The sequence below is a fragment of the Scardinius erythrophthalmus genome, assembly GCF_964197995.2.
Source record: "Scardinius erythrophthalmus genome assembly, chromosome: 21".
Classification (NCBI taxonomy): domain Eukaryota; kingdom Metazoa; phylum Chordata; class Actinopteri; order Cypriniformes; family Leuciscidae; genus Scardinius; species Scardinius erythrophthalmus.
In genome coordinates, this window is record NC_138241.1 from 3,328,720 (window position 1) to 3,472,898 (window position 144,179).

The following is a 144,179-nucleotide window of genomic DNA, read 5'->3' on the forward strand; positions in this document are numbered from 1 at the left end:
CGCTATACGCTGTATTTAATATATCATGATGTGACTCATGAGTATTTGTGCTAAATCTGCGCAGATTTGGCTACACAAACTTCCCCAGCAAAGCGAGTAAACATAAGTAACACCACAGCTGATCTTTACCTGCATTTGGCGGGTGTTAATTTAAACCCTGAGTATCAGCCCCACAGTGGAAAATGAAATCATATCCGGATCGGCACGGAATGGAATGGAAAGCAATCAGAATGGCTAAAGACATCTACTATAATAGAAGGAGAATTCTGGGGTTTAGATGTTCCTTGCAAAAGTGGGCTGAGTCCCACAGCTGACCAGCAGAACCTTAACTGGGTCAGCCCATTTGTTTTGTTTTTCTACAAATGGCAGCTGGGCAAACCGTCATTTTCTCCACAATACACTTTGGTGTGGAAATTACACACTTCCTCTTGAAGATCCCAGGTCATTTCCTTGTATAAATGGTGGGCATTTTCCTCGTTGCTTGGCTTTTGTGGCATTTGTCACCTGTTTGGCCTCTTTGGGTTAAAAATGTAATTTAAAGATTGAACCCAATGGCTGAGTTTGTCCCAAAGTTGGGTTGAAACAACCCAGATTTTTAAGTGCATCTATTCACTGCATCTCATTTCTGATTTGTGCCTCCAGGTCAATGGCCTGGACATGCTGGAGGTCAGCCATCATGAGGCGGTCAGCGTCCTGAGGAATGCTGGGAGTTGTATAAAGATGAAAGTGTCACGGGAGAGATGTGTGTCCATGGAGCCGCGAGCGAACGACAGGTCCGACAGCATGGAGACCGACCCGCAGATCAGCCAAGAGTGTGATGCTCCCGTGAGCAATAACAGATCAGGCGGCCCACAATCCTCCACTGATCCCATGCCGGACTGCATCCCAATGACCAACCGGACAGAGGCTTCCTGCAACGGAAACGGACCGGTAGGCTGGAGCGATGAGAATATAAAGAGAGAAAGCCTTGGCAATTCTATTATATTCCACAGAGGAATAAAAGCAATGAAATGATCTGAAATGGAATTAGACTCAGGGTACGTTTACACGACAATGATATGCTTAAAACGGAGAAGTCTTTCTTTTGAGTTTTCCACGTACAGACGACACCATTGTCAAAACGATCCCCGATTCACACAGATCCACAAAAAGTAAAACTAAAAACGCTGTATTCTGCAGCCAGGCCAGTAGATGGCGATGAAACACTGTAGACTGAACACGTAATACCATGTGCATGACGTCATCGTCTTCAGAGATTCATGTTTTTGTTATTTACATGGAAGACGTTTTCAAAAACGTGCACTTTGAAACCTGTTTGCAAAAGTTTGCATTTTCAGGCACCCTAAACACTTTGTCGTGTAAACGAACGGCAAAAACGCATAAAAAGTTTTACGTTTTTATTTGAAAATGGTGTCGTGTAAACAGACCCTCAATTAGACCTATTGAAGTACTAGATTTGATTATTGTTAAAATCAATACTCATGGTTTTGGAACTGTAATGCTTGTTTTCCCGTTTCTGATGTTATTTTGTCAGAACGAACCAGTACAGGACTTACGGCCAATGAAAGACATGGGGACCTTCAAAAACAATGCCCTGCAGGTTGTGAAAAACACCATGACGGTACGTGTGGAGGACAGCAAGCGTTTCTGTGCCCGTTTTTCACGTGTGTTTTACCAAATAAATTTCAGGAATGCATTTGATCAGCATTCTGTCCTTCATTCTGGTGCATAATGAAACATTACTGTCCTGTTGTCCTTCCATTCAGTCTCTGTGAAGAAATAAACCTCTAAACTTTATAGACTCTAAAAGAACATTACAATAGAGGAAAATAATTGAGAAACAGAAACTGTGGGAAACTATTCTAAACAAACTTTGTCCTACCGGACAATAAGCCTTTGACATCTTAATAAAAACAAATAGTCGATTCTCATTTATTAATTTCCTCTCTGTTTGCACAAATGTAGAGATCACAGATCTCATCTTGTTTTCCAGGGCATTGTGCTTCTCTGATCAGTTTATTTTGTTTTGAAGTCGGATTGAAACTGAAGCTCTGGGGTCTCAATTATAAAACTGTGTGTAGGATCCTTACTAGAAGTGTGTGTACGCCCGAAAGCTAAAAATGGCTGATGCAAAATCATATTCAGACTCATAAAACCGTGCGCAAGCAAAAACCTGAGCTGAATTCCCTTCATAAATCCCAGTCAGCGGAAGGTTGTGCGCACATGTGTCTCCTCCCGAAATAACCATATATGAACTTACAACGCCTCGTTTTACTATGCATATCCTCATCTGCATATCATTTGCATATGCATATTCATCCGAGTGATACCATGTTTAACGGTACAAGACATTTGGAAAATATGAGATACATATATGTGTGTCACATTACATTGCTAAATATAATTTAGTTGCATATCCTTGCCTTGTTTTTGAATAATACATCAAAATAATATAAAATACATTTCAGAGAAAGTTTTTCTCAATCTCATCCACTGGCCAAATAGTATTTTTAATTTCTTTATATTTTTAATGGAAACTGATAGGCCTTATTGTGCATTATTGATCATTGTTTGCCTGAAAATATTTCCTCAGACCATATCATGCGCTCAGCAATCCTCGCTGTAGTTAAACATTATAACACAGCATTCCACAGGAAAAGTGTTCAAAAGCATCGCATCCACTACAAATATTTATATTTATTATAATATAAAAAATGTTGTAACTTCTCAGTAATGATTTAATGTAATTTAAGTGCTTAACTCCATTAACAAGAATGGCACATTTAATCTAAATGTGTATATCAGATGTAGCCTAAAGCATAGTTTAAATCATTCTTTTATGTATGTGAACTGTTATTGTGACCATACTCTGTATTTATGATTAGGACTCATAATGAGGATTTAAAGTGGCTTTCCTTCATCAGCCGTCAGTCCCTCAGATCACCATCGGTGTCGCCAAACTGCTCCGTCTCCAGAATGTTCGTACGCATGGGTCAGAGTTTGCGTGCAGATGCGCACATTTTCCCATCAAGTTTGTTTTTATAAATCACAACTTATGCGTGTGAAGTGGCGTCCGCCTCTGTCAGGGCCTGTTTTGTGTGACACAGCGCTCATAAATGAGGCACCTGATCTTTTCTTCTCAATTGTGACATAAATCTGCATGAAATGGCTTCTCAAACAAGAAACATGCAGGGAGGGACTTGATTTTGTCCATCGGGAATTGAATGGATCATTGGACTGCTGTCATTCCACATGAATGGAAAAAAAATAGTGACGTGCACTTCTATAGGTATTAGAAGTTCACTGTCAACTTCTTTGATTAGTCAACATTAGACATTCTACTAACTAGTAACTTTGCAGCTACATGACAAATAACTCTCACTGGAGTATTAGTGTATTAGTATTAGACTGTTAAGGTCAGTAGCCTACAATAAGTTAACATGTAGTTGCAAAGTTACTGATAGTAAGTCTTTCTCTGCAAGCTTGTAAAAAAAATAATCCGATCAGATTTCGCTCCCCTTCTGATGTAGGAAGGGGATCTTTTTATAATATTACCGGCCCTTAATCTGCACGTTTCCACCAAAGACGCCACCATTTGGTTTCGGAAGCGACAACAGTGACCAGTTCTAATGCAATGGCAAAAGTTCGAGGAAAGCATGAAACTGTTCTGTCGTTGAGCAGAGACGAGCACTGAACACTATATACGAGTCCCAGCCTCAGATGAGACGAGAGAGCAGTGGATTAATTTTTTTTCAAAGGAAATCCCCCAGAAACCAGAGTTTCTGCCAGAGTTTTGCCGGAGTTTCTGAAGCTCGTGTAAAGACTCCGCCCTCTTCTGAACAGAGGCGGAACTGCAGCTCATTTGCATTTAAAGGGACACACACACAAAAGGAGCGTTTTTGCGCACATCCAAAAAGGGGCAAATTTGACAAGCTATAATAAATGATCTGTGGGGAATTTTGAGCTGAAATTTCACAGACACATTCTGGGGACACCAGAGATTTATATTACATCTTGTGGAAAGGGACATAATATGTCACCTTTATCTCATCCATCTTGAACCAGCAAACCTGTCCTGACCTTACCTGTCTCCAGCTCAACAGCAGCACAAGTGTTTTGCAACACATTAAGTGCATTGTACCTAACATTTTTTTTTTTAAATCTTAGTATAGTAAAGACACCGAAAATAAAGTGTGCCACATTTTTTATCTACCTGAGACAAGCTTAAAAAAAGGATCTCATTGCTTTTGGAAGAAAGCTCAAACGAAACAAGGCTAGTTTTAAATGCCAGGTACGGACAGCCGTGTGAAATCTCATTTCTTTGGCAGATTCCTCGGATCATTCTCACTCACCCCTCGACCTCAGATGAAGACGTGGAGCCGCTCACGCAGGGGCCAGATGATGGAGACTTTGATTGTGACTTCAGTGACATCTACTCCGACTGCCTGAACAATGCTTTCTATCCTCTGTGAAAGTCAGGTACTTCATCACTCTTCATATACACTACCAGTCAAAGGTTCTGGATAGGTAAGATTTTCAATGTTTTTAAATGAAGTCTCTTCTGCTCACCAAAGCTGCATTTATTTGAGGAATAAAGGAACAAAAAGGAATATTGTGAAATATGAAAATTTAAAATAACTGTTTTCTTTTTAATTATATTCTAAAGTGTAATTTATTCCTGTGATCAAAGCTGAATGTTCAGCATCATTACTCCAGTCTTCAGTGTCACATGATCCTTCAGAAATCATTCTAATATGATGATCTGATGCTCAAAAAAACATTCATTATTATTATCAATATATGTTTTTTTTCAGGATTCTTTGATGAATAGAAAGCTCAAAAGAATAGAATTTATTTGAAATTTAATCTTTTGTAACATTTTAAATGTCTTTACTGTCACTTTTGATCAGTTTAACTCATCCTTGATGAATAAAAATATTAATTTATTTTATTTCTTTCCCCCCAAAAATAAAATAAAAATTCTCACTGAACCCAAACTTTTGAACGGTAGTGTTTAATGTTACAAAAGCTTCTATTTCAGATAAATGCTGTTCTTTTGAACTTTCTATCCATCAAAGAATCCCGAAATAAAAATGTAAAAAACAGTTTTTAACGTTGATATTAATCAGAAATGTTTCAAATCATCATATTATACTGATTTCTGAAGGATCATGTGACACTGAAGACTGGAGTAATGATAATGATAATGATAAGATGAAAATTCAGCTTTGATCACAGGAATAAATTACACTTTACTATATATTCACATAGACAACAGATATTTTAAAGTGTAAGTTGCAGGTTAAATTTTTCACGAAGATAATGCAATGTGTTTATTAAACATAAAGATAAGAACCGCCCACCATTGTTTTTTTATACCAAAATGGTTTTAACCGCTCCCTTCCACTAGATGGGGCGTGACGTCATAAGAGGAACTCACTAGTAGAGTTACCGGCATAGTCATAGCTATAGATGCCTTACATAACTACAGAAAAGTTGGTTGTATGTTTTATTTGATAAAAAAAATATGGATAAAATAACTCAATTGTAAACATACTCGTGTGTGCTGACTTCAAAGGGACCGTGATCCTGCCTGAAATGAGAATAAGCTATTCGCAAAACAAGCGGGTTCAGGCACGTCAGATCAGCCGGTCGCAGGTCGAGCTGTTCCACTAAACTCCTAAACGCGTTCAGCTCACGGCAGCACTTACTCTCCACTGCTGATAGCCCACACAAACACAGTGATGGGGACATTGATCTCACTTCTGACAATAAACATCGCTAATTAAATCGTGAGAAATTGCTAAAGCGTGGATTGAGGAAGGGTATTACATGACGTTTGAGGCGTCGATGAGACTAGCGATTCATGCCTGTGCAGTGTGTGCATCTCTAACGTTACAGCTCTGATTTGGACTGACACACTGTAAGTAAATAATGTCTTCAGTCGTTGTCCCTCCTTTGCTATTCTACATGACGGCAATATTTTGAAAAGACTTGCTTGTTCCCTTATATTATCCGGGTTAAGTTTGCACCAGGCTAGACTAGCTCTAACGTAGCTAACGTTACTCACCGGGACACCTGGCTAACCCTCCACTCATTCTCCTCACACCAAGCATTAATAACTCTTTGAGTGCCATGGGTCCCCTCTCTCACGCCTGACCGGTTAAAAATTGTAGGGCTGTGGTCCATAAAGAATTTGATGGTTTCCCACGTCCTCAGTCGTTCTCCAAATAGCCATAATACAGTAGGAATCTAGCGGAGTATGGGTTGCGAGTTCCTCTTGTGACGTCATCACCCAGTAACTGAAAAAACACGCTAGCTTTGAAGAAACCCCAATAAATGTTATTTTAACGCATTTTAAGACAGAAATAATTAAATATATACATATAGAGCACTTTAATTTACACATTAATTGGCTGTGGTGGTTAACCTGCAACTTACACTTTAAATCATAATAATATTTCACAATTTCACATTTTTTTCTGTATTTTTAATCAAATAAATGGAGCCTTGGTGAGCAGAAGAGACTTATTTTAAAAACATAAAAAAAAAAAAAAAACATTTTGACTGGTAGTCTAGTTTGTCATTTGCAATGAATTACTGTGCTAAATTGTATTGCTTTCACATATACACCTTTTGTTATCCCCGAGGTTAATATTATTACACTGTAAAAAGTGAACAGTTGGATCAACTTAAAAAAATTACTTCAGTTGGTAACACCTAAAGAAATTAAGTTTTCTCAACTTAAATCATCACGTTTTTCACGATAAAATTTCTTTAGGTGTTACCAATTGAAGTAATTTTTTTAAGTTGATCCAACTGTTCACTTTTTACGGTGTAACGAAGAGCATGTGGTTATAGTGTGACATCAGCATGTTCAGGCCTGTAAGTGGATCTCAGATTTGCATGTAATTGCTGATGGCAGGACACATAATTGATCAGGAAACGCACTGGGCTGTGATTCATTACAAAACACCACAACACAAATAGTTACTGATAGCAAATTGGAATTGAAAAAGCGAGATGAACAGAGAACTTAATTTAACTGTAGACTTCAATTAGGTAGCCGCCAGACTCAATTTTGTAGAGGATTATTGTGCGTTACAAAGATAAAAACGAATATATTATTTCCCCCCAAAAATGAGTTTTCAGAAGGCTTAATACCTTCTCTCTCTCTCTCTCTCTCTCTCTGTGAATTCAGATGTGCCTGTGTCCTCCGGTTAAGTGAACAATCGCTGGTGCAGAAAACGAGTGATGCAGGGATCGATACTTCAGGCAAACTTCCCATGAGTCCACAGTCACATGATGCGTACATCCATAAAACTATCTGAACTGTTTAGGGCACCACGTGTGAAAGAGAAAGTAAATAATATATAATATTTTTCTAACATTTTGCCAGTTTAAATTTGACATGCTCTTAAATAGACCTTACTTGCTTTGTGTATGCTTTACTTAAATGTTTTTACTTGCATCATTTGCCAAAAATAAAATACATTTTAAAAATTGTGCCAGTTGTGTGTGTGTAATGGTATATATGATGTCTCTGAAGTGCATGCTGTTGTGAATATTTGATGTGGATATCCTACGATCTTCAAGCTCAACACAACACTTGTTGAATGCATGTATTTAATAGTTTGTTATATTAGCATAATAGTTAAAGGAATTTTGTTCTGTGGCGTTCAATTTAGCAGATACTGGCACCAAGTTGTGTATCTAGATTATTATCAAGTAACACAAACGAGGATAATTAATCACATACAGCTGACACTAGCCTATGAACTAATGATAACGGTAGACAAACGAGTGGCGGGAATGAAAACAAACTGAAAGTCCATGAAAATGAAACTAAACTGTACAGAATGGTGACAATTAAATTGCCTCTTTTGATAATTATATTGACCCTAAATAGCAAAATAACCCTGATTCTCACATGACTCACCAGTGTACATCTGTGTTGATGCTGGTAACCAGTAACATGTGATGCTGCACCATGCAGACAGGTGTCGGTATAAAACACAAGATTAATGCTTTATCAGTCTGCAAACAGCGAAACTTCAAATATTTACTCCTTTAGAAACCTATTAAGACATGTCAAATTTCACTCCAAAATCTATGATAAAAAATATACATATTTAGGGGGATTTATATTTAATATTTATAGAAATTTTCCCTTTTTAGGTTAATTAAGATTGATGGCATTGCATCACGACGAGGCATATGAATTCCTGCCTAAATTGTTGCCATGCGCGCGCGCACTATCTTAATGCAAAAATACATTGTAAATATTATTTAAATACATAATGGTGCTAGTATTTGTTGTACTGCCCAGTTAATTAAACTACATACTTGCTACTTTACTACTATACTGGCGCATAATTTAATACGGTAAGGAAGTGTTCTCTTCTCTCCTCACATTTCACCCTCTGAGTGTGGTTTATTCAGTAAATATCAAGCTCAGCTTACATGAGGTCTGGTCACTGTGACCACAGGGGAAATAACAGCATTATTCTCCACACTGTCGATCTGTGGCTCATGCACACACACTCTCCCTCAGAGCTGCTGAATCTGGTGCTTCAATGCATTTCACAAGCATTTGAGGTGATGATCTGACAATATCATTATCAACTCTAGTGACGGAGCATGTGAGATATATCGATTAATCTTCTCCTGTGCGGTTGTTGCTCAGGCTCTTGTTTAGCACCTCTACATCTACATTTATGCATGTGGCCGAGGCTTTCATCCAAAGACCCTGTTTACGCCTGGTATCAACGTCCAGCTCGGGTAACCGACGATCACAACAGCTGAGACCGATCCCCGTCCTCTGTGGACACTCCTGATTGGATTTTGAGGGAACAGTCTCTAATTTCATAACCAGATGCATCACTACCATTTTGCTGGATGTTGATGGATAAAAACACAGCATCTTGACACACATTCGCTCCCAAGTGTGGTAGAGTGGTAAACATCATCATTTTAGACGATCACCAGATAAATGTGCCTTTCAATACAAAGTAACCTATGAATTTGATCCGCACCGCATGTGTGTTCCCTGGGAATCAAACCCATAACCTGTTGCTCTCTCGACCACTGGTTATTATTATTATTATTATAACATTTTCTGTCCTCATTTTGCCCATCAATATGCTATCATATTTTTACATCTGCTTTTGCTTTCTAATTTTGAATTATGTCTCATTTATTATTTCTAACAATTTACAATAAGGTTCCATTTGTTAACATTAACATGAACTAAGTATGAAAAAACGGTGTTAATCTCAGTTAATGTTAATTTCTGTCACTTCTGTCTAGTTTATATCTTGGTTTGGTGACAGAGCTCTGACACTCCCGGGGGCTGTTCCATAAAAGCCGCTTAGAAAAGCGGGGATTAAACTCCAAAACCGGACTTGAATGATCCTAACAAATGAGTTGGGGCTAAAGTGGTTTCATAAAAGGTAATTGAAGCTCACGCAATCTCACTAATTTGATCCAGGTTTATCTAGTCTAGATAATTGCGTGGGCACGCGTTTCTTAAGCAGCCCTAGAGGTCGATCGTGGATCAAATCGATCCACCATCAAACAGCGTATATTTTGTGCTGTTTTATGCGTTTGTGACATGTTTTCCCCCCCCCCTTAGTTCAAAACGGACATTTTACAGTTATATTCTCCATCTGTAAATGTTAGAAAGTCATGCAAATGTATCCATTTTGCTGCTAATTTTCATATTGAACGAGCGCTGCTGCGCGCATGCGCGCCAAATAGGAGCGCAATAATTCTGACTAAAATATACATTTTGCTTGGAAAATTAATATGCGATATTTTATAACACTACAAATATCTTCTAATTATAATAATTTATCTTTAGGATGTTGGATAAGTTGCACTGAACTTCTAGCGAACAGAAGTACTTCAGTGAAGTAGCTTCAGGGAAGTTTATTTTAAGAAACTAAATATATAAAGATACAAAATATAGTTTTGGGTAGGACCTATGCTATTTAATAAAGATGATGTATACTTATTTAGAATGCTGAGAATTACAGTTTTTAATGCAATATTTTTTTTGCAAATCAAGAATCCCCAGTTTTAAATGAGTAGATTTAGTTTCTAAAGTACATTATGGAGAGGATAACATTAAATTAAGAGCAAATGTATACATTTTGAAAAGATATGTGCAACTCTAAAATCAAAGAATATTCCATAAAATAAAGGAATATATATTATTAACTACATTTTTATATAACACTCCCTGCCTTTTATTTCTAGTAATTTATTTTATTTATTTACTTATTTAATATTGAATATTTGATATTCAAATAATATTACTTGAATAACTATTAGGAATTATATGTCATTATAAGAGTTTGATATAAATATGTTAATGTTAAATTTTTATTACTATTTATTTATTGTTTTTTGTCTTTTCCCCCTTAAATCATATGTAAAAGTGTCTATGAACTTTTTGGTTATTGTTCTATTCATGTGTGTTTTTAGGCTATGTGTTGGTGGGTATTATTACAAAAGAAAAAAAGTAGAAGGAAAAATAAGGAATATTTATTGGGGGAAAATATGATGTCTTTAAAGGAACTGTCAATTTGTATAATTGTGTTAAATGTGTTTGAATTGAAAGACATAATAAAGTACATCTTACAGTTAAAATTTATACTCTGTTTTTGTAATTATTTATTTTTAATTTTGTGATTTTAACTTCTGCTTTACAAAGCTTTTTTTAGATTGTGTTCTAATGTTCTTCTAATCATAAACATGTACTACAGCTGCCAAACAAAACCAGAGAGAAATGTATTCATAAATCTTTAAAACAATCTAATTAAATCTTGGGCACAAAACATTCAGCCTGTAAAAAAAAGAAAACCTGTAGTATATCATTGTAGCCTTATTTAAGTTGATTTTCTGTATACTGTGTATTTATTTTTGGACTAATAGTGGTTAATAAAGTCCAATAATGGTATGAGAGAGTGTCAGTGGTAATATCATTGTGTTCCTATTGGTCAGTGTTAGAGGATCTGTGCAACAACTGAGGCTTAGCCTGACAGTTAGCCTGCCCTGGACCAGGCTAGTTTCCCAGCATAAGTTGCCGGGTAACTGAGTTTGAACTTTTTTAAGTTTGATTTATGAAACCGAATCTACCAAAAATAAGCCCGACTAACCGAAATAAGCCTGGCTTATACTCAAATCTTGGTTTATGGAACAGCCCCCCGGTCTGTCGTGTGCTTGTTTTATAGTCCTGTCTGTTGTGAGCACTGGTGTCATGTGTTTCCTTGTGCCATGTGCTCTCCTGAGTCCTGTCCATTGTCTAGACTAGCCCTACCCATCTTGTTATCTGATTATTGATTAATTTGCCCCACCTGTCCTCCCTCCTTACCCTCTTTTGTTTGCTTCCCTATTTATTCTCACTGTGTTTGCAGTCCCGTGCTGGTTTGTCACTCTACGTATCCTCATGTTTCTGGTTTTCCTGGCGAAGTCAAGTTTTGAGATGCTTGTCTCCCCTGGTGTATTTTTATTTTATTTTACCAATTAAAGATCCTTCGTTTCCTGAATCCTCGCTTCACCTTTATTCCATCCTTGACAAATTTCAACATTTACTAACACATTATAAAAATCTGCTAATATTATTTATTGGATCTGAGCTGACATGAACTAACAATGAACGGTTGTGTATTTGTAAACTAACATTAATTCAATTCACATTTATTTGTATAGCGCTCTTCACAATACACATCGTTTCAAAGCAGCTTTACAGAAAATGCATGAGTCCACATTACAAGTATAGAGTGATCTGTTATCAGAGGTAACTGTCTCTGTTATGTATTTCAGAAATTTACATATACAAATTACAGTTAGCTAAAAATGTATTAATTTAAACAATGTAATAATTTAAGGCAGAAACAATGAGCTCACTGAAGTAATGAATAATTGTTTGTTAAATGAGTAACAGAGTGATCTGTTATCAGAGGTAACTGTCTCTGTTATGTATTTCAGAAATTTACATATACAAATTACAGTTAGCTAAAAATGTATTAATTTAAACAATGTAATAATTTAAGGCAGAAACAATGAGCTCACTGAAGTAATGAATAATTGTTTGTTAAATGAGTATGACAGAAAATTGTGGCATTGCTGCATTAATAAAGATGATTAAATACTGTAACAAATATGTTGCCCATTGTAAGTAAATGCATTAACTAATATTAACAAATGAGACCTTACTGTAAAGTGTTACAATCATTTCTAGTTGCATATTCTTTTTTATGCCAGTGCCAAAGACAAATTTCCATAACATTGACATGGATAAGAAGTAATTGACTGACAACTGTGACCAGGGGGGACATCTGAGGAATTTCAATTGAAGCTATTTGCATTCATAAAGCAGAAATCTTGGTGGCTTCACTGCAGAATATTTAACCTCATTTCTGAGGCTACGTCTACATTAATCCGAATACATTTGAAAATGCTCTCCATCCACACTAGCGTTTTCAGGTGAGAAACGCATGAAAACGCTAAATTCACATTTACTGCGCATGTGTAAAACATCACAAAAGCTCACTGAGATGATACAGACGGAAATAAAGAATGAAGTTGTCACGCAATTCTTCTGGCTGGATCATTTTATTTAGCAAAATATCTCCGCATTCACTGATGCGTCCAGGTCACACTCACTAACCATTATATGTTTGGTCTAAAACTGCTCTCATGTTTGGCCACAGGACAGCAAATGTTTTTGAGAACGAACAAAGGAAAAACTTCTGCTTGACAGGAAAATAAAACAACCCGTTTGGCTGCAATCACAAATTCCCATCCTCTAAAATTTCTCTCTGCCAAATCTAAGGAAACAGAGAGAGATTTCATCCCACTGAGCGGCAGTGGTGAAGTGTGTCAGTGGGATAGGCATGACTCGAGGTTACGAAGTGATTATTCCAGCATTAGGAGGCTTATAAAGGCTCGCTGAGTGACGGACAGGACCAGCTGAGGCTAGAATACACAACACGACATGCTGAGAAGATTGTGGGCCTTTCTTTTAGCCCAGCGTGATTAAGAATAATTACACGAGGTGGACGCACACAAGAATAATAAATTGATTTGTTTGGAAACTCAAATTATTTTGAGGTTGTACGCTGAATAAGCGAGGTGGTTGAAGTACTACATGTTTACTGATTAGCCAGGGGGTGGTTTGTTTTTTCTTCCACCTTTCTTTTCCCATTCCTGTCAGCCTCCCAGGACATATCTATGCTTTTTCCATTTCCAGGCACAACTGAGCAGAACAGACCGAGAACAGTTCACGCTTTTCGATGTTGCTTTTCAGCTCCCTGGGTTTCAGGCTCACTGAGCACATTCTCCTGACAACAGTATAAACTCATTTTAAAATCACTGGAGAAAATCACAGGAGTTTACAGAGAACGATTGATTTGGAGGCAGCGTCTACAATAGAAGAGTAATGTCGTGATTCGGTCGTCATTGATCAAGCACAACGGCCGTGAATCTAAGGTTAAAGGTGCTGTCTGTCAATATTGATGTGTGTGTTCAGTAAAGCAGATGCTAATTTGTTTGATTAATCCTGCAGTAATACCAGAGTTAAAAATAAATGGCATAAAGCAACATCCCTCATACGGAAGACCAGAAGACCTCGCACTATGCTCTCTCGACCATTGATTATTCACGAGTTTACACGTACATGAAATCAGATGTAGTAATTTATGCGTATTTGGCGTGCTGTCCTGCGAGCACAGAATTTGGCCTGAACCCAGAGTACTCCCCCCTTTTGACTGGGATAGAAAACCAGCCAAGAGTGAGGTGATGGGGTGGTGGAGGGATGCTGTGAAACTGTCATGGGACAGAGGTGAGGGAAGGCTATATTTATACCGGCTTCCTCTTGTGCTGATTGGTTGATCACCTGAATGTGCTCTTTCCGAACTCTGTTACATAAAACTTTGTATTTGGCGTGCTGTCCGGGAGAGGGCTACGAGCACGGAATTCGGCCCGAACCCAGAGTACTCCCCCAAAAAGTCAAGTAAGCGCAGGACAGCAATCGTAAAACGATGTGGAATTAACCCCCCAAAAAAGTGAAGGGCACGAGAAGGCAAAAATAGAAGCTCTGTGTATCTGCTCAGGAGGGCTGCAGATCGCCGGAGTCGGAACGCAGCCGTTCCGCTGTCAATGAAAATACACACATTGACTTGTGGTACTAGTGGAAACCTATTGACTCCGCCGCCGTTCCGGAGCGGATCCGCCGCCGTTCCGCAGTTGGTGGAAATTAGTGGTAAGTCAGGCAGGCTCTCACTGCTACTTGAACGGGAGGGCTCAACCGCCGCTATGGAAAGGGGACTGAGCCCGGCCCATGAACAGGGAGCACTCACTGCGTCCGAATGGGGAAGCCTGCAATTGTTTGTAAAATAACTAGATGTACCGCATCGCGGTACAAAATATGACCGCCGCTCAGGCCTGCACTGGCTTTCCACAAAAATAAATGACGTTGAGTAATTTGGCTGTATTGCATGTTTATGTATATACCTAAAAAAAGTAGTAGTATGTGCATGTCTGTCTGTCTGTGTGTGCGTGTGTGTGTGTGTGTGTGTGTGTGTGTGTGTGTGTGTGTGTGTGTGTGTGTGTGTGTATGTGTGTGTGTTTGTGTATGTGTGTGTCTTTGTATGTGTGTGTCTGTGCGTGTATGTATGTGTGCGTACATGTGTGCGCGTGTGTGTTTGTGTGTTTGTGTCTGTGCATGTGGATTTGTATGTGTGTGTATGGGTGTGTGTCTGTGCGTGTGGATGTCAGTGTGTGTGCATGCTTGTGTTTGTTTGTATTCCTGCATGTGTGTGTGTGTGACAGTATCATCCTAAACCAGCAACCCTTCGCTCAACAGCACCATCTACAGGCCGATGAGTGTACAGTCACTAAATGTGCACATAAATTAATTTATTTTATACCCCCCCATGGATGAAATTCTACGAAACTTAGCAGAGGATACCCCCAGAGGATGTCAAGTTAATCATACACATGAAATATGGTGCAGTTCTGAACATCTCCACTGAAGATAGGGGCGATTAAAGCAGAATAATATTGCATTTTCATTTTTTATGGGAGGGGCACAAATCACAAATGAGTGATTATGGGCTAGGTTGATGTGGGCCCTTAAGAGCAACATACCATAAAAATTTCTTATGGACCATGGACCAAATGAAATTTTTCCTTAGAAGTCTAGTGGGGCTACATGCCCACCAAATTTCATGTTCCCCGGTGTTTCGGTGTCCCTGGTATCGTTGACGAAAAATTTACGGGGGCCCCAGCGCAGGGGGGGAAGTGGCCCCCGGGGACCAAACGAAATTTTTCCGTAAAAGTCTAGTAGACCAACATACCATAAAAATGTCTTCATCCTCGGTGCCACGGTTCAGGTAGTTATTTAGGAAAAACTGCATTTTTTTGGGTTTGGGGGGGCCCAGCGCGGGGGGGGAGTGGCCCCCGGGGACCAAACGAAAATTTTCCTTAGAAGTCTAGTGGGGCTACATGCCCACCAAATTTCATGTTCCCCGGTGCTTCGGTGTCCCTGGTATCGTTGACGAAAAATTTACGGGGGCCCCAGCGCGGGGGGGGGGGAAGTGGCCCCCGGGGACCAAACGAAATTTTTCCGTAAAAGTCTAGTAGACCAACATACCATAAAAATTTCTTCATCCTCGGTGCCACGGTTCAGTTAGTTATTTAGGAAAAACTGCATTTTTTGGGGTTTGGGGGGGCCCAGCGCGGGGGGGGGAGTGGCCCCCGGGGACCAAACGAAATTTTTCCTTAGAAGTCTAGTGGGGCTACATGCCCACCAAATTTCATGTTCCCCGGTGCTTCGGTGTCCCTGGTATCGTTGACGAAAAATTCAGTAAGGTGACGAAAAAAAAAAAAAAAAACTTTGACAATCCCTATATGACCGCTTTTGCTAGCTACGCTAGCGGCGGTCATAATAAATACTGAAGCGAATTACACATTTTAGTTATAGCAGGCGTGAATATGGCGAGCCAAAATGGTTTTGGAAAGTGGGCTGGAGAGTGACAATGAATGGTGCGCAGGTGATGCGAATTAACGATTTAATTAGTTAGGGCTTGGTGTGCGTTTCTGATGTAGAAGCGGCTGGATCTGATGTAGGTTTTAAAGGCTTCCGATGACCATTGACCAAGGGTTTGAATTTGTTATTGGTGTATGAGCCATATTCATTTTGTATTATTTTATGTAATTTTGTCCTCTTTTTTTGTGCTCAACTTTGTGCGTCTAGATGAGTTGTTGCGCAACACAAAACGCAAACGTTTTTGAATAATAAGCCAATTCACTTTGTGTGGTCATCATGGCTGAAATGGAAAAAGGCCAACTTGGCCTTGAGACTGAACTTTGTGTGGGTGTAGGGGTAAAATCTGTAACTGAAAAACATGTGGTTAAATTAACACCCAAAGTTTTGTTGGAAAAAATAAGCACTTTAGAAAAGGAAAGAAAGTCTAAATTTAGTAAACTGTGGAACTCAAAAAAATCTATTGCTAAATTGATGGGTGATAAAGAGCATGTAAGTGAGGTTGAAAATGAATTTAACACGTTCAATAAGTTGTGTGACGAGATGCAGCATGTACATACATCTTTATTGGGTTTATTGCCTGCTGATGAAGCAAACAAACATGAAATATGGTACCAAGCTAAAATGTTGAGTTTCAATTAGTTTTTCTGTGGGTACAAATCAATGGTTGTATGACACTAAAGCTTGTTCAGTTACCAAAGTGGATGATGATCATGATGATTTGCCGGGTCAAATTGAAACTCAAACTGTTGAAATGTCAATGCTGAAAATGGAAATGAGGTTGATGCCAGCAATGGAAGAAGAGCTGCTGGTGGAAAGGATGAAGAAGAGGAGGATCAGACTCAACCTCAAGACAACATTTCAAATGTGCAGTCAAGGCACCATGGCTCTAGTAGCAGATCCTCCAGTAGCAGATCCTCCACTTCTTCAGCCAGACGCAGGGCGAAGGCTGAACAGGCCGTGCTCTTGGCTCGAGCTGCTGCCTTAAAGGATAAGCATTCATTGGAGGAGGAGGAGCTCATCTTGAGGAGAAAAAAGGAGCAGCTTGAGCTGGACATTGAGATAGCTGCCACTTCTGCTAAGCTAGCAGTGCTACAGGTCGGTAGCAGCGTCCATTCAAGGCAATCTGATGGAATGGCTTCCTATATCAGGAAAGGGGCTAGATCTAAGCTCCCGCCCACCTCTCTCAATCCACAGGCCTCAATATTAGTGCCTCTGCCCTCACAGCTACATGCATCTTTACCACTACAAAGCAATGCTTCACCATTAGCCACGCCATCTATCTTGCCAAAGCCAAATGTCATTCAAAGCTCTCAACCCCCTCAGTTACAAAGACAACCTTCAGTCAAAGCTTTCAACCCACTCTAGGCCAACAAGTGTTTCAACCCCTGCAAGGCCAACATCAGACAGCAGGTCTCTACAATTTGCTGCAACAACAGAATGACATAACTGCTCTCCTTGTTAAAATGCAAACGTTACAACTGCTGCCATGCCGAGAAATTCCAATTTATGATGGAGAACCTCTAAGGTTCAACACATTTATAAAGGCGTTTGAATACTGCATGGAAGCAAAGACCAGCTGTAAAGGAGACTGTTTGTACTATCTTGAGCAATTTACTAGGGGGCAGCCAAGGGATATTGTGCGCAGCTGCCTTCATATGACTGTAGATAAAGGACTTGCTGTTGCCAAAAAATTGCTCAAGGAGCACTTTGGAAATGAGTTTAAGATAACAGAGGCCTACATGGAGGAAGTCACAGGATGGCCAAGTATCAAAGCTGAGGACCCCAAAGCGCTCAAAGCTTATGGACTCTTCCTCCGTGAGTGTACCAACTCTATGGATGATCTTCAGTACTTGGAGGAACTTAACATGCCAGCAAACATAAAGATTCTGAGTCAGAAGCTTCCGTATACTCAGAGACAAGTGGAGAGCAAAGGCAGGTGAGATAGTGGAGAAAACTGGTCGAAGAGCACGATTCTCAGACATTGTGGAGTACATCGAGCGCCAGGTCAGAATCACTTTAGATCCAGTCTTTGGTGAAATACAGGACACTTCACCTGTTATCAAAGGGGCTACAAAAGCAAGCAAGTCACAGGTGAAATCTCAGCTGGAAAAAAACAGCTTTGCAACACAGGTGGTCATTGAGGATGGATACAGCAAACCAGATAGTTACAAGAAGGAAAAGGCTCAGAACAAAGTGACATCCTTTACCAAGACTGATTCTATTTCCTGTCTCTATTGTGCTGCTGGTAATCATGTTTTGGAACAATGTTTTAAACTGGGAAGAAAGACACACAGGGAGAAACTGGACTATCTAAAGGAGAAAGGTTTGTGTTTCAGTTGCTTGTGCACAGGACACTTGAGTAAGAATTGCGACAGGCGCATCATTTGAATGATGGTGAGCAGAAAATAACTGAGCAGTCAAATACTTCTGACAGCTGTACAACACCCTCCGCTTGTTGTCTTACAGGGGCTGGCCACTGTAATGGAATTCTTCCCATTTTGCCTGTTAAGGTGAAGTGCTTAAAGGGAAACAAGGTTATTGAAACCTATGCTTTTCTGGACCCAGGGAGTACAGGGACTTTCTGCACCAGGAAGCTCATTGACATGGACATGGAGTTGAACATGGAAGGATGCAAATGCAAGATTCATATCCGAACCTTGGGCCATAATAACGCAGTAGAAAGCTCTGTTGTTGACTGTTTGGAAATTTCAGGATTTTCTGGTGAGTGCTTCTATCCACTTTCCAAAGTGTGTACCCAGAAAGAGATGCCTGTCTCTACAGCCAACATAATCAGCGAAATGGAGCTGAGAAAATGGCCTTATTTAGAGGATGTAAAAATTCCCCATATAAATGCTGATGTTGACCTGTTAATTGGCACAAACGCCTCCAAGTTGATGGAGCCTTGGGAGGTGATTAACAGTCGTGAAGGTGAAGGACCCTACGCGATCAGAACCCTACTGGGATGGGTAATAAATGGTCCGTTATGGGGAAGTAGCGACTGTGGAAGTGACCACCCTTCAGTTTATGCCAACAGAATTGCCATTGACAGAATTGAAGAACTGTTAATCAGCCAGTACAACTACGACTTCAATGAGCAAGCTTCTGCAGAACAGGAAGAAATGTCAAGGGAAGAAAAGAAGTTTGTGGAGATAATGGAAAGCTCTGCTCAGCTTCAAAACGGACACTTCATGTTTCAAATGCCTTTCAAAGGGAAAGATATTTCGATGCCGAACAACCTCGGTGTTGCCATGCAACGTGTTCGTGGTCTAAAAAGGAGACTTCAGAAAGACGCAAGCTTTCATGAAGAGTACAACAACTTTCTTGCTGATGTCATTAGCAATGGCTATGCCGAAGAAGTGCTGCAGCATCATTTGGAAACGCCAACAGGGAAGGTGTGGTATATCCCGCACCACGGCGTGTACCATCCACGGAAAGGAAAGCTACGATTGGTGTTTGACTGTGGAGCAGAGTACAAAGGGATCTCACTCAACAGTCAGCTCTTGCAAGGACCGAACCTCATCAGCTCATTAGTTGGAGTTCTTATGAGGTTCAGACAGGAACAAGTGGCCATAATGGTGGACATAAAGGCTACTGTATGTTCCACCAGGTTAAGGTGGCAGAGAAACACCGGGACTACTTAAGATTCTTATGGTGGCCTCAAGGTAACCTGGAGCAAGGTCTTGTAGAGCATCGCATGACTGTCCATTTATTTGGAACGGTTTCATCACCCAGTGTCGCCTGCCTTGCTCTTAGAAAAAACGCTGAAGACAATCAGGCCAACTTTCCAACAGAAGCGATTGAAACGGTCAACCGAAACTTCTATTTGGATGACCTACTGAAAAGTCTGCCCTCTGAAGAAGATGCAGTCACCATGGTTAAGAACCTTATAACCATTTGCGGCAGAGGAGGGTTTACCCTCACTCAATGGATTAGTAATAGTCGAGAAGTGCTGCAAAGCCTCCCAGAGGATCTCAAGTCCAAGAACCTGCATGAGCTTGATCTGGACAGGGATAAGCTGCCGTTAGACAGAGCTTTGAGAAGGTGGCATATTTCAAGATCCACAGATGTGTGAAGCCTGCAGGATTTGGGAGGACTGTCAGCGCCCAATTGCATCACTTTGCCGACGCGAGCGAGAACAGCTATGGTACGGCTACTTACCTGAGGATGTAGAACATGGATGAGAGGGTTCATGTTACTTTCTTATTTGGCAAAGCCCGAGTGGCCCCCCTGAAGACTGTCACCATTCCCCGTTTAGAGCTCACCGCTGCCGTTGTTGCAGTATGAGTGGACAAGATGCTTCAATCGGAGCTCCAGTTTCCACTAAAGAAGACTTGCTTTTGGACTGACAGCACATCAGTTCTTAAGTACATATAGAATGAGGACCGAAGATTTCAAACCATTGTAACAAACAAGGTAACCACCATCAGGGACAACTCGGAAATTGAGCAGTGGAGATACGTTCACACATCCCTGAACCCTGCTGACGATGCTTCACGTGGATTGAAGGCAGAAGATCTTGTAAAGCAAAAATGGATAGAAGGCCCGGAATTCCTACGAGAACCTGAAGAAATGTGGCCAACATTTCCTGTGGATACAAGTGTCACTGCCGACGACCCAGAAGTAAAGAGAAGTCTGACGGTCAATGCGATACTTGTTGACACCAACGCCACATCGCAACTGATGACCCATTTCTCTGATTGGCAAAGATTGAAAGTTGCAGTTGTGTGGCTCATTAAGCTGAAAGGAACTCTGCTCAAACTGAAAGAAAAAATAAAAGAGTTGGAGCATGCAAACACCAGTGCTATTGGAGCAGCAAGGTTGGATGTGCAAAAGGAGATGCATGCTTTCTCAACATCGCTTGGGAATCAGAAAGTGATGCTGGAAGATCTCTTGGAGGCTGAGACCTCCATAATCGCTTTTTGCCAGCAAGAGAGATTCCCCACTGAATTTGCTGCACTAACCTCTGGCAAGCCACAAGTGCCGAGAAGTAGCAGCATCCTCAAATTGGATCTGGTTCTAGAAGGAGGACTTCTACGAGTTGGGGGACGGCTGAAAAAGGCAGCAATCCCTGAGGACATTAAACACCCCCTCATCTTGTCAAAGGACCAACATATCTCCGATTTTATCCTCCATCATGTCCATTTACAGCTTGGACATGGAGGTAGAAATCATGTTCTTTCCACTACAAAGAGAAAATACTGGATCACAAGTGGACCTACTGCAGTGAGGAAGATCATATCAAGATGCCTCATTTGTAAGATCCATGGTGGAAAAACTGGTGAGCAAAAAATGGCAGACCTGCCAGAAGAGAGAGTGGTTCCTGATCTACCGTCGTTCACTAACGTTGGCGTAGATTACTTTGGGCCAGTTGACGTGAAAAGAGGGCGTAGCAAACTTAATCCGCTGTATTAGAAACCAGTACTAGACTTCGTTTAGGACTTAGTCAGTACAGTTGGGAAAGACCCTTTTGGGCGGCTGTGGTTGCTGCTCCGATACGAAAAGAATGACTTGAAAATTTATTTGCTGCGATACCTTACTGGATGAGAACTGCTTTAAGATGTTTTTGGAACCAGAATCTCGTGGCTGGATGATTGGAGTCGTCTGCGAAGAGTGGATCGAGTGGGGATTTGAACATGGAACGTCTATACTGCAGGTAATTTATGAGAGAATGGTCAAGTCAAGTCAAGTCACCTTCATTTATATAGTGCTTTTAACAATATGAATTGTTTCAAAGCAGCTTTACAGTGATAATAGGAAATTACAGTAACAGAGATTGTTTTGGCTTTACAGCAGCTCTAGGATAAAGTTATTGTCCGGCAAAAGTTAGTTTTGATTGATTGATTCACTTCCGTTGCGAAGATCATTAGTTATTAACTTAGGGGCCGCTAACACGACACCGTTCTAACAGAAACCCCTTAACGCGCTCCGGCCGCCCATCTGCACAAAACAGTGCCTGGTGGCTCGAGAACGCACTCCCGGAAATAGGTTCCAAGGTGAAAACGATTATCAGTTATCTCTGTGCAAACCTACACAACCTCTGCGCAAACACTGACGTCGCGCACACGCGCATCACGTGTTCGATCAATAGGTATGCGCGTTTTAATATATATGTGCGCAGGCGTGTAATCCTTTTTTACAAATCAACCCTCAACAAACTACTTGTCTGGCCTTAAAAAATTATAATACAGAATTATTTATCGCGTCCGTGTAGCCACGTGGTCACTCTGTACAGATAAAACGACAATGTTTTATCTGTACAGAGGTTAAGGGAAGGGAAGGAGGCCTTCACAAAGGTGAGCCTAGTTGACACTTCAGGACTGCATTGTCGTCATGTTCAGGCGCAGGTCCTTCATCAGATCTGGATACAGCCTGGATCTGGCGGACTGCTGGACCTCGGAATAAACAGAGAGACTAATATTAGCGTAGACGCCATTCTTCTTATGATTTAACGAGTACATTAGGATTTATGGGAAGTGTTCCCGGTTCCGGCTGACCTAAACTATGCAGCCTAACATTGAATTATAGAAGTCTATAATGTGTTATGTGTATACTAGGCCAAAGAGATGTGTTTTTAGTCTAGCTTTGAACTGAGTGTGTCTGCTTCCCGGACAACGTTAGGAAGACTGTTCCAAAGTTTTGGTGCTAAATAGGAAAAGGATCTACCGCCAGCAGTCGATTTTGATATTCTAGTTATTATCAACTGGACGGAATTTTGAGATCGCAATAGACGTGAAGGACTATAATGCGTTAAGAGCTCGCTCAAGTACTGTGGAGCTAAACCATTTAGTGCTTTGTAAGTAATCAACAATATTTAAAAATGTATACGATGTTTAATAGGGAGCCAATGCAGTGTTGACAGAACCGGGCTAATATGGTCATACTTCCTGGTTCTGGTAAGAGTTTTTGCACTTTTATTAACAGACTTCTGTACTGGACATACAGAGCGGGCATGGGCACTGCCACAGTAGTTCTGCCAGAAAGACTCGGGAGACAAAATACCGTAAAAAGTATACATTTATTAACAGCCCAGCAAGCAAATATTATGATATAAAGTTCTTTGACATAGGCCCCGTCTGTAGCTCGTAATCCGAGTGTATGGACAGGGACCATCCTGGTGGTGGTGGGGGGGATGGAGGTGACTGAAAGCGTCAGCATCTGCGAACTCAGACATGTGTAAGTACCGATCTTTTATACTACAAGTATTAGAACATGATTGGATAGATGAGAAGGTAATAAGTGACATAACAATTGAGTCTTCCCGGCAGAACTTTCGCTAAAGCTTTCATTTACAGACGTGGAGATAGCGACAGCATTGTCTTGGGCATTTCCCGTCATTGAAGTTATTGCCTACTTGCCTGTTAGCTGCAACATGTGTGGCTCTGCTCGAAAAATCTCTACCGAATGAGTGATCATATCTGGCGGGTCGCGGAACAAAGTTGGTAGATTTAATCGGGTTCTGTTCTGGACAGGGAGGAATTGAGGGATTCATTTGAGGGCATGCCAGGGTGGCATGGTTGATGGATCTGAAAATTGCACATGAAATATTTCGGCATCCGAAGAAAAACTCTGTTATGGAGATCAGTATCCAAAGCACCCCAATAAGAACACTGATTCCATTGTGAGACACGTCCGGCGCATTTAGCAGAAAACAGTTTGTGGTACGTGTAGAAATGGCTACCCCCATAAGACAGTGAGAGCTCCGCTATGATGGAAAGATAATCATTCAGCTCGCGCCGTCTATGGGGAAAAGCAGAACATATTATTTCGATGTAGCCGTTGAAGGAAATACAAAATTCAGCCAATGACAATGTGCGTGACGAAACCTGTGTGTTGTTTTTTAAAGTAACGGATATATCGCCACAGTCCATCTGGCGATTGGACTCTGATGGGGGAAACAAGGACAATAAAGAGCCCAAATCCACGTCCGCACCTGCAAGGATTTGTGCTCTGATATTGTTCTTCACTGGAGGAGGTTCTGAGGCGACAGCGTTTGGAGGAGCTGGTTGAGGTGTTGCTGAGAAGAGAGAGAAGGGAGATCAAGCATGGAGAACGTTAATAGGAGGGAGGGCCGGGGCTGTGGCCGTTTGCGGAGGCATCCTCACGCAAACATCGGCCCCTGGGACAGGTGGAGGAGCAAGAAAAGGAGAAGAGTGAGGAACGGGAAGGGGAAGAAATGACGTCGGCGCTTGCCCAGTTAGCGGAGGCATCTTCACACTAGGGTGAGCGCCTGGAGCTAGAAAGTACTGATTGGGGAAAGGGTAGGAGGTAGGAAGAAAAGGAAAGGTTTGAGGAGTTGATGTGTAGTTGGTGTTGCAGGTGGCTGAAGTGTGTAGATTGCAAGGAGAAATATAGATTAAATAATTCTGCTTTATTTAATCTTCGTGAGAAGTTGTCCTCAGAATTAATTGGGGCTTGTCTCAACCCTTTAACAGTCCATTTCCCTATTGCAGGGATGGTTGGATTGCCCGGAGAGGAGGTAGATGAAGAGGAAGATGGTGGATTTCTCGCCAGCGGTGGTGATCGTAGTCCTCGTCGTTTTGATGTGCGTGGAGTGAATTGTGTGAGCCGGCTTCCCCGATTTGAGGATGGAGGCTCGATCACGTTGGTGGTTGGAGAAGGATTATTCCTTGGAGCGGCGGATTGTGACAGAGGCTCAGCTGTGACGAACAAATCGTCATCAGAAGGGAAGAGCTCTATCTTAGACATGACAGCAAAAGTGCGGGGCCAAAAGCTGTGAAACTGTCATGGGACAGAGGTGAGGGAAGGCTATATTTACACCAACTTCCTCTTGTGCTGATTGGTTGAGTACCTGAACATGCTCCTCCCGAACTTTGTTACATAAAACTTCATTTATTATTATTATAACATTTTCTGTCCTCATTTTGCCCATCAATGTGCTATCATGTTTTTACATCTGCTTTTGCTGTCTAATTTTGACCTATATCTCATCTATTATTTCTGTAACACTTTACAGTAAGGTTCCATTTGTTAACATTAACATGAACTAACTATGAAAAAATGGTGTTAATCTCAGTTAACGTTAATTTCAACATTTACTAACACATAAAAATCAAAAGTTGTACCTGCTAATATTATTTATTGGATCTAACAATGATCCAATAAAGCCCATCAGAGACTTTATTTTCTCCGTCAGTTGAGGAAATTTGGGGTTAGCCAGAAAGGCATGACTCATTTCTACTGATCCGCCATAGAAGGCGTGCTGACCTTCTCTATCCTGTCCTGGTACGGTAATGCAACCAGTCAGGGTAAGCAACAGCTAGAGAAAGTAGTGAGAAGAGCCTCCAAGATCATTGGCTGTAGTCTGCCTACCATAGCCTCACACTACGACTCCAAAATTATTAAGAAGGCGAGAAACATCACCACTGACCCCTATCACCCAGCACATTAGTTCACTCTACTGCCCTCATGGAAGAGGTACAGAAGCATCATCAGCAGAACATCACACTTCAGAGATAGTACCTATCCCCAAGCCATACGTTATTTAAACGGTCTGAAGCTAGAACATTGAATGCTTATATTAAATTAAGTTCATGAACTAGTTGGATGTTTTCCACCCCACCACTCACCCTTACTCACCCCAATCTTAACTCCTTATGCTTTATGAGTATTTGCCTTGTGCCTTTTGCACCAAGCACTTATGGACTGGTTCATAACCCACTGACACACTTAATGTGCAATATGTGTTGTTCATGTCTGTGTATTATGTGAGGTATATGTTGTTGTGTCAGTGTATTGTTGTTAATTAAGTTGTATATGTGAGCATACCAAGACAAACTCCTATCATCTGTAATGTTGAAATGGCAAAATAAAATTTGAACTTGAACTAAACTAACAATGAACGGTTGTGTTTTTGTAAACTAACATTAATTCAATTCAATTTACATTTATTTGTATAGCGCTCTTCACAATACACATCGTTTCAAAGCAGCTTTACAGAAAATGCATGAGTCCACATTACAATTTAGAGTGATTGTTATCAGATCTGTCTTAGTTATGCATTTCAGAAATGTACATAGGCCTATACAAATCACAGTTAGCTAAAAATGTATTAATTTAAACAATGAAATAATTCAAGGCAGAAACAATGAGCTCATTGAAGTAATGAATAATTGTTTGTTAAATGAGAATGAGATAGAAAATTGTTGCATTGCTGCATTAACACAGATTAATAAATACTGTAACAAATATGTTGCTCATTGTAAGTAAATGCATTAACTAATATTAACAAATGAGACCTTACTGTAAAGTGTTACAATCATTTCTAGTTGCATATTCTTTTTTATGCCAGTGCCAAAGACAAATTTCCATAACACTGACATGGATAAGAAGTAATTGACTGACAACTGTGACCAGGGGGGACATCTGAGGAATTTCAATTGAAGCTATTTGCATTCATAAAGCAGAAATCTTGGTGGCTTCACTGCAGCATGGGTTAGGAGTTAGAAGGTGAATAAAATGGCATTTAATAAAATCTGGCCAATTTTCCCTAATACAAATAACATGGCGGAGGTGTTTTTTTAAGCATATGACTATGACTAAACCTGAAATTCACTAGATAATCTAGCATGATCCCTTTCCTTGCAACACACGTGTGTTTCTATAATCACATGGATAAAGGGACATCTTGAAGGGAATACTTTCAGCGATGCTAAAAGCCAATCTTTCAATGAAATCCACTAAGCTTCAGAGAATGTATGGGGGGATAGATTAAGTGAAGGCCTCTGGATGAAAGAACACAACATCTAAAGTCTTCAATAACGCTAGAAAGAGTCCTTGGGCACATAATGAGGTGCTGCCGTAGATATTCCTATTCACAGTGTTTTGGTTTGTTTTTTATATGCTACTCCTGCCTGCTTTATCAACATATAAACTTTGTCATAACCTCATTTCTGAGGCTACGTCTACATTAATCCGAATACATTTGAAAACGGTGTTTTCATTTAAAAACGCTCTCCATGCACACTAGCATAAAATATCTCAGCATTCACAGCATTCACAGGTCGCACTCACCATTATATGTTTTGTCTAAAACTGCTCTCATGTTTGGCAATAGTGTCGTCTGTACGCGGAAAACTCAAAGGAAAAACTTCTGCTTGACTGGAAAATAAAACAACCCGTTTGGCTGCAATCACAAAATCCCGTCCTCTGAAATTTCTCTCATCCATATCTAAGGAAACAGAGAGAGATTTCATCCCACTGAGCGGCAGTGGTGAAGTGTGTCAGTGGGATAGGCATGACTCGAGGTTACGAAGTGATTATTCCAGCATTAGGAGGCTTATAAAGGCTCGCTGAGTGACGGACAGGACCAGCTGAGGCTAGAATACACAACACGACATGCTGAGAAGATTGTGGGACTTTCTTTTAATTTAGACCGTCGTGGTTAAGAATAATTACACAAATTACACAAGAATAATAAATTGATTTGTTTGGAAACTCAAATTATTCTGAAGTTGTACGCTGAATAAGCGAGGCGGTTGAAGTACTACATGTTTACTGATTAGCCAGGGGGTGGTTTGTTTTTTCTTCCACCTTTCTTTTCCCATTCCTGTCAGCCTCCCAGGACATATCTATGCTTTTTCCATTTCCAGGCACAACTGAGCAGAACAGACCGAGAACAGTTCACGCTTTTCGATGTTGCTTTTCAGCTCCCTGGGTTTCAGGCTCACTGAGCACATTCTCCTGACAACAGTATAAACTCATTTTAAAATCACTGGAGAAAATCACTGGAGTTTACAGAGAACGATTGATTTGGAGGCAGCGTCTACAATAGAAGAGTAATGTCGTGATTCGGTCGTCATTGATCAAGCACAACGGCCGTGAATCTAAGGTTAAAGGTGCTGTCTGTCAATATTGATGTGTGTGTTCAGTAAAGCAGATGCTAATTTGTTTGATTAATCCTGCAGTAATACCAGAGTTAAACAAGAACGGCATAAAACAACATCCCTCATACGGAAGAGCAGATTAATGCATGCAAATCACAATTTATCAGACAGTATTACATCATTTTTTTTAACAGTATATATATAGCCTACTATCTATCTATCTATCTATCTATCTATCTATCTATCTATCTATCTATCTATCTATCTATCTATCTATCTATCTATCTATCTATCTATCTATCTATCTATCTATCTATCTATCTATCTATCTATCTATCTATCTATCTATCTAGTGAGAGAGAGAGAGAGAGGGAGGGATAAATCCAAATGATATTAAGACGTTATTGTAGAGAAAGCTGGTATTGTTGCAGTATTCTTCATCATATGCATCACTGTTCCTCCCTAGTCTTTTTAATTTATTTTTTTGCAGACAATTTAGAAAGCTTGGCATTGGGTTGATAGTCTGAGGTTTCACAGGGATGAAGAAGAGCCCCAGAGCCAAAAACAAGCACCATCTGTCTCGAAGTTAGAAAGCACAGCATGCAAATCTATTATAATTCAATTAATTAGTTTCTACAGCAGAAAACTATTATATATTATTTTGTTTGTTTTTTAAAATCTGAATATGTAAAATTCTTCATTTTTGAACATTTGATTTGATACTATTAAGTCTACAGTGACCTATTTTTTTTAAATTAAGAATAAATTAAGAATTAAGATAATTAAGAATTTTTCATGTTTTTGAAAGAAGTCTCTTCTGCTCACCAAGTCCGCATATTATTTTATCAAAAATACAGTAAAGATTAACAAACACAGTAAAAAATGTATTGCTCATTGTTATTTCATGTTAGTTAATCCATTAACTAATGTTAACTAATAAACCTTATTGTAAAATGTTACCAGTATTTCTTTCTTTCCTTACCCTAGACTTTTTAATGGCAGTACATCATGCTTTCCACAAAAATATTAAGCAGCAAAACATTGATAATAATCATAAATGTTTCTTGAGCATCAAATCATCATATTATACTGATTTCTGAAGGATAATGTCCTGAAAATATGTCACTATTTTTACTGTATTTTTGATCAGATAAATACAGCCTTGGTGAGCAGAAGACACTTTCAAAAACATTTACAAATTTTAATTATTCCAAACTTTTGACCAGAAGTGTTGAATTAAATAGAAAAATATCAGAAAAAAACAGGGACCAATTTCTTGCTAATAGGCAAATGTTGGGTAAATGTTTTAGACCGAAAGCAAAAAATACAACCCAATGCTATACAGTAACTCCAATTATTACAGCTGCACATTTTCACGTTTTATTTAACAGCTCAAAAGTAAATGATCCATGTGTGGTAATCCAGTGGGATCGTCCCGTCATCACGGATGGCTGTTATTGTTGTCACAGGCTCCTGATGTCTGTGGACTATTTGTGGCTTTCTAGGCTCTATAAATGGAAACCTGCTGTGCTCAAGAGTTATCGGGACACTACACACTCTCACTCATGTCAAGCTGAACACGCAGGGCACGGGAATGCCAGTATAGCAGCAAACAAGCCTTCAGCACAACACACACACACACACACACATGGCCCTGGAACAGCCACACCGGACCTGGGGAAAGGTAAGCCCAAACGCCTGGGATCTAGAAGGAAAAGCAGTCAGTTATTGTGTGGATTTCGTCCTACAGGATTGACAGTGTCTCTGTTTAACTTCTCTGTGTGTGAAGTGCGCAGTTGAGTGGAATTAGTCGTTCAGTTTAAGCAAATGTTTAAGATGTTTGAGTGGAGTAGAGAGTCATTGTCAATAAAGATGGAAGAAACAAATGTTGCTGGAGAGTTCATGGTCAGAAAGGCAACAGGTGCAACTGTATTGCTTGAATTCTTCGCACACCACTTGACTATAGTCATTAATCATTTCTCATTAACCAAATCATTCAGATGAGTTTTGGAGTCTTATTTGAGAATATGCTTAATTCAAGTATAATATATGACATGTAAAACACACACATAGACACTTATGGTAACGCTTTAGGGTTTCATTTGTTAACATGAACTAATGATAAACAATACATACAGCATTTATTAATCTGAATTAATGTTAATTAAAATCCAAAGCATGTTGGTTAATGCATTAATAAATGCAAATAACAAATTAGATCATATTATAAAGTGTTACCTTATATATTTACACCATTTAAAGTCCCCCTGTGGTGAAACTCATGCTTTGAATGTTGTTTATATGTCTATGTGGTGTTTTTGACAAAGCATGTGTAAATTCATAAGTCGACAGCATTGCTGAGTATTTTCTCCTTAAAACTGCAGTGAACCAAAGACAGTCTCAAAAACACGCTTTGAAATCGCTGGTGTTTCTGACGTCACAAACTACCTTGTAACCAATCAGATCAACGTGTGATCGTCAACCAGTGGATCTCTGAGCTGAGTGAGTGAGTGGAGGCGCGGCTCATTTGCATATTCATAGAACCGCGTATACTAAATGAGGCAAGGGTGTCGAGTTACATTAAAGATATTTTAACCCTTGTGTGCTGTTCATTTGGGACTCGTGCTGTTTGCGGTCTTCAGAGATCCCAGGCAATAAGATGTAATTTTGTAACAATTTTTTATTTTGACAAATATAATTTTACTCATGTTTTTAAACAAAACAGCTTTTTATTTAAAATTCACTTTATAAAAGACCCACATTTCTAACTTTCGTTCATGGGAATCACATGGATAATTTGACATGGTATACTGTAAGATTTTTTCCCATCTTTTGGAAAATGCCGTTTTAAAAGTAAAAAAATTATCACTTTAACCAGTAGATGGCTGTAGAGCTCCACTATTTACTATTTGACTAACTGAAAGACATCTTTTCACAAGTTTTTCCAGTTGGATTCACATGTCTACATATTATGAAATCAAAAAACAAAAAAAAACCAAAAAAAAAAAACCCAGTTTTTCATTAATGTTACATTATGATTAGAATCAAACCTAAACAAGATGTTACAAAGTGAAAATTTGGAGTCTTTATAGTCTATTTATCTATTTATCTTTGTTTATCTATTTTTCATATAATTCTACAAATTTAATCTATACTTGCAGTTACTAAATAAAGAGAACATATTATTTTACATATTAAGTACAAATACACAACGTGAACATCAAAATGCAATGAACTGAACAGCAATAACAAATGAGCAAATAAAGCAGTAACAAATGAAAAATTAGTTAAAAAAAAACGTAAATTTGGAAAAATCGAACACCTAGGAAGGATAATCGGTGGTCCCGTCTCATACAGTGTTGATCACTAGTCAGTGAATACTTAATCGCATTCAAAATAAAAGTTTGTGTTTACATAATATATGTGTGTGTAGGGTGTATAATTATATATATATATATATATATATAAATACACACATATGCATGTATATATTTAAGAAAATATTTGTTATTTATATCTAAAATATTTATAATATAAATTATGTATAAATACTTATACAGTATATACATGCAAATATGTCTTAAATATATAAATGCATATGTGTGTATTTAGACAGTTAACAGAAAAAAAATAAAAATTCGAACACCTAGGACCGAACAGAAATGAACAGTTATATTACATATTGAGTACAAATACACGACATGAACATCAAACTGCAATGAACTGAACAGCAATAACAAACGAGCAAATAAAGCAGTAACAAATGAAAAATTTGGAAAAATCGAACACCTAGGAGGGATAATCTGTGGTCTCGTCTCATACAGTGTTGATCACGAGTCAGCGCACTGCAGGCAATAGGCATGGTAAACCGCATGACTTCTGCAGATGGGGTTAGTGCAGGTTCTGCACATCACTGTGGTTTTCCGATCCTTTTCACGGGAACAGAGGAAGCATCTCATCCTCTTCCTGGGAGTTGCTTCAGTGTGTGATGTGGAAGCTTCATTCTCCACCTCCAGAGGTCTTTTGGTTTTGTTCAGGACACAGAGACAGGCTGGTGTGCCTCGAGGGTGCTGTCGATTCTCCATAAGCGGAGCCACCAGAGCTTTTCCAAGCTCCTCCAGGAATAGCCTTCTCCTGAAGCTTTTCCCCGAGTGCCATTCTGGACGGGTGTCACACCATAGCACGTAGGAATTCAGCGCAGAGACGTCAAGCATGTTGAAAAACAGCGCCATCGGCCAACGAGCCGTCTTTCGTTTGCAGGTGTAAGTGGCGACCATCTGAAATATTACAAACACACACTTAGTTCATCTGCTGCTGTCTGGTGGCAAATTAATATGATTAGGGCTGCAACAACTAATCGATAAAATCGATAATTATCAACAATGAAAATAATCGACAACGAATGTGATTATCGTTTAGTCGCGTCTGCGCGCTGTGACCACCAGCAAGTCACGTCGTTTTACAGTAGTGAATACTAGGGCTGCACGATTAATGCTGGGTACACACCAAAAGATTTTTTACATCTTATAAGATTTTCAAAATGTGATAGACCACAAACATGAGGACAAAAAATCCTAGATTTAAGCGTTTTGCTCCTATAGTGTGTGGTGTGCCATGATGTGACAAAGACAGCACACCACACACAAACAGATTTTCAACCTGAGTCTCGACTGTGAACAGGAAATCTCGTGAGACTTCAGAATAAGCATGGCGGACGATATGCAGGAAGAAATTGCGATGATAGTGTTTGGAATGATTTTGTTGTTGGAACAACAATACTTGTTGGAATGATCAACAAGCTGATCCTCCATTTCTGCTGTCCACATCAATTTCAGTTTGTGCTGCGCCATGACTGCGTTTGTTATGCTTCCGTCTTCCATCATCTCGCTTTCCGATTGGATATTGTTTCACGTGATAATCTCCAGAGCGTGCGCGCGTTTGTCCTCGGGGTTCCCCACACACATCAGGTGTTCTTCCGAGCAGGTTCGGACACTCTTAACACACCTCACACCAAGGGAAAATCTGATAAGATAATCCGTAGAACCATCAAGATAATCGGGACATAGCTAGGATTGTCGAAAGGGGGGAAATCGGCCCAAAATCAGCCCGATTATCTTTTGGTGGGTACCCAGCATAATCGCAATTTACATGAAATCGAGTTGGCTTATCACGATTATGAAAGCCTGTGATTATTTTTTATGCGCAGCTTGTCAGTGATGTACGGCTCTGTAAACGCTGCTCCATCTACAAACACTGAGAGTTTGAGTCACTTATAATGTGCATTTCGTTGCTCAGACTCGCTCACCCAGTTTAAAACTAGATTAAAGACGCATCTCTTCAGCCAGGCATTCGTATAATATTCTTAATCTTACAGTTCAAACTACAATCCGGCCTCTACTTCATAAACGCCAGAGGAGAACTGGCCCCCGACTGAGCCTGGGTTCTCCCAAGGTTTTTTTTTCTCCATTAGGTCACCTGGTGGAATTTTTCGGTTCCTTGCCACTGTTGCCTTTGGCTTGCTCAGTTGGGGATATTTGGGAATATTTAATTTAATTTTATCAATCAATAAATTTCACTAGAAACAAACCTTGTTGTATTTTAATTTAATACTGTGAAGCTGCTTTGATACAATCTGTATTGTGAAAAGCGCTATACAAATATACTTGACTTGATTTGAAAAAGCAAACATTAGCATTTAACATTAGCATTTATGAACCTCTTGACAAAAAGACAAAATTTTAATAACATGCTTTTACTCCAAACTCACTTCATTACGACACTCGAGTATTTCCATTTTGCATATTCTGACAAGTGTCTTGTTAAACTTCAGAGTTCAACGAACGAGCACCAGTGGGCTTAAACATCTTCAAACAGATGAAGCGCAGTAGAATAGGAGCGCAATTCAATAATTAAAAAAAAATAAAAAATGTAAAAAAAATCTGATTAATCGAAGAAACAATCGACAGATTAATTGACAATCAAAATAATCGTTAGTTGCAGCCCTAAATATGACACTCACTTTATAACTACTATTCACATTTCAATAAAAATAAATAAATAAATACCTTATCCAGGTTGTCCACTCCTCCTTTGGATTTGTTATAATCCAAGATTACGGTTGGCTTCTTGTCATCTCTGCTGCTCACTGAGGTGTCCCGGTGTAGTGTGCTCAGCAAAAGCACAGTTTCCCCTTTTTTGGGACAGTAAGAAACAAGGGACTGTGTTTCCGTAAAGGCAAACATTGACGAATAGCAAGCTCTGCCTTTTGTTGCAAGCAGGGCAGGAGGGAGTTCTGGCTTATTTTTTCCAATTATCCCGACCATTGTAAGCCTTCTCTTTAGCAGCTCCTGGGAAAGAGCATGTGATGTGAAAGAATGATTACAGAAGATCGTGTGACCCCGCAGGCCTTCGGTGACATCAAGCACGACTCTCGTCCCCGGGTCCTTTTTTTGATTTCCACTTGACTTGCCTGTGTAAACTTGCATTTGCCAGGCGTAGCTTGTTTTTGAATCGCATGCTGCCCAAATTTTGATGCCGTATTTCACTGGCTTACTGTGCATGTGCTGTCTGAATGGACAGCGCCCCCTAAACGGCACCAGGAACTCATCAACAGTGACGTTCGGGCCGGGATTGTACATCATGGGCAGACGTTCGACCCATTTGTTCCACACGAGCCGGATTGGTGCTAATTTATCTTTTGAAGAAATTCTTTTCTGCTTATTGTCAAACCTGATGACCCTTGAAATTTTCCTGAAGGTTTTCAAAGGCATGACTGCACCAAAAATTGGCCTTCCGGAATCTGGATGCCATAAACTTGCCATGGCCTCATTGTTTGCACAGTAAACACCAGCAAGAATAACAACACCAATATAGGCCTGAATATCTGCCAAATCCAGATCCGTCCACTCATCATCAAAAACTCGTCTCCCCTCCACATTTGACATTTCAAGCACAATCTTTTGAATTTCCTCTATCAAAAACAGCTCAAAGGTTGATTTGATGTCCTTAGCATGAGAAGATGCGTACACGGTTATTCCTGTGGTCATCTGCAGTGCTGGCTTTGATTTTTTTGCACGAGGGGGTGATGATGTCCAGCCAATGCTTCTATCTTTAGAGAGATAAGTGTCCTCATCAGCATCCTCTTCATCTGCATTTTCCTCATAAGTTTTGTTGTGATCTTGGTCCTGCTCTAGGTGATCTTCTGTTTCAGAAGCTTCATCAAAGTCCTCTGATTCAGCATCTGCCACATCTTCACCATCACTAGAGTCTAAAACATAACCCAGGGTCTCCTGAAGACTGAATTGTTTCGCCATGATGTTGAATCAGAATGAACTGCATGCAAGTCACAGTTATACCTGAGGCTTTACTTGTCAAACGGTGTTGGATTTTACTGGACCTCAGCGATGAACTTCTCTGCAATGTCATCTGCCATTTTAAATGCGTGAGCCCTTAAATTAGAATGGATTCTGATTGGCTGTCAGTGTTTTATCATTCAACAGCTGGAAAAAAAATCGTTTTGAAAGTGATCCCAATGATATCGTTTCTCTATATCGTTATCGTTATAGCTGTGGTGTGAATTCTGCTATTCTTTAAATGTTGAGAAAGATTTTTAGAACTATATCTTTATCTTTATTGTTATCGTCCTTGGTGTGAACGGCCTTAATTCCAATTATCCCACTAAGAATGTGGCCAAATAACACAAAGAAATGTGAATGGGGGATAATATACAATTTACTGAAGTAAAGGTGAAATAAAGTATTCAGAACATGTGATTATATATGTATGAAGTTGGAAAATTCCAATATGAACCCTCAATTCAATTGACACCAAGATCAATGAAAATGCAAATCATTAATAATAATAATAATAGTGAGCCCACACACTCATCCATGTCTCTCATTCATTCACAGTCTTAAACAAAATAAATAGTCGCAGGCTTGAGAGCGTGCATGGTGGCCGCTTCAATTTAAAAGCAAAATTAAATAACTAGCTTAACTGCACGTGCTTAGTAGTACATACGACCCGAGAAGATGTCCAGTTGCAAATGTACAAGTTCAGTCAGCCAACAGTTTAGCAGATATGTGTGAGGATAGTGAAGAAAACTCGCGAATCATCAGAGAGTGAATGAATGTCTTTTCCCATGGACGAGGAGGTTATCTCGGTCAATATACAAATAACTAAAGAAACAACTGTCCGTTTCCTGTGAAAGATATTTTATCATCCGTCCATGTAACTTATAAAATAAATTACAAACATTACTGGGTGTACTTTATTATATTTTTAAAGAACTAACGCGGATTGCCAGTTCCTTTCACATTCTCCTCGCGAGCTGCATCTCCGAAGCCCCGCCCCCTCACGAACAGGAAACATGAGAATTGACCATCAGAAAACCAGTACAATAAAGACGGGCAGGTATGTCAGTGCAAGCAAGTTAGGGTGTATATAAACACATGTAAATGCTAGTACCCAAACTTATTAACCCTTTGCAGTCTGTATTTCTATGCATATGAATAAAATCCCATCTGGGCCACACAGACAAAATACTCTTATAGCAGGAAAGATCTTCCGCCTCAAACTCTGTAATCTCGGTATTTGAACTGTTTGTCTGTGTGTTTGTGCTAAATTGTATTGAATCATCCTCTCTCTCTCTCTCTCTCTCTCTCTCTCTCTCTCTCTCTCTCTCTCTCTCTCTCTCTCTCTCTCTCTCTGTGTGTGTGCACACATTGTCAATGTGTCAGTGCAACCCATTTATTTTTGTGGTGGTTCTGCGTTTTGGATTATTTTATTTGACCAATTGTAAGAGAGCAGTTTTTATAGTTATATTTTTAAAGTGTGCCACTTCAATTTCTGTCTATGTGTGTTCTGCGTTGTTTCTGATTTTGAGGATGAATTTTGTCCATTTTCTAAGCAGCACGAGTGTGACTTTTTTCACACTAACATAAAAACAGATGTCATTCCAAAAAGTGTGGACAACAGTACAAAGTCTCATGCCATTTGGACAAAGAGAACATTTTTTATTTATTTCGGTAAACGTAATTTGGGGTCACAGTGCACAAGGTTTAAGGCATGAATCATCTTTTTTTTCAAGGAAAAAACGTTTTAATAATATGTCATTTTGATGATCAAATATGAGTTTTATGGGACAAAATTATTGACTACAAGGGGACTTTATTTAGTAATGAATCAAAAGACATGCAATTTTAGTATGACTACAGTGGAAAGTCTAGAGCAACAAGTTTTAACGGATGAATAATACTATTTATTCACAATATAATGTGACTGTTTAAATGCTTGACTGACTCTCATTAGCATTACGGGAGTGTTGTGTGCATAACACCTTGTGTTGTTCTGCCTCATGTTGCATATTAAGCTATATTTATCTATGAGGAATTATGGCAGACGCTTCACCTTTTAGCGCCAACTTTTAATGTGTGTCAAATAATGCAGGCAGGTTAGCATGAAATAAGTTTACAACCATACACAATCAATGATATGTTTGACGGATGAGTTCTCAGGCAGCTTCTCATTGCAATGCATAATGAAAGGGTTAAGGCAGCAGAGAATAGGGGAGGTACAGAACTGCCTCTCCGAAGAAAAAGCCCTGCTAGTTTTTCCCAGCTTTGATGCAGTCTCTTATCATATGGCAAAACCCAAAGGCCCTTGACAGCCTTTGGACTCTTTGAGGCGAGCTGGAAGTGGATGGGTGTGTTCTGGGGTATAAATTCTCCTAAAACCCAACAACACACCCATCAGCTTCCAGCTCGCCTCAAAGAGTCCAAAGTTTTCAAACTCCCGTTGACACGAATGCTTAGGGTAATATTTTCAAAGATGAATTCAGGCAGGACAGAATGGAAATAGATGGTTATTTACAGTGCAGATGCCAACAGGGCCAGTTATCAGCTTCAAAAGGTCAGAGTAAACACAATGAAAAGTTAAGGCAACATGCCCTTATGAAAAAGAAGTATACTTCAAGTTAATTTTATTAAGTATACTTACATAAAGTATATTTTTAAGTATACTAATATCAATGTGTACTTGTAAACTTGTAAGTGTACTATTTCAGTACTGCTTGGGACTAAATTGGCCCACTTTTAGTATATTAAAGTATATGTTTAAGTGGACTATAAGTGTAACAGTAGTAAACTTTAAGTACACAACTAGGATTCTCATTTGAAATGCATCTGTACGGCAAGTGAACTTATAAGTATACTAGTAGTTTACTATTTTAATACAAGTAGTAAATGTTTTAGTTTATGAAAGTACACACTGAAGAGTACTCTCAGTAAACTACTAGTTTAGTAGTTTATACTGCAAATATACTTGTAAGTTTACTATTTATATATTATTTTTGCACTTGCAGTATACTACTATTTTCATTTTTTATACTTGAAAAATACCTTTAACTGTACTTTAACTAATTTTAAAAACATTTTATTAGCTTCGTGCATCCTTTTTTCAACACTTGAATGTCGGTAAATTTCATAAAGAAAGGCAACATTTTAAACAAAGAAAAATCACATTTTTGTCAGAGACTACGCCTTGATCAGATTCAGAACGATGATCAAACACAGATGGAGGAGATCGAGTCCAACACCCCCAAAGCTTCATGGGTTAAGCTTCATTTCATTTGGTAACATTAAGCAGTTTTGATCTACATGCTGTTTAATGATCATGTTATTTTACATTTTTGAGAGCAATTTTCTATCACTTGTTTTAGCTTCTTCTTCTACTGTGTTTTGATCCAGAGATTCTAGTGTACTAGTAGATGTGTCATAGCGCCCCCTACCGTATAAGAGTGGATGGCTGGAAAATTCAGTCAATGGTGGGGAAAGAGTAAAGTAGAATTAAAGTAAACTCCTATACACTACCAGTGGACTAGCCTACACAAAAATTCAGATATGCAGAATTAGAAAAATATCTGTTTTATATCAATATTCTAATCAATATTTTCAAACAATGTAAGTTTCATAAGACTGTATATGAAAAACTATGTAAAAAAAGTATATTTAATAGGCTACTCGATCAAAAGAGTTAAAACACAACTACAAGCCAAGTATACTTTGAATACTTAATTATACTTTTAAGTATATCTCAATCAAAATATTGAGTACAAGTACAGGCCAAATATACTTGGACTTTTCTCTCAGTATAAGTCAAGTACACTTAAGTGTCATTTTAAGTATGTTTCTGAGAAGTATATAAAATGTAGACTGAAAGTATACTTTCTTATTTTTATTTTAAGAGAAGTATACTAACACTTGAATAAAACTTCTTTTTCGTAAGGGTGAGCCTAACCCTCTACTGCATCTCCTTCATGAAAAACAAATACATATAAATGTCTTGTTAATATGGCTGCACGATATATCAGCCACAATATCGGTATCGGCCGATATGTTCATTTTTAATTTTATCGTTATCAGCCTGATAAGAAAATTTGCCCGATATATACAGTGAGGAAAACAAGTATTTGAACACCCTGCTATTTTGCAAGTTCTCCCACTTGGAAATCATGGAGGGGCCTGAAATTGTCATCGTAGGTGCATGTCCACTGTGAGAGACATAATCTAAAAAAAAATATCCAGAAATCACAATATATGATTTTTTAACTATTTATTTGTATGATACAGCTGCAAATAAGTATTTGAACACCTGTCTATCAGCTAGAATTCTGACCCTCAAAGACCTGTTAGTCTGCCTTTAAAATGTCCACCTCCACTCCATTTATTATCCTAAATTATATGCACATGTTTGAGGTCGTTAGCTGCATAAAGACACCTGTCCACCCCATACAATCAGTAAGAATCCAACTACTAACATGGCCAAGACCAAAGAGCTGTCCAAAGACACTAGAGACAAAATTGTACACCTCCACAAGGCTGGAAGAGGGCGCGGGGAAATTGCCAAGCAGCTTGGTGAAGAAAGGTCCACTGTTGGAGCAATCATTAGAAAATGGAAGAAGCTAAACATGAGTGTCAATCTCCCTCGGACTGGGGCTCCATGCAAGATCTCACCTCGTGGGGTCTCAATGATCCTAAGAAAGGTGAGAAATCAGCCCAGAACTACACGGGAGGAGCTGGTCAATGAACTGAAAAGAGCTGGGACCACCGTTTCCAAGGTTACTGTTGGTAATACACTAAGACGTCATGGTTTGAAATCATGCATGGCACGGAAGTTTCCCCTGCTTAAACCAGCACATGTCAAGGCCCGTCTTAAGTTTGCCAATGACCATTTGGATGATCCAGAGGAGTCATGGGAGAAAGTCATGTGGTCAGATGAGACCAAAATAGAACTTTTTGGTCATAATTCCACTAAACGTGTTTGGAGGAAGAAGAATGATGAGTACCATCCCAAGAACACCATCCCTACTGTGAAGCATGGGGGTGGTAGCATCATGCTTTGGGGGTGTTTTTCTGCACATGGGACAGGGTGACTGCACTGTATTAAGGAGAGGATGACCGGGGCCATGTATTGCGAGATTTTGGGGAACAACCTCCTTCCCTCAGTTAGAGCATTGAAGATGGGTCGAGGCTGGGTCTTCCAACATGACAATGACCCGAAGCACACAGCCAGGATAACCAAGGAGTGGATCTGTAAGCAGCATATCAAGGTTCTGGCGTGGCCTAGCCAGTCTCCAGACCTAAACCCAATAGAGAATCTTTGGAGGGAGCTCAAACTCCGTGTTTCTCAGCGACAGCCCAGAAACCTGACTGATCTAGAGAAGATCTGTGTGGAGGAGTGGGCCAAAATCCCTCCTGCAGTGTGTGCAAACCTGGTGAAAAACTACAGGAAACGTTTGACCTCTGTAATTGCAAACAAAGGCTACTGTACCAAATATTAACATTGATTTTCTCAGGTGTTCAAATACTTATTTGCAGCTATATCATACAAATAAATAGTTAAAAAATCATACATTGTGATTTCTGGATTTTTTTTTTAGATTATGTCTCTCACAGTGGACATGCACCTACGATGACAATTTCAGACACCTCCATGATTTCTAAGTGGGAGAACTTGCAAAATAGCAGGGTGTTCAAATACTTATTTTCCTCACTGTATTAAAGACGATAAATAATGTATTATTTGCTTCAGCTGAGACACTTCAGATATTCACTATTGAATTGCTTGAAATTTGATTGGAATCACTTCAAAAAAGAAAAAAATACAGTTCAGTGCATTATGTGCATCGCAAGTCTGTCATATCGGCTACATAAAATTATAATGACAACATTATGATTGTGTTTTTGTAATCAGTCTCTCAGAAAGTATATAAAAAAATTGGATTTAGATTGATCGGCCAATATATCAAAAGTATACAAACATCAAAAGGCATGCAATGAAGATGTCCACACTTTTTGGCAGCGTGTATATCTGTGAGCAAACCTTTTCAGGCATGAAACTGATGAAAACTCAGATGAGATCGAGACTCACTGATGAACATTAGCATCAGTCGTAAACACGCAAGTCTTGTTCTCTGTTCTGCTGTAAACAACTCTGAAATGAGGCGTCAGCTGCGTTTTAAACTCTGATGCCAAATGCTTTATTGGCCAAGAGCGAAAATACAACCAAAGGTCAACTCAGCATTATTGTTGTGTGCGACCAAATCATTACTCAAACTAAATCTGGGCTGTAAACAGTTTCTTTCAAAGCCTGTAGAGCACACAGCGACTAATTTTAGAGAACAACCTAACCGGTGAAAACCGCCCAGTTTTCAGTGCATCGGTTCTTCAAAGTTTGTTGAATTACTAATCAAAGAGATGCTGGATCTGAGTCCTGTGTTATGGATATAACACTATGCTGGGAACAGCTTGGGACAAACACACCCCTTGCTTGGGTATGGCATGGAAATGTGAGCCTTAAGGAACGGTATGATCCACATAACACTGTGGGATACAGAGAGAGAGTAGGAAATGCCTGCTGAGGCCTTTGACTGCTTCTGTTTGTTTGTGGCTTTTGCTGTCACTGTGGATACACTACAGGGGTGTTGCAAGCTCTGTGTGTAGCCCCCTTTTGCTGATAGTGTAAAAGTTTCTGTTGTAAATATAATGTGAGACTATAATCTTTATTTGCAGACACTCTGGAACTGCATGATAGTGTTGTTGACTGGCTGATGAAACTACCCTTACGAAAAAAAAGTATACTTCAAGTTCATTTTTTGAAGTATACTTGAGTAATGTTCAAGTATATTTTTAAGTATACTTTATGTAGTAAGTATACTAATCTCAATATGTACTAGTAGTAAACTTGTAAGTGTACTATTTTAATACCGCTTGGGACTAAATTGGCCCACTTGAAGTATATAAAAGTATATGTTTAAGTGTACTATAAGTGTAACAGTAGTAAACTTTAAGTGCACAACTAGTTTTCTTTTAATGTACTCTCAGTAAACTACTAGGTTAGTAGTTTTATACTACAAGTTTTCTTTAAGTGAACTTAACATTATACTTATAGTTTACCATTTCTATATTATTTTTACTCTTTTAGTGTACTCTCAGTAAACTATTAGTTTATTAGTTTTATACTACAAGTTTACTTAGAGTACACTAAAAGAGTAAAAATAATATATAAATGGTAAACTATAAGTATAATGTTAAGTTCACTTAAAGAAAACTTGTAGTATAAAACTACTAAACTAGTAGTTTACTGAGAGTACATTAAAAGAAAACTTGTAGTATAAAACTACTAAACTAGTAGTATTCTTTAAGTGAACTTAACATCATACTTATAATTTACCATGTATATATACTTCCGATATACCACACATAAATGTTTGAGGGGGGATTAACATGATGCCGACAGTGCAGCGACACTGAAGGAGATTTATAGATCACATTACTTCTAACTTTATGCTATAACTATTGTGCCTTTTATACTCACAGTTATAACAGCCAGAGAAAATATAATGTTTAAATATCAAAGGCTAGAGCCCAACTAAAGCCAACACCTTTCACCATCATGGTGACTACAAATGAAACGATAAATAATCAACATCTAAACCTCTGTTGATTCTCAACAAGATATTTTGTAGACGTCTGATAGAAATAAAGTCAGTCTGTTTAGTAATAAGTTAAGCTGGTAATGTTCGTCTTCGGTTCAAACTTGCAATGGCACACTCTGCGCACTGTCACCTGTTTAAATAGGCCACGCCCCTCCCTTACAGAAGCTTAACATTATCTCAGCTTAACATGATTAGTGCAATGAATCTTTCAGCTAAATAGTACAAACAACTAATGTTGTTTAGTAATGATAGCAGGTTTTTACTAAACATAAAAGAATAAGTAATGATTACTCGTAAGTTTAATTAGAAACAAAATCTACTAGTTTAGTAGTTTTATTCTACAAGTTTACTTTTAATGTACTCTCAGTAAACTACTAGTTAGTAGTTTTATTCTATAAGTTTTCTTTAAGTGAACTTAACATTATACTTACAGTTTACTATTTATATACAATGTTTGCAGTTGCAGTAGGCCTGCAGTACACTACTATGTTCAAATGTTATTTTTTATACTTGAAAAATACCTTTAATTCTACTTTAATTTTAAAAACATTTTATTAGCTTCATCCTTTTTTATCAACACTTAAATGTCAGTAAGTTTCATAAAGAAAGGGAACATTTTGTTAAAATGTTGAGAAAATATTTGAGAAAAATCACATTTTTGTCAAAGACTACGCCTTGATCAGATCAAGAACGATGATCAAAACACAGGTGGAGTAGATCGAGTCCAACACCCCCAAAGCTTCACAGTCGTTTTCTCTTCATGGGTTAGGCCTACACTTAATTTCATTTGGAAACATTAAGCAGTTTTGATTTACAAGCTGTTTAATGTTTGATGTCACATTATTTTACATTTGAGTGAGCAATCTTCTATCACGTTTCAGCTTCTTCTTCTCCTGTGTTTTGATCCAGAGATTCTGTTTTATGTTTTACATATCTGTTTTATAGCAACACTTTAATCAATATTTTCAAACAAAGTTTCATAAGACTGTATATGAAAAACGATGTAAAAAAAGTATATTTAATAGTCTACTCGATCAAAAGAGTTAACACAACTACAAGCCAAGTATACTTTGAATAATTAAAATTTTAAGTATATCTTGATCAAAAGATTGAGTACACGTATAGGCTAAATATACTTGGACTTTTCTCTCAGTATAAGTCAAGTACACTTAAGTGTATTTTTGAGAAGTATGTAAAATGTAGACTAAAAGTATGCTTTCTTCTTTTTAGTTTAAAAGAAGTATACTAACACTTGAATAAACTTATTTTCCATGCTCATTTTATTTACTCTATAAGCTATTCCACCCGAAACTTTGTTACTATATAAAGCTGAACATGTTAGTTTATAAGACGGTGTGTAATATTATGTTTTTAAAAAAGTATTTAATAAGCTCCTCATTAAAAATAGTAAACACAAGTACAAGCCAAAAATACTTAGAATACTTAATTATACTTTTAAGTATATCTTGATCAACAAGTATAGGCTAAATATACTTAGACTTTTCTGTCAGTATAAGTCAAGTATACTTAAGTGCAATTTGAAGTATATTTCTGAGAAGAACATAAAGTATATTTCTGAGAAGTATATAAAAAGTAGACTGAAAGTATACTTTCTTATTTTTAGTTTAAAAGAAGTATACTAATAGAACACTTGAATAAACTTCTTTTTCATAAGGGTACCAGGAACACACAGTCCCAAATCCTGCTCTAGTGACTGTCCCGTGCTTGGACAGTCAATCCCTCCTGGTATCTTTAAAAGTATAATAACATTTTTGCACTTTATGTTTCTCGCAATGGAAAAAAATCAAAGCTACTTTTGACTGGCCATCAGTGGAGAAGTGCCCCACCATCACGCACACACCAGTGGCGGAGATGAACTGGGGCATGGGGCAAAAACGCCACTAAATTTCATAAAAAATGCCTCCAAAATCCATGATATGGTGCAAAAAAAATCTTGCTGTTTATATTAGGTGACTTGCATATTAGACTCACAATATAGCTTTTGGGTCTATTTTGCCAACAAAAATAGCTCTAAACAAATCCACGGTAGAGCGAATCTGCGTCTCCGAGCAACACAGTGATGTTTCATTACTGAATGAATCCGCGTTTTTGAATGAATCAGTCTAATTAAAAGTCTGTGAAGTCGAAAAACGCCTAAAGATTCAGCGACTCACTCACACTAGCTTTATCCTTAAATGAATGGCTGCCACCTACTGGCTTTTTTAGTTTCATGATTAAAAGTATAATTTCACTTTAGCTGAGAGAGCGACTGAGATTGAAAGCTGTTTTGTATGTGAATGGTTGAATAAATAGAATGAGTTTATAGATTAACTATTAAGAGTGAAATATGGGATAACATTGTTAAATATAAGAGAGATAATAAAGTAATTTCAGTCATGTTGCATACAATCTATTTTTTTTATCTGTCTTTTTTCTCATTGGGGAGCCTCTACTACTGTGCTTTTGGTATTGGCGTAAGGGTACATTTTCATTCTAGAGATCATTTGACAGGACACAGTTTTGATCATTTTGATGATCATTATGCAAAAATTATATTTAGCATATTGCAGTGCTGTATTAACAACTGCTATGCTCATGTCTTTGAAATGTTTAGTCACAGCATACATAAGAGTGTGTATTACACAGTGAACATATTATGCATGTTGCATGTAAGGTAACGTTCAGTGAATTCAAAAGACAAGCAGCCTGATCTACTTTTTTTCTAGACTCTGTCTGCTACCATTACAGTGCCACTTTCTCTCTCTGTTTGAACACCAAACACTTTGACAAGAACTTCATGGTCGGCCTTTAAAGTCTATTTTTATCCTGCGTCCATGAGAGAAGGAAGGCAGAATGTCAGAGCCAGAATCAAAGCTATTTTAACTCACATGAGGCTTGAAACATAATGGATGTATTGCACACACACACACACACACACACACACAAAAAAAGCGTATGGCTCATATGTTCTCATCACCAATGCCATAAGTACCTATTATCATGCGAGAAGGCAAACGATTTAATATGAGTAAGACACAGGAACTTTGTAAAAATGCTGTCCTCTTTTGTAACAGTCATTACTTGCTCAAGAATGATATGACCTCTGTTGATTCCTGTTATTTAGTTTATCCGCTCTGACTAATTCATGGTTAGAGGGTTGAAAATCTCCTGCTAAGCTTTATTAGTTATCTTCATTAAAGAAGATACTCAAGCCTATTGAATTTAAATTGACGAGAGACACTGCAAGGCAACGAACGGCTCTATGCAATCACATCTCTTTTTAAGCCTTCATATTGTATTGCAAAAATTACATGCTAAGTTATGAGTTAATTCCATTATCTGGATTTGCTCAATGTGTGTGATGTACCTTGCATTTTAAGTGATAATTAATGACGTTATTTGATGGGAAAATCTCTTTGACACTCCTCCTTTGTCTCGATTAAAAAACAAACAAGATAGCGTTTCTCAACTGACTGAGTGACAGAAAATATGACTAAAAATAATAATCTTTGTAGTCATGAACATACAGCGAGATAACAGTGGGAGAACTTGCAAGCTCAAGAGTAATTGTCTTGTTAAATGTGCCTCAATGTGGTTTTGTTCTTGAAGAATGAGGCAGCGCTTGGGAATTGGCTCAATCAAATGATTGAAAAGCCTGAAATCACATGTTAAAATAACCTTTTCTTATCTGATACAAAAATAAATCATAGCTCTTCTACATATTACAAAAAGAGAGATCTATGAGCGCTGATTAACCCTACTGGAACAACCTCGAGGGCCAAAGGCCTGTCAATGTACCATCGGGTTGAAACTAGGAATATTTACATCACCAATCATATGTTAAATAAAATTCAAGTTTTGGGCACTTGTGATCCAAATCCATTGCTCACTCAAATGCTGCAATATTTCAGTCACTAAAAACAGCAGGATGTTCTAAATGCTTAACATGAAAAACACTTATGGCCCTATTTTGACGATCTGAAACGCAAGTATCAAGTGCGAAACGCAAGTAACTTTGTGGGTGCAAATCTAAAATGGGTTGGTCTGAAGTAGCTTCATTACTCATAGGTGTGGTTTGGGCGTAACGTGAAATAAACCAATCCGAGCATCATCTCACATTCCCTTTAAGAGCAGACGCGCTTGTTCCATGGCCGATTGCTAATTCAATGGCGGATTTGCCAGGAGCGATTCACAGCCGAGGAGACCGACGTTCTCGTCAGGGCCGTAAAACACAGAGAAGTGACATTGGGGATGGAGAAACACACCCAAATTAGCTTCGGTTAAACATTCGTATGATAATTTGGGTAAATGTGTAAGCTAGATTTATGCCTATTTTTTCACATCTTCATGGACACAACAATGATTTCCCTTGTGTGGAATATTTTTCCTTGTAATAATGTATGATTTGCAAAAATGGAAACTGCTGCTTCTGTGTGTAGATTAGAGAATCATAGTGTATATGCACGTTGTGCACACGCTACATTATGGCCAAGCATGCACCTTTAAAATATCATATGAATAACATGTGCAACGCGCCACTGACTTTAGACGAGGTTTTTCCTGGTCAGTGGCGGAATTGTTTTCTAAACCTGCAAAATAGCACCAGGGAACGTTTGCGCCCGAACACGCCTCCTCTTTTCGCTGAACCGCCCCCAGGAGCGCAAGTTCATTCCCTAATTTACCGATGTGTGTCTGTGGAGAGAAAATTAACACAACACGCTAAATGGTTGAGTTTTCTTTATAATGGTTTTCTATAGGAAAAAACGCTAATCGAGAAACTGTGCATTGATTTTATACTCTGGGTTAGTGTACTTGCCTATACATATGCATTATCAACAAGGTATATATTGAATTCTTACTACATTAGTACTTAGGAGAAACATAGTAATAATAACTGTCAGGCAATGGAGAAAAGCCTTGTTTTACCGTCCAGGTTGGCGTTCCTATAAGGGTGTGATGTCATGTTAAATCTATCAATTAATTGGTTGTAACGTCCATCGAATATTCAGACAGACCACTGAATAACAGGTGTGGTCATACTGGCAGTTTACCTACACCTTGCATCTAACATTAATTAATACTAATTACTATTAATTTGCTAACAAACAATATAGAGTTATTTACATGTATGACAAAAATGGACCTTTCAGCAACCAAATTGAAATGAAGCACAACAAACTTTTGCCAAGCAGGAGTGTGGCTGGTTCTTTGAAGCCTCAGATTTATTATCTGCTCATCAGTGTTAGGTCATTTGCACTTTTTTTCCTTATTTGCACAACAGCAATTGCAATTGCAATGACAATTTATTTAATATCCAAAGGTGGTATTTTTGCATTCCATTGACTCTGCGAGCGAGGTTTGAGACTGCTTTGTTGATTATAATTGGAGGGTTTGCGGGAGTGCAGAACAAAAAGCCATGTGAAACTGTTCAAGGGACCCCAGTCTGCACCATCATAGGTTATGTTGATTATAATGGGAGCGTTCAAGTCATTAGCAGTGGGGTCTCATTCTGCACACTCAAAGACACGCCACAACCTTTTTTTTTTCCTCTTGAAACTGAATATGTGGGTGATACCCCAGCTAACTAAAATATGTTCTTAGAATATGTTTTGCTAACATATGTTTTGCCATTAAGTTATGAAAACTTTATTTCTGCACGTTCAAAACATCAAGTTTAACGTGTTAAGAACGTTTTTCTTGGTTTATGTGAACGTTTGAGGAACATTCCATTCTATCATTTTGATAATATCATGAAAACATTATTTCAGAATGTTTGTGTCACGGTTCTGTTATATTTGAACTTTTAGTTTGTTTACCTTCAATAACGTGTCCTTTGTTGTAGTTTCCCGCCACTCTTTAGTCACTATGGTTTCTGTAACACAGTATGTTATTCGGGGAAGAAGGAGGAGGGAACCGGTGAATGTTCAACACTTTAATTATGAAATAAACAAACACAAAATTAAAAGCGGCAGCCCCTCATGGACGACTGCCACACACATAACCAAAACATAACGTAAAATTGTCCAGGCCTGGTCCTCTCTCGTCCTTCACTGAAGAACATGCAAAGTTTGTACAGAAAGGCTCAGCTGGGACTCGAACTGGGAAAAGAGGACCAAAAACTGTGGTAAGACACACTTTTCCAGATTGTTTACACTTTGCCAGCGTTTAAAAGTTTTTTTTTTTACAAAAATAACAGATAAGACTTTACTTTAAGATTGACATTTCACTGTAGTAGTACACTAAACTGTGTAAGAGTCTCTGGGAAGTACACAGTCCAAAACATGGAACTGTGAAGAGCAAAGCTTACAATATGTTTTCTAAACCAAAAACACAAGAGGAAAAAGAACACAAACTCAAACAGCACACTACAGTCAAATCTAACAAGACATGTGGAAAACAACACAAAAGAGCAAGAAAACACCACAAACACCATTGTGTTCTGTGCATATGAACTGTTTCATACCGAGTTTCAAAGACTGTCGTTGTGATGCTTCAGGCTGAAGAGAGCACTCTGGATGTTCGGTTTAAAAATGGCGTGGATTGGATCTGTGAATGATAGAAAGACAACGAGAGAATTTAGTTCAGAATCAGATGCTGTTGCAGAAGAGGAAGTTCAAAGTCCTGTTTGCTTAGTGTAATGCATTAGGTTTAATGAAGTCACTGTATAATACCTGCCTGTATATTTCATATACTTGCATTCATTGTTTGTTCCTTATGCATGTGTCTTGTGACTTCATATTATCTTCTCTTCAATTCTCTTTATTATTCAAAGAAGTAGTAACGCTTAAAAAATGTTAGATGAACGCCCAACTAAAACATTCCTAAAAACACAATCCATCAACAGTATATAAAAAAACGTTGTGCTAACATTTTTAAAGATCAGATAACTTTGAACAAATGTTTTATTAACATCACTGGAAGAACATTTGTTCATAACTTTGAGAGAACCTTGCCAGAAAGTTAGCTAAAGTTCCGAGAACGTTCCCTGTGAGCTGGGAATCTACTAGATGTGCCTATAAGGCATGCCGATATTAAGATATAAATATTATAACATCATGATTTTCTGTAAAGCTGCTTTGAAACAATGTGTGAAAAGCACTATACAAAAATTTGACTTTTACAAATAACACCATAAGGATGTTTCATTCAAATTATTCTCACAAAGTTTATCCAAACATCCCAAAAACATTCAGCAAACATCAATAACATCATAAGGACGTTCCAAAAACATTGTTCTAAGAACATTTTCTCTCTACATCACGAGAACGTATATTAACTATTCATATCGTTATAAGAACTTTCTATACAGATCATTTTAAGAATGTTTTGTCCCAACATTAGCATAACTTTTAAAGAACGCTATAGTGAAAGTTATGGGAACGTTCCCTCTTAGTGGGACTGTCCCCGGCAACACAGTTCATTTTCCTACTTTATAGTTTGTGCAAGTGGTTCACAGCAAAATGACAAATAGCCAGGCGTGTCTTTTATAAACTCACTATAAAAGCAAAAGTGAGCTTTCTCAAAAGCATCCCCACTGGTGGATAATTACAGACAATAATGGCACAGTAAGTGGTTTCTGAGAAAAACTGTTGATATTTAGCTGTGTTCACACCATGTCGTAATTACTGCAATTGTATGATGTAAAAAGTGTTCACTTAATTAATTAGGGTAAGTGTACCCATTAGGCCCACTTTCAACAGAAAATAATATTTTATGCTGATCATTATTTTAACCAATCCAGTGATTTGTTACTTCCCTGGCATTTTTTATTGCATACCAATCACATTTGGCAATGTTCAGTTAGTCCCACCCATGTGCTGTCTCAGGGGACCTCAAAGTCACCCAAAAACTTTGGTGTTTCGGGACCCTTCAGAAATCAAATAAGAGATAAATGTTTTTTTTTTTTGTGTGTGTATGAACAAATAGTACTTCATCATTTTATATCATTTTCCTTTAAATGGAAAGATGAGTTTTATTAGCTTGCGTTCAAAGCTAATCTTTAGGTCAAACCATTAGCCTTACAGAAAGATAGACTGCCAAAGAATTAAGCATGTGAACTGCAAACAATAAATGTTTTGTGATTCACTTTAGATTAATTTACAAATAAATACATCATGAACTGTTTTGTAGAGAAGAATATTTTCATAAATTAACTTTTTTTTAAGATGGGCTTAAATGGTACAGTGCCACAAAAGGCATGCAAACTAGAGCCAACACAAGCTAACCTTGAATGAAAAAAACTTAACATTTCTCAATGTGAGCACAATGAAAATTACTATGATACTAGTCCACAGTATATTTAACCTCAATGCATGTATTTGTAAACATATCTTACATTTTTAAAGGAAAACATTGTCTTTTTTCACCATTAGGCTACTACCATTTAAGCCCACCTTATGTGTTTCATTGAGGAATCCCTCTAATTGCAATCTTTGATACATTTTCTGAAAATGTTTAATGATAACATTTCTTTGTGTGCTTTTACCTTACTAACCTTTTAACCTTACCTTACTTACTACCTTAATTTACAACTATATTTAGATAGGCCTACAAATTATTCATTCAAATGAGATCCTTTAGAGTCCTTTATGTATAACTGGGCATAATTTGGGAGCCAAGCCGAGTTAAGGCTTGAGATTCCGGTCATGGAGAGGTCCCAGAGGGACCCTACATTCCCCACAGTCCTGAGCCCCTGGGACCCTAACCCTAACCCTGGCTCCGAGATACCGGCACTTCCTGTCCAGCTTTGACCAGGCAAAACTCAGGACCCATAGGGGGCCCACTGGGTGACCCCTCCATGCCTGGAGTCCAGAGCCCCAACTCTGCTTTCTTCCCGAGATACACCCGGTCAAACTTCCAGCTTGACTCCAGCTACAACTCCAGTCAAGCCGACTTAAGGCTCCAGACCACCAGGGCTCTAATCAAACATTAGCAAAATTATTATTTTTTTTATACTTCCCTGTCATTGAATAAATATATTGATGTTTTACTTCTTTAAAATCAATTAATTTGTATATTTTGTGAATTATGAGGCACGCCAAATACGCATAATCTTTACTCTGTTTAATATGATGTAATTGTGAACTCGTGAAACACCAGATGGCGCTGTTTTCGACACTCTCAAAGCTTTGAATCTTTTCCTGGAACAATTAGGGGAAAGCCTCAGTGCTTCATTTGCCCATTCCTACCTATTTGTACCATGTGACCGCTGTACCACCTGACCTCTGCAGTTTCATTTAGGCATTGATATCTGGTGCCATAAGAGGATGCTCTCTCTCTTCATCATGAGTGGACATGCCTCCTACTGCTGACTGTCTCTCTCTCTTCATCATGAGTGGACACGCCTCCTACTGCTGATTGGTTCTCTCTTCTCTCTCATCATGAGTGGACACGCCCCCTACTGCTGATTGGCTCTCTCTCCTGCCTCATCATGAGTGGACACGCCCCCTACTGCTGATTGGTTCTATCTCATCATGAGTGAACACGCCCCCTACTGCTGATTGGTTCTCTCTACTCTCCCATCATGAGTGGACACGCCCCCTACTGCTGATTGGCTCTCTCTCCTCCCTCATCATGAGTGGACACGCCTCCTACTGCTGATAGGCTCTCTCTCCTCCCTCATCATGAGTGGACACGCCTCCTACTGCTGATTGGTTCTCTCTACTCTCCCATCATGAGTGGACACGCCTCCTACTGCTGATTGGCTCTCTCTCCTCCCTCATCATGAGTGGACACGCCTCCTACTGCTGATTGGTTCTCTCTCCTCACTCATCATGAGTGGACACGCCCCCTACTGCTGACTGGCTCTCTCTCCTCCCTCATCATGAGTGGACACGCCCCCTACTGCTGATTGGTTCTCTCTCCTCACTCATCATGAGTGGACACGCCCCCTACTGCTGATTGGTTCTCTCTCATCATGAGTGAACACGCCCCCTACTGCTGATTGATTCTCTCTACTCACCCATCACGAGTGGACACGCCTCCTACTGCTGATTGGCTCTCTCTACTCTTCCATCATGAGTGGACACTAGGAGCATAGGAGCTCAGCTTCGCGGCTGAGACACGAATAGACTATTAACTTAAAGCTTTTACTCTTAAACACAAAAGGAAAGTCCACTATAATAAAAAAAGAATGTTTATTAAACAAACCAGATCAAGTAATAATATTCAGCAAACCTTCTAGTATCCTACTTTCTTCAATCTGTCTCTCTTCTCCAGTGGGTTGGGCTAATCCAAAAAAGTGAAAACAAGGGGGGTGTTCTGAAGACAGACTGTTACCTGTGTAACAGGGGTGCTCTGAAAACACCCCCATTAGTACTTAGTGCTTTCCACATGATGAAATGAACGTGGCAAAACCATAGACTGTAAAAAAAATAGGTAAAAACTGATGAAATGAACGCGGCAAAACTAATGATATTAACGCGGCAAAAAATCGACCAATCGGAATTTTGGTCGAGCAAGAACGTATCGACCAAATAATCGACTAATCGACTGGGAGATTAAAGCCCTAGTGGACTCCCTCATCATGAGTGGACACGCCCCCTACTGATTGGCTACAAGTGTGTTGTGTTGCTCAGTCCAATCCCTTTTCAACAGCGTTTCGAACCAACATTTGAAATGTCACGCCCCTTACCATAACTGCGAGTTTCAACACACTGGCTGTAACAAAAGAAGTATTTCTGAATTCACAGTACTCATAAAAGAGCACTAATACCCAGATGATCTACTTCTTCCGGTGAGATTCTCTAGTGCGCGTATGATGGACACTTTACTATCCCATGAGGCCATGGGAGACGATTTATGAATGACAGTGAAGCGACGCAACTGACGCTGGAAGGTCACATGATAGCAACAACATGGCGGATGTAGTACGTCCAGATTACATTCCTACTACACACATGCCTAGTACATAGAACATGCTTTTTTTTAGCGGCCATGAAGTAATTACTTTTTCAAAATAAGTGCCTACTCAAGAGAGTACAGTAGGTGATTTCAGACACTGCCACTACTAACTAACTAACTCAACCAGGCCCCGCCCCTTTATTTCCACCCCAGTAATTATTTAAATGAGGAATATCGTGTACTTCGTCATTTTCATGCTCAAACAGCAACACTACAAAAAACATAATAGGTTCTTCTTTAATGCATAATGCTGAATAAAATAGGAATAAAACATTAGGAATTAGCCAGCACTTTTATCAAACGTATTCTGCCAAATTGAACTGAAACATATTCAGTACATAATTTAACTTAGCCAAGTCACAAAATATATGATATTTCATTTATACATGAGATTAAAGAACCAGATATGTTGTATAATCTTCCATATACAGTATCTGTTATGGTTTGTGTTTGTTTGTTCACTTTAGAGTTTGTTTTTGATCTGGTTTGCTAGAGAGAGGTTATAGGGCAACATATGTCACTTTGAGTGATTTATTGCCCTTAAGCCCCGCCCCCCTTTTGACCGTGGGAAATTCCCACGCTAGCCCCGCCCCTTTCTACCCCCTCCCTCCCACCTCCGGACAGGTCACGTGACCGTGAGAATTTTCCCACGCTTGCTCCTCCCATATGGGCGTGAACAGAACCAGGGAGATATTATAAATTAAATGATATATTAAATAATATATTTAATAATATAAAACGTTGTATAAAAGTTAAAATACACATGTGTTCTCACACATTTGTAAAACACATTAGTTGCACATTAAAAACTTTAAAATGTCAATGAAAAACATCTAAAACAACATTTTATGTTAAAACATAAACCGTGGGAAATTTTCCCACGATCCACATTAAAACATTTAAAACAACATGTATTAAAATTATGCCGAGCAAATAGTTCTATTTTCTAATACATTTGAAGAAAAGTTGTACATTCACAATTACAAGAAAAAGTTGTACTTTCACAATTACATTGCGCTTAAAGACATTGAAAATAAATCATGGTTCAGTCATTTACAGGAGAGTATAACAAGTTAAGAGAGTTTTTCATTACAAAAAGATATTTTTTTTAAAAATGTTGATCCATAAGCATTTAACTTTCATGCATTATTTATAAAATGTTACATTTTACATAAAGTATCTTTAAAAGTGTATATTTTCTTAAAGATATAAAAAAAAAAATGTGTTAGCATTAAAACATCTAAAACAGCATTTTATGTTAAAACATAAATGTTAAAACATTGAAAAATCAATGTTCAGCTCCGGACCGTGGGAATTTTCCCATGATCCCTTTCCCTACAAACACCCCTACCCCTCCCCACATTTTTTAAAAATGTTGATCCATAAGCATTTAACTTTCACACATTATTTATAAAATGTTACATTTTACATAAAGTATCTTTAAAAGTTTAAATTGCATTTTCTTAAAGATAGCAAAATGTGTTAGAATTAAAACATCTAAAACAACATTAAACAAATATTAAAACATATCAAATGCGTAAACACATACGTACATTTAAAAACTGACTTACGTTTTTACAATTTCACTTGTTGAAAGAAGTAGAAAAGTCTCATTATCTCCAAAGATATATTCAGTTACAATAATGTTTAAACATCATATTGTTTAACAAATAACATTATGGCAATATATATTAAAACTTTTTTAAGAAATGTACAATAAAGACATGATCAGGGATGAGATCAGTGTTTTTTATTTATTAAAGAAGGCAGATGTAATTTCATTACATGAAGTGTCCATCACTTTTAAAACATTAATGAAATAAGTTAAAATTGCATTTGTCTCTAAAAGAGTTATTAAAAATGAGTTAAGATGTTAAAAATCAATAATTTACAGAAAAGTAAGTGCATCCATCCATACAGTATTTGTAAAACTGTTACATAAAACACAAACTAGTTTAAAAAGTGTCTCAAACACATAATATTAAAACCACACCATGTTAAAAATCACAGTATCTAAAAATACTAATCCTTACGTTTTTGTAAATCCGTTTGTTGAAAGAGAGCCAAAAGGTATATCCGATGGTATTTACCACATCAAATGTATATCCAGAAGGTATATCCAAGACCAAAGGTTTATCCAACAACAAGGATATATCCATGACCAGAGGTATATCCAAATATATATCCAAAAGGTATATCCAAGACCAGAGGTTTATCCAACATTAAGGGTATATCCGGAACCATAGGTTTAGAGATTTTATTTACAAAAGTTACAAAGTCTCGTGAGGAGTTCAGCAAAAAGCGTCCACACGGTTACATCCCAAAAGTTAGACTGACCTCTGTGACATCTGCCCTGTAGCCACAGGTAGACCACTCCCACCCTAGACCCCTCCCACCCCTAGAGACCACCCACCCCTAGAGACCTCCCACCCCTAGACCCCTCCCACACCTAGACCCCCTCCTACATCAAGATCCCTCCCAAGCCAACTATGTTTTGCTTTAATTAAAAAAGAGTTTTGTTTTCCGCAATCATTTAAAAACTTTTTAAAAACAATGTATGTATAAAGTTAAAATACAACGGTTTAGTATTCGTACGTTTACAACGTTATCTGAAAAAGCTAGAATTAATAGCTAGATTTTAGTTAAAAATACATAGGTGTAGGCTAGTATTTAAAACGTTAGGCCTATCAGAAAAATGTAAACAATGTCTTCTTACATATACAGATTTTAAAACACTGTTAAAAACAAAAAGTCAACGTTAAATCATTTAAAACAAGTTATAGAATGTCTTTCACTAAGCAGAAAAATGGTAAATTATGTTTTAAACGTGAACATTATATCAGACATATCAAACAACAACAGTTAAAAAATAATACATGAAGTGAATAGTTTTTAAGCAAAACTTTTAAACATTAAAATTCACTATAAACTTTTGTTTAGTTTTTAGCTATAATATATATATCTTTCACTGTCTCACAAAAGCATCCATGCGCTCGGAAAGCAAAACATGAATGAGAAATCCGGTCTGTGAAGCCAAGAAGAAAAAATACTTAATCAAAACATTGTTTTAAATTTTGTACGTTTTATTTAATTTAGTTATTAATTCAGTATTAGATCTTTTTACTTATGTCTCATTGGAGGCCTCCGGATGACACAGATGTGACGTGACATCACAGTGTTTTCATTAAAGAAGACATATGTGCATTAATTACACTCATTACATATTAAACGTTAAAACAACAGTGAAATAAGAAAAAAAAAAAAAAAAGAAAAAAAGATCTAACTTCCATACAGTAGGCTATTTGTAAAACTTTTACATAAAACTAGTTTAAAAAGCTTTACGTTTTTACATAACCAATTGTTAAAGACTCAGAGTTTAAAAGATATAAAAGTGTTTCCTCAGAAGTCACCGTGGGAATTTCCCACGCCCCCCTTCGAGCTCCCAAATACAAAAAGCGACCGCGCAGCTCCTTGGTCGGACTTGAATGGTCATAGAAAACCGGTGTTGCGGCTCAAAGAGACCACACCCCCTAACACACCCCTCTCAAAGCTGAGAGGTTATTTTAGATTTAAGAACATCCCTAAAATGACATCACTCACGGGAATCCCCCTCCCACAGCGTCACAGTCACATGACATGAGGTGTTTAAAAAGGAGCGCAAACATGACCCGAGATAGGCTACTTGTGGTTTTATTCAAGTAGAACACTATGGCTACGTCAGACGATGAGACAACCTATGGAGGATTCGACCTTATAGCGCCGCGAAAAAAAAAGATGCACATGGACCTTGTTTAACGCGATTTCTCCTCGAGCCGGCGGAGCGCAAGTGAAATACTTTTCACTTGTCTGGAGGACGTGCGTGTAGGCTACGTATGTTTATGACTAAATCAATAGAGAAGCCAATTTGGGTTTTTTTACGGAAAGGAATTGGATTTTATTTTATACAGGAGTATGGAGAGATGACGGAATGGATATGCATCTCTTTATTGGCGAGTGGGCTGGATTAACCACGGCCACACGAAACCGACTTCTCGTGGATTACGTTTACATACTTTTTTGGAATGGATGTACCCGAATGTTCGTGGTCTATTTCTGAGGATGAGCACTTAAAATAGCCTACTACGATTTAAAATTCATGTTTCAATGGAAGGTTTACCTGTGTTGGAACAGATTTTTCTAAAATCACGTAGGTTTTTTAAATGGAGCGACACATTTGGATCTGTTGATGGATATACGCACCAATAGGATTAACGGCTGCAGCGAATGGATACCCAAAGAAAAGCATCGATTGGCTGAATACATTTTTGTGATTATTTAATCCTTTCTACTTTGAATTGCCAGTGTATAAATTGTGTTATATAAATAAATTTGCTATGCTTTGCTTCGTCTATGTCACAGGAGAAATTATATTTAATTTACAACTCTGTACACTCAAACACCCACCCCACACCCACCTCACTTTTGGACTGAGCCCTCCAATGTGGGAAAATTCCCATGGTCCACATTTAAAGTTGTACTTTTCACAATCACATACAAAAAAGACATTAAAACAATGTTTATCACTAAAATACAAAGGGTGGTAAACACACATTTGTAAAATGTTAAAAAAGTTTGAATTGCAAACATGTTCTAGAATTAAAACATCTAAAACAACATGTATTAAAATTATATCAAGCAAATAGTTCTATTTTCTAACATACATTTGAAGAAAAGTTGTACTTTCACGATTACATAGTGTTTAAAGGCATTAAAACGTTGTATAAGTTGAAAGTACATTTGTAAAATGTTAAAACGTTAAAAACGATGTGCTTTAAACTTTTTAAAAAGTGAAGCAATGTATTGGGTAACAGATCAGCGACTTGTTTTTAATTAAAGAAAAGTTTTGTTTTCCATATATATGTAAAACTTTTTTAAAAACATACATCCTAACTACTTTCTACATGCTTGTTACAGATCTTATGACGTACAATTCACCCATGCATATGTTTAAAATATATGTGTATATATAAATATTTTGGTGTAAAATAGACATCTCTCCGGTGGCATATGCATAACTTCTCCATGACGAAACTTCTGATTCAATGTGGCATTATATGTAATCCTATACAGCTGTTTACGGCATCATGATGACAACCCCTCCAGCGGGACTGGGTGAGCTGTTGTCCTGATAAATATTTCAGGACTTCGCACACACACCCCCCGGTTTGCCGGTCTATCATTTTTTCACTACTTCAATGTATACTCGAAAGTATAATGTTGAAATATAAATAAATAAATAAAAAATTACAAACATTTCTGTTTTGTTAATTTCTGAGCTCACAAAAATAGTATTATAATAGTATACATAATAATAATATTTAGAATAATTAAAAATACTACATGATTTAAAAGATTAAATATTTCAGAGATCCTTGTAAAGAGTTGCGGAATGTTTTCTGTATTTTAATTACTGTATTCCCGAGGTGCTAACCATTTCCATACCACGCCTGAATGTGCTGTGCCACGATCCACCGAGGCTTATCGCGTCTCTGAAAAATGTGTGGTGATTTTTCAAATGATACAACTAATTGGCCCGCTGTGTACAGAACAGAACAGAAGAAAGGACATTTTGTAGTGTTGAACAAAATTCGATTTTGTTCTTAGCATTGGTTCCTGCATCATAAAGGGAGGAAGCACATACCACCCTACGTCAACCTTCTATCTGTTCAGGAGTTCATTAAAGATTATGTGTTCTGTCATGGATGACTAGACACTAGTCATTGGATGTCCAGCAGAGAGCGGGGCTTGAGTGGACACGCCCTGTGCTCACATTTTTATGTCTTAATCCAGAGTTTACCCCGCACCACAAACCTGTCGTCCTCTCACTCTGCCTTTTCCCTGCTTCGCAACGTAGCCATCCTACAGCCCTGCGACACCCGTAACATCGACCACAACGGCATCCGTTTCAGGCCAAATGGAGGAGCGGGTGGGTTACTTAAACCTGGATATGTCTCACCAGGATATGTCTCACCAGCAACCTCCGGCTTGTCACAGTCCTGACATGCGTTGGGAACAGGAACTCCTTGACACCTTTCAGAATTGGACTCTTGCTACAGTAACTCCATCCGAACTTTCCAATGTATCTAACGCGGCAATGCAACAGTGTGAAGAAAGGTTGCACACATTTGTCTACTGGCCCTCAAGAATAACTGTTCGACCAGACCAATTGGCTAAGGCTGGTTTTTACTATGTTGGTCGTCGTGATGACGTGAAGTGCTTTTGTTGTGATGGTGGACTCAGATGTTGGGAGCCTGGTGATGATCCATGGGTAGAACATGCCAAGTGGTTTCCAAGATGTGAATACCTGTTGGAAGAAAAGGGCCAAGAGTTTGTTCATCAGATTCAAGCAAGATTTCCAAGACTATTTGAACAGCTATTGACTAATGGAGACAGCAACTCAAGAGAATTTGTTGATCCACCTGTTGTACACCTGGGTCCTGGAGAAGACCGTTCAGAGGATGCAGTGATGATGAACAATCCTGTGGTGAAGTCTGGTTTAGAGATGGGATTTGAGCGCGGCCCGGTGAATTAAACCGTTCAAAGCAAAATTCTCGCAAGTGGAGAAAATTACAAAACCGCTCAAGAGTTGATGTCTGATTTACTAAGTGCTGAAGATGAGAAGAGAGAGGAGGAGCGAGAAAGTGAGTTTCTTACTTTTCTTAAGAAACATCATCTTGCCATGTCACAGCAGCTAAAAAGCGTGCAGAGCTTAATGGACCATCTTCTAGAGGAGAACATCATCTCACAGAAAGAGTATGACATTATTCGTAACTGCACTACAGTCAAGCAGCAGACAGGGCAGCTCATTGAGTTAGTCCTGTCGAAAGGAAATACAGCAGCAGAGGTCTTCCGCAACTGGATCAAGAAGAATGATGTCTGCCTGCTGAGAGAACTGATGGCCCAGACAAGTGAAGCTGCATCCCCGAGTCAAGATCTTACAGACTTGCCTATGGAGGAACAGTTAAGAAGACTTCAAGAGGAGCGCACATGCAAAGTTTGCATGGATAAGGAAGTGAACATTGTCTTCATCCCCTGTGGTCACCTAGTTGTGTGCAAAGAATGTGCACCTTCTCTGCGCAAGTGCCCCATATGTAGAGGATTGGTCAAAGGCGCTGTCCGTACTTTCCTATCATAAAGTGAAGATATTTATCATCCAAGTAACAACAGTTTTTGGATGTTCAAATTTACACCAACTCTAATTGTTTCACATATAACTGTTGATTGTTAGATGATTTATCTAACAATTGAAATTGACGATAGGTTAAAATATTTTTATTTTTATATGTTAAATATTCCTTTCCCTCCTTTCACGTAAAAATACCACGTATCATCTGTAATTCATTAGCTTAACCATGTTGTTTAGTGACACACACAAAATAACTGTGTAATAATAACAAAATAAGTGTAATAGTTAGACAAGTTTAAAGTGTAATACTCAACTTTCACGTCAATGTTTTGTATATAGCAGAAAGATGTTCTAAAATAAATATGATTTGTTTAGTCTTAAACACTCTCATACTAGAAGGACCGTCATTTAATTCTCTTTATGCAATATTTGTTCATGTTTTTCATACATTCCTATATGAACATGTTTGACCACGCTCTGTGACTATACACTTTTTGCAAAAACAGTACAAAAACAAGATGTAAACAGTGTAATATGTAAAATGTCAATTCAAACGCTAAAACTGATCACTATAGTGGCTTTTCTGTATTTGTTTTAAATGACTCATGATGCATTTACTTTTAACCCAGTTGACCTCTAGAATTTAGGTTTTACCAAAGTGTGGAACTTTGTTTAACAGCCTCGAGCTTGGATGAATATGCCTCTCTCAGTGCAATAGTCAGATGTGATTCTGTTGTAATAGTTTAAGTGTAAAACAGCATGCACTTTGTGTAATTCATAGAGGGAAAAGTTGCACTAAATGAAGTATCAATTTAGTCAAACAGAAAGACTATCACTTAAATTCTTAATTGTCATTTATTTCTATAGACAGCTCTCAATGAAAAGTCTTCACCTAAAACATACGGTCCAACATACAAAATGTAAAACAGGGTCATCATTTGCATGCTTTTGTGAATTTATAATAAACTATGTTTTTGAAGCCTCTTTTCTTAGAGGTTTGGGTCTTTTGAATCTTACATGGATGTTTTGGACACGTGTGATTCTGTATAAAGATTATGTTTTAAAGTTAGTCCATAAGCACAACTATTTACACACATACGAAGTAGGAGAATATCTAACTGTATATTGTAGATTGTGAACACTCCATTACCCGTTTATTTGGGGTCAGAGAACATCCTTAGCTCATACGTTTCTTTAATTTGTGCAGGATGTTGAAGTGTTAGTTAAAAAAGGTATTAGTTAATAACAAACAAACAAACATTAAAACAACATGGAACCATGATATTAATATATAAAATATGGTATAATTACATGTTGAAGCATAGCCCACTCACAGTTTGAAAATGACTTCCATAATATTTTCTTTTAGTAAAGCTATGTGTGGATCACCCGACACAAAGTTTTGCGTTTGTGAGTGAGATCTCACAAAGATTACACCAATATTAGCTTTCTCGAACATTGGATGTTTGCATTATGTCTGAAACTTAGAAATCAACATGCATTTCCTGTGGTTGTTAAATGGCTCAGGTAATTCATATGAAATGTAAGTTGTTCAGAAGAAAAATGGGTTCAGTCATACATTTAAAAAAAAAGTCTTCTAAGTGAAGATGACGTGTTTGTCACAAACACATCTGAGTTTTTATACGTGTTAGGAAACCTCTCGCAATATTACTAATCAAGTAATCACAGAAATAATGCAGGTCACCAGATTGTTTTAAAGAAATTAAAGTATAAATAAAGGTGAATCTTTATTTAAAGAAGATAGGCTTCTGCTTTTGCAACACACAAATGTTTAAGTCGTTTGTGTCTTTGGTAATTTACTTCCAATCCATACTTTGAAGCATCATGATTTTAGGTCTGTAAAAATAAATAAATAACTATGCCCACTTTAGGGGTAAATGAAATATTAAATATTGTGCCTTGTTTTAGTGTAATACCAGTTTTTGTAAAGCAAGAGTTGTATTAATGTTTTTAAAAATAGTTTGAGACATATTTTAACTACTTTTGCATGTTTAATGTCAAAAGTTTAGTGTGATTTGTAATGTTAAAAGGTTTTGCTTAAAAACTATTCGTTTTACGTATTTTTTAACTGTTGTTGTCTGATATGTTAAATGCTCACATTTGAAACATTGCTTAAAAACATAATTTTCCATTTTTTCTGGTAGGCTATCTTTAAAAGTCGTTCGTGAAAGACATTCTATAACTTGTTTTAAATGATTTAACGTTGACTTTTTTAGTTTTTAACAGGTTTTAAATCTGTATGTGAAGGACCACATTGTAACTTTTTTCAGATAACGCTGTAAAATGTACAAATACTAAACAATTGCATTTTAACTTTAAACAGTGTTTTTAAAAAAGTTTTACATATATATGGAAAACAAAACTTTTCTTTAATTAAAAACAAGTCGCTGATCTGTTACCCAATACATTGCTTCACTTTTTAAAAAGTTTAAAGCACATCGTTTTTAACGTTTTAACATTTTACAAATGTATTTTCAACTTATACAACGTTTTAATGCCTTTAAACACTATGTAATCGTGAAAGTACAACTTTTCTTCAAATGTATGTTAGAAAATAGAACTATTTGCTTGATATAATTTTAATACATGTTGTTTTAGATGTTTTAATTCTAGAACATGTTTGCAATTCAAACTTTTTTAACATTTTACAAATGTGTGTTTACCACCCTTTGTATTTTAGTGATAAACATTGTTTTAATGTCTTTTTTGTATGTGATTGTGAAAAGTACAACTTTAAATGTGGACCATGGGAATTTTCCCACATTGGAGGGCTCAGTCCAAAAGTGAGGTGGGTGTGGGGTGGGTGTTTGAGTGTACAGAGTTGTAAATTAAATATAATTTCTCCTGTGACATAGACGAAGCAAAGCATAGCAAATTTATTTATATAACACAATTTATACACTGGCAATTCAAAGTAGAAAGGATTAAATAATCACAAAAATGTATTCAGCCAATCGATGCTTTTCTTTGGGTATCCATTCGCTGCAGCCGTTAATCCTATTGGTGCGTATATCCATCAACAGATCCAAATGTGTCGCTCCATTTAAAAAACCTACGTGATTTTAGAAAAATCTGTTCCAACACAGGTAAACCTTCCATTGAAACATGAATTTTAAATCGTAGTAGGCTATTTTAAGTGCTCATCCTCAGAAATAGACCACGAACATTCGGGTACATCCATTCCAAAAAAGTATGTAAACGTAATCCACGAGAAGTCGGTTTCGTGTGGCCGTGGTTAATCCAGCCCACTCGCCAATAAAGAGATGCATATCCATTCCGTCATCTCTCCATACTCCTGTATAAAATAAAATCCAATTCCTTTCCGTAAAAAACCCCAAATTGGCTTCTCTATTGATTTAGTCATAAACATACGTAGCCTACACGCACGTCCTCCAGACAAGTGAAAAGTATTTCACTTGCGCTCCGCCGGCTCGAGGAGAAATCGCGTTAAACAAGGTCCATGTGCATCTTTTTTTTTCGCGGCGCTATAAGGTCGAATCCTCCATAGGTTGTCTCATCGTCTGACGTAGCCATAGTGTTCTACTTGAATAAAACCACAAGTAGCCTATCTCGGGTCATGTTTGCGCTCCTTTTTAAACACCTCATGTCATGTGACTGTGACGCTGTGGGATGGGGGATTCCCGTGAGTGATGTCATTTTAGGGATGTTCTTAAATCTAAAATAACCTCTCAGCTTTGAGAGGGGTGTGTTAGGGGGTGTGGTCTCTTTGAGCCGCAACACCGGTTTTCTATGACCATTCAAGTCCGACCAAGGAGCTGCGCGGTCGCTTTTTGTATTTGGGAGCTCGAAGGGGGGCGTGGGAAATTCCCACGGTGACTTCTGAGGAAACACTTTTATATCTTTTAAACTCTGAGTCTTTAACAATTGGTTATGTAAAAACGTAAAGCTTTTTAAACTAGTTTTATGTAAAAGTTTTACAAATAGCCTACTGTATGGAAGTTAGATCTTTTTTCTTTTTTTTTTTTTTTCTTATTTCACTGTTGTTTTAACGTTTAATATGTAATGAGTGTAATTAATGCACATATGTCTTCTTTAATGAAAACACTGTGATGTCACGTCACATCTGTGTCATCCGGAGGCCTCCAATGAGACATAAGTAAAAAGATCTAATACTGAATTAATAACTAAATTAAATAAAACGTACAAAATTTAAAACAATGTTTTGATTAAGTATTTTTTCTTCTTGGCTTCACAGACCGGATTTCTCATTCATGTTTTGCTTTCCGAGCGCATGGATGCTTTTGTGAGACAGTGAAAGATATATATATTATAGCTAAAAACTAAACAAAAGTTTATAGTGAATTTTAATGTTTAAAAGTTTTGCTTAAAAACTATTCACTTCATGTATTATTTTTTAACTGTTGTTGTTTGATATGTCTGATATAATGTTCACGTTTAAAACATAATTTACCATTTTTCTGCTTAGTGAAAGACATTCTATAACTTGTTTTAAATGATTTAACGTTGACTTTTTGTTTTTAACAGTGTTTTAAAATCTGTATATGTAAGAAGACATTGTTTACATTTTTCTGATAGGCCTAACGTTTTAAATACTAGCCTACACCTATGTATTTTTAACTAAAATCTAGCTATTAATTCTAGCTTTTTCAGATAACGTTGTAAACGTACGAATACTAAACCGTTGTATTTTAACTTTATACATACATTGTTTTTAAAAAGTTTTTAAATGATTGCGGAAAACAAAACTCTTTTTTAATTAAAGCAAAACATAGTTGGCTTGGGAGGGATCTTGATGTAGGAGGGGGTCTAGGTGTGGGAGGGGTCTAGGGGTGGGAGGTCTCTAGGGGTGGGTGGTCTCTAGGGGTGGGAGGGGTCTAGGGTGGGAGTGGTCTACCTGTGGCTACAGGGCAGATGTCACAGAGGTCAGTCTAACTTTTGGGATGTAACCGTGTGGACGCTTTTTGCTGAACTCCTCACGAGACTTTGTAACTTTTGTAAATAAAATCTCTAAACCTATGGTTCCGGATATACCCTTAATGTTGGATAAACCTCTGGTCTTGGATATACCTTTTGGATATATATTTGGATATACCTCTGGTCATGGATATATCCTTGTTGTTGGATAAACCTTTGGTCTTGGATATACCTTCTGGATATACATTTGATGTGGTAAATACCATCGGATATACCTTTTGGCTCTCTTTCAACAAACGGATTTACAAAAACGTAAGGATTAGTATTTTTAGATACTGTGATTTTTAACATGGTGTGGTTTTAATATTATGTGTTTGAGACACTTTTTAAACTAGTTTGTGTTTTATGTAACAGTTTTACAAATACTGTATGGATGGATGCACTTACTTTTCTGTAAATTATTGATTTTTAACATCTTAACTCATTTTTAATAACTCTTTTAGAGACAAATGCAATTTTAACTTATTTCATTAATGTTTTAAAAGTGATGGACACTTCATGTAATGAAATTACATCTGCCTTCTTTAATAAATAAAAAACACTGATCTCATCCCTGATCATGTCTTTATTGTACATTTCTTAAAAAAGTTTTAATATATATTGCCATAATGTTATTTGTTAAACAATATGATGTTTAAACATTATTGTAACTGAATATATCTTTGGAGATAATGAGACTTTTCTACTTCTTTCAACAAGTGAAATTGTAAAAACGTAAGTCAGTTTTTAAATGTACGTATGTGTTTACGCATTTGATATGTTTTAATATTTGTTTAATGTTGTTTTAGATGTTTTAATTCTAACACATTTTGCTATCTTTAAGAAAATGCAATTTAAACTTTTAAAGATACTTTATGTAAAATGTAACATTTTATAAATAATGTGTGAAAGTTAAATGCTTATGGATCAACATTTTTAAAAAATGTGGGGAGGGGTAGGGGTGTTTGTAGGGAAAGGGATCATGGGAAAATTCCCACGGTCCGGAGCTGAACATTGATTTTTCAATGTTTTAACATTTATGTTTTAACATAAAATGCTGTTTTAGATGTTTTAATGCTAACACATTTTTTTTTTTATATCTTTAAGAAAATATACACTTTTAAAGATACTTTATGTAAAATGTAACATTTTATAAATAATGCATGAAAGTTAAATGCTTATGGATCAACATTTTTAAAAAAAATATCTTTTTGTAATGAAAAACTCTCTTAACTTGTTATACTCTCCTGTAAATGACTGAACCATGATTTATTTTCAATGTCTTTAAGCGCAATGTAATTGTGAAAGTACAACTTTTTCTTGTAATTGTGAATGTACAACTTTTCTTCAAATGTATTAGAAAATAGAACTATTTGCTCGGCATAATTTTAATACATGTTGTTTTAAATGTTTTAATGTGGATCGTGGGAAAATTTCCCACGGTTTATGTTTTAACATAAAATGTTGTTTTAGATGTTTTTCATTGACATTTTAAAGTTTTTAATGTGCAACTAATGTGTTTTACAAATGTGTGAGAACACATGTGTATTTTAACTTTTATACAACGTTTTATATTATTAAATATATTATTTAATATATCATTTAATTTATAATATCTCCCTGGTTCTGTTCACGCCCATATGGGAGGAGCAAGCGTGGGAAAATTCTCACGGTCACGTGACCTGTCCGGAGGTGGGAGGGAGGGGGTAGAAAGGGGCGGGGCTAGCGTGGGAATTTCCCACGGTCAAAAGGGGGGCGGGGCTTAAGGGCAATAAATCACTCAAAGTGACATATGTTGCCCTATAACCTCTCTCTTTTGCTCATGTCTGTTTCTAGGTTGGTTTTAAGTCTGTTATTTGGTTCCCTGTGGTTTCTAATTGATTGTTGGTTCTGTTCAGGTGTGTCTTGTTAATTAGCTCCTCAGTTGTTGTCTGTTTAAGCCTCGAGTTTCTTTCAGGTTTTTGTCAGGTCTACGTACTGTTAGGTTTGCTGTTCTGGGTCCTGAGATTCTGTTTTGTAAAGTTTGAGTTTGTTTTTTGAATAAACCTGCTGCTCTTCGATCCTGTTTTATCTCTGCTGCAACCTGACCGTGACAGCATCTAATCGAGATTGTGGAAATAATGTTATGCATGTGTTCAAGGGCTCATATTAATGCTTCAGGGATTTTTTTTTTAATCTCATTCCAAAGCTCTTAACAAGAATATCAATGAAAAGAGAACATATGGATGATGAAACAGCCAAACAGGGACAGAAAGAAGAAAAGTGTCATAACTGTGTAGTTGGAGCATGTCTTAAGGGACGGGGTTGTTGTGCAGGATCACAGGACAAAAATAACTCGCACTTTCACATGTTGAGATCACAGTGTTTTGGTGGGAGCCACAACAGAGAATATAACTTTTTTTAAAGCTCTTGTTTCTGGAAATATTTTCCCCATTCATTTTCACAACAGGAAAGATTGTCCAGTAAAGAGTCACACCATAAACCAAACCAACCAGCTCTGAGATTAATAAAACATGATTACACACTTTAATTACAATCCCAAGAAAGATGTGAATGTCATAATCAAATAAAGAACACAATAAAGAACTAAAATAACATTATTTACAGTGAACTTGAAAATCTCAAGGATTTGATGCCGCTAACAAGGAAGTTGCAATCCAGAGATAATTTCATCTTCAAAAAAGCTTGTATCTTGTAAGCACAATTATCATGTAAACACATAATGTTTGCTAGGCAGACAAAGCCAGCCAATCAGATTAGAGCTTGTCAGAAAAATCTTTGCAGTTTGTGCGCAATATGCATGAGGCGGTCAGTAAATGGATTTTAGGCGGTTAATCGATGGTCATCTTTAAGACTTGTTGTGAGCCTCTTGCAAAAGCAATCTGTCCTAACTATTGATGATGTATCATTTATTGATTTTTCATCATTATTTATTGGCCTGTAATCTTTTTCAAATGAACCCTTAAACACCACATAAAAATGCAACAAAATGGTTTGTCAGTTTACAGATTAGTTAAGCAGAAAAGGAACATTAGATTATTCAAGAATTTCATGCATTTTTTTGTATTCATGAGTTAGATTGGATTGTGAAAGATTAAGAGACAACAAGAGTCCAGGATGCATGGGAAATCCTTCACAACAAAAAAAGCATAGTTTTAGTAACAACGCAATATTAAAAAATAAAGAATAAGTAGATGTATGTGCTTTAAATCAGATAATTATGACATCTGCTAGTAATCATACGCATGTCAAGAGAGCAAGCCGACAATCGTTAATTGTCCGATTTTAAAATGCGAGCAGGAAAGGGCCGTCCCTGATGCCTACATTCATACACTGAATGGACCCTCTGTTGTTTCTGCATTCCAATGAATATACAACAGCTTGAAAGCAATCTGCGAGACCACACATTATCATCCTCCAATCGCTTCATGTCAAGTCAGCGGAAGGTAAAACATTTCCATTAGAGTTACTCTGTTCAGCCATTTTTTTGGATTAGGATGTGCTTTGCAAGCGTTTTTTAGTCATTTCAAATTTGGTCAGAAATGAAGTAGGCTATGTCAAACTCTTGTCATCTCAAAAATGTCATAATTTTTGGGGTGGGAAACAAGTGCGTTGTCACTATTAGCAAGACAGGCACGTATTTCATCCTCAGGAGCTGCTAAATGATCAACCGAAATCCAGAAAAGGCATGATTGCAAAATGAAGTGGTATAAATGGCTGTAGCATGATTTTATAATCACAGCTCTTGATTTGTGCTGAATGCTCCAATCAGACAAAATGAGGATGAAACATTTCTTCTCATCTGGATACAGCGCTTGCTTTGTTTCTATGGTTTGTTGGTGCAGACAGAAGCTTGATGGCTCTCTGCTGTTTTCATTGGCTTCACGCTGTTTCCCTGAAATTACTTTGATCTTTTGTCTGTTTTTACAGGTCACCACTGTGTTTGCAACCAAGCTCAAGTCTTTCACCTTTGTGCCACTTCTAAAAAGACTGCCCGTGGAGAACAGAATCTGGAAAAAGGTGCTTCAGGCAGGCAGACCAAACCAGGTGAGAAATACTCTTGAGATGGCTCAGTTTGGTTCCTGTAAATGAATGCCACACTGTGTCACTCAAAAACGAAACATGACACCACACGGAAGGGGTTCATTATTTACTTTGTGCCGTTCCAAACCCATTTTCTGGTATTTTCTTCCATGGAACATGAATGTTTTGAAGAATTTTAAATAATCCAGCTGTATTTGTATACAATGATAGTCCGTAGTGAACATGGGTTTAACCACTTAACTGTTTTGAGAATAGACATGAAAATGCACTATCCAGACTTTGGTCTTGTTTTAAAGAAGACACTCAGCAGATTATTGCTGAAATGAAAGCACCTCATAAAATGAAATTATGAAAAAGTTATGGAAGTTTAAATTTACTGTAAATCAAATGTACTGTACTAAATATGTATTATTTTATAGAGTATATATATATTACATTTTTTTTTTTACTTTAAAACTACTATAAATCAAAGCCACATGTCTAACCAAGTTGTGTTCCAAAGTTGATATCATAAAAATGTAAATTCCTATGAGATTTTGTTTAGGCACTGAACTACAAATAGCCACTGGGTGACACACCCATTGCATTGAATTTTGTTTTGATGCAGTCTCCTGTAACAAATTAATAAATTTCTGTCCAAATATCACTTCTATCACAAAATATGGAACCAGACTCAGACCTTTCCGACGGTGTTTTGTCAAGATTAGAACAAGTTTTGATTATAAAGTAGTTAAAATACATTTTGTAATATAAAAAATTACACCGCCCACTAGGGGAGGAGCCAGCTAGTCAAGTCAAGTTTATTTATATAGCGCTTTTCACAACATAGGTTGTATCAAAGCAGCTTCACAGTAATAAATTAAAACAATACATCAATGTTTGTTTCTAGTGGAACGTCCACGTTTGGTAATGCTGATCAATGGTATGTTGATTGATTAATTCAATTAAATATCCCCAAATATCCCCAACTGAGCAAGCCAAAGGCAACAGTGGCAAGGAACCGAAAAACTCCATCAGGTGACCTATTGGAGAAAAAAAAAAAAAAAAAAAACCTTGGGAGAACCCGGCTCAGTCGGGGGCCAGTTCTCCTCTGGCGTTTATGAACTAGAGACCGGATTTAACTGTAAGATTAAAAGTATTATATAAATGCCTGGCTGAAGAGATGCGTCTTTAAAGGACAAGTTCGGTATTTTACACTTAAAGCCCTGTTTACAGATCGTTTCTGATGAAATAGAACGGTTGAGATAAAAATGTGGACACATGCTGCTGTCCCGAGAATTTTAGGTTTATTTCGCTTCTCTCCCCCACCTACACAATGGGAGCCTATGGGCACTGGAACAATCCTTCATAAAACGCATTAAACTTTCGATTACAAAGACGTGAAACTCACCGAGTGGTCAGGGGTGTTCACTGATATGCTCACACAAAAATCGCTGCAAAAGATGCTTTCCAACAGGTTTTATCGTAGTTTTTGTCCAACTCCATTGACTTGAATTGGATGGGCTGTGTGCGGTACGGTATTACTCCGCCGCTTCTTCTTCTGCTTCTTCTGTGTATTCAATGAAATGCCAGTGGTTTGCTTGTAATTGGCAAAGGTGCATTATCGCCACCAACTGGGCTGGAGTGTTTACTATTCAAGCTCTCAACGGAAGAATCTACGGGTGTGAGACGTTTGGAAAAATAGGTCCACAGTTTTACAACGAATGGTAAAACACCTGTTGGAAAGCATCTTTTGCAGCGATTTTTTTGTGAGCATATCATTGAACACCCCTGACCACTCGGTGAGTTTCACGTCTTTGTAAACGAAAGTTTAATGCGTTTTATGAAGGATTGTTCCAGTGCCCATAGGCTGCCATTGTGTAGGTGGGGGGAAAACGAAATAAACCTAAAATTCTCGGGACAGCAGCATGTGTCCACATTTTAATCTTAACCGTTCTATTTCATCAGAAACGATCTGTAAACAGGGCTTTAAGTGTAAAATACCGAAGTTGTCCTTTAATCTAGTTTTAAACTGGGAGAGCGAGTCTGGGCAACGAACAGTATCCGGAAGACTATTCCAGAGTTTTGGAGCTAAATGTGAAAATGCTCTCCCTCCTTTGGTGGATCTGGATATCCTAGGTATGACCAAAAGCCTCGAATTTAGTGATCTTAAAGAGCGCGATGGATTATAGGGCGATAGAAGATCGGTTAAATAGACTGGAGCTAAGCCATTTAGGGCTTTATAAGTCAGTAGCAATACCTTGTAATTAATACGTGACTTTATAGGTAACCAATGTAGTGATGATAAAATTGGTGTTATATGATCATATTTTCTTGATCTAGTTAGAACTCTAGCGGCGGCATTTTGAACTAACTGTAGCTTGTTTATTGAGGATGCAGGACAACCAGCTAATAAAGCATTACAGTAATCAAGTCTCGAGGTCATGAATGCATGAACTAACTTTTCTGCATCAGAAACAGATAGCATGTTAAGTAGCTTAGCAATGTTTCTAAGGTGGAAAAAGGCTGTTCTTGTAACATATGAAATATGATTTTCAAAAGACAGGTTGCAGTCTAGTATAACACCCAGGTCTTTTACTGTAGAGGATGAAGTAACAGGACATCCTACTATGTTAAAGTTGTAATGTGAGAGGTTTTGTGGGTGGTTTTTTGAACCGATAAGTATTACCTCTGTCTTGTCTGGATTCAATAAAAGGAAATTGCGCGTCATCCAATCTTTTATATCTTTAACACACTCTGTCAGTTTGGATAATTTAGCGTTTTCATCCGGCCGTGATGAAATATATTTTTGAGTGTCATCAGCATAACAATGGAAACTAATTCCATGTTTCCTTATAATGTTTCCAAGTGGCAGCATATATATTGAGAATAATAGAGGGCCTAAGACAGATCCCTGCGGCACTCCATAGTTTACTGGAGTTATGATCGATTTTTCTCCATTTAAATAAACAAAATGGTAGCGGTCAGATAAATACGATCTAAACCAGCTTAATGCTTGTCCTTGAACACCAGTATAATTTTGTAGTCGATCTAAGGGTATTGTATGATCTATAGATAGTATCGAACGCAGCACTAAGATCAAGTAAAACTAGTATTGAGATACAGCCTTGGTCAGAAGCTAAAAGTAAATAATTTGTGATTTTAACGAGCGCAGTTTCAGTGCTATGATGCGGCCTAAAACCAGACTGAAACTTTTCATAGATGTCATTTTCTTGCAAGAAAGAGCCCAGTTGAGAGGACACAACTTTTTCTAGTATTTTAGACATAAAAGGTAGATTTGAAACGGGTCTATAATTTGCTAGATTATGTGGATCTAATTGTGGTTTCTTAATGAGAGGTTTTATAACTGCCAGTTTAAATGTTCTTGGAACATAACCTAATGATAAAGATGAGTTAATAATATTGAGGAGAGGCTCTTCCACTATAGGTAACACTTCTTTCAATAGTTTAGTTGCTATAGGATCTAATAAACATGTTGTTGTTTTAGATGAAATGATAAGTTTATTTAACTCTTTTTGTTCTATAGTTGTAAAGCACTGTAATTGTTCATGCGGGGTGATAATTGAGGCCGAATTATAAGGCGCGATTGAGGATTGAACGTTTACAATTGTGGTTCTGATGTTTTCTATTTTCTCAGTGAAGAACTTAATGAAATCATTACTACTAAACTGTAACAGAATATTTTGTTCAGGAGACATCTGTTTATTTGTTAGTCTAGCCACGGTGTTAAATAAGAACCTAGGATTGTTATGGTTGTTTTCTATTAGATTGCGGAGATGCTCAACCCTGGCCTCTTTTAGGGCCTTTTTATAACGTGACATACTGTCTTTCCATGCGATTCTAAAGACCTCTAAGTTAGTTTTTTTCCATTTACGCTCTAAATTACGGGTTTCTCTCTTTAGAACATGCGTAGTATTGTTGTACCATGGTGCTTTACTTTTCTCTCTGACCTTTTTTAGTCTAATGGGTGCAACAATATCCAGTGTTCCAGAGAGAATGGTGCTCATAGTGCTGGTTAGTTCCTCTAGTTCATCTGTTTGTTTGGGTTCACTGAGCAGCTGAGACAAATCAGATAAGCTATTTGAAAAATTATCTATGGTGGATGGAAGGATTGTTCTGCCTAATCGATAACGCGGCGCAGCATGATATATTACAGGGGTACGTAATATGCAAGTTACCATGTAATGGTCAGTGACATCGTCACTTTGTGGAATGATATCTATATCGGTTGGATCGGTTCCATGTGATATAATTAAATCGAGTGTATGATTAAAACGATGAGTTGGTCCGGTAACGTTTTGCTTAATCCCAAAGGAATTTAATAAATCTGTAAACGCAGCCCCTAGCGCATCATTTGAATTATCTACGTGGATATTAAAGTCTCCAACAATTAATGCTTTATCGAAATTAACTAATAGGTCTGAGAGAAAATCTGCAAACTCTTTTAGGAAATCAGCGTAAGGCCCTGGCGGTCTATATACGGTAGCCAAGGCTAGAGATAATAAGGATGTTTTTCTAACATCTAAGAGCGTAACATTTAGTACAAGTACTTCAAACGAAATAAACGTATAGCCCATTTTCTGAGTAACATTGAGAATATCTCTATAGATTGTTGCAACACCGCCGCCACGACCAATCAGACGGGGTTCGTGCTTATAGGAGTATCCTGATGGAGTAGACTCATTTAGACCGAAATAATCATTTGGTTTAAGCCAGGTTTCAGTAAGGCAAAGTACATCGAAGCTATTATCTGTGACTATTTAATTTACAATAACTGCCTTAGGTGTGAGTGATCTAATGTTTAGAAGACCTAGCTTTAGAAATTGTTTTTGATTACTAATAGCAACATTTTCTGTTTTAATAACAATTAGATTTTTTCTAGATCCTGCAGTAGATTTATTATTTGATCTCACTAAACGAGGAATAGACACAGATTTTATGCAATGTTCAACACTATTTATATCAGTTAAATTGGTGCAGCAGAGACTATGATTTGGACTTTTGGTTACTAGTCAAAAGGTATTTAACGTTTTGGAGATGTTATCTGACAGAAGATCCGATCCGAATCTGCTTGGGTGTAAGCCATCAGCACGGTAAAGCCTAGGACGCTCCCAAAACAGATTCCAATTATTTACAAAGAGCAGTTTCTGCTCAGTGCACCATGACATTGACCATTCATTTTGCGCGAATAATCTACTAAACTTTTCATGACCTAGTCGGTACGTGGGAAGCGGTCCTGACACAATGATCGTTATATCAGGCGATGTGCTGCGTACCGTATCGATCAGATTCCTGAAGTCTTTCTTCAAAACCTCCGTTTGGCGCAGCCTGATGTCGTTCACTCCCCTGTGCAGGCCCTCAGTTCCGACGCGCTCGTTCAGAATCTCGGGAACGCGAGCAGCGATTTCAGAGACACGAGCACCAGGAAAGCAGTGACTATGCACCTTACTTTTATTTAACGTAGCGTGTACGTGTCGAACGATGCAATCGCCGATGATCACAGCATCGCGTTCTGTTTCGCGAAGAGGGGAGAAGCGGTTTTGTGTGGATATCTCAAAAACCAGGAGGGTCGGAGAGAGTTTTCTTGGTCTAGACCTGACTCGCGTCTTCCGCTGCGGAACTATCCAGGCTTCGTGGTGGCATGTTGGAGCCGGAGTGAACGAGACCATGGCTGATCGCGACCTCGACCTCGACGCTCGGGACCGATGTTGAGAAACGCACGGAGTAGACGAGGTCAGAGTCAGCGGGTTAACGTTAGTAACGTTAATCTCTGATTTGTGTGCATCGGCGCGTGATGTTTCAAGAGCCAAACGCCGGTCTATCAGCTCGGCTTGTCTCACTAAAAGGTCGTGGATCTGTTTCTCAACAGCTTCTAGCTCAGAGTGCACAGCGTGCAGCTCAAATGTGTCCTCACCTGCACCAAAAGGTAGGCAACTTACATCTGATATATTTGCCATTTTAACAGATGGACAGTATGTTAAGTTAGCAACGACGCTACCAGTGATGCTATCAATATTAATACTAATTTATGGCTTAAGTCTTGGAAATAATCCGTCTTTTTAGTGGTACGGGTGTAGAGTAGACGCACGATAGGCGAAAAAAAGATGTTTGTTTGTAAATGAATGCGGAGAAGACGCGTTCAGCCGTGATCCACGGACGTAACCTATAAGAGTATCCAGCGTTGGATCACTAGGCTTGAGACGCGTCTGCTCAACAGTCCGCGTTGTAATGAGGTGAGAAAAAGTAGAAAATGTTCGTTGTAAGTGAGTTTAAAGAGAAATCAAGAATTATAAATCAATCGATGGAGCTCCAAAGACAACAACGCGTTCAGACGCGACGCATGCGCATTCGAACAGGAAGTGTTCGAATCTAAGGAACAGGAGCTGTTTCTCAATGTCAAGGATACTTCCTTGGCAGGACTGGTCCTTCCAAGTCACTTCCTTCAGAGGCTAGGCGAGGCTCCTCTTTAGCATTCTACTGTCTATGGTTTTTCAACGGCTTTGGAACAGGCTAGCAAGTGCACGTCAGTGCGTCATTACGTCAGTGAAAATGAAAAACAGAGCGTTGCTATGGACTCAGTTCTGTTCACTCAGGCAATATAATCGTTTTTAAATCAATCAACTCCTTTTTAATCATATTGATTATTTGACTGTCAAGTGTGTTTAAACAGTGCAGGTCAATTTGACCCATAACATGTAATTATTTTTTTAAAACAAATGTTTGGTAATGTAAATATATTTACATTTGAAAGCATATGACCCGTTAACGCTCCGACTCCGCGTTAGTCCGTTAACGTCCAACATTTTGAATTTTTTGAACAAGATAGCAAAGCTGCGCGCATAGGATTGTGGGTGATTTGAGAGCGCGAAGAGCGCGAAGGCTACACATATGCATCCTTTCCTGTGTATGGGATATTTTTCGAACGAAGGACTGAGTCCTTGGTGGAAATTCCGAGGATCCTCGACATTGGAACAGTCCTTCGACGGATGTCGATGACGTAGCATCCTCGAAATTCTGGCTTCCGAGGATCCTTCCTTGACATTGAGAAACGCCTAGGAAGTGTTAGAAGCTAAAAGAAATTAGAGTACCGTTTCCATGGTAACACAACATACAATTTCAAAACGTTTTTTACAGGATGAATTTTGAGTTCGTAAGCTTTCAAATGATACCTAATTTATGATGATTCAAGCACTACATAAGTGTCATAAAATCAGCTAATGACATCTGTGCTATTTGTATTCTGTAGAAGCTTTTTTGGAAGAACAGACCCAAATTTAAGTCATAACTCACACATTTTTACCTCTACTGAAGCTCTCAAGTATTTTTCACATTTAGATCAAAGATTCACAATTTTTTTTGCGTTGCAGTAACGCTTGCTTTGATCTTAATAACATTGTGTGCGTTAGGAACAGTCATATTTGAGTGAACTGTTCCTTTAATTAGCAAATACTTCTCAAATCTGATAGAGGGAGACTTCAGTGATTCCCAGAGTCCCTTAGGAGAAGATGACCTATGTTTGTGTAAAAGGGAAACTGCAGAAGGCATTTGCTGAAGGGCTTACACAATCAGGGTGTGTCATGCGTTCTTGCATGTGAGCAATACATGAGGGACTTCTGGTAAAAAGATGTCCGAGCTGGAACGGGAAACACACGCACACATAAATGCATTCACTGACTCTCTTATATCGTCAAGATGCTCAGAAGCTAGAAATAGCCATAGCTTTGGTCACAGCTGCCATTTCAGGTTTGGTGTCTCTTAGTAACATTTCCTTTTCCAATGTCAGACCTCACGAGAGCCAGGGGACTTTGAGAAGAGCATGGCGGAGGAGGGAGTCTACAAGGCTGAGGTTATTTACGTCCAGGACCCTGAAGAGCTGGGAGAAACGCTCAAGAACGCCACTGAAAGTGAGGTTAGTATTGTGGTATATTCTGTCAGAGGGGCAAACGCAAACTCCTGATGACATTTTTAAGGTAACACTTTACAATAAAGTTTGGTTACACTTTATTTTAAGGTGTCATTGTTACAGTGTAATTATATATTTAAGTACTGAGTAATATTAAGTACTTACTTTAGGGTTAGGGAAGGATTAGGGTTTGGTTCAGGGTTAGTTGCATGTAATTATGCATAATTTACTGTTATTACTATGGTTAGTACATGTAACAAATGTAACAATGACACTGTAAAATAAAGTGTTACCTAAGGTTTATTGTTAACATTAGTTAACTACCCTAGTTAACATCAACTAAGAATTGGATTATTATCCTAACAGCTGGATTATTATTACCTAAGGCCCCGTCCACACTACTGCGTTTTCGTTTAGAAACGGAGAATTAAAACGAATACGATCTCCGTCCACACTAGCGTTTTCGCTGCGAATTAGAATTTATCTCCGTCCACATTAAAACGACTGAAAACGCGGATCACGTGACCATTCACCAACACTGGGCATGCGCGTGCCGGTGTAAACAGGAAACGGATTGACTATTCCTCAGATTTGATGAAGAAGTAGCTAACGTTACCTCTGCAAAGATTAAAAATGTCGAAGACCAGAGATTTCTTTTCATGGACCGATGACGAGGTGGAACTTTTACTTAAAGTTACAAGGGAATACAAAACAGCCATGGCGGCAGAAAACACAGACTGGGAGTCGTCGCAAACCAAATACGGCGACATATTGGAAAGGTACCGGGAGCATTATCCATCGCCAGAGGAAGCCACAACAATGGGAAAGGTGTACCCCCACAATAAGGACGAAATCACTAAAGGTATGTATGGTAGGCAAAACTTTAACTATAACGTATAACGTATAGCCTAACGCTCGGGGGCGGGGGCTAACGCTAGTTGTACAAAAACATTAACGTTAAACTGTTTCGTGTTTTGTGTTCACAGGGCAATTGACTACAAAACTCAAGGCAGTACGAATCAACTACAGGCGAGCTGTCGATGCTGGTCGTCGAAGTGGCCATGGGCGAGTAGTTTTGCTCTATTTTGAGCTCTGCGAGTCGATTTGGGGAGGCTCTCCTGCAACGCATGCGATTCATGGGGGTATCGAGACCGGCGACGTGGCGGTAGAGGCCCCGGAGGAGGTCTCCAGCCCAACTGGCGCTGGGTCATCTGCGGACCAGTTTCAAGAGAGTGCTGTGTCTCCCGAGATGACGGAGAATCGACGCCAGAGACTCACCGCTACCCTGTGTGGCCACAGGAGAGAACGACTAAAGAGAAAACTCTCCGCAGATTCCGTTGCACAGGAAGACCTGGACATAAAAAGACAGCTCCTTAACAGACTACAGGCAACAGATGACGACTTTGTGCAGACAATGGGCCGGTGGTCATCTACAATGGACCGTCTGAACTCAAACATTGAACTGCTAGTACAGCATATTGTGGGTTCAGGCAGGCCTACACCTCAGTATATGCCTCCACAGTCACCACACACCATTCACGATAACCCATATAACTATGGACATATGCCAATAAGAAGGCCACTCCAGGAATACAATTCCCCTGGACATAGCCACCACAGCAGTCCACCTGCAAAGCACAGAGACTACACACATTTGTAAATGTTTTTTTAGTACAGCCAACTTAAAAAGCAGTGCTCTTGTATATAGTTTTGTATTTGCATAGTGTGTTTATTTGGGTGTTGTAAATTATTTCAATAAAACAATAAAAAAAACTTATTCATTGTGTATTTGCTGTCTTTTGCATCTATATCTGTATCTCTAGGTATATAGATATATCTACAGATATATTTAGATACAGTACAGGTCAAAAGTTTGGAAACATTACGATTGTTTTATATTTTTGAAAGAAGTCTCTAATGCTTTCAAGGCTGCGTTTATTTTATCAAAAATACGGGGAAAAACAATAATATCTTGAAATATTATTACAACTTAAAATAATAGTTTTCTATTTTAATATACTTTAAAAAATAATTTATTCCTGTGATGCAAAGCTGAATTTTCAGCATCATTACTCTTCAGTCTATCACATGATCCTTTAGAAATCATTCTAATATTCTGATTTATTATGAGTGTTGGAAATAGTTTGGCTGCCTAATACATTTGATGAATAAAATGTTAAATGATTAGAATGATTTTAGAATGATTCATAAAGGATCATGTGATAGACTGGAGTAATGATCCTGGAAATTCAGCTTTGCATCAAAAAAATAAATAATTTAAAGTATAATAAACTGAAAACCAATTATTTTAAATTGTAGTAATATCACAATATTACATTTTTTTCTGTATTTTTGATCAAATAAATGCAGGCTTGATGAGCAGAAGAAACTTTTCAAAAACATTAAAAATAGTACTGTTTCCAAACTTTTGACCTGTACTATACACACCAGAGAGAGAGGATGACAACATCTATTTCATCAGTGTACAAACTCACATACACAATTTTAGAGTCAGAAATTTTACTTTTAATTCAGTCACATCTTTTTTTAGGTTGCATTTAATAATAACCATATACACATTTAAAAAAAAACACACGACAGTCAGAGCAAAGGGGAAAGGAATACTTTCACTGTACTGGGAAACCTGTTTTTTATAAACGTTAAAAATAAACCTTTTAGTTAAGGGTCAAGAAATGTCTTCAACACACGTCTCACTCGTTTCCCTTCATTTTCATTGCTATCTGCTCTCACACTACAATCTCTCACGTGTGGCTGGAAATCCCTGTCGTACTGGTGTGCAGCATTTATGCATTGCTCGTTTACAGGTTCATTGTGCATTTCGCAATAATTGTGCAGAACAAAGCAAGCATATATCACAAAAGGAAGGTCCTTCATGTTTATGTCCATCGGCCTTCTCAAAGCCGCAAACCGTGCCTTCAAACGTCCGAATGAACATTCAATCACCATGCGCGCTTTGCAAAGAGATAGGCCGTAATACTGCTCCTGTGGAGTAACTCCGCCGTTGGGGTACTCCTTCATGAGGTACGGCATAAGGGGATAAGCTGGATCCCCCAGAAGAAACACGGGGACAGCATCTTCACCTTCCACTAACTCTCTAGGGCAGGAGGGTATGGTCTCATTTTTTAGGTCAGCACACAGTTTTGAGTTGGCAAATATGCGCGCGTCGTGCACACTCCCCGGCCATTTTACAACAACATCCATGAAACGATCCTGGTGGTCACACAAAGCTTGTACATTCAAAGAATGTTTTCCCTTTCTGTTGATATAGTCTGTTGAGTTGGATAAGGGTTGTTTGATCTCAATGTGTGTACAGTCAATTGCCCCCAGGCATTGTGGCATCCCGTGTGTCCGATAGAAGTTCACAACAAGATCCTTCACCTCGGCCTCTGTGCTCGGTGTTTTAATGTAGTCTGGACCCATGAAAATGACGATGGCCTTACAGACCTGTCGGATGATTAATGAAACAACTTGTCGGGATAGTCCAAACGCATTTGCGGTTTTCCGAAGTCTCCCCTCGTCACTCAGGTAATATAACGTGCACGCTACCTTTGTTAGTACATCCACGGGGGCCCTCATTTTTGTTGTTGCTCCTTCCAAGTGCGGACGTAGTCTTTCGCTGAGGTTGATAAGTGCCAATCTGGACATTCGGAAGTTTTGGCACCATTCCTCAGGAACCACAACTTCATTAATAAAATTATCCCACCATGCGCTGGTTCTTCCCGGCTTAACCCAAAACCGACGCTCCATGTACGGTCGATACCGCCGCTGCACACGAGAATTGTCAAAGATCGATCGAACAATAGCTTGCCTCCGGCGCATGTAGGCAGTTATAGCATTGTAAAATGCAGAATTTACTTGAACAACAGCTGCTAACAAAGACATTAAAGTCAGTAACGCTTGTAATTCGTTATCCATGTTGCAGTCTCTAACGTAACGTACTCCAGGCATTTTTTGTATGTTTACTTCCGGGGAGGCGGGGACGGGTCATGTGATGGGTGGCTGACGAATCAGGGAAGGATTCGCCATGATCGATGACACCCAATCATAGAGCCGAGCGTGAGCTTCTGCGTCATCGTTTCTAAAGTCCTCCGTTTTGACCCGTCCACACTAAAACGCCCTCCGGAGATTCAAAACGAAAAACGGGTCGGCAGCGTTTCTAAACTTCTCCGTTTTGGGTCTCCGTTTTTGTCGTTTTAGTGTGGACGGGAGGTGCAAACGTAGCAAAAGGTCTCCGTTTTTAAACGAAAACGCAGTAGTGTGGACGGGGCCTAACATTAACGAAGATTAACAAATACAGCAACAAATGTATTGATCATTGTTAGTTCATGTTAGTTAATACTAATGAAACTAATGTTAACTAATAAACCTTATTGTAAAGTGTTACCAAATTTTGTTCTTTAACTTACTGCTGAACCTTTTTTAAAAATGCCACAATTATATATACTTAATACGCTGTGACAGAATGATTGACCAGAAAACAAGATATTGAAGCAATGACTTTCCAAGTAGTCATTTAAAGATGAAGGACTGTTTGTAGAGTGCAATGTTCAAGTTGCTTTGGGACGAATCCTTAATATCTTTTAGCCGGCTCTAATGGGAGACATCATGATAATGAGTATACTGATCACACACGGCTGCTTTCTGTGTTGCAGTCCCCTGTTAATTAAACACACACATTAGCGTGCTTACACAGTAGATAAAGTTCTGGCCGAGCGATTGATGGATAGGAGCATTTATTGTGTCTAATTAGTCTGTGCCACTAGTGTTTATCAGAAGCTTAACAATAATGTTTTTAAACATGTTTCCAAGACTTCTCTCGCCAATGGCATACCCAGTAAGAGTCACATATACATTTAGACCATCATGCATTTGGTGCTGAAATTACCAGCTTGCCATTTGAGATTGGATTTATGAAAGAACAAATGAACCGACTTCACTAAATTCTCATTGGGCAACAAGTGCCTCTCATTGGACCACAAGTGAGAAGTTAGTCTGATGCATCAGAAATTTGAATGTCTACATAGACTTCTAATAATGAGTTATACTGTAATGGGCAATCAGGCCTGTTAATAAACAGTTTGCAGAAAACAATGATTAATCATCATTGCACGACTCAAATGAGTTCTGTTTATGGCTCTGTAATTTTCTTTCTTTCTCAGATTCAGTCAACTGACAATTTAACCCTTAAACCACCCACCACCCTAGTTGGTCCTCACGCAGAATTCGGTAGCATAACCCCTGCCATGGAAACCACTGTTAACAAACACCCTGGCATTTCTCATCTAGGATTTCACAACACTGCTGAGGTCAGCTCAGGTCTGTTTTTAAATAGCGCGTCCCAGAGAGAGGAGGCCCTTAGCCCTGCCAGCTCCATGGATTTCCTCACATCCCCTGCTTCTTCCAAGGAGTCGATTCTCTCCGAGGGCTGGGACAAGGAGAGGAGCTGGTCTGCACTCCACATGTTCTCACGAGACGGTTCTCCGGGTCCCTTTAGTCGCACAGTTTCCCCGTGCTCGTCTGTGAGGTCAGGGACTTTCACACCCTCTGTGGTGAGAATCAAGCGGCTCTCTTTGGCTCCGGGCTCCAGTTTGCTGCAGATGTCGTCTGTTTGCGGTACACCCTGTGACAGTCGTACAGCCTCACCCTGTCCTCTTTCGCCCCATGCCCGGCACAGGACTCCTCCAACCCAACTCTCCCTGCTAACGGCAATCCTCAGGAAAGGCCGTCTCCCTGTCCTGTCCTCTTCATCTCAGAGACCTTACACGCCCTGTTGGCCCATCAGTCCAGTTAACATGTCCTCCTGTTTAGCGTGCTCAGCTGCCTCTTCTGTCGCACCCATGAACGTGTCCAAAGCAAAGTCTTGTACCTCCATAGATACAAAGTCTTTCCAGATTTCAAAGCCACAGATTTGGAAACCAGAGCTGGTTAAGGCACCTGACGAATCCCCACTCATGAAACCACCAGAAAGACCTGGCTCATGCAGACATTTCACCAGTACTAGTAGCATCTTACCTACAAATCACATCTCTTCACCAAGCTCATCCGCAGTCCAGGCTGCCAATGCTCACCTGTCTAAATCAGGTCCCAAGGGAAACCGTTTGCCGACTGTTCCTAGCTCTCTTTTGTGTAGCTCCAACTCCTGCACGAGATCTCCTAAATTAAGCTATCTGTCATGTTCCAGCAATGAGAACCATAAAAATCCATCAGTGTCAGGGGATTGTCCTGTATCTATGGATCCAAATAAGTCAGGCGAATCTTTAATACAAAATGATGAAACAAAACCCCATGATAGGCCAAAAGATTCATTGCCACTGAAACCACAGAAATCATCTGACCTCTCCAATGAACCCTATCTGAAACACATAGGAAGTTCATCTGACAATTTAGACTCCTCGGTACCAAAACCTGCTCTGAGTTCATGTAAATCTTCATCTCCTGCTCTGAAACACACTTTCGAATCACACAGTTATTCCATATCTCCCGTTTTAAGCCACAAAGAGAATAAACAAAGTACTCTTTTCCAAAATGCTTGCATAAATGACGTGGAAAGAGTGCACCTATCATCCCCGGATTTTAGGCTGTCTCCCTCTCCTAGACCCATGGGTCTGGCCCGCCTGTCCTACACACCTCCAGCCTCTCCTGCTTGTCCTCCCGTCCAGCCAAACTCCCGGTCCTCCACCCCAGATCGCTACGCCCTCTCGCCCTCCCCTGCGGTCCCGAGCCGTCAGCTTTCCCCCTCTCCCTCATACTCTTTCTGTTCATCACCCTCTCCATCCCTATGGGGAAGCACACCAGACTGTGCAGATGGGGACTGTAAAAATAGAAAGGTACAGTGCATGCCCTCTCGCTGTTACCTGCAAGCTACTTGCATGCCCTACCACTGAGAAGTGGCACTCATTCCAGCAGTGACATGCCTCCCGCATTGCTGGGAAACATGATATGCATCATACTCTAGCAAAAGCAGTAAATCTTTAGCAAAGGCCAAGTTTTGCATGTTTCATATTTGCTGGTACCCTTGGTTCGAACAATACACGCATGGTGAGATGTTTGCACGGCTATCTCTGGAGTACGGTTTTAAGCTTTTTCCACACAACACGAATGCAGACTGAGATATTCTGATGGTGATGTTTAAGTTGATCTGCAGTCACGTGCTTGGGTATATTGGCTTTTTTTATATATATATATATTTTATAATAAATAAATTCATGCATGCATATCAATATTTATTGTTGATTTTTAACCTTTTCCATGCAAAAACAACAATATTGTGATATGATATGATATTATCTATTTTCGATATTAGCGATATTTTCATGATAGGGAATTACTCATATACCACCTAGCCTTATATCATAGCATGGGGACTGTATATTATGTTGTTTAATTCTGCTTTTGACTTTTTATGACTTCTCAACCATTCTTTCCTAAAAAAAAGACACACAGGATCAGATCCACCTACAAGGCGCTCGCTGCTATTCCTACAAATACTCTGCTCCTGGAACAGCAGGTGAGCTGCTTTATCTAATTACTCTAAATGACAGCTAATATTTAGTGTAATTCATAACTGGATCTCATTCAGTGTCAATTTAAGCCATTAAATCATTGTTATCTTTGGATTCCATGCAATTGTATTGTCGTTCAAAAGGTTGAAATTGAATCATTATTTTTTTTTCGTTCATGGACAGCAGAATGGAGTTTTTTATAAGCTATCAAAGGAACTCTTAACAGAACATTAGACATTATAGGAGAGGTTAAAATGTACTGAGCAGGGTCAGAAAATAGTGGGATAATCAATATAAGATGCGAGCAGACTCACATCTTTGGGATTTAGTAGCTTCTAAAACCTCCTACTACCCACTTGCTAAGGTCAAGAATATATTGCATCATTAAAAGATTAAAGCTTCATCATTTCTTTCCCTGCTGAAGGCTATAGATGAAGATGTCAACAAGAAAGAGGTGTCGCTCAACCCTGCAGACAACTATTCTTGGGAGGACCCTCATGAAGAGGTAGAATGAGACATGAACACCTGAATTCGCTGGGTATAACAGTATACCATGTGCTTGCTGGTAGAACCAGTTGATATTTCGCTATATAACTCTATATTTCAGTAGGCAATACTGCTTTACAATATTTTACATGTGAAAATAAATAATGAGAGACTGGGATGTGCCCCAAATAAAGATCAGCACAAACTATCATTTTTTTAATTGACTTTTAGAACCTTGACATGCATCTTTGCACTGATAATTTTGCGTCAATAATCCATTAATTAAATGGAATAAATAATAAAATGAGATGAAGTACCAATAACAAATAAGTATTTAACTCTCTGGACTTTCCACAAATATGCATCTCTTTGTTTTGGTGAAATGTCCAGCAAAATTAACTACATTCTGATATTGTATGTACCAGTCCTGTGATACACTGTAGCGTCAGCTTTTGTCTTAGTGTGTCTGATGTGTGAAAGTGAATGTGTGTGTGCAGATGTGCTCTCCTGCGCAGCTCCGTCAGCAGTCTGCAGACCTGTACGCCACCATTGATGAAGTCCTCGAGGACTCAATCCAAAAAGTGAGCTGCCACCGACCGTAACACACTCTGCTCAGAGCAGACCTAAACAATAGTCCTTTTATCTACCGATTTTCATGTTTTAATCTATTTTTTTCCCCAGCATCAATCAGACCACGTGAACAAAGCCACTATGCAGTCGTTGGCAGTGGAGACATCAAGGGTATGTAATTAAAGATTGACACTGGGAATTATCTCATCTTCATTTCGATTATTCACAACAAAATCACGTTCTGTCAAATCATAAATGATACTGCTTGTCTAGGAATAAAATATTTTTCTTGTTTGTGTGTATAATCTTCGACGTTGACTTTAACTATGAGTTATAATAAAAAGTAGAAAAAACTAAATCAATAAAATAATAATATCAAATAAAAAAGAAAATAGATACGTTAGCAATATGAGATGAAGAATTGGATCATCCACTCTGACTAACACTTTCAGCGCCTGTTGTTCAAACCCAGCTTTCCATTTTGATTATATTCACTGTACTTGAGTTGAAAATGTGTGCATAAATCATTCTTTTTTCTTTTATTCTGAATTTCTAAAGTCACAGACATCATCACCAAAACTATTGGGACGGGAAACAAGATATGTGAGTATTTCCACTGATCTTTGTACATATTTTACACTCAGGCTTTTGAGAAGGCAAATCTGACAAATCATGAATTATAGTAGAAGTGTTAGTCCTGGAAATATTTTTATTTTGCAGTCCTTCACATTAAAATGCAATCTCAGAGCTCTAGAAACATTGCTAGTGTAAGACTTTGATAACACATTTTTGTCCATTTTATTATTTTTATTCAATTCTACAATCCAAACTATTTTTGTATGCCAGTGAATCTGAGCACACAAGCCAATCAAAGACCCAGATTTCACACCTAGATTTTATATCCAACTGTTTATCCTACAGAAGTATAGAAAACTTATTAGATGCATAGAAAAGAAAAGAAATGGGAAGCATTTTCATCTTCCAAATGTTGACAAGCCTATTTCCCCTGCTGTTCCTCGTCAGAACAGAAACGAGAGCCATTTTGGGGTCTCAACCCACCAGTAGAAACACTGGTAATCACAGTAAATGTCTGTTATTCAGTCAGATCCAATCACACAATTCAGCCTGTATTGCCCACATGCTGCTGCATTATGCCTATGAATATAAAGTGTGTACACGTTACAGCAGTTGACCCATTAACTGAACCCTTCTTCTATTGCTGGAGGATTTTCATTTACTTGAGAGTGCAGGTATTCTGACCTTTACTGAAGTATTCAATTTATAATAATGGTATTTTAGACAATATTTACACTCTGAGAGCAGAATTTTATCTCGCTTATACGATTTCCTTATCTATGTATAAATTACAGGAAAGTCTGTCTTTCTGTCTGTCTGTCTGTGTGTGTCTGTTATTCGCATATCTCTCGAACCGTTAGTCCGATGGATTTCAAATTTGACAGGTGTCTTGCTACGGGTACGAGTAAGTGCAGTGGCAAGTTTGATGTTGTTTGGATTAAAAAAGCAAAAGATATCGTTAAATATCTCGGTAAAAGAAGAACACATTGGCTTTTGCCGCTCTAGCCGCTGCCACTCCCCCTCTCACACTGCACACTGGCTTGCACACTGGCCACTCCCCTCTCACACTGCACACTGGCCACTCCCCTCTCACACTGCTCACTCCCCCTCTCACACTGCTCACTGGCCACTCCCCCTCTCACACTGCACACTGGCCACTCCCCTCTCACACTGCACACTGGCCACTCCCCTCTCACACTGCACACTGGCCACTCCCCTCTCACACTGCTCACTCCCCCTCTCACACTGCTCACTGGCCACTCCCCCTCTCACACTGCACACTGGCCACTCCCCTCTCACACTGCTCACTGGCCACTCCCCTCTCACACTGCTCACTGGCCACTCCCCCTCTCACACTGCTCACTGGCCACTCCCCCTCTCACACTGCTCACTGGCCACTCCCCTCTCACACTGCACACTGGCCACTTCCCTCTCACACTGCTCACTGGCCACTCCCCCTCTCACACTGCTCACTGGCCACTCCCCCTCTCACACTGCACACTGGCCACTCCCCTCTCACACTGCTCACTGGCCACTCCCCCTCTCACACTGCTCACTGGCCACTCCCCCTCTCACACTGCTCACTGGCCACTCCCCTCTCACACTGCTCACTGGCCACTCCCCCTCTCACACTGCTCACTGGCCACTCCCCTCTCACACTGCTCACTGGCCACTCCCCCTCTCACACTGCTCACTGGCCACTCCCCTCTCACACTGCTCACTGGCCACTCCCCCTCTCACACTGCTCACTGGCCACTCCCCCTCTCACACTGCTCACTGGCCACTCCCCCTCTCACACTGCTCACTGGCCAGTCCCCTCTCACACTGCACACTGGCCACTCCCCTCTCACACTGCTCACTGGCCACTCCCCTCTCACACTGCTCACTCCCCCTCTCACACTGACACTGGCAACTCCCCCTCTCACACTAGGCTTGTTGGACTTCATGCAGCTCTGCGCAGACCGATCTGTGGCTGACTTAAAGCAGTGCATGCCGGTTAGAAATTTTGTCCAACTTGATACAGCGCCGACCCCACGTGACTGTGACGTATGCCACCAAAGTACCGCGAGAGCGATTCGAGAGTAGCTGGAGAACTCAGCCAGCGCAGCTTCTCAAGAGTGGCTGCAGGAGCTCTGATGACAACACAGCTGTTCCACGATTGGCCGGATTCACCGCATGACAACGATCACGTGTGTTTCGTGTTTATTCGAACACCTTTAATTCCTCTAAAGCTGACAAATCAGTTACACTCTTTTCATGTAGTCACAATGTTATATTGTGTCATGTTTATCAGATTAAAACTGATTAAAAAATGTAGACTCCACTTCATTGATAGTAGCTTATGTTGAACTTTATTCTTGTTCAAACAGACGCTGTATGAAGCAGTACATAAAGTATTGAATGAAAATGTCTCTGGAACATCTGTGTATTATTTGGCAAATATTGCATTTATTTCACTTCAGCTGTGGTAAAGTATGCAAACACCACGTGAGCGGTCACTACAGGAACCAGAAAGTGTCCGACTTCACGTCTCCATTTGCAGATCGGCTACTCTCGCCGATCGGTTACATCCAGCCACAGCCGATGTCCAACACACCTACTGACACTGGACACTCCCCCTCTCACACTGCACACTGGCCACTCCCCCTCTCACACTGCTCACTGGCCACTCCCCCTTTCACACTGGCCACTCCCCCTCTCACACTGCACACTGGACACTCCCCCTCTCACACTGGACACTCCCCTCTCACACTGCACACTGGCCACTCCCCCTCTCACACTGGACACTCCCCCTTTCACACTGCACACTGGACACTCCCCCTCTCACACTGGACACTCCCCCTCTCACACTGCACACTGGACACTCCCCTCTCACACTGCACACTGGACACTCCCCCTTTCACACTGGCCACTCCCCCTCTCACACTGCACACTGGACACTCCCCCTCTACACTGCACACTGGACACTCCCCCTCTCACACTGCACACTGGACACTGCCCCTCTCACACTGGACACTCCCCTCTCACACTGCACACTGGACACTCCCCCTCTCACACTGCACACTGGACACTCCCCCTCTCACACTGGACACTCCCCCTCTCACACTGCACACTGGACACTCCCCCTCTCACACTGGACACTCCCCTCTCACACTGCACACTGGCCACTCTCCCTCTCACACCGGACACTCCCCCTCTCACACTGCACACTGGACACTCCCCCTCTCACTCTGCACACTTGACACTCCCCCTCTCACACTGCACACTGGACACTCCCCCTCTCACACTGCACTGACTAGAGACAGAGAGGGTCGAGACGCGTGCCAGTATTGAATTCTCTTTCGCGCTTGAAGGAACAATAACACACACATTTATGCCCAAATGTCCGTTTTGTCGAGTATACTCACAAGAACAGTCTTAAATGAGTTTAATAAAATCTTAAATGAAAGTAGTAGTGTAAAGAGTAGTGAGAAATGATTAATCTATATTTAATTTATAATTTATGCAGTGCGGACTGTTTGATAACCTCAATTTCTGTATATTTCATACTTGTTGGACAGGATAAATATGACATGGGTTTATGTGAGGATTGTTTGAAGTTCACTTAAATTAAAAGTTGTTATATTTTTATAACAATAAATGTTTAAAATGTATTAAATGTTTAAAATTTAGGGGGAAAATAATTTGCATCGAGACATCAGTATCTATATTAATATCAGTGATGCTGGCCTTCATTCATAAAAAGATGCTATTAAACAATTATTTAAAATATACTGTCTTTATGTTGTTTCTACATTACAGTGTAAATTGAGTCTCACTTTATTTACATTTTATTTACAAACAAAACATTAATGGCTAACATTTTTGACTTTGAGAGAAATGATTCTCTCAAGTCTTGGTGATCGACCCCAATATTAAACAATAAAGAAAGACATATTTTTCTTCTACATAGTAGCCTACTATTCTTTTTGGCAGAATTGATCATTATAATCAAATCACGGGCACTTTGCACTAGTCATACGCAAACTACAGGATTTGGAGACTCCGTTTACTATCATTGTTTCACATATTTTGCCAATAGAAAGATTTTATGGAATATCACAAACTCAGAAAAGACTATAGGCATGGAGCTGAATAATATGATATGAAATCACTTCAAATAATATTATAACAATTAAGAGCTAACATATTTTGGAATCACTTGTTTGAAAACTATTTAATTCATTCTGAGTGTTCTTCAGCATAATCATGAATCTATTGTCAAATGTAAAACAATGTTGAATATACACAGTTTCATATGCAGATGCATCTTTTATAGATGTCATGGGTAAAGCCATCTCTTTTTCTAGGCAAGCTCTCCTTTTCAACCCTTGGCAACTACTGAAAAAAGACTGGTAAGTATTTTTTTTGTGTATGTGTGTGAAATGTATTTGATCATCATATTTATTTGCATTTATTTGTTTACCTCAGTTTCTCCTACATTATGTTTATCTGTCTTAGACAAAGACAAAGCCTGGAGTTATTAGGCCAGTCACAGCAACATCCAGAGTTACAGATGATCAACATGATGTTGAATTCCACCCAAATCCTTTCAAGAACCTTCAAGAGAACAAATCCAGTCGCTACCAATACAAGGTGTGTTTCTCTGAAGAGTTGTGCTCAGTGAACAAAAACTCAACATCACACTAATATATATATATATATATATATATATATATATATATATATATATATATATATATATATAGGGATAATGCACATCCAGCCGGTTGTTATCTCCCGTGATGGAGTGATCAGGATCAGGTCTTCATCAGCCTGAAGGGGGTTTCGTTATCCCGCTTATTACTCGGCTACTTGCCACACAAGTAAATAATTAGACACGAAATATTGATCTGATTTGAAATAGTTTATCAGGTGTTTAAACCTAAAGCTTCTGCGGAGAGAGCAGTTGTGGCGCGGCAATCCATCCATCCATCCATCCATCATTCTATTCGTTTATCCGTCCGTCCGTCCATCCATTTATCCATCCATCCATCATCCATCTGTCCATTCATCCTTCATTCTATTCATATACCCGTCCATCCGTCCGTCCATCCATTCATCCATCCATCCTTCATTCTATTCATATATCCATTCATCCTTCATTCTATTCGTATATCTGTCCATTTATCCATCCATCCATCCATCCATCCATCCATCCATCCATCCATCCATCCGTCCATCCGTCCATTCATCCTTCATTCTATTCATATATCCGTCCATCTGTCCGTCCATCCATTCATCCATCCATCCTTCATTCTATTCATATATCCACCCATCCACCCATCCATCCATCCATCCATCCTTCATTCTGTTCATATATCCATCCATCCATCCATCCATCCATCCATCCATCCATCCATCCATCCATCCATCCATCCATCCATCCATCCATCCATCCGTCCACCAGTCTGTCCATCCGTCGCTCCATCCATCCATCATCCATCCACCACCATCCATCCATCCATCCATCCATCCATCCATCCATCCATCCATCCATCCATATATTCATATATCCATCCATCCATCCATCCATCCGTCCATCCGTCCATCCATTAATACATTCATCCTTCATTCTATCCATCCATCCATCCATCCATCCATCCATCCATCCTCCATCCATATATCCATCCATCCGTCCATCAGTCTGTCCATCCATCCATCCATCCATCCATCCATCCATCCATCCATCCATCCATCCATCCATCCATCCATCCATCCATCCATCCATCCATCCATCCATCATTCTATTCATATATCCATCCATTCATCCATCCATCCATCCATCCATATATCCACCCATCATCCATCAGTCCGTCCGTCCATCCATCCATCCATCCATCCAACCATCTTTCATTCTATTCATATATCCATCCATCCATCCATCCATCCATCCTTCCATCCCGTGTTTGGGTATTTTATATCAGGGAACAAGCAAATCAAAGGGTCAACATTCCATATGTACTTCAGTAGGAATTTAAAATGTGCCACTAGAAAGGATTGATCAGAGTAGTGTAGCTGCAACATGTCCTGCTGGGTTTGACTTTTTTCCAGCGGGATCAGGAAGTGCACGCATGACAAGAGCCCAGTGTCATGAGCAATATCCCACATCAGGACAGATCACACTGATAGACCCAACCCTCAGAGAGACCAAACACATCATCCATGTATCAAACTAATGATACATGCTGATTTACCCTAAACACAGAAACTGCCATCCAGTTTTTTTATACTATTTTTCAAACGAATTACTCTTTTCATCTGAATTATGCAAGTAATATTAAGGTTTCTATCTGTCGTGAGGTTTGTTCCTGAGCAAATGTTGCTGCTGCTCAGAGAGTGTTACAGACACAGCTCCAGTCTTGACATTTGACACAAAAATGAAGACACTTTCTCGATCTTGTAAGGTCAAGTCTGATTGGCTGGTTTTACACAGCTCCTGAGAGTAACGCCACACAGGTGTGTATAATTTTCCTGTCTGGAAGCTAAGACTTGGTCCGAAATCACCCCTTTATGAGGAAAAGCCATTTGTAGACCATAGTGGGCATTATTGAGTGCAGTCATTCAGTCCCATAATGCACCACAGAAATGAGGGTTGCACTTTATTTTACAGTACATGTACCTACAGTCTACTTAATCCTAAAAGGAAAAATCCTTTTAATTAACAGGTTGGGCCGTACAGACACACAGGGAGCACACCAGAAAACTGCAGGGTGTTCCATTCGTCATTTTAAGTTTCTGAAGGGTGTTAATGCAACAAAAAAGTTAAATGCCAATGTAATTTTTTTTAAAGTGCATTTTTCTCTGGGTCTAATAGAAAAGCATGGACCTGTTTCAGTTTCAGTTTGTCTAAAAGGAAATGATGGTGAAATGAAGTTGTGTGTGTGTGCGTGTGTATATAAACTACTGGTCAAAAGTTTTAGATTGGTAAGATGTTTTATGTTTTTAAAAGAAGTCTCTTCTGCTCACCAAGGCTGCATTTATTTGATAAAAAACAATTAAAAAATTGTGAAATATTATGACAATTTAAAATGACTGTTTTCTATTTTAATATATTTTAAAATGTAATTTATTCCTGTGATCAAAGCTGAATGTTCAGCATCATTACTCCAGTCTTCAGTGTCACATGATCCTTCAGAAATCATTCCAATATGATGATTTGATGATCAAAAAACATTCATTATTATTTTCAATGTTGAAAACATGTTTGATGAATAGAAAGTTCAAAAGAACAACATTTATCTGAAATAGAATATTTTCTAACATTATAAATGTCTTTACTGTAACTTTTGATCAGTTTAACTCATCCTTGATGAATAAAAGTATTGATTTATTTTATTTCTTTCCCCCAAAAATAAAATAAAAATTCTTACTGACTCCAAACTTTTGAATGGTAGTGTTTAATGTTACAAAAGCTTTAGATTTCAGATAAATGCTGTTCTTCTGAACTTTCTATTCATCATAGCATCATGAAATAAAAATGTAAAAAACTGTTTTCAACATTGATAATAATCATAAATGTTTCAAATCAAATCATCATATTAGAGTGATTTCTGAAGGATCATGTGACACTGAAGACTGGTAACATAAAAAATCTTACCGATCTAAAACTTTTGACCGGTAGTGAATATATATATATATATATATATATATATATATATATATATATATATATATATATATAAATTATAGTGACCAATGCTGGATGTATTGCATTACTAAGTAATTATTACTGTAATTAGTTTTCCTTTGGAAAGTAAGTAAAAGATTACCCTTAATTTTTCTGTAATTTAATTACATTTACTTCTGATGTAATTGCATTTAATTCTGTATAGACTATATTAAACAATAGTGGATTTAACATCAAAATCTAAGTCTAATGTTAAAATGTATGTTTTTAATGCAAACTTCTCCCATTAAATACTTGGTCAGATCAAGAATAATTAAGAAGCAAAGAATTAAAAGAGCAGTTTCATGTCTATCCTTGTATTGTTCAACTGGTTGAGGTTGATATGAGATTTACAAAGTAATTTTCACATTCTATTGGGTTTTCAGTTTCTTTTTCGAAGACTTTTAATTTCAAGTCAATATTTACGGTTTCCTTTTTGATTTGCTGGTTGTCATAGTAACTTGTTTGTTCATTGATTAACACACACCTGCTCCTTGTTTTCATCATTAGTTCCCTCATCCTAATGTACATATCCATCCTTAATAGTATGTGAGATTATGTGTCCCTAAGCATAGTGTGTTGAAACGAATATGCCAAAATCTCTCGGATGTTTGTGCGTTGCACACTGTTACTTTTATCTCTTCGCACTGGATTATCGCTTTTTGTTTTATTTAATAAAGTTACGCTGTATTTAGATCTGCTGCACATCACCTCATCTCCATCTTCATCCTCAGCCAAGCCATCACAGTAATTAGTAACAAATAATGCAATACTTTTTAGAGAGAGTAATTAGTACAATAATCTTGACATTGTTGAAGATGTAATTAGCCGCTAATGACATTTTTGAGGCGGCTCTACAGCAGACTCTCACGTTGTGTGTGGAATATATTCCACAATGCAATGTAATTCAACATCTAATTGTCACGATCCACACAAGAACAGAAGAAAGGTAGATCCAATATGCAGTATGTGTTACTTTAATGTTAGGGTAATCCAATCTCATAAACAGTCCAGGCAAAGGTCAATATCCAATAGAGCAATCCAAACATAAACAGGAACAAAACAAACGGCAAGAACAGAACTCGGAAGTGGTGTGATACAAACAAGGACTCCGTGACACACACTGAAACAGACAGGGTTATATACACAGGGAATCGACAATGATAATGGGGAAATGGCTGAGTGCAATGATCAGTGATAAGGGACAGCTGAGTGCAATGATGAGACAAGGATCGTGGGGAATGTAGTTCCAAAATGTGACAGACACCGTGAGGAAGGAGGACATCTAGTGGACACCTGGAGAACACAACCTGACACCGTGACACTAAGTGCTAATAAACATTGAAGCATTAAGCCAAAAACAGAAGGTTCAGTTTAAGCGATGTGTGTACTTTGACATTTGCTCTGATCTTTGTAAACACTATCCCATGATACATTGCGGCTTAATTGTCTGCCATCGGCACAGATTCATGTGATGAGACAGCGGCGATGATGAAACAAAAATCACACAAAATTTGAGCTCTTTAGTAACGACCACGTGTACGTCAAACGCAAGCTTTTAGAAGCCATCTAAGGTTGAGTATGCCAGTGTCCTGACACCGTAAACACAGTATTTATCTCTTAACAGGCTTTTATACGATCGCAGGCGGTAAAAGTCATCAGGATTTGTCACTAAATTATTGTCTTCGAAGAGGATTACAGATAAACAAAAGATACATTTATTGTGACGTGAACGTCTCCAGACTCTCCTTTAGCGTGACATTTACAAACGACTTCAGGTGTGTTTGACATTCACGGCTCGTTTCATTTCCACTGGAAAGGCTTATGTTGTCATATTTATTCAGTAATGATTCTTTGTTAAAATCCAAAAGCAGCTCGTGCCCTCTATGACTTACAGTGGATTTATTATTGCCTACATATATTGCACATGTAGAAAGATTTAAAATCATTATTATACCTATAGGTACATTTTAGTAACTTCATTGTGTTGTATCTTTAATCATTTTTTCCCTCTAATTTCGAAAAGGGTTGAAATTATACATTTGCCAGCATTTCTTTTGGCTTGTCCCTCCACCCAGACTTTGACTTCATTAATTTGTTATTTATGTAGTGTATATAGTAAATAAAAGTGTATAGTAAATGCTCAGTCGTGCCAGTAATCTACAATAGTAGCCAAAAGTGAAGTTTGTTTCTACCATACAATCTTGATTAAACCATCAAAATATGAGGAAAATATTTTCAAATATTCTAAATATGAGGGAAGAACAAAGCATTACACTTGGTTAAGGCATTTATCTGACACAATTATTTGTCAGAAAAGGCAAAACCTACAGCATACATTGACTACAACATAATTAGTTATTCATATTCCGTTGGTCTTTGTCATGTGTTCATAATTTATTTGCATGACAGCCTAGCCAAAAATGATGGCATGTTTCATTGCTTAATCACAAATAAAACAACTGACTCGTGCAACTTGCCTACAAAATCTTTACCACATTTTTAAAGATATTTGAATGAAGGGCAAGATGTCCATTTTCCTAGGCTGGACATCACGTTTGGCCACTACCTTATTTAAACGTATTATTATATTTTTTTTTTAAATCCCCATATATCCTCAATAATCATAACCTACTGGAAAAGAAAATGCATGAAAATGCAGGGGTCCAAAGGAGAAAAAAGACTGAGAAATATAAGTGAGATGATCTGATTCACATTCACAGTAAGGACAGATGAGGTTTGTCTGTCAGTGTTCAGATCTTCAGAGTCTGTCATTAATTTAAAACCTGCAGCTCTGTACTGTGATAGAAAAATATGCATATTTCTTTTGAATGATTGAAAAGCCGTCTGCCTTGTAAATAATATCAATAGTTCATAGATTTATGAAATGTTCACTCAGTGTTGATTTTAAACACACATGGAGGAAGCAGGTAAAATCCTTAAACAGACCTTTATCCCTTTAAAAGAACAGTTAATAAAAAAATAAAAAAGTGAATTATGTGTAAAGAACATGTGATGTTTAGACTAATGCAAAGATAAATACCATTAATAGTCTGTCGCTGTCAAGCAGAGCAATATGGCTTTCATCCAAAGGAAACTTCAAGGCTTTTCCTGGCAGAGTCATTTATTTTGCATACAGCTCATCAACAAGAGGAGGTCTGCTTCAGTGAATAAATCACCTTGACAAAGGAAGCCTGTATGATCATCAAATGTGTAAATGAGTTATAAAAGCTGTTTGCTTATGTATTCAAGCTGTCAATGTGACAGCATATAACTAGACAAGCAATGAGCGCAGTAATGTTGACCGCTGTTAATCTAAGTAAGCCATGAAGCAGAACTTCATTTACATAGATAGACTGACATTTGCAAACGAATAACAGCAGTCATGAGTTCGCTTGTGTGCGTTTCAGCATTTCTCCGAGAGCTGACGCTGTTATCTTCAGGAATTATTACTGTCTGGTTGATGCAGACATATTAAAAAAGCTGAACATTCAGCATTGCATCACATGAATAAATTACAAATTGAAAAAAAAAAGTTATTCTCAATTGTAATAATATTTCACAATATTTCTGTTTTTGGTCACATAAATACAGCCTTGATGAGCAGAAGAGACTTTAAAAAGTCGTAGTCATTCCAAACTTGTGATCCCAGTGTGTATAAACTTACACTTTCAACTGCTTTTTCCCCAGAAAATTTCTTAATGTGTAAATATTTGTTTGAAAAAAAAAAAAAAATCAACAAATGAGACAAATTTCACAGATATTTGACGAACAGAAATGGATTAATGAGTCCCTGAACAAAGCGGGGGAAACTGTTAAAAGTTAAAAGTGTATCTTGTGAGTCCACCAGTTATGGAAGCTTGAACACTGAATAAAAAAATAAAAACAGTAATCGCGACTTTTCATCTCACAGCAATTCAGATTTTTACTGAAGTTTACATCTCACAATTCTCTCGTTTTTATCCCAGAATTACGTGGTATAAAGTCGCAATTGCGAGTTATAAAGTCAGAATTGTCTTTCATTTGAGAGTTTCATTTGAGAGTTTCAATTATCTTTTAAAACGTTTTATTCTGTGTGCGGAAACAAGCTTCCATACCCAGCTTGCACTTCTTCAGTGCATCTCATCTTCATGGACCGCTCCAGGTTTGCATGCAGTTCTTGCTGTGAGATGTTACTCCGCTCTTCCACCGAGACACTTGACTTCACAAACACGTCTGAGGTTTGGCACTGCACTGCATTATGGGGTTTATTGCTCTGTTCACACATGTTCCCGCAGGAGATCAGGGATCATCTTTCTCCTGGTGTGTATCAGAGTCAGTAGAAAGCTCTCTTTAGCATTATTTGAGCTTGATTTTGGTAAAATGACACACAAGTGTCTGACCATATATAAATCCACAATATCAACGTTGTTGTTAATTATATTATAAAGACAGTTTTTCCATTTCCTGAAAAGGCAACACAAGCCCATTGGAAAAACATACCTGTGGCAACATTTTTTGAAAACACAAAAAACGTGATATGTGGCTGATATAGTCTGATTAACAGTTGGTAAATTGGTAGCTGTAATGAGGGATAAGATGGATAGGTAAGGAGAAGAGTGATTGACAGCCTATCAGATTGCTGAGAAGTCCATTTAGACACTGGAAGTAGGTGAACAATATTCAAGATTAACTTGTTAATATTATATTAGAGAACTGAATTTGACCTCAAAAACTTGCCCACTGAAAAAGCAAACGCATGACTTATAATAATTATAAAAATAATATGATTTTGGCAGCTGCTATTATGCAGTATAGGTCTAAATGAGTCTTTATAAATATATTTATAGAATAGTAATACTTATAAATAAATAAATTTAAATGGAGCTATAATTCATTATAAGCATGGACTTCACAGAAAGTGTTGCTGGAGGGGCCAGAACTCAGAGTATTTCAGATAGACTGTAAAATTAGGTGCTCCAAAAATGTATAGTTTGTTAAAAAGCCCTTTTTTTAAATAGCATCATATGTGCTCTTTAAGGTTTCGGTTCTTAATAGATTTGCGGTGTATGAAAAGTTTCTGCATTTGCTTTACTGTAATCAGTCCTGTTGCTGGACTTCTGAGAAAAGGCATTTATCTATTGATAATTCTCACTCTCTTGCTCAAAAAAAACAACAAAAAAAACAACAACAGCTATCTTGCCTCTTTGTCACGTAATAGAAAGATTATGTAAATGTCCAGGTCTCTCATTATTATCGAGTGTGTGATTGGGATGAATGCGGAGGCTCTTGGCGACGGCTGATATTCTCGGGCCACTAGAGATGGGGATCTGGAGCGCTGAGCTTCTCTCGGAGATTAGCTGATTAAGTGCTTGTGGATTGGCTCAGAACGAGCGACGAGAGCCGTGTCCAGTGTCTTTCTTCACCCAGACTGAGGGGTTTCAAAGAGTCTCTGTGTGAATGTTTCTTCCGTTTTATCCTTGAATCTTTCAGAAAGACTATTATATATTGTCCTGCTGCTATTTTATTTTTTCTGTCACCTTTATTAAAGAAGAATAGCCTATAGAGTGAATGATTCAAACTTGCATCACGAACAAAACAGCATTATGGTAATACTACGTTTTTTTAAAATATAGGCTATAAATGAAAAAATATTGGTAGTACGTGTCATGGTAGTCTTGATGTAAATACCATGGTTGTGTTCGATTAGTACTTTCTGCACTTCAACCTCGGGTTATCATCGCTCTAAACCCTGCTTTTAACCCCATGTAGAGGAACGTTTCACACTTTTAATGTAGAAGAGGGTTCGTGCATCGTGTTTTACCCGGGGTTATGAAACGTTGGTGCTGTTAAACATGCACTGCAGTGCCAAACTTGTACAGTGTGAAATAATGTTACGGCTTGATGCTCATCAACCGACAGCCAATCGCGTGCCTCATATTCACGTGCTTTGGAAAGTCTCAGAAACATCACGCTTTGTAAACAATCGGCTATTTGCACAAAGCTAGAACCTTTATGTAAAAATAGATTTTACAGCATTCATCCAATCAATGACACTGACACCGCAAATAAGAACGTTAAAGATGTAGTACTTGAGTTCACATTTACACACCCCCACGTCATCCAAGATGTTCATGTCTTTCTTTCTTCAGTCGAAAAGAAATGAATGTTTTTTCTCCATATAGTGTCTTCAATGGGGTCCAATGGGTTAAAGGTCCAAATGTGAGTTTCAGTGCAGCTTCAAAGTCTCGACCCGATCCCAGCTACACGATTGTTTTTTTTTTTTTTTTGTAAAGGGCATTTGATGTAGTCTTTGCATGTTCACTTTGTAAACACTTGGTCGGTTCTTCCTCCTACCGGCGTGACCTTTCAACCTGATTACGTAATGTGTGTCGCATCACAGCTAGTGCAAGACCAGCATTTGTGATTAAAAGTATATAATGTTTATTTTGTTATAAAATGGCCGATGTTTTGTCTAGATAAGACTCTTATTCCTCGGCTGGATCGTGTCGAGACTTTGAAGCTGCACTGAAACTCACAGCTGGACCTTCGACCCGTTGGACCCCATTGAAGACACTATATGGAGAAACATCCTGGAATGATTTACTCTAAAACCTTCATTTATTTTCGACTGAAGAAATAAAGACATGAACATCTTGGATGACATGGGGGAGAGAAAATCATCAGGAAATCTTAATTCTGAAGTGAACTACTCCTTTACCCAGGGTTTAAGAGTCTAGTGTGAAATGGCAGCGTATGAACACCCAGAATTCATGCTTAACCCCGGGTGAATCATGAGCAATGTGAAACATGTATCATGGTGTTACCATTTGCCATCTTTTTATAAATGGTTTTGTGGTTCAGTGGTTTGAGGATACACAGGCTCTTCTCCCGTTTGATGAGTAAGCAGTGCATGTGTTTTCAGTTTTCCAGCGGTGGTGAACCCCGAGCAGAAGCTGGAGGAGCTTGTGGAGAGCGGAGAGGAGACTGTAAGACCAGGCTGACGTCTCTGATCACGCAGACCAGGATCTCCACACAAGATCCTCCCACCGCCATCAACACCCAGGAGACGCACATATGATGCAGACAGTGGAGCCTGATCTGACTGTGACGGCTGTTCAGTGCAGCTCACGCCAAGCATTCATTCCACTATTAAAGGTGCACAAAAGCAGTTGAGATGAATTGTCCCTTCATGGTGGAACATTTAAATCAAAAGGCAATTTGATATTATTGACAAAACGCCAATACTCTCCATCAGAATCTCATCAAGAACATGTCAAGTTCAGATTCATCTTAAAATCAAAAGAAATATATATTTTGCTAACAGAAAATTTTGATTTTTTGGTAACACTTTATTTTACAGTGTTCTTGTTACATACGTTATATGTACTTACCATAGTATTAACAGTAAATTATGCATAATTACATGCAACTAACCCTCAACCAAATCCTACCCTAACCCTATAGAAAGTACATGTAGTTGCTTAATATTACTCAGTACTTAAATATATGATTACACTGTAACAATGACACCTTAAAATAAAATATAACTGATTTCTTTTTTCTTTTTCCATTTTTCTTTTTTTTTCTTCATATTTGATGCAATTTAACAAGAGTTAAACACCCTTTTCTCAGCTATCCTTTTCGGTAACACTTTTTTTTTTTTAAGCTTTATATATAATGCATTATAAAGGTATTTTTAATGCAGCATTTTTTATGCACCTTATAATACATTGTATAATCACATTAATAATTAAAACCACAGTTATAATACTAATATATTCACTGGTACTCCTTCAGAAAGTTTAATGCATTAAAACTCAAGACAAACAACCAATTTCAGATGTAACAAAGAGTCTGCAAATATTATAATGCATTTTAACTCTGGTTACAATTATTTATGAAAACATGTAATGTTTATACATTGTATAAACATGATGTTTACACTATTAATAATTACTGGAACTACAGGCTTACATTTATTTTTTTTTTTCTTGTTGATTTTGCTGTGAAATGTGACTCGTTTTTGTAACATTCACCTAATAAGAGACTTTAAATGATAGACATGTAATTACAGCCATCCAGTCGAAGAGAGATTGCTCTGAAAATGGCCTTACTGTCAGCATCACATCTACACAGTCAGCTAATAATGAATATATGCCATGTCTAAGACATTTCTCTGTACTGTTTGAACTCAAAATGCAAATTCATATTATAAATGTTATTCTCATGCCTGTCTAGTTTGTGCTTTAGATTCGTTGGGTTTTTACATCCATTTCTTACGGCTTCTTTCTCCAAGCACTCAACTCAAAATCACCCTTGCTTGCAAAAACCCCAAAGACTTTTCATATGTGTCGTATGATTTTTGACCTTACCATCAATTTTCATTTAGAGCACAGAATAGGTCTGATATTTGATTTGTTAGTAAGCCATTTACTGCAGATATGCCGTTCTGTCAAAACCTGCATTAATGGAGCCTGGAGAAAATCAATATCAGCCCTGCTGTCAATACTGGTCTGACTTACTCTATAGGGTTTCCTAACTGTGCATTCTCAACTGTCTACAGAACATTTTCCCAGAAGTGTTGTGGACCATCCAGACTTTTCTGGAGGTCAACATGATATCAGTTTTGTTGCAGTCTCACACATCTGTACAGGTAAGTTTAGGGGGCTCAGTGGTGTTAAGGTCAGGTAAAACACCAGTACATCAGTCCTCTCAGGGCCTCAAGTATAGATTGCCTGGCATTTATCTAATTTCTCAAGTCTAACAGTTATTTCAGTCTTACACATGTGTGAATTCACGATGCCATTGATACAGCAAACACTCATTCATCCCTATAGTTGAAGCTCGCTACAGCAAGCATCACTCCAGGGCAAGATGTGCTGTTGAGCTGGCTTTCGGCATGCTGTGTCATCGGCACATGTGTTTTGGCAGTGTTTTTGATGTAAACATCAAGAGTAGGAGGATATGGAGCAGGTGAGATGAGAAAAAGATAAGTTATATAAAATTTTATAAAAATGGGACAACTCCACTCACCTATTTTTACACTAATTTTTTGCATAAAAACACTGGATGGAAGCGTCAAGATGTGCATAAATTCATAAGATTCTGTATATCATTTGAAAAAATTCCAAGATCTGATTTGGCCCCTGTTCATGTAAAGCTGATACAAATAACATTTGTGAATTTCTGTTCATGGAAATGAGCTAATCTGACAATAATCTCAAATTGATTAAAATAGAACTTACTCCACAACCTGTGAGACGTCATAAACGAACGCTCTACATTGTTGAACCAACATGATTTGAACAACGAATGTGTGACAGATACACAATGTCAGGAATGGTTGTGACTACACAGGCAATTTTTTTCAATGATCGTACTATGGTATTTATGTTTTCTAAAGTTATCTTGAATTTGACATTATATAATTGACATGAAATGCAAATGAGAAAAAGAAAATCATAGCACTAAAATTAAGAGTCTGACTTGCAGTTGGATCTTTTCAAATGCTTTCCACAGGGTCATATCTTAAGCCTGAGTCACACTAGACGATTTTCACATCTTAAACCATTTTAAAACTGTGGGAGACCACAGACATTCGTTATAATCCTATGAATCCACACACCAGAAAATTCGTCCGGACCACGAGACCACACACCTGTCGTTTTACCATTTCCTAGAGCTGGGAATCGATTCCAAAAATAATTGATTCCTCGATCCCGAGGCCTTGAGAATTGAGAGTTGATTCCAAAAGTTGGATTTATTATTAATTCGCCTCTCGCTCGCTAATAGTGATTAGAAGTCTGATTCATTTCCACGAAAAGGTTCTTTCGGCTAGTTCGTTTCAACGAACCAGATCAAAAAATTATTCAAAGGTTATTTTACGGTGAAACTGGTTATGCTGTTCACAATTTTGAGCGTTGCACAGACTTGTGCGGGATAATAGATCATGACATGATCGAGGGTCTTGATCTTATTTCTATTTTAAATAAAATGATAGTTTTTTTTTCTTTTTTTTTTACCTAAATGTCTATTAGCAAAAGATAATTCTTAAAGAAAACATGTTGAGAACACAGATCTGTGGCAGAGAGCCTATTGCTATAGTAATAAACACAACTTCCACATGCATCTGATTGATAGATAAATATCAACAGTCATCGTCTGCACCATTCTGTCTTCGTCTTCACTACACTTCCCAGAATCCTCTGTCATCATCACCTGCACCTGTTCTTCATCACCCTCATCATCATCATCACCGTCACCTGTTGTCTTTGTCATGATCTGTGTATTTAAGTTCCCCTCTCACTCCTTTTCATTGCTGGTTCTTTATTATTAATAAACCTTTGCTATTTTGTATCTTCGCCTGACCTTCGTCTTCTTCAACCCGTTGACGTTACAGTTGTTGTTAATGTTATGGTTATTTTATTTCAGTGTACAGTTAAAGCATACAGTTAAAGTAAACTTCATTCATCTGAACTGTGTACATGTATTTAAGACACATCATATTTTGTTCCATCCATGCAATAAATGCATGTCCACGAACAATTTTTTTTTCTTCAGGATTAGGATCCTGCAATCAAAAAAAAGAAAAAGAAAAAAAAAAAAGAATCGAAAACAATAGTGAGGAATCGATTCTCTGGCTTGACTCCCATCGGTTCAGAACCAGGAATCGGAATTGGACTTGATTCCAAAAATTTCGGAATCTACAGCCCTACCATTTCCACAGCAAGACGAAGTCTCACAGAGACTCGCGGGATCAAACATGATTGGAGAAGAAAAACAAGTGGAGGACAATTAGCTGAATCTGGTTAGACCAGGGGGGTAATCCAGCTCTTGGATAGCGTACCATCCCTGAGGGCCGCCATTGGCTAACAAGCCATCACCTGCTGTTAGCATTCCATTGACTCCCATTCATTTTGGCGTCACTTTGACAGCGAATAACTTTACATCTGAGGCGTTTAAAGACTCTATTTGTCCATTGTTTATTTCTAAAGAAGCACGACAATGAATAAAAGGCTCCATTACCTTGTATCTTACTTTATGGCCCCATAGAAGCAGTTTTTGTAAAAATAGGCTAACGATTGCGTCATAACCACGCGATTCTCTGGAAATTACCGTATCGACAGGAGGAGAAGCTCGCAGTCAATTGGGGGGACGTGGAGGCATAAAGTCCGATAAAGTCAAAGGAGAAGCCCATAGAGAGTCATAAAGTTGCTCCTGCTCCTAGCTCATGGACAGCTCCTACTCACACTCTCCGTCTTGGCAAGATTCGGAAGGGAATGATTCAGATTTCTCTTGGCACAGCTACTAGAAGACAGACGGGTTGCTCACGTCACATCTACGTCGTCAAGCTCAGTTTGAGTCTGCGCAGTACGCTCAGCCATCAGGAAGTGAGAGCTTCTAATTTGCTTCACTTTTCTCCGTTGAAGTCTATGGGGTCGCTGTGTCCATTTCTTTTACTGTCTATATACTATGCTTCCATAGTCAATTACTGATCTGATTAATGTTATGTAAATAGTTTTCAATGCCAGCCTGTCTGCCCCCCAGTCTTGCCCGGCCACACATCTAATTAAGTTCAACACTCTTTTACACTTATCTTCCATCTTCTCAATACTGTATGTGTTGAATTTAATGAGATGTGTGGCCGGGCAAGACTGGGGCGCAGACAGGCTGGCATTGAAAACTATTTACATAATATTAATCAGATCAGTAATTGACTATGGAAGCATAGTATATGGATCAGCTGCAAAAACTTGTCTAGCTAAATTAGAGCAAATTAAGGGATTAAGGATTTGTTGTGGGGCGTATCCGTCATCCAGGGGTGGAGCTTTGGGTGGGCCTGGGTGGGATCCAGGGAAAAATAATAATTTTTTGATAATGGGTCAATGACGTGACGCCTAAATTTTCTGCCCGATTGCATTTTTTCAGGTAAAAATGGGTTTAAATGCATAAAAAGATACTGTATATTTGTAGTACCTCTCCCATGTATGTACTCACTTTAACTTTTCAAAAACCTTTAGTTATTTGTAATTTCTTTGTTATTTAAAGTGTCAAAATATCATGTGGTGCGACTGTCCGGCCATAACTTCTGTTTTGAAAACGTCTTTGAAATTACATTTATTTTCTGCACTATTTGGCATGATTTCCAAAGTGTTTTGTAATCCTGTAAAAAAATTCAAAGCATTTGTATTTATAATTCCATCAGAATACACAACAAACTTTGTCAGATGATGTCCATTTTATGAAATATCATGTGGTGCGACCATCAAGGAACTACCATTTTGGGACTTTTATGTTGAAAACTATTCAAACACTGGAAGTTACATCATATACCAATATACCAAGGACCCACTGAAGCAGCAAGCAGGTTTGTAATTCTCTCAAACTGGAAAAAATAAAATAAAGCTTTGTAATGGTTGGTATGTAGTTGCCACATTTGGATGTCATGTGGTATGACCTCTTTTTTTTTTTTTTTTTCTACAAATATATATATTTTATTATAAATTTCATAGTGACCTTTTGTGGGAAACTAGCTTGTTTTGTTTAGGTGGCCAATTCTGTGCCTGTAAATTTTGACTGAATTTGAAAATATCATGTGGTGCAACCACTGCAGACTGTTTTCCATAATAGTTATATGTCCTAGATTGGCAGTTTTTATACAGGTTTATATACAAAAAGTACTTTAATTTAGTATCATTTGGAATAGATTTTTATGCAATTTGGGATATATATATATTTTTTATATTTCAGACATTTATGTTTACAATATGAGAAAAATGCAAATAAATAAAATTAGAGCATGTAATTTCAGTTTATTAATTATGATTTTATTAGTAATGTATTTATTATTGCCTATTTATTTATTTAAAACTATTTTAATATATTTTACCAGATGCCACTGACAAGCGAAGTAAAAATTCTGACCCTGCTGCAAGAGCGGAGTACTTGCTAGGAGAAGAGTGAAATATTATTACAGTTTAAAATATCTGTTTTCTATGTGAATATATAGTAAAGTGTAATTTATTCCTGTGATCAAAGCTGAATTTTCAGCACCATTACTCCAGTCTTCAGTGTCACATGATCCTTCAGAAATCATTCTAATGTAATGATTTGCTCCTCAAGAAACATTTCTGATTATTATCAATGTTCATATTTTTGTGGAAACTGTGATACAGTTTATATGTCAGGATTATTTGATATAGAATATTTTGTAACATTATAGCCTAAATATCTTTACTGTCACTTTTGATCAATTTAATGTGTCCTTGATTATAAAAATTATTAATTACTATTGACCCCAAATGTTACCTGTATACAATACTTGTATTTATATCTATAACATTATTATTTGTTAGAAAGAAATTCTAAGTCAAGTTATATGAAATAGTGCACTTATGTTTGCGATGCTATTTTTATAAATAAATAAATAAATACATAAATAAAAGTTTAAAAAATGTTTGTGTTCAGGAAAATTCTGTGAAATTTGTATAAAATCTGGTTTAAATCTATTTTTTGTATAAAATGTGTTGTTCATTGATCTCTTAAAAAATATTTGTAACTATATAAGGTCTTCGTGCGACCACTCATCATGTGGTGCATTAAGTGAGGTGCATAGGTGCTTAAGTGAATTATATTTTTAAAACATTTTTATCAGTTTTATGTGATTTAAAGGAAAAATAAGTCTGTTAACTAGATTTAAGAAGGCAACTGAAATTATAGAACAAAAAATGTTTTACTTTTACAAAATAAACATTATTTACAAAAACTCAAAAGAAATGCAAATACTTTGTTTCTAAACACTTTAATCACTAAGAACTTGTAAAAAAAAAAAGAAAAGAAAAGAAAAGTTAAAAGTTAAGTTAATCTGGCCCGCCATGCCATGGTTATGCAATATTTTTTGCATGTGATATTTGTGAGCAAGGGATTTTCTGAAATGTATACATGTAAGCTACGTGTATGGCAGGTTGCCGATACAGGACTCAGACATTGTAATATAACTTAGTTGTTTGTCAGGACTCGGGTCTCTCTCTCCTGCTATGTTTTTGTTTTCCTTTTTCACGTGATTACACAGACCAATAGCGCTTAAAGCTTAAAATGAGTGATTTAAGGTTGAAGTATGTCGTTTCTGCTACTACACTAGTGGCACCCAGTGGAATTACACAAATAAAGCAACATCGCAAACCCTTCAGCCTGGTTAATGGAGACCCCTTTACCCTCAGCCACGTTGGTGGCTCGGGACTCGGCTGCCCGACTGTTTAAAAGTTGATTTTCAATAAATGCATTGTTGATTTAAATTCTTCGCTTCTGGGTCCTCTTTGCTGCAGAACCTGACAGTGCGAATACTGTAAGCCACCTTGCCACACCCTTATAAAGCCTTATAAAGCTAAAAAATTCATTATAGATAAAATGCAATGTAGGTTCTCCCATTAAATCCTACCTTTCCTGGTCATTTAGGTTCCTTGTCCATAAAGATTGAAGATCATGTAAAGAGTTTAGGGGTAATTCTGGACTATCACTAAATTTTAAGAAACAGATTGGTGCCGTTGTTAAAGGTAGCTTTTTTAACCTGAGATCAATTGCTAAAGTAAATCCTTTTCTGTCCAGTATGGATTTGGAAATCGTGGTTCACTCTTTTATCTCATCAAAGATTGATTATTGTAATTCTCTATATATTGGTCTCCCCCAGACTATGCTAGCCCGCCTACAGTTAGTGCAAAATGCAGCAGCAAGGCTTTTAACGGGGGTGAGAAAGAGAGACCATATTACCCCTGTACTGCAATCCTTACATTGGCTTCCTGTTAAATTCAGGATTGATTGTAAAGTCCTCTTGTTTGTCTACAAGGCCCTATCATGCCTTGCCCCCAGTACATCAGTGATCTTATTCCCTACTCTCTTTCTAGAGTTCTCAGGTCCTCCGACCAACGGCTTTTAAAGGTCCCTCGTTGTCATTTAAAATCAAAATGAGATCGTGCTTTTTCTGTGGTAGGTCCCAAACTCTGGATGCTGTCTCCCGTTCCATGTGAGGTCAGCTCCATCAATTGCCACTTTTAAGTCTTATTGAAAAACGTATTTATTTTCTTTAGCTTTTGAATAAGTTATGTTTGCTTTGTTATATGATTTTAATGTTTTCATTTTTGTAAAGCACTTTGGGGCAACGTCTGTTGTTTGAAAATGTGCTATATAAATAAAGTTGCTTGCTTGCATTAAGATATAAATTATTAAAATAGTTGTAAATTAAATATCTTTAAATACTAATACAAAAAGAAAAGAATAATACATTGACTTGGGTATATTGGGGAATTGTGAAATATTCGGCCTCATGTTATTCGAGCAGAACTAAATGTTTTGGGAAAAATTATGAGATTGCTGACCACTTTTACAGTCTATAGGCCTTAGGTCTATAGAGAGATGCGCTAAAGCACAGCCAGGTATGATTTGATAACATTTTTAATTTAAGGCCCACCCACAATTGGTCTGGCCCATCCAAAACTGGGATCCTGGCGCCGTGCCTGCCGTCATCGCCTCTATCAGCATTACAGGTAGAAGTAGGTGACATGCCCCTCAAATTAAGAAGACAACTGTTAACTGCAGTATATTGGGCAAATCTAATGGGACAGGACAAATCACATCCTACATTAATGGTACTAGAGCAGTGTTGGGAGTATGTAACAGTTTTGGATGGAGGATTGGAGATTTAGTGAAGGAGTTGGCTATAAAATAGTTAAGTATTACTCCAAGAGTGGCTTTACCAGCAGTCCCTTTGTGGATTTTGCCACAGCCGTCAGTTGATTTACGGATGCTGGAACATAGACAAGAAGAAGGTCAGAGTGAACTTCAGGAAATCCAGGTAAGGGAATACCTGTGGTTAAAGTATGGGCATAAAACACAAATACAGATGCATCTAAAAACCCAGATAATGAACACATAGGGGTAGCGTTTGTCATTCCAAAAATTACAATATCCAGAAAAGTAAGGATCTCAAATAAATGATCAGTTTTTTCAGGGGAGTTAATTGCAATAGTGATGGCATTAAGATGGATAAGTGTGAGAATTAAAAGATGTGTTGGTTTGTTCAGACTCCACTTCTGCTCTTATGAGCATGAGGAAACAGGAAGTAAAGGTAGACATATGTATGTAATACAGCCAAAAGTGGGGAAAAGTAGGTACTCATGGGGAAGTAGAAGAGAGGAAAACATTTTATCCAGACTCAGAATAGGACATACAGGACTTAATAAAACAATGCAATTAATGTCAACACAATAAAGCGATGTGAATGGTGTGGAGAAATCGAAACAGTAGAACATGTAATCATGTATTGTGAAAAGCACAAAGATGACAGAGAAAAGTTCAGAGGGAAGAGGAGATTGATAATAATTTGAGGTACCTATTAAACCCCAAACAAAGGCGTAATACAGGTTTAATTAACAGGATTTGAGAATTTTTTTTGTGTGTGTTTTTTTTTCTCAAGCCAGTGGAGCTGAACTCGCAGCGCTGGCTGAAGCATAGATTATTATTGAGCAGGGGAGGATGGGAAGTGGGTAAGTGGTTAGAGTCTTTTGATCGAGTTCACAGTAGGTGGCGGCAATGCATGAAATTGGTGCGAACCGCAAAAAAAAAAAAAAAAAAAACGGGAAGAAGAAGAAAAAAAGAATATGGGTGATCTTCTTTCTCAGTAGTCCACTTTTGTGGCATGTTTGTGGCAGCCAAGTTCAGTTATAGAAGCATGCAACATCCGGTAGGTGACGTTTGCTCGCTCTCATTGGCTATTGCGGGTATCAGGCAGCCCGAACGAGAGTCGTAAATATCAAACATGATCACGCGGGCTACGATGAGATCGGGAGCAGTAAAATAATCGTAATGACACCATTTCGAGGACACCATTTCACCACAATTGAGGATTTTTTGGACACAAAGTCAGTTGCGAGAAACCTCGAATCAGGCTACGCCCCCGATCGCTTGGGGCGCAAATCGGGCTCAAAATCGGGCTTAAAATATCAGCGATGGGAAGTAACGAAGTACAAATACTTTGTTACTGTACTTAAGTAGATTTTTCAGATATTTTTACTTTACTATTTATTTTTGTGCCGACTTTTTACTTTTAATCCTTACATTTTTAAGACGAATATCGGTACTTTCTACTCCTTACATTTTACAAAATTGGCTCGTTACTTTAGTTTCAAATAATTTCAGTGGAGTTACCGTTATTATTTTTCGCGTCATCAATATCGAATTCAATCTAATTGGATGGAAATATACGTTGCACTTGACGCACCACTATAAGACGACTCGACAGATTCGGCGGCAAATCATTGCGGCTTGATGGCGGTAACATTAGCGCATAGTATGGACGGCGACATTTTAGAAAACGGAGATCCCAGAGATTCGGCGGACAAGCAGCAAGACATTCCCAATCATCCATGGCCTTATCTGAGAGAGATGTTTGATATAGTAGGCATCAAGAATGACTCCTGGCGAATGTGCTGCAAATTGTGCCAACCGAAACACCACGAACTGCTGGCTTTCAAGAATTCACAATCGAATTTGAAAAAACACATAGAGGTAAATGCATCTTTATGCTGTTATCAAAAGCTATTTGTTGTTTGTTTCAGTAAATTTATTGAGTTTAAGTTAATGGTCAGTTGCATTTGTTCTCCTGCTAGCAATGATGATGCATTGGTTCGCTAGCATTTAGTTAAGTAACCCAAGTAACGTTAAGGTTAGCGAGCGTTCAGTTTATTTGAAAATAATCAAATTCTAGCTGATACAATATCTGCATGTATAGCATTTACAGTGTAATGAAATGTTAAGAAATAATTATTGGCTATATATACTGTGATATGTTGCTAGTTGAAATTATAGCATGATATAGGTTTTAGGCCAAAATTGTTTGAATATTCGATCTGTAATTATTCGAAAAATAAAATACTATTCGAATTTTACTACAATGCAGTACATGTGAATCCATGATAAATCCCCATAGATATGATAAATCCCAAGCACTAACTCGCAGTTATAATTAAATGCACTGGGTGGCGCTATATATACACTATATACTTTAATATATATAGTATGTAAGCTCGTGTGTATATTGCCTAATTGTAAGCTTGTTCAGAAATGGTGACAAAAACTTAAAAAACTTCAACTTAAAAAATAACGTCTTTTTCATTAAACATCATTTAAATAAACTAATATTCGATTTTTATGAGCCCGAATATTCGAATGCAATATTTTTTAAAAATGTCCGTCCCTAGAAAGTTATGTCAGAGGGTCTTGGCTACATCACTGAATACATTTGTTGTGTATGTTTGTCTGTATTTTCACTCACAGAGAAAACATGTCAATCATATGGAGAGATACAGAAATCTCACTTCAGTTGTTCAGCAAAAGAAAGTCAAACCCGGATGCAGGCCCATCACCCAAACAACCAAAGTTATGGGAAGCCAAGAGAGTGTCACAGGTCAGTGTGGATAAAGGAATAATTGATTTGTCAATTAGAGGTCTACACCCACTCAGTGTAGTTGAACAGCAGGGATTCATAGACCTTCTGCTTCTCCTCCAGCCCAATCTAGCAGTGATGTCTTGTGGCACTCTTAAAAACAAAGTGGAGAAAGCAACACAACAAATGAAAAATAATCTGAAATTGGCCTTGAATAAAGTTGAGTTTATTGCAACCACCACAGATTGCTGGACCGCAAACAGACGGGGTTTTGTAGGTGTCACTGCGCATTGGATAGATAGTGCAACTCTGCAGAGGTGCTGTGCTGCCCTTGCTAGTGCTCTCAACGATATACACGTGGAGTACAACGTCCGTGAATAGATCGTTTGACAATGGTTCAAATTTTATAAGGGCCTTTAGAGTCTATGGTGAGCTGGATGAAAATAACAATCCAGATACTGCACTAGGGTGACCATCAAACAAACCAAATGTGGGACGATTATAAGTTTGTGTGGGACAATGTGGGACATGTTACCAACACTAAAACATAAAGTGAAACGGTTATATAGTATAATGTCTAACTTAATAAAAAACATTTGTATTCTGCCTTTCAGCTGATAAAAATACCTTTTTTATTTTTTTTTTATACTTTGTTCTTTAGTCCCTTCCAAAAAACACCATTTCATCACAATGTAACATAACATGTCTTTATTTTACATGTAATTTAAATTCAATATCACTGAGCCGAAAGCCAGCAGGCATCATGCAGATAACTATTTTTGAAACAGTTGAGTCCAACTAAAATCCAACAAAATAAATAATGAACAAATAAAATATAAAACAACATGAAATTAGTTTATTGACAGTTTCATATTTTTAGAAAGGATGTGATTTCAAATGGCCAAAGCAGACAACAAGTTGATCAATTCTGTTCTCCTCTAGCACCAGACAGCATACTTAGCTGAAACACAAGAAAACAGCACATACCAACCAAATATTAAAGTCATACAGGAGGCTCACATCACATTATTCTATTCTGTAAAAATATAGATATATTCTATATTGTGAAGAATTAATTTTACCTTACTTGTTCTTGAATTTATACTTTTTATTTGAACGTGCAGCTTCCAGTAGTGCCTTCTGCTTAAGTGCATAGCTGTAGAACTCTTTACAGCTGTATCCAAAGTTGTTCTTGACCTGAATTTCACACTTTATGAGATCTACAGAGCACTGGTTTCATTGGTCAGTCCATGCCGTCGTCATCAGGGAAAAAATTCTCTCCACAAATGCATTGGTAACAGGGATGCTTAAGAGAAAGGATGCAATTGCAGTCACATTTGGTGTATTTGTGTCTTGGAGCAAGGTTGACCACTTCTTAGCAACAGGAGCTGTTGTCTTTACAATTTCCTGTTGGCGTGGCAAAGTAACACAGTATTCTTCATACAGTTCATGTATGTCCAGTTTTTCCTTTATCTGAAGGATTTCCACCACATCACAAAGATGGGAGAATGTGAACTCTCTCTTCAGCCTCAAGGCTGCAACATTCTTGTGGTAGTTGTTGTCTGAGAAGTCGTACCATTTTTCAAGGTAGCTGAGTGCAGAAAAATCCTATTTGATTGCTGCTCTTTTTTGGTCTGTGAACTGTTGGAGGAGAGCACCGGTCTCAACACCGAAAAAGCTGTCCACTTGCCGCTGTTGAAGCTTTGTTCTGAGAGTGGACAAAATTTCATACAGCTCACAGACAGTACGACCATCTCCCTTCCAAAAGCAGAACCACTTCATGGAACATCTTCAGTCCATTATTGAGGAAGGACAGGTAAGCCTGTAACTCAAGAGGATGCCCCTCGCTGTCTTGATCCTGTTTAAATAGTTTCCATAGCATCTTCGGACAATGTTCCTCCCCCAGCGACAAAAAATAAGCCTTGATTGCAGACCAGCTATCATGTAGCCTTGAGGAGGATGAGAAGTGACTAAAAATCTTGTTGACTGTGGATTCAATGTCTATTTCCAGTCTGTCTCCAGCATATTTTGCACGGTTGTGCACAATGTGAGCCATACAGTTTGCCTTCATAATGCCAGAGTTTTCTGCTTTTAGCTTTTGGAAAACAGAATAGTGTTTGCCATAATTTACACTAGCATTATCAGCAGTGTAAGCAGAAATCATATCAAGCTGTAGGTCATTCTCTTTTAGCTTGTTCGTTATCTGGCGGTGTATTGAAGTAGATGATTCGTCACTGTCTTCATAAAAATCAAGCAGCTTGCTTTTTAATCTCTGGTGTCCAGTATCTCAGTGACAGTGGGAAAAGTTTTGTGCTGCCGTGATTTGACGCGTCGGAAGCCACAGGAAAAAAAGGTGTGTGTGTGATTTTTTTTCTCTGGGAGCTGAACCAGCTGTGTTTTTAATTCTCTTAAACAGCTTTCCACAGAGGAAGGTGCAAAGGACGTCTGTTATTATGGATGCTGCTTTCGTTCGACCACATGACATTTTCTTTGCAATCTGGGAAAATGACTGGGCCTATCTTACTACCACAGTCGGAGGATCTGTATGATTGCACATGCTGCACACTGTGATAAACACTGGTTACCTCAGCTGCTGTGATTTTATCAACCTGGCCATCCTCCTTGTATATATGGAACGATTCCATTGACTTGGATGTTTCTTTCTGTTGTTCCCTTTTCTTCCCTGTGATTCGCTGTGATGTGCTGTGACGCCTAATGTCATATTCTTCTCCATGTGAAATAGAAAAGCTGCTTTTACATAGACTGCAAAACACTCTTTCGGTATCCCCTTCTGTCGGCCTCACCCAGGTATATGTCCTAGCCCAGTCTTTACTAAAAGAACATTTTCTCATTTTCTCTCTGACAGGGAACACGGAACGAATCACCGCTCCACATTTTGATTGACAGCCGTCACAACCTACTAGTGACCGTGTTTACTCCTTTCTTTTCAATCATTATATCACAGGTGTCGAGAGATATCAGAGGTGTCGAGTTTGTTGTAGCCGGGACAATATTGGATGAAGATAATGGCTTGGAATACCAGCTGCCAAAGCATCCTACGTTGTGCCTGCCACCTTCTCAACCTGATCTCCACCTCTGATGTCTTGAAAGCAAATGGAAATGAAGCTCTAGCATAAGTTCTGCCGGGAAGACTCAATTGTTACGTCACTTATTACCTTCTCATCTATCCAATCATATTCCTATACTTGTGGTATAAAAAGATTGGTACTTACACACGTCTGAGTTCGCAGATGCTGACGCTTCAATTCACCTCCATCCTCCCCTCCACCACCAAGATGGGTATTTCCCTCCATCCCCCCCAACACCACCAGGATGGTCTCTTCCCTCCATCCACCCCACCACCACCAGGATGGTCCCTTCCTATACCTTGCAGGGGGTCGGCTGCGCCCCTGCCTTCATCTTCAGGCAGGATATGCAGAACCGGACCCTCGGATTGCAAGCTACGGACGGGGCCTACGCCAAAGAACTTGATTGCTTGTTGGGCTGTTAATAAATGTTAATTGTTATAGTATTTATTCTCCCGAGTCTTTCTGGTAGAAATCCAGTGTACAAGCGGCTGTCTCGTTCAGCATTCTCCAAGTGTTCAAGTCTGTGGAGCAAAAGCTCAAGATCTTCCACAGCTGCTGAAATCATAGAGGATAACTGCAATCTTCAGCTCCTGAGGCCCAATGTGACACGGTGGAACTCTCTCTTCTTTGCAGTGGAGAGGATTGTGAGAATCCAAAGGGAACAAGGAGAAGGAGCAATTACAGCTGTCTGCAGTGCGCTAAAGATACCTATGTATGTACCTGCCTTTTATTTTGTAGATTTATTGACTGCAATATGAGGTAGCCTCATATAATTTAATCAATGCAGTTAAGGATGGGTTTAAATTGGCTTGATGAATACTTTCCCACTATGAATGAAATGCTATATTCATTAATCGCTCAAATTTTCTAAATTCTTATTTTTGTTGTTGTCAGGTTCACTCCTGTTGAGCTTGCTTTTCTGGCAGAGTATACAAACAGCATGAGCCCATTTGCAAAGGCGCTTGATGTTCTTCAGAGAGAGGCCACTTCTCCAGGCGAAGCTCCAGCACCTCTGCATTTCCTCCAAGTCCTGTAGGCCTTTGATTGAAGCACTTCTAGCAGGCCTTGAAAAACGTTTTGGACAGATGCAGATCCAGAGCTAATTGCCGCTGCCATTCTCGTCCACAAATCCAAGACCTGCTGGACAAGTGATGAATGTATCCTAAAACTGGATAAGTCTTGCACTGTTTGCTTAACACTTATAATAGTGAAAAGTCCGGCATTTTGTCGAGTTCACGCGCGTGATCATAGGTAACTAAACATGTGCGTGTGAACTCGACCATCGATTACTGTGGACTTCGACCGAAAACAGGAAGAAAATACAGGTATGTGCGCTGGCTGAATAAACATCATTTTTATTAATATCTTTCACATCTACTGCAGTCAGATTCACTCGTGTTCACTCCGAAGGAATCACTCACATTGGCTGTGCACTTGTAATGACACATCAAGGATGTTAAGAGGCTAAAAGCAGGTTTAAAACTTGCCCCATTGAAGTCAACAGGGTGCAAATTTTAAAAAGAGGATAACACGGTGTAGGCAACACTGATTTTTGTCGTTGTTCTCTGTACTGACAGCACTCCAAATTTACAAAAAAATGAGCTCAATGTTAAAATTGACCGGAGTTCTCCTTTAAGGGGAAGATTAAAAAAAGAGAAACTGGATCTGTGAATTCTCACAGAATCACAATATTGAATTCATATCTTGCTACTCAGTCAGAATCTTATTAACATGGAGTCCCAGTCTCTGTCACAGTAACCATATATGTGATGTTTTAGGCCTATTGGCAGACATTTAAAATGTAGGCAAGGCTTATAAAGAACCTTTTTTCCATATCCACTTAAGTTTCTCAGTTTGCACTCAGTAACATTTGTGTTCTCCAGGTAGCTTTGCATAAAAAATGGTTGTCATTCGCTAGGCTATACTTTTACTTTTATACTTTAAGTAAATTTCCAAGCCTGTACTTTGTTACTTTTACTTGAGTAAAGACGTTAAATCAGTACTTCTACTTTTACTAGGGTATTTTTTAACACAAGTATCGGTACTTCTACTTGAGTATGGGAAGTGAGTACTTTTGCCATCTCTGTAAAATATTAAAGTCTGTGGCCAGTCTTACTGTTTTCATAAACTTCTCAGTCATTACACTGCTGAAAACAAGTGAAGTGCACAGTTGATCAGGCTGGTGATTGCCCACCCAAGCAATCAGGACCCAGGTGGGCCAAATCCCATTTCTGCCAGAACAAATTAAAGAGCAAGAGATCCTGGCACCACTTCAGTGCACGCTGAGCTGAGACACCTCCCAATACTTATAGCAACTGACTTTCAAAAGCTACACTTCAAGTCTTCATAGTCAGAACTGTGGACTGGGGCCAAACCTATAATCACATTTCTTTGCTTTAACCAATGTGCTAATTACAGGTTGGCCATAAGAGCCCCAAAACCAGTTTGAAGCCGAAATTTCTGACATCACTCAGCGGTACGGTAGCTTTTCATGATAACCTATTTTTACAGGTGGTAAAGCCTGCCAAAAAACTTTCTAAACATGTGAACTACAACTTGTAGTTGACCATAACAATCATGATGGCATCCCACATGAAAGTAAAGTCTTGCTACTGTAACTTTTTTACTGTAAAAATCATGATAAATCATAGCGACTACAAACATTATGATTGTTTTCATTAAAAAGTCTCCACTCAGACTTAAGCTGCTCCCTTGCATGTAATTTTGATCTAATTACGGGAAGGGTTTATTGAGTGGACGAGAATCTCCAGTGCTTCTCAGTTCTCATAACAAGCCCTTTAGACACGGAAGCAAGTCGACAGCTCGGGTGCTTGAACAGACCAGATTAACAACATAATTGTCTCCATAGTGGTGTAACAAAAATGTCACTGATATTTAAAATGTCTCATTGTAAGTGTGTACAAGTGAACCTTTTTCTAATGGATAAAGGACAGCCTCTCAAGTACCTTCTTTAATAAGCTTGTATTCAGTTCACCTCATTTATTGTCCTCTAAGTAGAACTTCAGATCTAAGCATTCACAGTTTCTTTGTGGTGTATTGAAGACGGGCAAAATAAGAAACGGTCTCTCAAATACATGGGTCAGTCAATAGAAGAGTTAAACTGAAACATTGCTGTCAGCCGGTCGACAGATAATGAGGAAGATGCTGAGCGTGATGAACCTGCGAGGGCCAGATTTAGCGCTTAAGTCTGAGCTCAGACAGATCTTTACTTTCCACTTGTGTAGAAGGATCAACAGAAGACTGTTATTTGACAACAGCCAAGTTAGTTTAGATTAAACTCTTGCATACTAATTTATTGAATCCAGATTAAAGGCTGATAATGTTATTGTGGACTAACAAATGGTGGTGATTTACTGTCAGTAACTGCACAATTAACCACATGTGCAAATAGGTTGGACACTCCCATATTTAAAGGGGTATTTTGCATGCAATGAATCAATTTTTTTTCCTGAAAATCGCAAATTTACAACCCACATAAACAAGTCCCCTGATTTTATGCAGTAAAATTGTCTCTTTTCACCCCATGTGGCACTTTATGTGTGAATTGCTCTATACGTGTGTCTTATCCACATGTAATACCATCAAATACTGATGCCGTATGGGAGGAGAATAGAGTTCAAGTAGTTACCAAAACATCCAGACGTATTGACTGTCTCTCAAACCACCTCCACTTTTGAGTGATCAGATTGCGATCCATCTCAAATACATTTTGGAGATGACCTTCACTTGGTCTTGTCATGATTGGATAGTTTTTTGATTAGTAAAAATGCAAGTGACTATATAAATACCCTTTAAGTAACATGACTGACTAATTCATAATAATGATAGACCCAGCAATTCCTCCTCCCCCAGGTATTTTGAGCAGTAGGATTATATAAAATATATAATATAAATTAATATAAAAGTATATAAAATTGCAAAATAAACATTCATTGATCAGTACATTTTACTTTTAATACTTAAGTAAAAATCAAGTATACATTTGTACTTTTACTACTTAAAAACTTTTACTGGAGTAACATTTTATTAGGGTATCTGTAATTTTACTCAAGTACCTGATTTGTGTGCTAAAAATGAACAAGGACGTATAAAACAGCTAAAAATGAAGCATAAAAACGTAATCCAATCAGGTAGGCTAAAGCTTTAAGCATGAAAGGTTCATGGCTGTAGGCTACATGACTTTACAAACATTTGACATATCAGATAGATATCCTTTAGTGTCTATTTTAATGTGCAGCAGCTTTTTCCACATAGTCTAATGCTGTTTAAACAAAATTAAATGTTCACTAAATCCAAACTTTTACATTTCTTAATTAGTGTAATGAAATTAACATTTAACATTTGACTTCTACTCAGTCAACAGCAAGAAGGCAGAGGACCTGCAACACCACCTCTGACAGACGAAGAGGAGATGGCCACAAGTATTGGAAGAATATTCGGTAACACTTTATTTTGATAGTCCGTTTGTTGAGACTTTACTAGTTATTAGTAGCCATTCAGTAGCTTGTCAACAGTGCATCAGTTGACATTCAACAACACTGTTTCAACTGACAAGTAACATACGTTCAACTGACTGCCTATAGACTATAAGGTACAATTCAAGTGTTAATCTACAGATTTTACAACAAAGTGCCTATTGACTGTCAATATTATTTTGCAACAGGTTATTAACCAATTGTCGACTAACTTTCAATTGTCAACTAACTTTCTGTAGATTGAGTACCAACAACTCAAGATCATTCTGTCAGTTAAATGTCAACAGTCATGTCAGCATATGAAGTATATGATACTGTATATCCTACTCAAGGGGTCTCAAGTGCATCAAATTAATGATTATTTTAGCTGATTTAAAGCTGTTTTAAAAATTGTAAACCATTTGTAGATAATCTGTTGATAGTCAACTAAAGATTAGATCTGTTGCTTGTCAACAAATAAATTGTTTATGATCAGTAGACTATTAATAGACATTCTCAACTAAGCGTTAGTAGATATATTTTAGGACTATCTAATTAAAGTGAAAAACAGTTTATATCAGTAGAAAGTCTATAACCTATCAACAGATTAATATATTGTTTATGATCAGTTGACTATTAATAGACATTATCCACTAAGTGTTAGTAGATATCTTTTAGGACTATCTAATTAAAGTGAAAGACAGTTGATATCAGTAGAAAGTCTATAACCTATCAACAGATTGCATACCTAACCTGACTGAAGTAGAACAAACACTATGGCCAGCACATCAGAGAAAAAAAAAAATCACTTTTATTAAATAAAAAAAATAATAAAAAAATAATACAACCCATTATTTACTAGGATATCACGATCACATCTGAACCATCTGATTATGTGAAAAAAATTATATTGAGCATTCCAAATGAAAAAACTCTCAATAGTCTAACTTACATCATTTCAAATGCCCGAGGCCAAGATCAAAAGTTATAAACAACAAATAACAATAATTATTAATTAATACATTTAGCCTTTCATGACAGTAAGTTTTACAGAAAATTGCATTTATTAAATGCAGTTTAACAATAACAGTTACTCATTTAAGAAATAATCTCTGTTCCTGCTGCAAACTCGCTTCGGAGGATTAACAGACAAGACTATAGTTAAACCCTTAACAATACCTTCTTTAATCGTTTAACCATTTTGTAACATTTAGGCCTAGTTTATTTAATGTTACGGTGAGACACAAAAGGCGTTTTCTCCTATAGAACCATAATACACCAAAACACAATATAAATTAACAAAATAAATCATTTTTATTAGCTAACATAACGTTAGATGTAGGCCTACTCCAAATCTTTATAATCCATACGCAAGCAAGAATCAGATCCAAATTCAGCCCTTCATCCACATCCAGCGATCTCCATCTCCATTCTCAGCAGCGACCGTATGTCAAATAGTGATGGGTCGTTCGCGAATGAGCCGGATCTAAGAGCCGGCTCTTGTAGGTGAACGACGGGAGCCGGCTCGCATATCTGAAGAGCCGACTCTATTTTTAAAAATATAGCCTATAGAAATTAAATCATTATGTAGGCTAATAATGAAATAATGAATGCTTTTAATTGTATTTAAAATAATTGACTAATTCAAAAACCAACAAAAACATAATTATATAGGCCTAAAGGCGCACACACATTTGTTTCGACTGTCTGATCAGCCTCACATTCTGTTCCTGTCAATCATACACGCGATGTTGTCAACCAATTAAACTGCATGAGGGAGGGCCGAGCTAACTCACACACACACACACTAGAGATGCGGATAAACCGCGGATCGGGCGGATGACGTGACAAAAAAATTATATTTTAATTAAATTCGGGCGGGTGGCGGTTGAACCAGTCAAATGAAAAAAGTTTGCCACTAAGCAAACCTGCAAACTATGAGCCCAGCTGTCAGTACTATTGGAGGAGGCCTAAACGTCTCATAGATGAGACTGCCTGGGTTATTTTGTTATTTTGTTTCGATATTAGTTATATTTTAAAACAGCCAGTCGTAGCCTATTCCACTCATGGAATAGGCATTTAAAAGAGAGACAGATTATGGTCTGATATGACTCAGAAATGACATCGGGCAATGGCAGCGCAAGATGTTCAGAAGAACGCAAGAGCTAAACTTCTACAAGCTCAATAACATCCACATAAAAAATAAAAAAAGAAGGTAAGAAAAATAGTCAGTCATAACTTTGCCCATTAATTAGATGTGCAAGGCAAGCAGACACGTTTTTGGGTTGTTATGGACAATTAAAAATGTGAATATTCACGTTGCACAGTTGTGCGGTGGACTTTCAGCGAGTTAAAACATATATTTTTTAAAGAGCCGTTTGTGAGTCAAAAAGAGCCGGCTCTTTTCAGTGAGCTGAGTCAAACGAGCCGGCTCACGAAAAAGAGCCGGAATGCCCATCACTAATGTCAAATCCCGCGCTCGTGATGAATTTAAATTCAAAAATTGCGCCCTCAAGAAGCGTTACGACATGTTTTACGGCAGTGATATCAAACGCTCATTGGCTCTCGCCTGCTTCGTCACAGATTGCAGCATGCCGTGTTTCATTTGAAACAACATTGAAATGCAGAAGCGTGTGCGCGCGCGCCGTCTTCACGCAGAGGGAAGCTGGGTTAACATTTCCATGGATTAATAACTTAAATTCTGCTCTGTCTCTTATACAAAACTATTATATACTGCCAGAGAGGACTGCAACACATCATCATTTGAGCGACTTTTGGTACCGATTTACATTTTCGCAATAAATTATTATGATTACACATCTGTTGTTTTTCTTCATAATTTTAGCCTGCATAGTTTTAAGAAATGGTTATGGGTAGGTTTAGGGGCAGGGGTAGGATTAATGTTAGTGGCTCAAAATATATTTTAATGCTATTAATAAAACTGGTATTTCCCTACACATCTCTGTCCATAAAGTGTTTTATTCTTTTTATATTCTGTATAAAATGAGTAATTTATATTTAGGTTTGGGAGTAGGGTTAAGGGAACTTACATTTATCTATAAAACAGTATAAGGGAAATTATACAGATATCTTTATGATTCGTAAACGTTTTGTAGCTGTGAATTCGTAATAATTCTACGTTGCAGACATGTCTGTATCATACGGTTCAGCATCTATCCAAACGTACAAAAAAGTATGTGTTCAATCTGTTGATAGGTTATAGACTTTCTACTGATATAAACTGTTTTTCACTTTAATTAGATAGTCCTAAAAGATATCTACTAACACTTAGTGGATAATGTTTATTAATAGTCAACTGATCATAATCAATATATTAATCTGTTGATAGGTTATAGACTTTCTACTGATATAAACTGTTTTTCACTTTAATTAGATAGTCCTAAAAGATATCTACTAACACTTAGTGGATAATGTCTATTAATAGTCAACTGATCATAAACAATATATTAATCTGTTGATAGGTTATAGACTTTCTACTGATATAAACTGTTTTTCACTTTAATTAGATAGTCCTAAAATATATCTACTAACGCTTAGTTGAGAATGTCTATTAATAGTCTACTGATCATAAACAATTTATTTGTTGACAAGCAACAGATCTAATCTTTAGTTGACTATCAACAGATTATCTACAAATGGTTTACAATTTTTAAAACAGCTTTAAATCAGCTAAAATAAGCTAAAGCTAAAATCAGCTCTACCCTTCCATCTGGCATCCATACAATAATGTTTTATTTTCGGAAGGTGTGATGATGGGAATATGCATGTCATCAATGCATCCAACCACATTGGAAATCCTATAAAGGAAATTCAGATTATTAAGTTACTGAGGTCGCAGAAAGATGTTACCAAGTGAACGTCATTTATCTGATTATCCTCATTTAAAATGATTTCAGCACCACTGACCTGCAATCCTGTGAATCTCCTCTTAGACGGTGTCTGCGTGATGAGAATATGCGCAGTGAATGAATGTATCTGCACAGCAAAAAAAAAAATGCTTCTTACTTAGTATTGTTGTCTTGTTGTTTCCAGTAATAAATATAAAAAAAACTCTTAAATCAAGATGCATTTTCTACAAACGGAAAATTACATAAGATATTAAGTCTTGTTTAAACTATTTTACTAATTTTGATTATTTTGATTTTTTTCCTTCATTTCAGGGTTAACATAATCAGAATTTTTTCACTCAACCCCAAACCTCCCCCCCTTCCCCGCTTCCTCCTCCTCCTCCGACTGTTTGCCCTTGCCTTCTACCCTGTTGTGTTCTGGATTGTCTGCCTGTGTTTATGACCTTTGCCCAGGGCCGTTTGAAGGAATTTGGGGGCCCCAAGCAAAATGGACATGGAGGCCCCCCCAATAAAAAACATATCCGTTCGAAAAAAAAGTTGCACTAACTGTTTGTTACAAGCAGCATTTGCCGTCAGGCAGGTAGCTAACATAAACATATTTTTTTTCTAGCCTACCTGCTGCAAAATTACACCATTTGTACAAGACAAGTGGAGCTATTTTATCCAGTGTAATTTATCACTTACCACTAGGGATGTAACAAAATTCACGGTTCGGTTCAATACGATACACGTGTTACGGTTTGGTATGTTTTCGATACAGCAAAAAGAAAGAAATGCCAATTTCCTTGATTTATTTATTTTTCTTCTTTTTTTTAATTAAAACTAGCACCATAAAATATTATTTCTTTTTACTTTGAGCAATTCTGGAGCTATAATTGACTCTTCTTAGGAGCATATAAAACAAAACAGCTCCTTGGAAAAAAAATAAATTTAATATTGTAGTAGTTATAAACAAATGTTTATTTTAGTTAAGATTAACATTTGAGGGCATTGTATTCATAATGTCAAAATAAAACCGACGTAATGTTTCTTGAAGGCATTATAGCCTACTATTCCTGCCAAACAATGTGAATGTTTCTCACTACATCTCGCAGCGATGTTATTACTTCTGTGGCGAATTCAAATGCTTTCTTTACTGGATCTCTTTTATTAGTGCTGTGTAGTAACAGTGTCGCATGATCACGATCGTCTCGCGCTGCACTGGTCCAAACTGATAAACAACGGTCCTTCAACCACACAATAACGAGTAGCTCAGTTTCGTTCCGCTTACATTACATTTGCCATTTGATGTTGGGCAATGTTGTAGTCGCGCCGGCATCTCTACATTATAAGCGCGCTTGCCACGCGCGACCCGCCTACATTTGAAATAACGAAATTTTGGTCGGCAGGAAAAATGATCCAACGAACCGTTCGGTTTGAAAATGCGTACCGAACACCGAACCGAAAGCCTCGTACCGAACGGTTCAATACGAATACGTGTATCGTTACACCCCTACTTACCACTATCTTGTTTTTTCTTATCCTCCTCTTCCTTTCTCTTCATTCTTTTCTGGCTTCCTGAAGCATAATTCCGCTTAATGATGACTGCCGAGGAGGTTTTGTATTTTGCGGCGGCAGAGATCGCGTGGTTGGCTGGCTGCTGTCAGCGACTACTGAGGGGGGCCCCCTTGAGGGGGATCCCGATAACAGTGTCATTGCACTTTACTGCATTGACCATCAAAGGGGTGCTCACACAGTTTGTCGTTGCATTTTATTCTTAACCAGTCGTTGTCTTGGGGCCCCAGGCCAGCTCGGGGCCCCAAGCAATTGCTTGGTTTGCCTGCCTTGTCGCGACGGGCCTGCCTTTGCCTGTATGTTTTTGGACATTGGATTATCCCTTTAATAAAATACGGCGTTTTGATCAACCTTCATGCATGACAGCGTTACTTTACTTGTTACTTGAAAAAGTAATCTGATTATGTGACTCGCGTTACTTGTAATGCATTACCTCCGACATTAATAATGATTGTCTTTATTAATTTACTTAACCCTTTCACGCATAGTGGTCACTACAGTGGACAGCTATTAAAAAAGCATTTTCTTGAATTTGCACGGGTTTTTATGGCAAAATTGCACATCAGCCTCTTCATTGGACCCTGGTGCATCATCCTATAAATTTAAACCAAGTGGCAAGTTGTTGTGTTTCGATTTTTTCCCCCTCCAAACCAAGATGGCCAAGGGTCAGTCAGACATGCCAAGTTGCTCCGGAATATCCACCCATTCCTTCTATCCTAGGAGACTCTTGTAGGTAAAACTTAATATTGCAGCATCAAGCAATATCTAATGAGTCATATCACAGTAAAATTTTCCAAGTTTTAATTTTAGATTGAGAGAAAACGACTCGGTTACTAATGTAACCCTCGTTCCCTGAAGGAGGGAACGGGAGACGTAACGTCGACGTGACGACGTAATTGGGATCACTTCAGGGGGCCCTATCAACTTCGAGTGTCTACAGAACGAGCCATTGAACGTTGGCGTGCGTGAATCGCGTCACACGCCCCCGCCCAGCATGGAGGTATAAACAGGAAGTGGGCGCACGCACACATTGTTTTTCGCTGAGGAGCCAAGATTTGTGACGGCCATGCAGCGATGGTCAGCAACGGTGGTGACGGGACGTTACGTCTCCCGTTCCCACCTTCAGGGAACGAGGGATACATTAGTAACCGAGACGTTCCCTTTCAGTCGCTCACGTTCGACGTAACGTCGACGTGACAACGTAATTGGGATCCCATGGAAAACGCTACGGTTGCTGCCACATCCAGCGCCTTACGCAAGACTCTCAGACCCCCAACTGCTGGGGCGGAAGACCTGCGTAGAGGGAGTTCAACTGCTGTTCCATCATACCCCACACAGTGGAACTTTTGGATAACACTGGGAAAGCGTACCTTTCCAGGGGAAAGGACGATGCGGAGCCACATCCTGCCCGAAGGGAGGTAACATGTGGAGAATACACATATGGACTGGCCCAGGGGGTCAGTGCAACATATGGAATGTCACTGGGGTGGCTCCACCCGAAGGGGGAGACTACACCGACAGTGACGGCAGAGCAGACTCTGCCGAGGGAAAGACACGGGCTCACCGCAGGGAGCTGGTCGTGGAAGAATACACATATGGGATCGACGCAGGGATCAGCACATATGGAACCCAGCCTAGCACAAGTTACACAAGCATACGAGCACTAGGCCTGGCGTCAGACGCTCCGCAACGTCCGACTGCCGAAGGGGTGCGGAGGAACTCACAGGGTTCGCCAATAAGGGAACTTGACTGGAGCAAAAAGCGCACGTATCCATTCCTAGGAAGGGAGTGGCGCAGCAAGCCGACACTAGAGCGGGAACTTCGGTGTTACCGGCTAGTTGAAGCGAGCACACAGGAAGAAACCGGCTCAACATGTAGGCTATAAAACCTAGCGAACGTGTTAGGTGTCGCCCAGCCCGCAGCTCTACAGATGTCTTGGGCACGTATCTGGGCCGGGGTCTCAGGATCACGTGAGAGTAGTCCGGGCCGAATTCTAGGCACGATTCGTCGACCGAAAATGCATGCAGGTCCCCTACCCTCTTGATAGAGGCCAATGCAACCAGGAGTACTGTCTTACAGGACAGGATTTTTAACTCAGCTGATTGCAGAGGCTCAAAGGGTGGTCTCTGAAGTGCCGAAAGGACCAGAGACAAATTCCAAGAGGGAATAGAGAGTGGGCGAGGAGGATTCAGTCTCCTCGCTCCCCTCAGGAACCTAACGATCAGGTCATGCCTTCCCAAAGACTTACCATCAACAGCATTGTGATGTGCGGCAATAGCGGCAACATACACTTTAAGGGTGGAGGGAGACAGCCTTAGCTCCAGCCCTTCTTGCAGGAAGGAAAGCACGGCTCTGATCGAGCAAGATCGGGGGTTCTTCTCGTGAGAGGAGCACCAGTCAACGAACAGGTTCCACTTCAACGCATAGAGGCGCCTTGTAGAGGGGGCTCTAGCGGAAGTGATGGTGTCAACTACCGCAGGGGGTAGGTCACCTAGAACCTCCGCGTCCCGTCCAGGGACCAGACATGGAGTTTCCAGAGGTCTGGACGCGGGTGCCAAAGGGTGCCCCATCTCTGAGAGAGCAGGTCCTCTCTCAGAGGAATGGGCCAGGGAGGGGCTGTCGCGAGGAGCACTAGTTCCGGGAACCAGGTCCGGTTGGGCCAATACGGCGCAACTAGCAAGACCTGCTCCTCGTCCTCCCTGACTTTGCACAAGGTCTGTGCAAGAAGGCTCACTGGGGGAAACGCATACTTGCGTAGGCCCCGGGGCCAGCTGTGTGCCAGAGCATCCGTGCCGAGGGTCCCCTCGGTCAGGGACTAGAACAACTGGCAGTGAGACGTGTCCTGGGGCGGCAAACAGATCTACCTGTGCGGTCCCGATGCGCCTGAAAATCAGCTGGACCACCTGGGGATGGAGTCGCCATTCTCCCGGTAGCACCTGCTGCCGTGAGAGCTTATCGACTGCACGGTTGAGCAGGCCCGGAATGAAAACGGCACGAAGCGACCTCAGATGCTTCTGACTCCAGAGGAGGAGATGGCGGGCGAGTTGTGACATGCGGCGGGAGCGTAGACCGCCTTGGCGGTTGATGTACGCAACGGTCGCAGTGCTGTCCGTATGGACCAGTACATACTTGCCTAGTAGCAGCGTTTTGAAGCGGCTCAGCGCAAGACGTACTGCTAACAACTCGAGGCAGTTGATGTGCCAATGCAGTTGAGGCCCCGTCCACAGACCTGAAGCTGCATGCCCGTTGTACGTGGCCCCCCAGCCGGTGGCAGAGGCATCCGTGGAGACCACAGAGTGCCTGGACACTTGTTCCAGGGGAACACCTGCTCGCAGGAACGAAGGGTCCGACCACAAGCTGAGAGTTTGGCGACAGTGCGGAGCCACTTGGACCCGGCACGAGCCGCTCTGCCAGGCCCATCTCGGGACTCGATCGTGGAGCCAGTGTTGGAGCGGCCTCATATGAAGCAATCCGAGCGGCGTAACCGCGGCTGCAGATGCCATATGCCCCAGGAGCCTCTGAAAGAGTTTCAGTGGTGCCGCTGTTCTGCATCTGAGCGTGCTCACGCAGTTCAACACTGACTGGACACTGGCCTCGGTGAGGAGCGCTGTCATGTTGATCGAGGCCAACTCCATACCGAGAAAAGAGATCCTCTGCCCGGGGGTGAGTTTGCTCTTTTCCCAGTTGACCCGAAGCCCTAGGTGTCGAGACATGAAAGTACGCGTCCTTCAGGTCGATCGCTGCAAACCAATCTTGGGGACGGATGCATTTGAAAATGCGTTTCTGCGTAAGCATCTTGAACGGTAGCCTGTGAAGGGACCGGTTCAGGACGCGCAGGTCCAAGATTGGTCGTAACCCACCACCTTTCTTGGGTACAATGAAGTACGGGCTGTAGAAGCCGGTCTTCATATCGGCTGGAGGGACCGGCTCGATCGCGTCCTTCACCAGTAGGACTGCGATCTCTGCCCTATTAAAAATTCAATAAAAGCCAATGTCATGTGTCTCGTGTATTTGTTGTTCTGTGTGTGTGGGTGTGTGTGAGTGGGCGTTACCGCTCGTTCCAGCTGATCAGCGCGCCAGCTGATCTCATTCCCCGCACCAGCTGCTGCCAATTCACTCACCTATAAAGACTCATCGCACTCTCCTCTCTTTGTCAGATCGTTGTTTGGTGTCCTCAGTGTGTGTTCATCGTGTGCCCGTCTACAGTCCTGTTCCTGGTCAGAGTTCCTGTTCAGTGTCTTCATAGTTTTCGTCTCATCTGAATGTTCACCTGCACTGGATTCACCGTCACCACTCTTCACCAGCACGCTGACCATCTTGTCCCTGCGCCACCAGCCCACACGAGATTCTGTACTGTGTTTGTGTGTTTTGACCAATGAAATAAAGAGTTTACTTGCATCCTTGCTTCCGCTTTGTGTATTATGACAGAACGATCTGACCAAGCGATGGAAGCAGCAAGCGGACCCTCTTCTCCTCTGGAGGAATTCATCAAGTCCAGCATTTCACGGATGGATACCCAGGAGAGGGACGGGCTATTCAAGCTCTTGTGGCGCAGGTGTCCGAGCTCACCCAGCAATTACAACATCTGCGAGTTCCCACTGCGCCACCCACACTGCCCGCTCCCCCCGTACCACCAGAGAGCATCTCCCAGTCAGAGCCCCGCCTACCTGTTCCCGAGTCATACAACGGTGAGCCAAACTATTGCAGAGCATTCCTAACACGCTGTTCGATGCATTTTTCTCTGCAGCCCAGGACCTTTGCAAGTGAACGGAGCAAGGTGGCATTTGTGCTCACGCTACTGACTGGGAGGGCAGCGCTATGGGGGACAGCGGTGTGGGAGAACCAAGATCCATGCTGTGCCTCATTCCAGACACTCTCCGCCGAAATGAAGAGAGTGTTTGACCGCGCGGTCGCGGGAAGGGAAGCGGCACGGATTCTCGTGGACCTCAAGCAAGGCGAAAGATCTGTATCTGATTACTCTATCGAGTTCCGGACTTTGGCGGCAGAGTGTCAGTGGAACGAGGAGGCGCAGTGGGATATGTTCCTGCATGGGCTGGCTGACCGCGTCCAGAGAGAGATTTATGCTCTGGACTTACCCACTACCCTCAATGAGTTGATCGAACTGGCGCTTCGTGTGGATTCCCGACTCTCCCGAGTCGAACGTCGGATGCTACCCGCTCGTGTTTGTGGAGCGGCTGAGACGTTGCGAGCCAGCAGCGGGGACGCGGTCAGCCCCGTCTACGATCACGAGCCCATGCAGGTCGGGCGAGCTCGGCTTTCCTGGGAGGAGAAGGAAAGGCGGAGATCCCAGGGCCTTTGCCTTTGCCTTTACTGTGGCACAACAGGACATTTTGCTTAAGACTGCCCGGTAAAAGGGGCAAGCCCGGCAGTAAATCTGATGCTACTGTCGGGTGGGATCTCCGCTGAGAAGACCTCATCAACATCTACGCTCCTTCCGGTAAGACTAAGATGGTCAGCCCACACTCACGACTGTCGAGCACTACTGGACTCCGGGGCAGAGGGTAACTTCATGGACTACACATTAGCACTCAAGATTCAGGCTCCCCTTCTACCCCTCACCCGTACCATCGCAGTTCACGCTCTCAACGGCCAAGCTCTTCCCACCATTTCATTCACCACTGGACCCATCACACTTATCGTATCTGGCAACCACACTGAAACCACTTCCTTCTACATTCTGGACTCCCCCCTTGCACCCATCGTTTTAGGACACCCCTGGCTCATTGAACACAATCCCAAGATAGACTGGCAGCAGAAATCCGTGTTGGAGTGGAGCAGTAAATGTCATGAGTCCTGTCTTGTATCTGTTTGTCCGTCTGTTTCTGTTTCTGCGTTTCAGAAGGAAGCAGTGGATTTGTCAAACGTGCCCGCGGAGTATCAAGACCTGAAGGAAGTGTTCAGTAAGTCTCGTGCTGCTTCTCTCCCTCCGCATCGTCCCTATGACTGTGCTATATAGTTACTGCCAGGTACGTCTCCGCCTAAGGGCAAGTTATATTCACTTTCTGTTCCAGAAAGAGAGGCCATAGAGAAATATATTTCTGATTCTCTAGCAGCGGGGTTCATCCGTCCCTCCTCTTCTCCAGCGGGGGCGGGGTTCTTTTTTGTGGGGAAGAAGGACGGATCCCTGCACTAAATTGGACTTATTTAATGCTTATCATTTGGTCCGCCTCAGGAAGGGGGATGAATGGAAGACTGCTTTTAACAACCCCAGGGGGCACTTTGAATACTTGGTCATGCCCTTCGGCTTGTCCAACTCCCCAGCAGTCTTCCAGGCACTCGTCAACAACGTGTTGCGAGATATGGTCGATCAGTTCATATATGTCTACCTGGATGACATATTGATTTTTTCTTCTTCTCTCCAGGAGCACGTGCAGCACGTCCGACGAGTGCTTCAGAGGCTGCTAGAGAATGGGCTTTTTGTCAAGGTGGAGAAATGCGCTTTTCATGCACAGTCTGTTCCTTTCTTAGGGTACATTGCGTCGTCTGAGGGAATGCGTATGGATCCTGAGAAGGTTAAGGCTGTGGTGGATTGGCCAAGTCCAGATTCCCGTAAGGCCCTACAGAGGTTTCTGGGGTTCACCAATTTCTACCGGCGGTTCATTCGCAATTTCAGCCAACTAGCCTCACCTCTGACCGCCTTGACCTCCCCCAGAACTACATTCAGGTGGTCAGACGCAGCTGAGGCTGCGTTTGCCAAACTGAAAGGCCGCTTTGTTTCAGCCCCCATCTTAGTTACCCCTGATCCATCACATCAGTTCGTGGTGGAGGTCGATGCGTCAGAGGTGGGGGTAGGTGCAGTGCTATCCCAAGGTTCTCCTGCAGATGACAGAATGCATCCGTGTGTGTTTTTGTCTCACCGTTTGTCCCCTGCCGAACGTAATTATGATATTGGTAACAGAGAGTTGTTGGCAGTCAAGTTAGCATTGGAAGAATGGCGTCACTGGTTAGAAGGGTCGGGGGTACCTTTTATCGTTTGGACCGATCATAAGAATCTGGAATACATTAGAACCGCTAAAAGATTGAACTCCAGGCAGGCTCGGTGGGCACTTTTTTTCAGACGTTTTGACTTTACTCTCTCGTACCACCCAGGTTCCAAAAACGTCAAACCCGATTCTTTATCGCGCATTTTTGACCGTTCCGATCGCCCGTCTACTCCCGAGTGCATTTTTCCGGAGACCCTAATTATCTCCACACTCACATGGGAGGTCGAATCGAAGGTCAAGACGGCCTTACAAGAGGTAACGCCTCCGGTCGGTTGTCCACCGAACCGTTTATTTGTGCCAGAGGGATTACGGTCTGACGTTATTCAGTGGGGGCATTGTTCCAATGTGGCTTGTCATCCAGGAGTCAGTCGCACTACATCTTTAGTCAAGCAACGATTTTGGTGGCCATGTATGGCTCGCGACGTTCACAGTTTTGTTTTGGCTTGCTCAGTTTGTGCCACTGGTAAGACTTCCAATCGACCCCCAGATGGGCTCCTTCAACCGCTGCCGATCCCTTCGAGACCCTGGTCCCATATCGCACTAGATTTTGTCACCGCCCTCCCACCCTCTCAGGGTAACACGGTATTTTGACCGTGGTGGACCGGTTCTCGAAGGCGGTCCACTTCATTCCCTAACCAAATTACCCTCAGCCAAGGAGACAGAGTTAACAGTCGTTAACCACGTCTTTCGGTTACATGGCCTCCCAACGGACGTGGTTTCCGACAGAGGACCCCAATTCTTATCCAAATTTTGGCAAGAGTTTTGTAGATTACTGGGTGCGACTGTTAGTCTGTCCTCAGGGTTTCATCCCCAGAGCAATGGCCAAACTGAGAGAGCCAACCAGGATTTGGAGAGAACGTTGCGATGTCTGGTCTCCAAGAATCCTTCCTCATGGCGCCAACAACTGTCAATGGTGGAGTACGCCCACAATTCGTTACCAGTGTCATCTACGGGCCTATCTCCGTTTGAGTGTAGTCTAGGTTACCAGCCACCAATTTTTCCTAGTATGGAATCCAAAGTCGCGGTCTCCTCCGCTCACGCTTACGTCCAGAGGTGACATCGCACTTGGACTAGAGCCCGCGAGACTCTACTCCAAGTGGGAGCGCGCACCAAGGCCAAGGCTGATCGCCACCGGTCTAGACCTCCCTTATATACGTCGTTGGTTTCAAAGTGTGGCTTTCTATCAAGAACATTCCTCTCCTTTCCGTTTCTAATAAGCTTGCTCCCAGATTCATTGGCCCGTTCACTGTCACCAAGATCATTAGTCCGGTGGCAGTCCGCCTCAATCTTCCTCCAGTGTACAGGAGAATTCATTCCGTTTTTCATGTATCCAAAATCAAACCCGTGTTTTATTCCCGCATTAATCCGCCAGCCCCGGTTCCCCCACTGCCGCGACTCGTAGAAGGGGAACCCACTTATTCAGTTAATCGTATTCTGGACTCAAGGCGGAGGGGACGCGGAGTCCAGTACTTGGTGGACTGGGAAGGTTCGGAGGAGAGAAGTTGGGTGCCTGCTAGAGACATCCTGGATCACTCCCTTATTGATGATTACAATCGACAGGTAAGAGAGTGTGGGGACGCCAGGAGGGGTTCCTAGGCGGGGGGGTACTGTCACGGTTCATGAATTCACTGTTTTCTTCGTGTCTCGTGTATTTATTGTTCTGTGTGTGTGGGTGTGTGTGAGTGGGCGTTACCGCTCATTCCAGCTGATCAGCGCGCCAGCTGATCTCATTCCCCGCACCAGCTGCTGCCAATTCACTCACCTATAAAGACTCATCGCACTCTCCTCTCTTTGTCAGATCGTTGTTTGGTGTCCTCAGTGTGTGTTCATCGCGTGCCTGTCTACAGTCCTGTTCCTGGTTCGAGTTCCTGTTCGGTGTCTTCATGGTTTTCGTCTCGTCTGAATGTTCACCTGCACTGGATTCACCGTCACCACTCTTCAACAGCACGCTGACCATCTTGTCCCTGCGCCACCAGCCCACCTGAGATTCTGTACTGTGTTTGTGTCTTTTGACCAACGAAATAAAGAGTTTACTTGCATCCTTGCTTCTGCTTTGTGTATTATGACAATTTGTGGTTGTATGGAATACTATTTTATAAAGGTTTAGAGGAAATAAAAAAAGTTAAATTACTCATAAATAAAAAGTTAATTTAGAAATATTATTTTTAATGTTTAATGTTAACTTATTTCTACTCAGTTTTATTTATTAATGTACCAGATGTAGTTACTCAGATTTACAAAAAATTTTAGAGTGTATCCTCCATCTGTTTGCATCTGTAGATTTCTTCTAAATTCACCAATTAAGATTTCTAAAATTCAGGGGGAAAGACTCTTGATGTAAGTCATTAACTGGGGACGTTCTGTATACAAATTAGGCGTCAACTAGTTAAAATGCGCACATTTGCATCTAATTGACAGGGCAATGCAGGTAAATAGGATAAACAAAATAACTAAAGCATTTCATCTGGTGGTGATATATGCTTATTTTATTTCTAACTTATTTTATTACATGGCTTGGTTGAATTCCAATGTAGAATGCGGTCTGTTATTTCTTGATAACAGAGTGCTGTGCGGAGTATAACAGACCGTTGCCATGAAAAACAGAGCGTTGCTATGGACTCACAGGATTCTAACCGTAGAGACGGAGTGTACTATTTTCTTTAGCGGAAGCAATACAATCAGGTTTAAATCAATAAACTCCCTTTTAAATCAATATTTTGTGTCAAATTAATTATTTATTTGGTAGGTAGCCATGTAATAAGCGGGATAATGTATAGCGATTATCCCTCACACATTAGCTAGTCTAGTAGCTCATGAGGCATGCATGCTAGCAAAACACAGGTTAACTATATTTGTCTTTGGCTAATCAGCAGTAAATTCGAGCCTCGACCAGTGCCTCGACCGAATTTCGAGGTACTGGTAGTTTAATCTTTTGTTCTGCAGGTGCAGGTGTGTGTGTGTGTGTGTGTGTGTGTGTGTGTGTGTGTGTGTGTGCCGGAGAGAGAGGGAGCGCTTCAGAACTCCTGACCTGATATTTAGATATACTATTCTTAAATAAATATATTTGTTTGACAGGGAAGCTGTGCGCAAACAGGAATATATATTATTTTTCAAAAAAAAAAAAAAAAGCACCCCAGAAAAAATGAGTGTGACCGAGAGAGAGATTAAGTGTGTGAATTAGCTGAGCCTCTCAACAGTGTTTGGCAGCAACGTCTCTACTAATAAAGTGAAGCTGTAATTTTAACTACAACGTTACTACCTCACTACTGAGAAATGTCATGTAGCTTTTCAGGGGACGTTTACACGACACCATTTTTAACTAAAACCGGAAAACTTTTTGAGGGCCTGAAACTGCAATCTTTTGAAAATGGGTTTCAAAGAGCAAGTTTTTGAAAACAATAGCATTATCCTCTGTGATGGATTTGTTAAATTAATCATAACTAATATTTATTTTTCTTGCAGGATTAACAATTATATGATTTTGAAACCTGAAATGTCTCCAAACACTTTGGTCAAAGTCAGTCAGTCAGTGAATCATCTCTAAATATAACAAAAGGGGAAATTAAACTAAACAGATGTGTAAATATATAAACTCATGACTTTGAGTAACAAAGTTTCTACCTAGTAACAGAAGGGTTTGCTGAATAAGAACCAATCATATTGCAGGAAAATGATGTAATGAATAATGTCACCTTTGCCTTGCTCCTATTCTATAACGCGATGCTGTCATCATCGGTGATTCCATCGTCCGGCACGTCCACACTACGTTAGGTAAAAGTAAGGTGCGCAGTCACTGCTTTCCTGGTGCTTGTGTTTTCGATATCACTGCGCGGGTACCCGAGATCTTGAACGGTGACGAGCGTGTCGGAGTCGTCGTGTTGCACGCGGGAGTGAACGATATCAGGCTGCGGCAGACGGAGGTTCTGAAGAAAGACTTCAGGAGCCTGATTGAGACGGTACGCAGCACATCGCCTGAAATAACGATCATTGTGTCTGGACCGATTCCCACGTACCAACAAGGGCATGAAAAGTTCAGTAGATTATTCGCGCTAAATTAATGGTTAATGTCATGGTGCATTGAGCAGAAACTTCTCTTTGTAAATAATTGGAATCTGTTTTGGGAGCGTCCTAGGCTCTTCCGCGTTGATGGCTTATGTCACAGGTCGGGGTGGAGCGCCAGCGGGGCGCCCACCCCTTCGCTTGCGTGCCGCCCCTGAGGAGCCGGCCGTGGACACGAAGGAGACAGACACAGAATTCAAAATAAATATACTCTTTATTAAATAATAAAAACAATGTTAAAAAGTCTCTTCAGCATTCTCTTCTTTTGGAGAGCAGGTTCTTCCTTGGACTCAGGCAGAGAGTGGAGGATACATGTAACTCACAGCATTAGCAGGTTCTTCGCTAGACCCAGGCAGAGAGAGGAATAGACACGTGTAACTCACAGCATTAGCAGACTCTTCCAGCATTAGCAGGCTCTTCAAGCATTAGCAGGCTCTTCCAGCATTAGCAGGCTCTTCATTGAGCTCAGGCAGAGAGAGGAATGAATACGGGTAACTCACAGCACTAACAGGTTCTTCAAACATTTAGCAGGCTCTTCAATAGCCTCAGACAGAGAGTGGAGCATACATATAACTCACAGCATTAGCAGGCTCTTCGAGCATTAGCAGGCTCTTCCAGCATTAGCAGGTTCTTCACTGGACTCAGGCAGAGAGAGGAATGGACAGCTGTGATTGCGAGTGAACAGCAGAAATAATTCCCACACTCACATTTCCACCACACACTGTAAGGTTTCACTCGTGCTCATTTCCACAATAAAACTGCAATTCAACAGACTCAGAGTGTACCAAGGCTTCCGCCCGCAATCCAGCCGAAGTTTTCTCTGTCTCTCTCGTCTGTCTCTCTCGTCTGTCTCTCTCGTTCTCTCTCTCTCCCGCGGCCTCCCGCCGCGACCGCGGCAGTGGCCGCTCACGTGCTGCATGCCTCACATCTCGAACTGTGCTCCCCCGCTCGTGCCTCTCTCTCCCGCGGCCTCCCGCCGCGACCGCGGCCACGGCCACGGCCACGGCCACTCACGTGCTGCGCGCCTCACCTCTCCTCGTCCCGGGGAAGAACCACCCCACAGTCTCTCTTCGCTGGCTTTTTATATCCTTCTCAATGCCCACATGGCTTCGTCATGGCTCTAGATTAATTCCCCACACCTGATGTCGATTTCCTCATCCCGGTTGGCAAGGCAACAGATACACATTTACACGGGGGGTGGTGTGTCTTTGTTATTGTACCGGAGGGGACACAATTGCGGCGAACTTTAGTTCCGCCCTCTCATTTGTCACACCGTGACACTTACACCCAAGTAGAATCGGAGCAGATCTTCTGTCTGATAACATCTCCAAGACGTTAAATACCGTTTGCCTAGTAACCAAAAGTCCAAATTACAGTCTCTGCTGCACCAACTTAACTTAATTGATATAAATATTAGTGTAGAACATTGCATAGAAACTGTGTCTATTCCTCGTTTAGTGAGATCAAATAATAAATCTACTGCAGTATCTAGAAAAAATCGAATTGTTATTAAAACAGAAAATCTCGCTATAAGTGAACAAAAACAATTTCTAAAGCTAGGTCTTCTAAACATTAGATCACTCACACCTTAGGCAGTTATTGTAAATTAAATAGTCACAGATAATAGCATCGATGTACTTTGCCTTACTGAAACCTGGCTTAAAGTAACAACATGTAACTTTTCAACCGTCATAATATATTTCCAAGACCCTTGTGATAGTACATCGACTTACAATAGGTTGAATGAGACGTCTGCCAGAGCCTGACGGGGTCTGTATCGCTTTTACTGGCACTATGTAACTTCAGGGTGCAGGTAGTAACCAGCGCTCAAAAAGAACTACAAAATTCGATTGCTTTACGGCATACGTCACTTCGCCCACCACTTCCTCAAATGTGGCCAACCAGCGCGTTTGTTTTCGTACGTCTGTTTTCGTCATGGCTGAAGCAGCAGCGAAACGTAAGAAGTCCAAGGTTTTGTCGGAGTAGAGTCGGAAGAGGAAAAGGGAGAGTGATAAACTGAAAGGCAGGACGAGGATCAATATTGGTCGAGCGTTTGCTCGCTGGCGTTAGCTTATGGAGGAGGAGAGTTACCAGACCGATGCTGACTTGGCCGTCATGCTGTTGAACTAGTAAGTAACTGTAAATTGCATACTATCTTTATTTTTTCTAATCTGTTGTCTGCCTGGCTACGTTACGGAAACTATCTGGTCCTCCATTTATTTATCTTCATGAATCAGCTAGTAGATGAGCGAATTATCAATCTGGTAGCTAGTAAACACTAACATGGTAGTTTTAGATGGTTAGGATGCTATCGCTATCATTCTCGTTCAGATTTGAGCATTGCAATCGACATGCAAATCGCAAATGTTTGAGTTAAAATGTTTAGTCTACTAAACATGTATAAATTATGAAAGGGGGAAGATTAATAATATTATCATTGCCCATATGAAAAAACCTGCATGCTTCATATACAGTAACCGTAAATCATTTGGACATGGACAATTCCGCTTCCAACCTGTAGGGCGACCGCAGAGGAAAAGTTCCATGTTGTTGCTTTAAACCAAATGATTATTTCGGTCTAAATGAGTCTACTCCATCAGGTTACTGTTATAAGCATGAGCCCCGTCTGATTGGTCGTGGTGGCGGTGTTGCAACAATCTATAGAGATATTCTTAATGTTACCCAGAAAACAGGTAACAAGTTCAATTCGTTTGAAGTACTTGTACTAAATGTTACGCTCTCAGATGTAAGAAAAAAAAATCCCTATTATCTCTAGGCTTGGCTACCGTATATAGACCGCCAGGGCCTTACACTGATTTCCTAAAAGAGTTTGCAGATTTTCTCTCAGATCTATTGGTCAACGTCGATAAAGCATTAATTGTTGGGGATTTTAACATACATGTAGATAATCCAAATGATGCGTTAGGGGCTGCGTTTACAGAATTATTAAATTCCTTTGGGGTCAAGCAAAACGTCACTGGTCCCACTCATCGTCTAAATCATACACTCGATTTAATTATATCATATGGAACCGATCCAACCGATATAGATATCATTCCACAAAGTGATGATGTCACTGACCATTACATGGTAACTTGCATATTACATACTGCTGTAATATGTCATGCGGCGCCGCATTATCGACCAGGCAGAACAATCCTTCCATCCACCATAGATAATTTTTCAAATTGCTTATCTGATCTGTCTCAGCTGCTGCCTGAACCCAAACAAACAGATGAACTAGAGAAACTAACTAGCATTATGAGCACCATTCTCTCTGGAACACTGGATATTGTTGCACCCATTAGATTAAAAAAGGTCAGAGAGAAAATTAAAGCACCATGGTACAACAATACTAAGCATGTTCTAAAGAGAGAAACCCGTAATTTAGAGCGTAAATGGAAACAAACTAATTTAGAGGTCTTTAGAATCGCGTGGAAAGACAGTATGTCACGTTATAAAAAGGCCCTAAAAGTGGCCAGGGCTGAGCACCTCCGCAAACTAATAGAAAATAACCAAAATAATCCAAGGTTTTTATTTAACACCGTGGCTAGACTAACAAATAAACAGACGTCACCTGAACAAAATATCCCGTTACAGTTTAGTAGTAATGATTTCATGAACTTCTTCACTGAGAAAATAGAAAGCATCAGGACCACAATTGTAAACGTTCAATCTTCAATCGCGCCTTATAATTCAGCCTCAATTATCACCCCACAAGAACAATTACAGTGCTTTACAACTATAGAACAAAAAGAGTTAAATAAACTTATAACTTCATCTAAAACAACAACATGTTTATTAGATCCTATACCAACTATACTACTGAAAGAAGTGTTACCTGTAGTGGAAGAGCCTCTCCTCAATATTATTAACTCATCTTTAACTTTAGGTCATGTTCCAAGAACATTTAAATTGGCAGTTATAAAACCTCTCATTAAGAAATCCCAATTAGATCATAATAACCTAGCAAATTATAGACCCATTTCAAATCTTCCATTTATGTCTAAAATATTAGAAAAAGTGGTGTCCGCTCAACTGGGCTCTTTCTTGCAAGAAAATGACATCTATGAAAAGTTTCAGTCTGGATTCAGGCCGCACCATAGCACTGAAACTGCGCTCGTTAAAATCACAAATGATTTACTTTTAGCTTCTGACCAAGGCTGTATCTCAATACTAGTTTTATTTGATCTTAGTGCTGCGTTCGATACTATAGATCACACAATACTCTTAGATCGACTACAAAATTATACTGGTGTTCAAGGACAAGCATTAAGATGGTTCAGATCATACTTATCTGACCGCTACCATTTTGTCTATTTAAATGGAGAAAAATCGATCATAACTTCAGTAAACTATGGAGTGCTGCAGGGATCTGTGTTAGGCCCTCTATTATTCTCAATATATATGTTGCCACTTGGAAATATTATAAGGAAACCTCTCACAATACAACTTTAACATAGTAGGATGTCCTGTTACTTTATCCTCTACAGTAAAAGACCTGGGTGTTATATTAGATTGCAACCTGTCTTTTGAAAATCATATTTCATATGTTACAAGAACAGCCTTTTTCCACCTTAGAAACATTGCTAAGCTACTTAACATACTATCAGTTTCTGATGCAGAAAAGTTAGTTCATGCATTCATGACCTCGAGACTAGATTACTGTAATGCTTTATTAGCTGGTTGTCCTGCATCCTCAATAAACAAGCTACAGTTAGTCCAAAATGCAGCTGCTAGAGTTCTTACTAGATCAAGAAAATGTGATCATATAACACCAATTTTAACATCACTACATTGGTTACCTATAAAGTTCCGTATTAATTACAAGGTATTGCTACTGACTTATAAAGCCCTAAACGGCTTAGCTCCAGTCTATTTAGCGGATCTTCTATCGCCCTATAATCCATCGCGCTCTTTAAGATCACTAAATTCGAGGCTTTTGGTCATACCTAGGATATCCAGATCCACCAAAGGAGGAAGAGCATTTTCACATTTAGCTCCAAAACTCTGGAATAGCCTTCCTGATACTGTTCGTTGCTCAGACTCACTCTCCCAGTTTAAAACTAGATTAAAGACGCATCTCTTCAGCCAGGCATTCATATAATATTTTAATCTTACAGTTAAATCCAGTCTCTACTTCATAAACGCCAGAGGAGAACTGGCCCCCGACTGAGCCTGGGTTCTCCCAAGGTTTTTTTTTTCTCCATTAGGTCACCTGATGGAGTTTTTCGGTTCCTTGGGGATACTTAATTTGATTAATCGATTCAACAGTGCTATTGATCAGCATTACCAAACGTGGATGTTTTACACCAGAAACAAACACTGATGTACTATTTTATTTAATACTGTGAAGCTGCTTTGATACAATCTGTATTGTGAAAAGCGCTATATAAATAAAGTTGACTTGACTTGACTTGACTAGGCTTGGTTTGTAGGGAATTCCAAACCTGCGCACATATATTCAAACTAGAGGTGGGCATAGATTAATTTTTTTAATCTAGATTAATCTAGATTAATTTTGAAATTAATCTAGATTAAAATGGCTCATTTGAATTCTGCCGAAGGCATTCAGAATATGTGTGCTACCCAAATAATGAATATAAAAGTAGGCTAAGTCTTTGAGAACGGGTTTCTCAAGCCAGGTGGCGCATTAGACTAGGGGCTCATCTCAGGAACTGTTTCCAAAATGCATCACAAACTGCTTGAGAAAGCTGTTCTACTCATAGACTGTAAAAGGTTACTTCTGTACTGTTACCGTCCGTAGGCAACAAAGGCCTATGTTATTATCAACTACTATAGGCTATCAATTAGGGATGGGCGATATGGCCTAAAATCTATATTTTGATATACATTGCAGCCTCTTGCGATAACGATATACAGTATATTATAATAAAACCATTACAGAACAGGTTACACAGACCCTGCTAAACAACTGCTAAATTTTTTTTAAAGGGTATATGTAGTTTTGAGAACATATATTGTGCAAAACTGTAAGTATACAACATAATTTTGCAGATAAATAAAATTTAAGTAGCTTACACTAGCTGCAGAGATCTTAAGTAGGTCTAATGTTTATTATAGCTTTGAGCTTATGAAACCCCAAATTTAAAGTTATAATATTGTCTAACTGATGTCTTTTCAGTTAAAAAGAAACACAACAACGATTCTTAAAATCGGGCGTAGACAGAGATTATGTGTTAACGTTACACCACTAAGATATATTGGATTGAGAATAATACGCGCGGGCTGGTATTCAGTGATATCAGTTTCAGTTTCGTTTTGAATTTGAGGTGGTAGAACGGATTAGTCGTGTGTTAACTTACCGAACCGTTACCCCACACACTCGAATAGTTTGCTGCTGTTTGTCGGACGGCTTAAATCCGAACCAAGTCCAAATAATGGATGTTGCAGCTTTCGCTTTTAGCCGTGTTTACTTAAGATGACGACGAATATGCGTTGCAGCCGGGTTTACCTCGCGGCCGCGGGTAGATTGCGTCATCATAGCTTGTGTAGTAGAGCCATCTCTCCACCGATAACGGCCCACCACTAATTCAAACGCACATAACTATAGAACCAATTCTTAATGCGCATGTGACCGCCATCAGCGTTTCTCACAGGTTCGCGTTTAAAGTCTGTGTAGAGAGAATGGTGTCGTCTTAGCGGCCCCTAATTTAATAACAAATGATTGTTGCGACGGAAGCGAATAAATCAAAACTAACTTTAGCTGGAAAATAACTTTATTAAAGAACCGCTATAAAGCCAAAAAAATCTGTTACCTTAAATTATACGTTTATCTCTGTAAAGCTGCTTTGAAACAATCTACATTGTTAAAAGCGCTATATAAATGAAGATGACTTGACTTGACTTGACTTGAAATTGGTCTGAGATCCTCCAGCCATGATGAAAGCATATTTTAAGGCATTGTCTAGAGTCTGTTTAGTTAATGCTGTGCAGCAAGTTATAGGAGCACAAGTGACAGT

At 39.2% G+C, this 144,179-nt stretch overlaps 3 protein-coding genes and 1 pseudogene across 6 annotated transcripts; 3 read left to right on the plus strand and 1 right to left on the minus strand.

Annotated features, from left to right (window-relative positions):
* The first annotated feature begins 29,323 nt into the window (after positions 1–29,323).
* Positions 29,324–102,943, plus strand: mlip (muscular LMNA-interacting protein). Of its 3 annotated transcripts, none has more exons than XM_081350303.1 (12): positions 29,324–29,584; positions 69,849–69,965; positions 77,746–77,871; positions 83,046–84,713; positions 85,322–85,393; positions 85,813–85,893; positions 86,372–86,455; positions 86,556–86,615; positions 87,003–87,047; positions 91,370–91,414; positions 91,521–91,655; positions 101,633–102,943. In XM_081350303.1, exons 1-12 carry the CDS (start codon positions 29,549–29,551, stop codon positions 101,786–101,788), a joined length of 2,625 nt encoding a protein of 874 aa, XP_081206429.1. In that variant the 5' UTR covers positions 29,324–29,548; the 3' UTR covers positions 101,789–102,943. The 3 variants fall into 3 exon arrangements, with proteins under 3 accessions (XP_081206429.1, XP_081206430.1, XP_081206431.1); XM_081350304.1 differs by lacking the exon at positions 101,633–102,943 and adding an exon at positions 93,728–94,689; XM_081350305.1 differs by lacking the exons at positions 86,556–86,615; positions 87,003–87,047; positions 91,370–91,414; positions 91,521–91,655; positions 101,633–102,943 and having other exon boundaries at positions 86,336–86,423.
* On the minus strand, positions 31,501–37,553 carry LOC308681433 (piggyBac transposable element-derived protein 4-like). The gene is made up of 2 exons (XM_081350306.1): positions 35,256–37,553; positions 31,501–35,167 (listed from the first exon to the last, which is right to left on the minus strand). The coding sequence occupies exons 1-2, from the start codon at positions 35,323–35,325 to the stop codon at positions 33,930–33,932; spliced, it is 1,308 nt and encodes a 435-aa protein (XP_081206432.1). The 5' UTR covers positions 35,326–37,553; the 3' UTR covers positions 31,501–33,929.
* LOC308682319 (baculoviral IAP repeat-containing protein 2-like) lies at positions 59,661–61,236 on the plus strand (annotated as a pseudogene). Its single transcript has one exon. The product of its transcript is annotated as a baculoviral IAP repeat-containing protein 2-like (transcript).
* LOC308681434 (uncharacterized protein) lies at positions 77,880–79,552 on the plus strand. Its single transcript, XM_081350307.1, has 2 exons — positions 77,880–78,727; positions 78,852–79,552. Exons 1-2 carry the CDS (start codon positions 78,499–78,501, stop codon positions 79,523–79,525), a joined length of 903 nt encoding a protein of 300 aa, XP_081206433.1. The 5' UTR covers positions 77,880–78,498; the 3' UTR covers positions 79,526–79,552.
* Positions 102,944–144,179: the final 41,236 nt, after the last annotated feature.

Excerpts from the sequence above, each read along its gene's own strand:
- mlip (XM_081350303.1), top strand. The coding sequence starts at position 29,549 with ATGGCCCTGGAACAGCCACACCGGACCTGGGGAAAG. Across the intron at positions 69,966-77,745 it reads AGGCAGGCAGACCAAACCAG|ACCTCACGAGAGCCAGGGGA; the intron begins GTGAGAAATACT and ends TTCCAATGTCAG. Across the intron at positions 85,894-86,371 it reads GGGAGGACCCTCATGAAGAG|ATGTGCTCTCCTGCGCAGCT; the intron begins GTAGAATGAGAC and ends GTGTGTGTGCAG.
- LOC308681433 (XM_081350306.1), bottom strand. The coding sequence starts at position 35,325 with ATGACATTGCAGAGAAGTTCATCGCTGAGGTCCAGTAAAATCCAACAC. Across the intron at positions 35,168-35,255 it reads TTTGACAAGTAAAGCCTCAG|ACTCTAGTGATGGTGAAGAT; the intron begins GTATAACTGTGA and ends GTTATGTTTTAG.
- LOC308681434 (XM_081350307.1), top strand. The coding sequence starts at position 78,499 with ATGTCGAAGACCAGAGATTTCTTTTCATGGACCGATGACGAGGTGGAA. Across the intron at positions 78,728-78,851 it reads TAAGGACGAAATCACTAAAG|GGCAATTGACTACAAAACTC; the intron begins GTATGTATGGTA and ends TTGTGTTCACAG.